Genomic DNA, 108,719 nt, shown 5'->3' on the forward strand with positions numbered 1-108,719 from the left:
CCCCAACTATAAAATAACTCCCACAATGAACAAAAAATGTTCTTTGGTCTTCAACAATCCCCATTCCAAATGCCTGGGAGGAAAGATGCAGTGTGCCCTAAAGATTAGCAGATCCAGACTCTGATCAGACCTTTAATCGAAACTGCCCTGCCAGCAGCCCTTCCTGTTCATGACAAGGGGCATGTAACTTGTGTACACCCTCCAATATTAATTCTGGCATTATGTCATGGGGAGAGAGGTAACAGGTTTCTTAGGTAACTAGTCATGGCTTTATAAGCTAAACCAACACTTTGAATTCCAGCTGGAGAATCTGACTGCTAGCCTGTGCAGGTCCAGAGTACTGTGGAAAATGTATTTCTGATATGACACTCTGCTTAAGAAATGGGCTGTCACATTCTGCACTGATTTCAGTTTCCAAAGAGGTCTCAGTGTAAAGTCTAATCTTAAGGTGACAAAAGCATGGGTATGTGTAGCAAGAGCCACATTAGATGGATGAGATCACACTCTTCTGATTAGGCACAGATGAAAAAAGTGCTCATGATCACAACCACTACCTGAACATCCAGATGAGCCCACATCTAAGCCTCAAACCCTGTGTTACAAATGGCAGTCCCACACTGTCAATCAAGCATGCCAAGTTCCATCAGTTCTTCTGCTGCTTTCCTCAGCTCACCAATATTATCTCCATCGTGAATGGCTTGAGACACAGCCCACCAATTCTTATCCAAGCCACAAGCTCATCTAGACAACAGGGCATTTATTCCACTACACCAGTCATATCATAGAATCATATCATAGAAGTGTAGGACTGGAATGGACCTCAAAAGGTCATCTAGTCTAGTCCCCTGTCCTCAAGGCAGGAATACATAATAACTAGGTCATTTCCTACAAGTGTTTGTCTAAACTGTTCTTAAAAACCTCTAATGACAGAGATTCCACAACTTCCCTAGGCAATTTGTTCCAGTGCTTACCCTGACAATTATAAAGTTTTTCTTAATGTCCAACCTAAACTGCCCTTGCGGCAATTTAAGCCCATTGCGTCTTGTCCTAGCCTCAAAGGTTAAAGAAAACAATTTTTCTCCTTCCTCCTCCTTGTAACAACCTTTTATGTACTTGAAAACTTATGTCCCCCCTAGTCTTCTCTTCTCCAGACTAAACAAACCCAATTTTTTCAATCTTCCCTCATAGGTCATGTTTGCTAGATCTTTAATCATTTTTGTTGCTCTTCTCTGTACATTCTCCAATTTGTCCACATCTTTCCTGAAATGTGCTGCCCAGAACTGGACACAATATTCCAGTTGAGGCTTAATCAGAGTGGAGTAGAGTGGAAGAATTACTTCTTGTGTCTTGCTTGCAACACTCCTACTAATACATCCCAGAATGATGTTTGCTTTTTTTCACAACAGTGTTACACTGTTGACTCAAATTTAGCTTATGATCCACTATGACCCTCAGATCCCTTTCTGCAATACTCCGTCATTTGTAGTTATTTCCCATTTTGTATGTGTGCAACTGATTGTTCCTTCCTCAGTGGAGTACTTTGCATTTGTCCTTATTGAATTTCATCCTGTTTACTTCAGACCATTTCTCCAGTTTGTCAAGATGATTTTGAATTTTAATCCTGTCCTCCCAGATTGTTATTGTCTGAGAACTTTGTAAGTGTGCTCTCTATGGTATTATCTAAATCAGTTATGAAGATATTGAACAGAACAGGACATGTGGGACCCCACTTGATATGGCCTTCCAGCTAGACTGTTAACCACTGATAACAGCTCTCTGGGACCACTTTTCCAACCAGTTATGCACCTGCCTTACAGTATGCACCAGCCTTCATCTTGGCTGTATTTCCCTAGTTTGTTTATGAGAAGGTCATGCGAGACAGTATCAAAAGCCTTACTAAATTCAAGATATACTACTCCTTCCTATCCCAAGGCATGTTACCCCTGACAGAGAAAACTATTAGGTTGGTTTGGCACTATTTGTTCTTAACAAATCTATGTTGACTGTTAATTATCACCTTATTATACTTATCATACTTATTACACTTATACTTATCATCTTCTAGGTGTTTGAAAATTGATTGATGATTAATAGCTCCATTATCTTTCCGGGTACTGAAGTTAAGACGACTGGTCTGTAATTCCCCGGGTTGTCCTTATTCCCCTTTTTATAGATTGGCACTATATTTGCCCTCTTCCAGGCCTCTGGAATCAATCCTGTCTTCCATGAGTTTTCAAAGATAATCACTGATTGTTCAGATATCTCCTCAATCAGCTCCTTGAGTATTCTAGAGGAGGCATTGCATCAGGCCCTGCCAACTTGGAGACATCTAATTTGTTCTTTCCCCTAATTTTTAACTTGTTCTTTCCCTATTTTAGCTTCAGATCCTACCTCATTTTCACTGGCGTTCACTATGTTAGATGTTCAATCACTACTTACCTTGTCAGACATGATATAGACATAAAGGTGGATGTTACCAGAATACTGAATACATTGTAGCCCATAACCCCTCATTAGCCTTACCAATGATATACTCATTCAAAAGAGTCCCCTGGGTACCCTGCATGACAGAAGCCTAGGACAGAGGTACAATTGCCAACCACTACTCAGAAAGACAGCAGAAGAGCCATTAAAAGCAATTTCTGCCACCCCTGCTAGGGTCTGCTGATGCCTCAACAAAAAACTCATGGTCAATGGTAACAAAGGTTGCTGCTGGACCTACTAGAATCAGAACAGTCATATTTGGAAGTATAAAGGACTTTTAAAGTGGGTGTAGAGAGGCCCTAGTGTAGTAATATCATCTGTAGCTATGGGACTTATGACTAATGCAACCAGTGCAGATTCCACTCCCGAGCAAGCCCTAATAATTCAACTGTCCAGGATAAAGTAAAAATAAAAATAAATCAGCAGATATAAAAACACTGCCAGAGCTGACCTCCCCAGACTTTTCTAAATTGCTTTTCCTCGTCTCTCCCCAGAAACTAAAAAAGGATGGACACCGGTAAATAGTTCCCAAGAAAGGAGGTGCCAAGAGTTTGTTTCTTGAAAGGAAACCTCACAATGGCTTCTTTAACAATAGCTGGTGCCGTGACCCCACAGGGAAACATTGACAGTCTTCCCCCAACTAAAACTAGTCAGATAATCTCATGGGTCTTTCACATTTACAGCACCCAATCCCTAGGAGTTCTTTCACCCCCACAGATTGGATACTAGGAAAGACCTAACATTAAAAATTAAGCTCTGTGAACTCTCACTGCCAAAATATAATGGAACAGCATTTTTTCCTAAGTATTAACTATGGTTTAAACAGCTCCCTTTTCTCACAATTTTTTCTTAATCTCAATGCCGGTGGCTCCTTTTTGTTATATAAAATTAGTGTAAATACTGTATTCAACTAATGCGTACTTTAGCTTCCTTTCTTCTAACATCATCAAAGCACCCAAGCCCCAGAACATTACATTTAGAAGATGTTTGTATTACCAATGAACCTTCCACAGTACATCTGATATTTGCTTTTGCTCATCATGCTGTTAAACCACGTAAATATTTTATTTCAGATGTTTAAAAAGAAGACACTTGCTTCAGGGTTTAATAGAAGTCTCTAACTTTAAAAACTGTAGATTAAAAAAAGTCATTTTGAAGGATATAAAACATTAATTACAAGCAGTACTTATTCATGTAGAGTTTGTGCTTATTTTTTTCCCCCATCACCACTAATAGTCAGGAGTTAAACCATACCTGCAATATTTACTAAGTCCATCCATGGTACGGAAGCAGCACACCAGTTTGAAGCTAGGGTTTGTGCTCTAGAGAAGATTAAAAACTTTATTTACAACCTGGACATAAATCTGGGCTTGGATGACAGTAAAAATTGGCTTCCATCAAACAAATGAGGAAAGAGGGAGGAAATCTCTTTTATGTCCTCTGTTTTTTCAGAGGACAAACACAGTAGTTGGTTATTAGCAAACACTATTTACATTTTATCTTCTATATGATTAGAATAATAATCAAAGCGAGGATGGAGAATTCCTGTCTGTAAATGACTCACATGCAATGATTTTATGGCCTGAAACATAACCTCAACCCACCTGGTAGTTCCAGTCAGTAATACCCAGTAATACAATGTCAAAGTCATTGTAATTGTTTGTTACACAGTTGTGTTCTTCTGGGATTTATATTTTTCATGTTCCACTTTTGTGCATCTGACACCATTGCTGCCCATTTGCATCTGTTATTTATCCGATAGGGGAAATTAGAGGGTGCCTTGTTACTATGGTAAAGAAGACTGGATTGTACAAGTCGTTAAGATTAAGCAGATGGGTTTATTTTTGGTTGGTTGGTTGGTTTGTTTGTCAGACAAACACTCCGGGCAAGATTCTGCTCCAGTTGAAGTCAATGGGACTATTCACTGAAGTAAAACAAGCTGCTATAGTTCTAGTTAAGACCAACTTTCTGTTGAAAGCTTGATTATTCTCAGTGCTCTAAAATCCACACAGTTGCTTGAGTTTTGGCATGACCCATTAGGATGTGGGGTTCTGTTAGTGATCCAAATTTGGGGCCATTTGATCACAAGGTTCCTGCAGAACAGCACCCAGAAAAAATAAACATTTTTTTAAAGTTGAAAGATTCTGGGAACCCATTTCTGTTCACAGATAGACGTTAAACCAGAGCTGAGATCATCATTAAGGTTAAGATTCTGTCATGGGTATTTTTAGTGAAACTCAGGGACGGGTTGCGGGCAATAAACAAAAATTCGCGGAAGCCTGTAACCTGTCCCTGACTTTTACTAAAAATACTCGAGGCGGGGGTGGGGGAGGGGGCGGGCGGGGAAAGAGACACACAAAGAGTTCTGCCAGGGACTTGCCGCTGCTCCAGCGGCAGGACCTGACTGCTGCTGCTCCAGCCCCAGGGATACTGACCCAATCCCAGTCGTTGCTCCAGCCCCAGAGATGCTGACCCAACCCCGGCTACTGCTTCAGCCCTGGGGCCGCTGCTCTAGTGGCCTTGGGGCTGACAGCTGATCCAGCTTTTCCCCAGAGGAAGTCCTGGGGGTCCTGGAAAGTCACAGAATTTGTGACCACCATGACCAAATCCTATCCTTAATCATTATGCACCAGGGTCTCCAGTGCTGGAGGGTTACCCAGAAAGAGTGCCTGGCACCCACCATCTCTTGCGGGAAAATCAAATTAAAACATTTCAAAAAGAGTTTGCTTCTCCAGTTAGGTGCTTGAGAAGGTCTGCATGCCTACTTGTGCACCTAATGGATTATACTGAGCACGTGCAGAGAGAGAGGCTAACTACCTGGAAAACTACCTCTACATTATAGGACATTGGTGGGTCTGACTATGTATAATAGTATTTGACTCTGAGCCCCACCGCAGCCACTGAGGGTTCAACGCCATTGCAGGGCAGAAATCAGAGTTTAAAAAAGCAGGCATATTGCTCAAATCTGCCTATCAAAGGGGGATCTTTATTTTCTAGAAATGTAATCTGAGTACAGGAGAATATTCAGAAAGCACTAAAACTAGTTTTTGAAAATAAAATAAATACATGAGCAAATGTTCACTGGGAGGGGAGAGTGATTAAACATGGAAGAAGAAAAGGAGTATTTGTTTCACCTTAGAGACTAACCAATTTATTTGAGCATAAGCTTTCGTGAGCTACAGCTCACTTCATCGGATGCATTCAGTTGAAAATTCAGTGGGGAGATTTATATACACAGAAAACATGAAACAATGGGTGTTACCATACACACTGTAAGGAGAGTGATCACTTAAGGTGAACTATTACCAGCAGGAGAGCGGGGGGGATGGGGGGTGAGAATAAACAAGGGGAAATAGTTTTACTTTGTGTAATGACCCATCCACACCCAGTCTCTATTCAAGCCTAAGTTAATTGTATCCAATTTGCAAATTAATTCCAATTCAGCAGTCTCTCATTGGAGTCTGTTTTTGAAGTTTTTTTTGTTGAAGAATTGCAACTTTTAAGGTCTGTAATCGAGTGACCAAAGAGATTGAAGTGTTCTCCAACTGGTTTTTGAATGTTATAGCATGGAAGAGTAGGCAGAAATAGAGAAGGGGTGGGGGCTCAGGTTATGGGGAGGGGATGGGAGCAGTGGGACACTGGGAAGAGGAATATGAGGGTAAGTGACAAGGAGACTGGGGAGAATAGGGTCAGGTGTACCTGTCTGCCCCACATTCCCATCCTGCATGTACGGGTGCCCACAGCACATCTACAGGGGTGACACACACCTCCTTTCCTGTCCTCCCTTATGTAAGCCAAGCTCTGGAGTGGATTTGCCTATCGTGGCGGGGTTTCTGAGCCCTGCTCCCTGCCCCCCATGTGTGCCAGGATCTGCAGTGAGGCTGCACATTTGTGAGGGTGTGATCTGTTGTAATAATTGGGCCTACAACTTTACTCTAATTGTAAGGACACCTGTAAAAAGTGAGTTCAAGTTTATAAAGTGTCACAATAAGCTAAATCAATACATGTTGATGGGAAAAGGCACAAAAGGGAGCCAAACAGACTAAATTAGTACAAACAAAAAGGCCTAGTAATATAATTCAAGGACAGTGTTAAGATCACGCCTGGTTTAAAAAAAAAAAAGAGAGAGAAGTGTGGGACAGAAAATCATTGAACCAAAATTAGGTGTGTCATATGGACTTTGAATGGAGGTAAGGTGAAATGCAACAATTGCTGACTTTAAGAGGGAGAAGGAGTGAGACGTACCTGCCTTCTGAGACTATGGGATCTACCTTAACACCACTTTTCAGAGTAGCAGCCGTGTTAGTCTGTATCCGCAAAAAGAACAGGAGTACTTGTGGCACCTTAGAGACTAACAAATTTATTTGAGCATAAGCTTTCGTGGGCTACAGCCCACTTCATCGGATGCAGAGAATGGAACATATAGTAAGAAGATAGATAGATAGACACACATGCAGAGAAGGTGGAAGACTGTGAGAGGCTAATTAGTTAAGATGAGCTATTATCAGCAGGAGAAAAAAAACTTTTGTAGTGATAATCAAGATGGCCCATTTAGATAGTTGACAAGATGTGAGGATACTTAGCATGGGGAAATAGATTCAATATGTGTAATAACCCAGCCATAACATCACTGGCTCTTCTTTGGCCTCATCCTGAGAGATGTCCTGACCAGACTGGGCCATGCCAGAACAAGGTACTCGGATAGCATCTCCACTTCCACTGGTTAAATCCCAACCACCACACTTTGTTGTGTTCCACCCCCGCCCCGCCTTCCTGCACCACTGTGTCCTTTTCCTTCCCTACCTTATTTCTTCTATTTCTCATCTTTTTCCTTTTTCTTTCTCTCTAATAACAGTCTAGCTTAGGTTTCAGAGTAACAGCCGTGTTAGTCTGTATTCGCAAAAAGAAAAGGAGTACTTGTGGCACCTTAGAGACTAACCAATTTATTTGAGCATGAGCTTTCATGAGCTACAGCTCACTTCATCCTACAGTTTCTCGCTGGAGTCTGGATTTGAAGTTTTTTTGATGTAAGATAGCGACCTTCATGTCTGTGATTGCGTGACCATAGCTGGCCAAGACTGCATATTTTACAATACGGCTGTAAGCCTGTGACCATAAAGGCAACTAAATGCAATACCCTAAACAGCCTGACACTGGTGCAAGTTTGCCAACTCTTGGAGTGACTAATAAGATCATGTGCTATGCCTGAACTTTTCCAGACGTGAGGTTGCAAGTGACTCAACACCAGAGATAGAAGCCGCTTTTCCTATCTTTGCTGTTCTTTTCTCTCCCCTTTTGTGTGTGTCCTGTTTTGTCTTCTGGGATCAAATGTGATCATATTTCAGCAATGACCACGCATCTCAACTAACTTCCTCTCTTTTCTTCTGAAAGGACAGTCAGTTATTACCATTTAAGAGACTGTCAGATAGGGGTTTTTTGCCTCTAAAAACAATCTTCTGCTAATGAGAAAGGGATCAAGGACTATAATTAAAATGAAAATCTTATTTAGTACTTTACATATCAAATGCTTTAACTGTTTTTCCTTCTTTTTATGTATCTTTAATTAAAGATTTAAAAAAATTAATGGTGTGTTTGCCACGAAACTAAGCAGGTTGAGGTCTCTGGACATCCAACCCTGAAACTTGTTTAACACTGTGTAATGCTGGACAGTGACAGGGTCATGTTAAAAACTTTAACTCTTTGGGCCCATATATTCCATCTAAATTAATACAACTGACCCCCTTCCCTGCAATGTGAGCCAGGGTCTGGGGGATCTTGCTTTTCTGTGACCCTCTCCCTACCTCCACATATGAGCCAGAATCCAGGGAAGCCACCCTCTGGATGAGGAGCTTAGCACAGGCATGTTTGGAACATACACCGAGAACACACACTGCCGATACTGGGGTGAGGACATAGCCTGAGAACCAGTATGCTTGACACACATTACAAAATCTCCAGCACATGTGAGGAGGATGGGAACACCCTCTGACATGAATGGAGTAGATCCCTTGTCTCAGCCCTCTTGTTCCAGGCTGTATTCATCTCTTCCAGCTGAGAACATCTGCCTGAGATGAATGGGTCACTGGACACCTCTCTGAGCCTGCAGAGCTGACGTTTGAAACTCACCCTGGGCAGAAATCTGAGCATGACTTGAAAACATTTGGGGAAAATCTGCCTCCGTCAAGGGTCATTTTTCTTCATATAGACATATTTGGAGAAATGTAATTTGAGGAGAGGGGAGGGGGTTAATGTAAGCGGGAGAGGGTGGACAATATCAGGGATAGCAGAGGAAGTTGGTGGGCTCGGGGTGTGGGGCAGGCTTTCAGCCCCAAATTCTCCCCTTCTGTATTTCTACTGGAAACTAGGGGAGCCCCACCTCTCTGCAAGGGGTCTGAGCTGTGTGTTCTGGGTAAGCCTGCGCCTCTTGAGGTGTCTGAGACCCTCTTTCCTGTCCCTGCAAGTGAGCTGGGATCTGGGGTGGGAGGGACTGAGGGCAACACACATTTGAACATCTGAAATCCAGACAATAACAGGTAAGATAGACATCACCCCTAGGTGGGGTGGAGGGCTGGCCAGAGTGTGTGGGGGAAATGGGCACAATTTCAAGGAGGAGTGGAGATAATGATGTAAAGTTCTTTGAGAGCCTCTGGTGAAAAACACTAAATAAAAGGTAGGTCTTTAGATTATTACCTAGCTGTAGTAGCATGTTGTCAACTGTAAACATAAGTCCGAACTACAACTAAATGACCATTAACTCCTGTCAACAAACATTTCTCTTCTGTTTAAAAAATTAGGAAATTAAATGGTAAAATACTTTGCTAATGCAGAGTTCAGGTTGCCTGGTGATAGTGCCTGTCCTTCGAGAACACAAAGCTCAAACTTCTGAAAGCAGGAAATACACAGTTAAAGCAAATGCCCATGCAACCTTAACTCTGTCCTCTTTGAGCAATGCCCCAACACACCCATAACACATGTGCCTCCACTCTGCTTTTCACTGTAATGAACAGGTACTTCCTGCTCTTGCTCTACACTCAAACATGGAATCTGCTCCCTGACAGAACACCAAAGTTGTAAAATTTAATGACTTCATCCCCTTCACACTTGTGCACAGGACACCACCTAAACCTCTACTTTCCCCTACCCAGCATTAAATCCACAGACTGCTCTCATTCCCCACCTCACTACTGACCATACCCACAGGAAGAAGTTCTCAGTGCCCTGCTATCTACACAATTCTGTATTGAAATGATGCAGACTGGAACCGCAAGGTACATAGGCGCCTCTTTCCTTTTCTAACACACATCAGGGGACTCAGACCCTTTTCAGAAGTTTGAGTTTTGCTGAACTTGACATTCTGGACAACATAAGTCGTCACTGGACAACCTTACTCTGTGTTAATGAACTTTTTTGCCTTTTAATTATTCCTTCATACATGAACAAACAATACTCTTTACTGAACATATCATGTTATTGATTTCACCCCATTCTTCCAATGTATTACAATTCTACTGTATTTTAACTCTACCATTCAATGCATTTGTGATCCTTGCCACCTTTAGTTTGCTATTAGAGAGCACTATTTACAGATTTTGTCTTCTATATAATTGGAATAGTAATTATGGAGAGGAAGGGGATTTCCTGTGGATAAATGACCATCATGTGATGATTTTATGCCCTGAAATATAACTTCAATTTTTTTTTAAGTATAGGCTCATTTTCCAAGGGTCAGAACCTCATTGCATATAAACTGGGGGTAAGACTATAGTCTGATTAAAATTTTCATTGGAGTTGGACCCAGAAATGATTCCACTCAGGATAAGACACATTTGACACAAGCTAGAGAGGTAAAATTTTCATCTAGCTGTGAAACTCAAATCCGCAAAGTTCAAGGATACTGATTCAGGCTCATCTTCAGATTTGACGTTTACTGATTACTAGAACTGGGCAAATAATTTACAACAAGTAATTTGCGAGACAAAAAATCACCTCATTTTCTGATCAAAAAGTGTCAGTGAAAGTATTGTGATTTTCTCGGATTTATTCATCATTTGACATTATCTCCTGAACCACTTCTGTGAATAAGTTTTAGCCTGTACCTTGTTTGCAAACATTTAGTTGAAAACATTCAATTTCAAGCTATCTTGATTGGAGATAGGGGTCACATGTATTACTTCTATTTCCTGATTGGCTGAGTAACTCTTATAAAACCATTTTCTGATGTCGTTATGCAAGATTACTAATTCAGAAGTCACTTTCTATTACTATTCTAAAACATTCACTTACCACTCACTGTTTTTGTGAACATTAGGAAATTCATTTCCTAAAATATTTTCACAAGGCAAACACAAAAGAGGAGCAAACCATGAAAAATAAACCAGACAAATATTCTCAAACATTTTCCCAGTACTCACTCAGCTCTGATGCTTACCTGAAGACACAAATTTCATTCCTGGATTGCTGCTTCATATTTAAAAATAACACTTGATTGCATTTGCATCTGTTTTATAAGGGCATTTAATACATAACAACCCTTGAAAACTAGTTTTAATTTTTGTAAGGTATAGATTTTTTAATGTTCAGAAAAATATTACTGTAAAAAATGAAACAGTAGCCTGTACATTTGTATTTAGATTCAGGGACTCTTTGGTAAATATAATTATGGTGTATTTTCCATTTGTTTTCTTCCTTATATAAAATATTAATAACCTTGATATTGCCTTTGAAAATGAAACTGGTTCATCTAAACATCTGACCTACCATGAAAATGGTGCCATCTTGAAAAATCTTAGTGGATCCTTCTTTTCAAGAATAGCACAATCCATTCAAAATAGTAAAATGTAACAAATATCAGGCATGTGACTTTCTGCCAGAGCAACAACGAACAACCAAAGCACATGAGGGAGGGACCATAACAACTGAAACAAGGGCTGCATATGGAAGATTTCAGCATGGAGAGCAGGAGCACATTTCTTCTGTGATCACAGAAGGACATTTGGGCTCATGCAGTCTAAATTCTATGAGACTGAAAATATGAAATATATATTGTTAAAGGCCTGGCCTCCTACCTTTCTCCCCACCTTCCAGGACTTGTACTCTTGATCCTCATTTGCTGTCTGCTTGTTCTAGCAGCATTCTTTACTTTTAAAGACTGCCTCAAGAGACAGCCTAGCCTGCTCCTTGCTGTCATGACAGTTGTGGGGACCATAATTCTCAGGAAGTAGACCCCTGCTACACAGCCAAAGAAGCCCACAGAGGCCACCGGGCTACTGCTTGGGGACCCTATTTGTTAATGAATACAGCCCTCAGCCATTTCTAGGAAACCACTGCTAACATTAATAGTGTTTCAAGCAAACCATTTATTTCGTCAGCCCACTTAAGAATAGTTGTATGATTCTGACACTTATTTGTTTAAAGGGTAATGTTTATAGGTAAATTGAGTTCCTTTAAAGGAGGTTTACTTGTTTAATTAAATGTTATGGACATATTATGAGCATCACAAGATTGTCTAAAAGTGGAACAAAACCATGGATGTAGTCACCTTTACCCAAACTTCTAGAAAGGTAACACAAAATATCTCCTTTAAAAGGCTCATTGTGTACAAAGACTGATATCATGTACATTTACCAGCCTAGCTCTGCTTACTCTACTGAACAAACAGATTGAATCCAGCAGCCTAATCAGCTAATATCTACTTGCTAAAAGCAGCTACTAGAAATGTGTTTAATGTAAATACCTAACCACCTATTACTGGAGGCATAACATCTACTGTTGAGAAGCAACAATTTCCTGTTTCCCAATAGAAATGTCACAGTATTCCTTTAAAATTGTGATGTTGCTGAACATCAATGATATAGCATTACGTTGAACGCCCCTGATGTAACATATGGTGGCCCTAGCTGATTTTGTCAAATGCAAAGTGAAGTGTTTGTCCTTTCCAGGACAAACACAATTAGCTACTCCTTCATTATTCCACTATTAGAGAAAGTATTGTTTGTAGCAAAATATCCCCCATGTTTATAGGTCAACTGATGCATTACTTTGTATGCACAGGGGTCTAAACTAATGCCCAATAGCTCAGTCTCTTTTTAATAATCATGGGGTGGGATTCACAGAAGTACATAGGTGGCAAACTCCCACTGAAATCTATGGGAGCTAGGTGCTGAAGTAACATTGTGAATACCACCCTCGGTAACTTACCATTTTGATTTATATATATTATATAAAGCTAGATTTTACAGATAATAGGGCAAAGTCTGTGTTTACTTATACCCTTTCAAACATATTGGTTACAAGGTAGTCTGGCAGTGAGTTCAGCATGCTGACTTAGTTCCGTGTCAGAGTTGTGCTCTCTCTCTCTCTCTCACACACACACAAGTTCAACATGCTGACTTAGTTACGTGTCAGAGTTGTGCTCTCTTGCTCTCTCCCTCTCACTCACTCACACACACACACACACACCTACCTACCTTAATTTGTGCCAGGACTTGCCAAGTGCTGAGCCCTGGCACCTCTAGGCTTGGCAATTCATAGCCCTGGCATCTCTGGGCTTGCTGCATCACTTATGAAAGTAAAAAAATTTCTTGAGCCCCAGAACATAATTGCTTGAACCTTGGCACCTCTTTTATTACAAATTAAGCAACACACACACACACACACACACACACACAGAGGAACTGCCTAGCTGCAGTGGCCTCTCCCATCTCCCTCTGGTCACCTGGCATGAGCTGAAGGGCCAAGGTTTCTTTATTGGCATATTTACTCTTCCATCCACAACCAAGACACTCCAACTTCCAAGTACTTATTTATGTAGGCCTGCTTTTACATGAGTAAATGGACATAGGTAAGGCCTCATTTCTTGGGAGATACGATTAGGGAGGTAAATGGGTCAGTAAACTAAGAGACAGAATGTCTGAACTAGCTTAGGTAATAGGTGGTTCATAGCTAAAGCATGCTATACAAGAATTGGTTCCTGCAGAGTAACCAAGCAAATCCCAAAATGTGTAATGCAATGTATAGTACATACAACGTAATGTGTAAATGTATATAAAAGAAGAGGTTTGCTCTGTAACTATGTAGTATGCTCTGTACCCACCACCTACATTTGAGCCTGATAGTTTGATTGTATGCCAATGAAGAAAGCTCAGTGAACAGTTTGGAGTTGAGCTGAGTTCTTGAGAATCAAGTAAATAAGGTCTCAGAGGCTACCCCAGCAATTTATAATGGTCAAATCAAGATAAACACATATACCCAACTCTAAACAGTTTACACTCCAAATGCACTCCACTCTTATGGTCAAAGTGCATAGCCAAAGGCACAATCTTGCATTGCTACTTATTGAGTATCCAATAAATTAGCAAAGAAATCCTGTGGGAAATAGGAAGATTGAGGACCCCAAATTGAGAAGTGATGTATCCGAGTGGTATAACCTAGTTTTCTTTACAGTAACTTTATTTAGACTCACTCTGCTGATGTGTAATAAGTCTAACTCACATGCAAAGGCTTTCTAGGGAGGTGCAAGTTAAAGCAGGGCTGAGAAGGGTGTTTAACAGTGTATTTTGTGAAATGATTGTAAATTAACTCAACTTCAACATCAAGGAAGGTGTGAATTAATGTAAAGCAGCACATGGACACTTTAGCATTAAATTTTCAAGTTGCTTGGCCACCTTTGGGTCACCCCCATGATGCAAAATTGTCCTTAAACTAGTGTAACCAGCCAGTGTAGGATTCCCCTTACACAAGGCATCAATGAGGGGCATAGAGCCTGTATAGTGGCTGTTGCATTGTCTCCTTCCTGTCCACCAGGACAGCGAGTGTGGCCAGGACATCGTTATACACCAGTAAACCCCAGATGAAATTGCCCCTTGGGGTAGCTGGCTGCTGTTGCAAATTAGAGCAGCCCTGAGGCTGCTCCAACTTGAAACAGGGACTGGACCAGCACCAGGATCAGTAGGGCATAAATGTTGCTTAAAGTCAGGTTTGAACACTCCCTTCCTGGAGCTGTGTCAAGCTCTTCCTTGCGGCAGAGCAGCACCTAGGCCAAAGAATGCACTTCAATAGTGATTTTTTTCCTACTGTGTGAAACAAAGAGGACTTCATCCTCTTAAGACTTTTTGCAAATGGTTCAACTTTTATTAATCTTTACAGTTTGTTTGACCTTACCGGTCATTCCCAAAGGGCTGGTACCATTTCTTTGCCAGCTTAAGAACGTAAACAGCTTTGGTTTGAGAAAGGATCCAAAAAATATACAGTATCTGACTTTCCCATGGAGCTTCCGGGCAACATGAGAGAATGTTCTCTACTGCTCCTTCTGGGTTCCCTGAGCATCAGCTCCAAGAAGAGGTTCAATAATGTTAGAGTGGCACTGGAAACACACAGTGAGATTTTTATTTCTACTAGTGGAAATTAAAAAAAAGAGGAAATTTTCATGCTGCTTTTACAAGTTTAGATTCAAACTGATATGCTCACTGTTAATATTTATAGTACTTGTGAGAAGAATACTTAGCGTCTTTTATCAGAGGATCTCAAAGCACTCACATAGAGTAACTGTTCAACAGCTCTTTGAGGTAGGTATCCTAAATCACAATCACACAACATAACATTATTGGTTTTTTTTTTAAACTCAGAATAAAAGTGTACCTGAAGGGGTATTGCTGTTTCTTTCTTCTCTGTGAGACTTATACTTATAGCGCCATGACTGTTCAGTCGTCGGGTTTTTTGGAAAGGAAATTAATTAGCAGAAAAAGACACAAATGCCTAGAGAATCTCAGGTCACATGAAACAATTAGGTTTTGCATGTGTGGAGAAATAGACTTTTTAAACATAAGGGATGATTTTAATGGAAAACAGCACAATTAGGAATGGGAAAACTTGTTTTGCCTAATTTCAAACTCACTGCAACATCGTGTTCAAAAATTCAGCTTGAAACCAAATTTGGGCTTTTGTCCTTCTTAGGAAAGACTGTGAGAAAGGATCAGGGAGGGGAGTGAGAAAAAGTCATAATGAAAAATAAAAGACAGGGCCAAACTGATCCCTGATGTAACTCCATTGGCTTCAAACTCCATTGGCCAATAGTCCTACCATATACAGGGTATCACTTAAGTTAAGCTACCTGTCTTGGGGTCAGGGATATTTTATCCCTCATACAAAGCACAGATTTCCCTTTACCTAGAATACATTCTTAAAACTGACTCCCCCTTGGAGAAAAACTGGGTGTGAAATTAGAAAAAAAAATATTTGCAAATTAATTTTTTAAATCTTGAGAGGCCCCCAAATAGGTTTACAAAACCTTAAATTTCATGAGGTTTACTCACCCATATCTACAACCCTCAGAAGAAAACGGAAGTGGACAAAAAACAAATGTACTCAGATTTTGACCTTGATGCATGTGATTTAATGTAATTAAATATGTTAATTTTAACGTGTTGGGGGCTATGTGGAAGACCGAGCTAGATTTGTCATTTAAACACTGTTGCCCAAAGTAAAGGTTTAATCACAGGAATAAAATGAGAAGAGGTTGTGCCAAATACGGCTCTAAAGTATATTAATGTAAATCTAGAGTAACTTCATTGAAGTTAATTTGGAGCTACTCCAGATTTACACCAGGGTAATTTACAGCAGTAAGTGATTGACCTCTATATTTTTTCCCACAGTATATTCGGTTACTCTAATGTAAACAGATATTTTTTCTCCCAAGCATAAGGCTTGGGAATAGCTATTTATATGCAAAACTGGTATTTTGTATTGTTCTCTCTAGTTGTGTTGTGCTGAGGGAAGTGATGATGTATCTTCCCCCAAAAATGAAAATTTAAGCCTCTTTAAATGCACAATAAAATGAATTAATTTCAAATATAAAAAGAAAAAAAGCGGTTTTGTAGCAAAGCAAAACTCAGCTGTCCAAATCCACTAGCATAATGATATCATCAGCGTAATGTCAAAACAGAGATTTCATTCTCAATATCACTGCCATGATGATGTTTCTAACTAATTAATATCCATCCTCTGTCACAGAATAGCACTTTTTTTTACTCATGAGCAAGGAGCCATCCTGATCCCACTAAAATCAATGCCAGGAGCAGGAGTAAGCTCCGTGATGCTCCAGAGAATGATCAGAATCATAGCATTTGTTCCATTTGCGTTGTGTGAAAGACTTGTTTTTACTCCCACCCACATCTTAAAGCAGAGCTCAATCATCCTCCATTTCTTGAGCCCCCAAACCTCTCAGCGAGGTCAGTGGGAGCTTTGAGTGCTCAGGGACTGCAGGTCTGTATCCCAAGTTGCCAAATATTCATTCCTGTCTCATTACAGTGGAACGTCTCCCAAATCCAAAGAAAAACTGAAGGGAAAAATCATAAGGAATAGCAATATATCATCCAAACCAAAGTATTGTAAAACCTTCGGCTAAATTCTGCTCTCAGTTATACCACTCTGCCTCTGGAGTAATTCTGCAGAAGGCAATGGATTTATTCTGAATTCAGAACTCTGTACCTGAGAGTAGAATTGTAACTATTAGCTGTGTTATCCTTTCAGCTGTTGTGACTGGCTTTTCTTACTGATCTTTTCCACTACTACAGAGGTCGTATTTCTGTCAATGCATCATTGTGTCAAACCCAATATTCATTGTAGAATAATTGATCTGATTAAGTCTTTAGCACAGAACACACAGCTTTGAAACAAAATTCTTCTCTCAGCTACCAGACTAGAAACTAATTCTGTTCAAAATGTAAGATACAGAAGCTTTAAGTACCTACCCAGTAGTTAGTTCCTCATCAAAAGTCAGAGCAACCTGCAGTTCCGGTGCATTAGTGACCCATTCCACATGAATCCCACTAGTTCAGCTGTTGCACATTTGAGTCTGACTCTACTTTACAGGCTGTTGAAAAAATCATCACTAGCAGGATGACGTAAACTTTAACTATTAGAAAAGATAAGCAAATAATACGTCTCCTCAGACAAGCTACCAATACAGAGGAAGATAAATGCTTTTTTGTTAACTCAACACCAGGGTTATGGAAATAAGTATACTAAATAAAGACAAGTGTTTATTGTGATCTAATTACAGTATGGCTGGTAGCACTACTTATTATTAAGGTTGCCGGACATTTCCCATTATAAGTCCCTGTTTTCAATTGCCCTTTGCCAAACTTTAGCCATTTGGTCTGAAATTGCCCATGCTAGGTATGCCTCAGGCTGAACATTTTTGGAAATGTTTAGCTCAAATGGTTCAGCCATTTCTGGGAACAAGGCTAGGGAAAGTATGTTATTTTGCCCAGGTTAAAAAATTCTGTCAATCTTTTTCTTTGATATGCTCTAGTGCCCCCAGGCTTTGAACCGGGGAGTTGAAATTGGGCAGGGATGGGTGGTCTTTGTGGCTGGGATGTGCCTTTTTCCAGGTCTATGACAGTGTGCCCAAATTTGGCCAAGCTATAAGTCTTTGAAAAACGCAGTTTCACATGCAGAGTAGAGACTTGCTAGAGCTTAACAGCTAAAATCTCTGAAGTTTTCATACTCACAGAGCATTCCCCACCCCTTCACAGCTCCTACAGTGACCAGACTGCACAGGCACCATCTCCACGGAGTGGCTGAACATGCTCCAGCCCAGAGCTACAGAGGTTCAGAAGGCCTATCCCTGTAATAGCTTCTCCAGGCTAGGTTGGGGACAGGCCCTGGAACTCTGCCTCTCCAATCATCTAAATGATCATCCTGTGGCACTCAGGCAGCATGGAAGAGGAAACCGTTTGATTCAAATGTACAGGAGGTAAAAGCTGGACCAGAGGATGGGAAATGAGTAGATTAGAACAAGAAGTCCAGTGACACTGGGATTGCAAGAGAAAGAAACTGACTGGGAGGAGGGAGGTAGACTGGGCCTAGGGGAGACTGGAACTGGCTGGACAAGGAGACTGGGACTAGGAACCTATGTTGAGAAAACAAGGGAAAGAGAGAGAGAGAGCTGACCAGGAGCTGGGTTGTGGAGAGAGAACTCAGATTGGCTGGGCAAAAAGATGGGGACAAGGAGCTAGGGAGAGGGTGGGGGGAACTGAGATTGGATGAGGAGCCAGGGAAGAGACACTTGGGGCTGGAAGTGGCTGGACCTGCTCTGGGGACAAATCAGGGTTATGTAGTGAAGGAGGCTATTGTTTGTAGAACTCCTGCTTCATTTGTTGCAGAAGTTGGACAGTGTGTAGTGAACGAGACAGGGGGTTGCAAGAAGGGAATGGAGCGCCTCATGGTTAAGACAGTTGAACACTGCCCTGGAAAACTGGATTCCATCCCTGCTTCTGCCACAGAGTTCCCTGTGTGATGCTGGCAAGTCACTTAAACCAAACTTGTCAGAGGTGTCACTAATTTTCCTCATTTTCTGAATACCTGACTTGAGACCCTGGGGAAGTGCAGAAGTGCTGAGCATTTACAACTGCCTGTGAAGTATAAGAAGTGCTATATAACAGTAAGTACTCTGAAAAATCAGGTCCTAGTAATCTCACATTGGAAATTCAAAGTTAGCTTGAATTCTTTTGACCTTAACCTTTCTAGGCCTCAACTCCCCATTGGCACAGTGGGAATATCACCACCCCTTATCTCACCGGGGTATTATGATGAAAAATTAGTTAATGTTTGAGACAAGCTGGGCAAGGCAATATCTTTTATTGGACCAACTTCTGTTGGTGAGAGAGACAAGCTTTTGAGCTTTCACAGAGCTCTTCTGGGAAAGGTACTCAGATTTTACAATGATGAGCACCATAGGAAAGTCCATGAAGAAATTAATAATTCTGTCTTCGGAGCAGAGTTTGAATAGTGTGCAGTAAATAAGGATGGGCTTCACATTAAGTAATGTGCACATTAAGTAATGAAAACAAAATAAAATGTTGAATAGCTGCTCATGAAGTGAGCACTGTCCATCCTCCTGGAGAGCCTGAAGGAAGGGCCAATAAGAGCCTGTTGAGCTCCCAGGGTACGTCTACAGTACAATTAAAAACCCGCAGCTGGCCCATGTCAGCTGACTTGGGCTTGCACTAAGGGGCTGTATAATTGTGGTGCAGATGTTTGGGCTCGAGCTGGAACCTGGGCTCTGGGACCCCACATCTTGATTGCAATTATACAGCCCTTTAGCCTGAGCCCTCTGCGCCCAAGTCAGCTGACTTGGGTGTTTAATTGCAGTGTAGACATACTCTAAAATAGGTCGTGTCTGTCCCCAATATGAGGGCAGTCCTCTTCTTCCTGACTGTTCCATGGGGTTGGGGGGGGCAGTTCCATGAGATGGGAGGTCCCCTTCCTCACTGCTCTATGGTGGGGGGGGACTCCATGGGGTGGGGACTCAGAAGGGGTTCCTCTTCTTGAGTGCTCCATGAAGCGGGGGAGGGGGGTTTCTCTTCAGAAAAAATGTCATGTTCATAAATATTCTGATAATAATGGTGCCCCACTATCCCCTCCACTTCCTTCTGCTCCCCTAAGCCATGCTCCCATCAGCCCCTGCACACCCTTATCAGTTCCTTTGGCCCATCAGCCCTCTGCTCCCCCTGACAGGAAGGGGCAGGGTGTCGCAGAGGAAGGGCCCCACTTGTGCATTGATGCATGCGTCAAGTGACACTGTAGCGAGAGCCTCCGAATCTGCAAGCAGCAAGAGCCAACAGGCTGGAGTGAGGAGCTGGGCCTAGCCCCACGGGACAGGTGCTGCTGCAGGCTTAGCCCCCTCAGAGAATATTTTTAGCAGCCACCTGGTGCTAAATAGGGAGTGGAGAGGAAAATGGAGTGAGACAAGTCTAACAAGATATGGAAGACTGGACTGAGTCCACGGTGTTTTTAAAAAGCAAGGAAGGTACCTGGAAGATCAGTTGTAACCCAGAAATTAATTTCAAAACTTTAGAATGCAGGTCCTCAAATTGTGATCTATGGAACACTGGCTGGTGGTCTGCCGAAAGCTGGTTGGTCACATGGTGCTGTCTCCTCCACTTTATTTCCAGCTGCTTAATTAAATCAGAAAACAATTAAAAATACACCAACAGGAGCCTTTCTTAATATTTTTCTATAGAAGGAAATGTTTCTAGTAGTCACAGGGATGTTTTGTGTGATTGATGTGGACCACACCACTGGAAGTAGAAGAGGAGGTGGACCATAAGAAAAGTTCTGATTGAAAAATATAAGCCCTGTTGTATAAAATGACCCACATCAAGGTGTCTGACTGAGAACTCTTGTTCCAGAAGTTCCATGCCTACTTCTTCCATAAAGCGAATGCAGAGCTCAAATCATTCCTTGCAAATTAAGTTTTTCTTTTCAAACAGTCTGGTAAAAATCTAATGTATCAGCATGGAATAATACAGTGTCTACTCTGTTCATTTAAACATAGTTTCATAAAGTCTTAAGAAAATGACTGTTTGAGTGTTCTGCTATATTACAAAAAGAAAGAGACTGATTTTAGGCTTTTTCTTTATAATTCTGACCATTATACACAAAGGCACATGATGCCCTGGCTTTTGAAACATCTCTGAATGACTTCTTCTTAGGTAATGCTCTACCACAAGTGTTTTTACTCACATCTGCCAGTACTTGATATTTTCCAGTCTAGCTACCAGAAAGCTGGCCAATTTCCTCTACTGACAATGTTAAAAAACTCGCTCTTCCCTTCTTGTATTAATTGTATTTCTGCTTGGGCAAACAATTCCCTCTCCCTGCCCCCCAAACAATAGGTTTCTATGGATGAATTACTGGGTCGTTACTATGTGTTTTCCTAGTTGTTTACATTATGTATTTGTCATAAATATAAAGGGAAGGGTAAACACCTTTAAATCCCTCCTGGCCAGAGGAAAAACCCTTTCAACCCTGTAAAGGGTTAAGAAGCTAGGATAACCTCGCTGGCACCTGACCAAAATGACCAATGAGGAGACAAGATACTTTCAAAGCTGGAGGCGGGGGGGAAACAAAGGGTCTGTCTGTCTGTGTATTGCTTTTGCCGAGACCAGAGCAGGAATGCAGGTCAGAACTCCTGTAAAAAGTCAGTAAGCAATCTAGTTAGATATGCGCTAGATTCTGTTTTATTTAAATGGCTGATAAAATAAGTTGTGCTGAATGGAATGTATATTCCTGTTTTTGTGTCTTTTTGTAACTTAAGGTTTAGCCTAGAGGCACATTCTCTATGTTTTGAATCTGATTACCCTGTAAGGTATTTACCATCCTGATTTTACAGTGGTGATTCTTTTACTTTTGCTTTAATTAAAATTCTTCTTTTAAGAACCTGATTGCTTTTTCATTGTTCTTAAAATCCAAGGGTTTGGGTCTGTGTTCACCTATGCAAATTGGTGAGGATTTTTATCAAGCCTTCCCCAGGAAAGGGGGTGTAGGGCTTGGGGGGATTTTGGGGGGAAAGACGTTTCCAAGTGGGCTCTTTTCCTGTTATATTTGTTAGACGCTTGGTGGTGGCAGCAATAAAGTCCAGGGACAAAAGGTAAAATAGTTTGTACCTTGGGGAAGTTTTAACCTTAGCTGGTAAAAATAAGCTTAGGGGGTTTTCATGCAGGTCCCCACATCTGTACCCTAGAGTTCAGAGTGGGGAAGGAACCTTGACAGTATTACAAGGCAGTTCAGCATAACAACTATGGTAACGAAAGGAAGGAGGAAGATGGAAAGTAGAGGAGGACGAAATGGATGATGAAATCTTGTATATTTTCAATCAGATTTCTGTGACGCTTTGATTTTTTGGTCACAAACAAACCCAAATCCTATTTTGTTCACATACGTGTGTGTGTGTAAGCCGATGTACACATGCACACACACACAGTTACATTTTCATGTGATAGGAGAAAAATCTCTCGAGAAACTAAATTTATGCAGTCCGCAGCCTATCCGGGACTGGGAGTTCTGCAGGGGCAACATGCTCAACTTCTGCCTGTGGACCAGGAAGCACCATACCTAGTAACTCTTTTCAGCTGATGCTCTGAGCGGTGTCACTGGCCTCCAGAATCAGCTAAATCCCATTTTCTTATGCCAGGCCAATGTGATCTGAGATCTTTGATGGACAAAATATAGGGAAGAAATCCAGAGACCCCATGAATACGTGACTAAATATGGAACATTTCTGCCTATACAGCTGCGGGGCATCTGGTGTAAATTAGTGTAGCTTCATTTACTTCAGTGGAGCTACATGAGTTTACATCAAATGCAAATCTGCCCCCCTTTGTTTTTATCAAAACCCATTTCAATGATCATTACATCAGTGTCATAGGCCATGCCGGTAGCACCCCCTACTGAGTTAGTGTGGCACTGCATGTACTCCTTGCCTCAGTTTCCCTTCTCAGAACGCCAATAACTCCACTTCAAGCAATCTTGATGCTTGATTCAACAGTACCCTTCTTGGGACTGGTTCGTTATAGAACCTCATGCAAAAGGATCCATAACAAAAAGTCCCAAATAAACACAAAGTGTTTCTGGCTTAGAGAGTTCCAGTTGCACCTGCCTTCTAAGCGCTGTTCCTAGTGTCCACTCAGGCCTGTCTCTGTGTTCTCTCCTTATGGCAGAAGCCCCAGCCCTCCTCCTGAAGCTGGGTAATTCAAGTCATTATTATCCTTCTCCTTACCAGGAGTTCCCAGCTTTCCTCCTGGAGCTGAGTTGCAATTCAACCCATTGTAGGGTCTTACCCAGCTTCTCTCTCAGCTGGCCCCACTTAGCCCCCAAGCTCTGAGGGTTTGGCAGCCTCCTCGTACTGTTGTCTGCCCCACTATGAGTGGGGAGGAGTATTCCATCTAGTCCCCTTCTATCCCCTCATCCCCAATTGGTTGGGTGAGAAGGGAGCCTCCTGGCCCTGTTCCCTTAAAGAAACAGTAACGGGATTTCCTCCCGAACACTTCTTACTCCCGGGCTGCTTCCTTTCTCCCAATATCTCCCAGATCCTTGTATCTATAATTGGACCCTTCAACTTTTAAGAGCCTTGGCAGGGTTGATTGACAAGGTCAGCACTGCCTAATGAAGGGCCAGATACCTTCTCACTGTTGGGATTCCTGATAGCCTAGTGGAGAGGAAATGGAGAAAGTAGAAGGAAATCTTCAGCTATTAGATAACAGAATTTAGATACTGTAATAATAAATGCTAAACGAAAACACTTAGGTTCGAAAGGCCTCTGCTCATTTAGTTCCATGGAGTTTCAAATTCAGACTAAAATTTGGCCGAGCAAGTGCAAGCTGCCAAGAACGTCATAAGACAATTTGTGACTATAAAAGATAAAGCAAGATTCATCCATGGAAGGGACCAGTATTTCAGGGTTTCCTAGATTTATTAAGAAAATCTATTTTTGCTTTTGACTTTTCTACAACACACTATAGAATGTATTACTTCCTTCGTCCCATGCGAGGACACTATAATCTTATGATAAGGTCTGATAAAAGAAGTACAGTATACCTATTGAAATTGTCTCCTCTCTACAGTACTTTCCAACTCCTTGTTTTCTTTATATACACATAGAAATTAGAGTTGGTCTAAAAGAAAATAATATTTCTTTTACTTTCAAAAATTTCATTTAAATTTCAAAATTTGAACAGTTCCAACCTATTTATTCAGAAACATGCTTTGAGAGTTATTTTCCTACATTTTAAACTGTTTTAAAGATATTAATTAAAATCCAAGAAAGAAAAGTATCTGCAGAGCTTTGATTTATTTTGTTTTTGTTACTTGTAAAATATATTTGTATGTGAAAAAAATCAAAGTTTTGCTTAACGTTTTGTATGATGATTGTCAGAGTTCAATATAAGTAACATTGTGACAATATTTTTCAAGACAAATTAAAAGGCCTTTTTGAAAAATAATGATGAGCATTCGGTTTGCATAAATTAAACGTATATGGTCAAATCTTTGTACTACTAATGTGCAAAACTTCCACAGACTTCAATAGGCTCATAATTTGACCTGCAATTTAACAGCAGTCACCACAGGCTAATAAATTTTATCACAAAACTTTTGTAGTCCACCTTCTGTTTCACATGACTATCAGTTTCTATTTTACTATGTATATTCTATATGAAGTCACATTGGATAAAAAATACATAAGAGGACATAACAAAAGGGTTTTGTTCTCTTTAAAACAAACAAAAACAAAAAAGAAACCTTAGCTATTATGATGCTCTACTAGTCTATTTTTGCTCAGGAGACTACAAGCAGTGCTTGGATCTTATATGATGCAGGCAATAAAAAGGCACTTGTAAGCCATAATATTTTAATAGGAGACAAAAATGTCACTAAATTTACAAACAATCTTAGCTAAGTCAACAATGTGTGGCATCCAACTTTTATAACACTATCATTTTACAATTTCATTTGAACGTTTAGCTGTGCATCAATACCTTCTCTCAAGGACCTTTTCAAAAGTATTGCCTTCTTTCTGAGTGATCAGATATGCTATGGACAGGTGGATCTTGTTTGCCTTGGCAAGCATGCAAGGTGTCAGGAAGGAATTTTGACAAATGAACAGCAAATTATTCCAGCTCAGAAAAGACTATAGTAAATTTTCCTCACCTTTGTAGTTCATTAGAACACCATCTGGAGCTGCTTTGAGAAACTAAACAAAGTAACATGGTTGTAACGAGGAGTCCGGTGGCACCTTACAGACTAACACATCTACCCCTCTGATACTTAACATGGATGTAGTTGAGTTTATTATTTGTATATATTTTCATTTGATTCTTCAACCCCAATACATCTGTTCAAGATAAGGAAATCCCAGTTCTTTCAGAAAATCTGTCTTCCTTTCTTCCCAGAGAAGAGGGTTTGGATGGGAATTGGTTTGTCTGTTATTTATTTTGTTTGGGTTTGGGGTTTTTTGGCCACAAAGTGAACTAAATATTATTTCTTCTCTATTTTCTTTCTAGGATGTCAATGAACAGATGAATGACTTCCTTAAAGTTCAACAGTGACTGTTCTAAATAATAATCTGTGTTATCCAGTTACAATTCCCTGATTCTCTCTCCCCATCCTGGTCCCAGCACAAGTTAGAACATCCTGAAGGCTTCTGTAGCTTGCACCAATTGGCAATGTTGCCCTAGATACCATACACCAACTGACTGGAAATTGTCAGCGTGCACTGCACACAAGCCAACACAAATCTAGTTACTACAAAAGTCTTATTTCTGTCAGTGCTTCTTATGTAAAACCTAATATTTCATTGCAGAATAACTGATCTATCTTAAGTCTTTAGCACAGAATACACAACTTTGAAACAAAACTCCCTTCACAGGTATCAGACTAGAAACAAATCTTAGTTCAAAATGTAAGATACAGAAGCTTACGATACCATCTCTGTAGTTAGTCCCTCAAAAAGTCAAAGCAGCCTGCAATTCCAGTGCATTAGTGACCCATTCCACATGAATTTCACTAGTTCTGCTGTTGCACAAGATGAGTCTGACTACTTTACAGTCTGTTGAAAAAATCTTAGCCAACAGGATAATGTAAACATTAAACATTCTGAAAAGATAAGCCGATAATAAATCTTTCCTCAGACAGACTAACAATGCAGAGGAAGATAATTGGCTTTTTGCTAAAATTCACTTCCAATTCAAAATTCTCTGGTTTACTGAGAAATACAATTACCAGCTCTAATGGAATCCCTGACTCTAGGAAGGTCTGCTAGATAGGTTGCCCTCAGAGCCAGGGACCCTGGCATCCCTGGGAACCCTGACTGAGATAGCCCACCTGGTGGGCTGCCTTGGAGCTGGAGACCCTCGAATTGCTGACCCTGAGGCAGCCTGTATATGAATAGCTGCCCTGTAGCCAGGGAGTCTGAGCTGCCAAGGAGTCGCAAACTTGGAAACTGGGGTTCCCAGAGCTTCCAGATTCTCCACTCCCTGTCAGGTGGGCCGAGGAGGAGCTGGGAGCCTGGAAAACTGTGCTGAGGAGCAGCCAGGCCTGCAAAGCTGGCAGGAAATCAGTCAGGTTTCAAAACTTGCCTGGCAGACAGAAACCTACCTTAGTCAGTCCTGGGAAAGAGTTACAAAGGTATCTCACAAAACTGGGTGACCGGGCAACAAAATGGCAGATGAAATTCAATGCTGATACATGCAAAGCCATGCACATTGGACAACATAATCCCAACTATAAATACAAAATGATAGGATCCAAATTAGCTGTTGCTATTTGAGAAAGAGATCATTGTGGATAGTTCTCTGGAAACATCCACTCAATGTGCAGCAGCAGTCAAAAGCTAACAGAATGGTAGGAATCATTAGGAAAGGGATAGAAAATAAGACAGAAAATGTCATAATGCCACTATGTAAATCCATGGTACATCCACACCTGGAATACAGCAAGCAGTTCTAGTCACCCCGTCTCAAAAAGATAGATTAGAATTGGAAAAGGTACAGAAAAGGGCAACAAAACTGATTAAGGCTATAGAACAGCTTCCATATGAGGAGAGATTGAAAAGACTGAGACTTCTCAGCTCGGAAAAGAGAAGACCTAAGGGGTATATGACAGAGGTCTATAAAATCATGAATGTTGTGGAGAAAGTGAATAAAGAAGTGTTATTTACTCCTTCATGTAACACAAGAACCAGGGGTCACCCAATGAAATTAATAGGCAGCAGGTTTAAAACAAAAAGTACTTCTTTGCACAACACACAGTCCATCTGTGGAACTCATTGCCTGGGCATGTTGTGAAGGCCAAAACTATAACAGGGTTCAAAAAAGAATTAGATAAATTCATGGAGGATAGGTCCATCAATGGCTATAAGCGAAGATGGTCAGGGATGCAACCCCATGCTTTGGGTCTCCCTAAGCCTCTGAATGCCAGAAGATGGGAGTAAACACGAGAGGATAAATCACTCAACGATTACCTGTTCTGTTCATTCCTACTGATGCGCCTGGTATTGGCCACTGTCGGCAGACAGAATATTGGGCTAGATGGACCTTTGGCCTGACCCAGTCTGGCCATTTTTATGTTCTTACGAATATATAGATTTTGACAAATCAGCAAATTCCAATGAAAAAATATTTCCTTTAAATTTTTCTGATCAGTTGCACCTATTGCTTCTGTTTGAGCTATAGCATATAGCTATGTATTAGGATGTTTTTCTAAAAGGTCTGTTCTAGGAATTATTTTAGGGAAGTTCTATGGACTGTGTTATACAGGTGGTCAGACTAGATGAACACAATTGTCCCTTCTGGCCTTGGAAGCTATATCTGTTAGAAAGTCATCAAGTCTTGGTTTACAGACTTCAAATGTTGGAGAATCCACCACAACGGTAGGTAAACTAAATAGTGGATTTTCAATCAGAACAAAATGTACACCTTGTTTCAAGTCTGAATCTGTCTAGCCTCAGCTTGCAACCATTGGATCTATTTCCGGTAAACAGCCATCCACTATAAGAAATTTCTCCCCCATGAGGGTACTTGTAGACTGTGATCAAGTCAATTTCTCTTAGATAAACTAAATAGATTGAGCTTCTTAGTCTCTAACTCTAAGGCATGTTTTCCGCACCTTTAGTCATTCTCAAAGCTCTTTTCTGAACCCATCTCAAATTTTCAATATCCTCTTTGAAGTGTGGACACAGTATTCCAGTCGTGGTGTCACTAATGCCATATACAGTGGTACTACCACCTTCTTACTCCTACTTGATATTCTCCTCCTTATACATCCAAGGATTGTTTACCATCGTAGCTACAGCATTACACTGGGATCTCACATTCAATTAGTTATCTCCCATGACCCCTTAGGGTATATCTACACTGCAATGAAACATCCACAACTGACCTGTGTGACTTGACTCAGGCTTATGGGACTTAGTCTACAAAGCTATAAAACTGCAGTGTAGATGTTTGGGCTTGAACTGGAGTCTGTGCTCTGGGAGTCTCCCCCATCATGGGGTCCCAGAGCTTGGGCTCCAGTTCAAGCCCAAACATCTACACAAAGCTACACTGCAATTTTACAGCTGCACGAGCCCGAGCCCTGCGAGCCAGAGTCACCTGACAGAGGCCAGCTGCAGGTGTTTAATTGCAGTATAGATATACCCTAAGTCCTTGTCAGTGTCAATGCATTCCAGGGTACAGTTCCCCCATCTTTCAAGTGTGATGTACACTCTTTGTGCTTAGATATCTAACCTTGCATTTGCCTACATTAAAACACATACATATCATGTGAACGCTCTACCATTTTCTGTATCATTTGCAAATTTTACTAGCAATGAGTTTTTTAGATTGTATTTTCTTCAGGATCATTGATGAAGATATTGACTAGGGCTAAGAACAGATCCCTGAGGGACCTCACACTAACCATAGAAAGATTTCAGAGTAACAGCCATGTTAGTCTGTATTTGCAAAAAGAAAAGGAGTACTTGTGGCACCTTAGAGACTAACCAATTTATTTGAGCATAAGCTTTCGTGAGCTACAGCTTATGCTCAGATAAATTGGTTAGTCTCTAAGGTGCCACAAGTACTCCTTTTCTTTTTGCATAAAAAGTTTGAGTCAACAGGAAAGTGAGGCTGAAATTTATGTGTTGCAGGAAAATTTGAAGAATTAATTAGCCAAGTGTAACTGCTATTTAAAAGCGATTAAGGAAGAAGTAGGCAGATAGACACAAAATACCAGGACAGTCGACTTATTTCTCAGCAACTGAAAGCAATGAAAATAAATTGATCTATATTTACTAAAGCAAAGCACGATTATAAGGTTGCATAACATGAAAGACAAACAGTTACTCCCATATTTCTAAGGAGATGATGCATTACAGGAAATTCTTATCCTGAAGTGATGGCAAATGTGTAAACTATCAACAGTAACATCATGGGGAGATACAGTGTAGGTGCAGTAGGTCCTTTTCCCACGGCCTCCGGAGAAGTGTCACTGATAAGACCGGTTTAAATGTACTATTCTTGCTTTTCAAAAGTCCATCACTTTATACCTACTTAAAGAAAGAATGAAAAATAAAACATTAATAGAGTAGTAATATTGTCAGATATATAAAAGGGCATGAGTGTATATCTTAAATGTAAAATACTTTGATGCAGCATTCTAACGAAAGGCAGTTTTAGGAACATGACACACATGATCTAAATCTCTCTGTCAAGTCAAAAACTGACTAGTCAGGATAGATCTGTGGTTAAATCACTGGACTGGAGCTCAGATGATCTTGGCAGAGCTGTGAGAATAATGGACTTTCCAGTTTGTTCGTTGAAAATTTCAAAATGTTTCAAAAAAAAGGTTCAGGTCAAATTAAATGTTTCATTTTGACAAAATCAGAACATTTCATTTTAATGTTGACTATTTTTTTAATGTTAGGACTTTTAAAAAGTGAGAATAAAGGAAATTTTTAATCAAAAACTCATTTCAAACCTAGCATTTGAAACATTTCATTTCAAAAGTGTCAATACAAAATATTTCAATTTTTTTTGAATTTTTTTAAAGCAAATAATCCCGTGAAACTAATAGAGAGTTGTGAAGCATTTCAGTGTCACCAAATCTGCATTTCTCAGTGAAAAAACATTTTGGCTGAAAAATTTCATCCAGTTCTCCCACAAACTTCCTGTATGTCCTTGGAGCAGTCCTTCAGTCTTTCTTCCTGAATTCCCACATCTGAAATGAGGAGAATACCATCCACCTCATAGGTAGGGAGTTTACATGATAAATTCACTGCATATTTATGAGCTTCTCCCATGGTGTAGTGATGCAGGCCGATAAGTGCCTAGATGCAAACGTAACAGTCTAAGTCTTCTAGGAGCTTCTGTTCAAAGTTATAAAGAGATTAGGAAAAAGGGAGCAAAAAAAAAAACAGAACAAAGCTCACAGTCATCATTTTTAAAGCATTGACGCTTCTGAAGCTAATTCATCATGATGGAGACATATTTAGAAACATTTGTGCAAACTGTTATGGCTAATAGCTAATTTAGTGAACATTAAGTGAACAGTCACACATTTGTGATTGTTACATCAATCCTCAAAGCACTTAGAGGCTCTTTCTAGACCTTGACAAAGTATGTTATTTAAGAGCCAGCTGTGCTCAGGAACTGTACAAGACAGAACAGTCTGCCCCTGCCCTCACCAAGATATTTCAGTAGCAACTAATTATTTTGGATGCCTCAAATTTTCAGGTACTCATCTTGAGGCACACCCTTCTAAATTCAGTCCCCTTTTTAAAATGTCTGCATTTGGGCATATAAAAACTGAGACAGACAATATCACTAATCACTTTTGAACAGTTAGGCTTTATTGTCCAGAACTGAGCAGCAAGCAATAGTCCCATTCAAGACAACTGTACAAAATGAACAAGAGCATTTCTGTAAGGTAAACTTTCACCACAAACTCATTCCAGTTTATTTACTATGATTTCTCCTCAGAGCTAATTAACATTTCATTCAATCTCTTGTGTAGAACTGGTCAAAAGTTTCTGAATGAAAACATTTTGTGGTAAAAATATTTGTTATTTTTTAAAAAAATGAAAATGAAAATCATGAACATAAGAATGACCATACTGGGTCAGACTAAAGGTCCATCTAGCCCAGTATCTTGTCTTCCAACAGTGGCCAATGCCAGGTGCCCCAGAGGGAATGAACAGAACAGGTAATCATCAAGTGAGCCATTCCTTGTCGTCCATTCCCAGCTTCTGGCAAACAGAGGCTAGGGACATCATCCCTGCCCATCCTGGCTAATAGCCATTGATGGACCTATCCTCCATTAATTTATCTAATTCTTTTTTGAACCCTGTTATAGTCTTGGCCTTCACAACATCCTCTGGCAAGGAGTTCCACAGGTTGACTGTACATTGTGTGAAAAAAAAACAATTGAAATGAACCATTATAAAACAAAAACGTCAACATTTTTGAATTTTTTTTTATGAGTTCCACTAATGCATGATACTCATAGTACTTTTACTTTTCTATATGTACAACTACTTATTAGGTTAAATATTTCTCAGATTACTTGATTTCCCTGTCCCCTAAAATATTAGCCATGTACAGAAACATTAAAATAAAAATCATTCCCTGAAAGCTTTTATTTATGGACTCAGGCCCTGACTCAGAAATGCATCCCTGTTAAAGACAGCACTTAAGCACACACTTAACTTTAATGCTTAAGGGATAACATGAATAGGAATGGACTTAAAGCATGTGCTTAAATGCTTTCCTGAATCAGGGCCAACATGATCAAATACAGTTGGCATTGGTTTTGCTTCAACTTAGCTGCCATATCTATTTCCTTTCCACCCCCAAGATTCATTCAAAATAGCTCAAGAGCATCCTCCGACTTGAAATTCTCCAGGGACCAGCTGAACCCATTGATCAAGACTTTTGGAAAGATATAACTAGTGCCAAACTTGCCACTGAAGGATAGTGAGTCAAACCTGGCCTTAACAGTAGCCAGTAATTGCTTACAAGTTTTCAAGACAGTTGACAGCAGCAGGATAGGTGGGAGAAAGACAAGGGCGTGATCTCAATTCTGCAACCAGGCGGTGACTGTCCCTCCAGTTCCGTATCATGATGAAATGCTCTGGGCCCATTGGGTACATGGATACCACTCCCTGTGAGTGACAGACAGGATGGCTTTCAACAGAGTGGGGTGGTTGTTAAGCTGTCTTGCAGTAACTCAAGAGTGTGAGTACCAGGGCAGACTGTTAAGAACCAGGACAAGAGCCCCAAATTGGCTGTGAGTGCTACACTTAGATTTCAGAAAAGCTGGACATGCACAAGTCCATGGGTCCAGATCTACTGCATCTGAGGGTGCTGAGGGAATTGGCCGATGTGATTGCAGAGCCATTGGCCATTATCTTTGAAAACTTGTGGCCATAGGTGCTAACTTCCCCTCTGCCCCATGGGTACTCAACTCCCCCCGTGCCCCTCACCCCACCCCTGCACCACCCTCGCCCTGCCCCCATTCCACTCCCTTCCCCCAAGTCCTTGCCCCTGCCCCACCTCTTTACTGCCTCCTCCCCTGAGTGTGCCATGTCCCCACTCCTCCCCTTCCCTCCCCGGAAAGTCCTAAGTGCTGCCAAACAGCTGTTAGGCAGCGGGTGGGAAGCACTGGGAGGGAGAGGAGTGGGCACGTGGCGTGCTTGGGGAAGGAGGAGATGAGGAGGGGGTGTGGGCAGGGGGAGCTTGGCTGCCAGTGGTGCGGAGCACCTGCTAATTTTTCCCCATGGGTGCTCCAGCCCCGCAGCACCCACAGAGTCGACGCCTATGCTGGTGGCAATCAGGGGAGGTCCTGGATGATTGGAAAAAGGCAAATATAGTGCCCATCTTTAAAAAGGGGAAGAAGGAGAACCCAGGGAACAACAGACCAGTCAGCCTCACCTCAGTCCCTGAAAAGAATCTGAATGAGGATGAAACAGACTCGGGGCTTGTCTTCGTGTGCAGCACTAGAGTGGTGCAGCTGCACTGACGCCGCTGAGCTGTAGCGCTTTAGTGAAGATGCTACTGCACTGATGGGTGAGTTTCTTCCATTGGCATAGTGGAAGAATCCACCTCCCGGGGGGGTGGTAGCTGTGTAGGTGGGAAAAACACTCCCATTGACATAGCGCTGTCTACACAAAGGGTTAGGTTGGTAAACCTATGTTGCTCGGGGGTGTGGATTTTTCACACGTCTGAGTGACATAGTTATACCGATATAGCTCTGTAATGTAGACCTGGCCTTAGAGTTAATATTTCAATCACTGAATTCCGTTTGGGTGGTGTGAATGGCATGAATCCATGGATTCTTTCATTTCCCAAAAAACTTATCTCTCTAGTTTACATCACATTACTGCTCTGCTCTTATCATAATTTAAAACCCTTGGTCTGTTAAGCTTTAAAAAAAAGCAACCCAAAACCTAGCTTCTAATTTCTTAATTTTTTTTCTTTTCACAATACAGTATCTTTCCCCAGCTCCTTGCAACATGAATTAAGGTAGTTTTCTAGGTTTGAATGGGAATACCGTACATACCCTGAAGTGACAGACAGTCACAGAAGACAAGGTGTAGAACAACACGCACACTCCTCCCTCACCCTCCCCTTGCACACACACAAAGAAGAAACATGGTTACATGGAGAGGACTTCTTGTCCCTCTCAACAGCTCCTTACTCTTTTCTATATCAAACTGATTTCCCCATGGATAGGTGGCTCACTTGATGGACTATGCTGCTGGCCCACTGGCTAACTCGAGCCCAAATCCATGTTCTTGTGCTGATGGACAGCATCATCTATGGCCATGTTTAGTCGTCTTGCAGTTCCACATGCCCATAGCCAGCAAAGCTGATGAGTTCATCAGAACCTTTTGGAAAGCAGAGTTGGAATCAAAGTTGGATTTTCTACTGCTAAATTAACTGAACCTGCATCGAGCTGTGCAATGGGTTGGAGGGAAAAAAAGGACGAATGTCACTGTGGCCAAATCTAATAAAAAACTTAACTATATAAAATTATCATCAGGGTTAAAATAATTATCAGGTAGATTCCATCGTTGGGCCCTCTGAAAAGTTAAATTCCAGCCTTTTAAAGTAGCTTCACTCCTTTAAGGCTGTGCGCCTCCTGCTGTTCAAAGCTACATCACTCTAACAGAGTAAGCTTACAAGTGCAACAACAGCACTTAGAAAAAAGTAGCCATAGCAATTATATGCCTGCTGAATCCTTGCTACATATAGCACCAAAATGACAGAGGAACAGAAAACTTTCAAAGAACTTGTAGTTCTGGTGCCACCTATTGACAAACCATTCAACATGTCTCTTGATAACTCATGGAAATGTGTCAGTCAATTTGAGTTCTAAAAAATATTTTAGGTATATTTTGTATCATTTGATTTGGAAATTTCCCATCCATATACTGTTAGGCCTGAAATCAGATAAGACAACAACCAAACGTAATATTGTTACAACCATCTTCATTGAACATTGTTGAGCCATAATAGTTTAAAGAATAAAACCCACTCATGACAAAAGGAAAGGGGGGGGGGAAACAACCATGGCAAATCCTGCCTGAAGCCACCCCACTTTGTTCCCTTTCTAACATTTAAGTGTTGAAATAATAGATTCATAGGGCTTGAAGGGACCTCAACAGGTCAATTCCTAGAGTGACCAGATGTCCCGATTTTATAAAGACAGTCCCAATATTTGGGACTTTGTCTTATATAGGCACTTATTACCACCACCACCACCACTTATTACCACTACCACCACCCTGCACCTCCCCCCCCCCCACACACACACCTCCTGTCCCAATTTTTCACACTTGCTATCTGGTCACCCTATCAATTCCTCCTTGCACTGAGGTAGGACCAAGTAAACCTAGACCATCCCTGACAGGTGTTTGTCCATCCTGTTCTTGAAAACCGTCAGTGATGGGGATTCCACAACCTCCCTTGGAAACCTATTCCAGGACTTAACTATCCTAATAGTTAGAAAGTGTCTCCTTATAATCTAACCTAAAATTAGCTTGCTGCAGATTAAGCCAATTACTTCTTGTCCTATTTTCAGTGGATGTGAAAAACACTTGATTGACATCCTTTTTAATGACAGCCTTTATCATATTTGAAGACTGTTCACAGGTCTCCCCTCAGTCTTTGTTTCTCAAGACTAAACGGGTCAAGTATTTTTAACCTTCTGCATAGGTCAGGTTTTCTAAACCTTTTTATCATTTTGGTTGCTCTCCTCTGGACTCTCTCCAATTTATCCACATCTTTCCTAAAGTGTGGCACCCAGAATTGGACATAATACTCTAAGTGAGCTCTCACCAGTGCAGCACAGAGTGGGACAATTACCTCCCGTGCCTTACATACCAGACTCATGTTAATACTCACCAGAATGATACTCCTTTTTTGCAACTGCATCACATTGTTAACCGATATTCAGTTTGTGATCCACTATAACCCCCAGATCCTTCTCAGCAGACATCCGCCCCACACTTACAAAATGAGTTGCGACCTATTGCCTAGCTCCCGTTCCTCCTCACCATAATAGGTCCTCCCTGAAACCCCCACTAAGCCAATATGGTGGTGAGGAGAAAATTCCTTCCCAGGCCCGCTGAAAAGGTGCAGCTAGCGCAATGCCTACAGCAGGTGCTAACCAAACCTGATATTTGCCACCTCAAGGGAAGGGAGGACGGGTGCTGCCTTACTTGTTGCCTGGAGAAAGGGCTTCTAATACCCAGGCTTACAATTTTTAAAATCTTCTGCCCTTATGTTCCCAGGAGGTGAGTCAGCATTGCCACACTGACCTCCCCACCCCCATCTCTCCTTCTGGAGCAGGTAGCTGGCTCCAGGGAGTTCTGGCACTTCCAAAATTAACATGAAAATTGGTAAAAAACCAAATAATGGCTTTTTTTAAAACCCTGTGGTTTTTTCATAAAAACTAGTTAAAACTGAAAACAAAGGACCTTAAATATAGTGCAATAGTCCAGTGTGCCAAAGAGCATGAGGGTATGGCACACAGAAGGGTCGTGGAGAAACTGTGTGAAAGGAAGGAGCTGTGGTAAGCGTAGCGAGTGTTGGACTCATAATAGGAAACACGGGATGTGAATAGGCCACATATCCTTGGGCAGCATGCTCGGTAGGTTCTATTCCTTGCATTTGTGTGCCTTTCTATCTGGCATTTATTATGCAGGATCAGGCCTGTAGCTATTTTATTTATTAATCCCATAGTTACCTAAAATTATAAAATATGCAATAGTATTTTGATATGCAGTTTAACATCCGGTTCATAACGCTCAGTTTTTTGCACACTAGAAAAACCAAATTCCAGAAGTCAGTGAGACAAAGGCAACTGCTATTCAACAGTGATAAAAGACTAAGTAGTCATAAAATAGTAGTCACAATTGATTTATTTCTCAATATGTAACAGTAATGAAATAGGCTGCTGTATATTTACTAAACAAAGGACGATTAGAAAAGGAAACAAGGAACACAGTGGTTATTGTTTAAGTAGATGATGCATTATGGGACATTGTGATTCTGAAATAAAAGTATCTGGTGTAAAGAGAAAAGGAGTACTTGTGGCACCTTAGAGACTAACCAATTTATTTGAGCATAAGCTTTCATGAGCTACAGCTCACTTCATCGGATGTGTGGTTGTGGTGGGTCCTTCTCATACCACCTCCCAAAAAGCGTCACTGTTAAAACTGGTTTAGATGTACCACTCTGACTGATCAAACGTCCATCACTTAATACCTAGATGGAGAAGAGGATAATAAAATGACACCCTTAACAAAGCAGCAATATGACATGCTGCACAAGTGACATGCATTTATAAGGTAAATGTTAAATATTTTGAGGAAACAGTTTAATTAAGGAAAGGCTTGAACCATAACATACAAAGCCAAATTGCTTTCTGAGGCCAATTGCTGAACTGAAAGGGCACCAAATACATGTTTTTTTCCCCACTATTAACAAGTTTGTCTTAGGTTTGTTTTGACTTTGTTGCAATATTTTGTTACTTTCTCCATGAGCCTCCTGAGAAGCTAGTTTGAAGCAGCTCAAATACATCCTCCTACCTGAAATTCACCGGACGCCAGCTGAACCCCACTAAGCAAGACTTCTGGGAAGACGTAACTAGTGCCAAATGTGCCACTGAGAGAGAATGCTTCAAACCTGGTGTGAGCAGTAGCCACTGGCAGCCCACATGTTTTCAAGTCTGTGCTTTCACACTTCAGTAGTGTGCATATCTATGAGGAAGAGAAAAGGAATGTGCATTTAGGAGAATCGTTTTACTAATAGTAAAATTTGACTGTTTTCTTCAAGACCAGATGGTACCAATTCAGCTCAATTCTTATGCCAACGAACCACTAAGTTACTGCATCAGGAACAACTTTTTTGATCGAAGCGTTTCCAGCTCTGCAGCTCGTCTCCCTAGCATGTCTCTCCACACTGCTCTCCCCTCCCTCACCTAGTGCACACAAAGGCAGTGGTTTCTCTCTGTCAGCTGGTTTTGGCCTTGTAGCCTTTCCAGATCCACCTACCCACTGGATATCTCTGCTCCTGCTTGACACTTTGTCCCCCTTCTTTTGTCCTATTCCACCCTAGACTGTTTCACTTTTCTAGACCTTAGGCACTGAGTCCATGGGTACTCCGGGGCTGGAGCACCCACCAGCCACAGCTGTTTGGTGGCTGAGAGAGGGGTTTGGGGGAGGGTGGAGAGCAGTGGGCGGGGAAGGGTCCAGGGAGGGGGCAGAGCAGGGGTGGGAACAGGTGGAGTAAGGGCAGGGCCTATGGGGAGGGGGCAGAGCAAGGGCATGGCCTCAGGAGAGGGGGGCGAAATGGGGGCAGGAAGAGGCAGAGTGAGGGCAGGACCTTAGGGCAGAGTGAGAGTGGAGCACCCCCAGGGAAAACTAAAAGTCAGCACCTTTGCCCTGGACCCTTTTTTATGCTCTCCCTAAGAGCCACCTCTACCATTTCCACTTGTTCTTCCCACTCCTCCATCAAAAAGTTGACTTTTAACCAATAAAACTGAGACAAGTTCTTTGATGGAGAGTTCAGGCAATCTTATACACATTCTTAGCACCAAAATCACTTAGTGGCCTGGCTGGTGGTCTATCAGACGTTAATTTGGATGTCTCCATCCAATTCTTGGTGGATAGGTGTCTACATAATAAAGCCAGCACCATAACTGACACCCTGTTGCTGGCCATCTCAGCAGAGATTCCAAGGTTGGAATGGGTACAGAGACTGACTTAGCCTTTTATTCCCAGAGACAATCCCTCCAGGTTGGGGTTGTTGTGTATCAGAGGATAATGTGAGGCAGTATAAACTGCTGTAGCCTGTTTTATGGAGAAATAAAAGACTTGGTCCACAGCACTGGACATTCGGCAAGAACTAAAATAATTTTATCAACTGGACCAAACAAGAACTTTGATTCCATCAAAGTGACTTTTTGAAAATGTATCAAAGGAGATATAGAGTGGCTAAAACATCAAGACACATAATGGGATTATAATCTGTGACAGCTGGTAAGGAAAGTGGTTGGTGATAGGTAGAAGAAAGTAAATTTAAAAAGGACCTGTCGGTAATTAGCCAATGCAATAGATTTGCTCAGAAAACAAAGGACAGTCCATATTATGTAATGTGACTAAACAAATTAATATTTACAGCAAGATAGCACTTAATGGTAAATCATGGTCTTTCCCAAATGGTTGGTTAATAGAACAAAACATTGGACATTTCCAATAAAACTTTGATGCTTTATATATGCTTCATTGACATGACATGGCAAATAAGAAAAAACTCAATCTTTATGAATTCAGCTGAGTAAAATATCTTGTACAGTTGGATGCAATCAACTGATATTTTAAAAATAATCATCAGATAAAGATCAACTCTGATGAAGGAGACAGAAAAAGATTGTTTCATTCCAATTTTCAAAGTCACTAACAGCATCTCAAATACATCTTTCCGCTATTTACCATCCTGAAGTCTGTCTCTAAGACAGCACAGTGGACAATGCAAATAGTGAAATAAAGATGGGAGAGAAAAAGGGGTGGAGAATATAAAGATCCATTCTATCGTGGAATAATTTATTATCATATAAGATCAATTCCCTCTTTTCACATGAACTCTGAGTTTGTACCCAGGGCCATTTCAAGACTTGCTATTTTTGGCATGAAGGGCAAGCAGACTCATTAGAAATTACAGCATCAACTCATCACTAGCAACCAAAGGGCCATGCAGGGGAACATGAGAAAACATCATTGTCCCTTTTTTCTCCCAGGATCCAAAAGCATCTCCCATGCAAAGAAGCCTCATCAACATATATATGAAGTATATGTCCCCAAAAATAAGCTTTACCTGCAAATAGTATTCTCCTTCAACAACATGAAGGCCATCAAAAGCACCCAGCACATAAACTTCATCTTCTCGCTTCTCCGCCATCCTGTAGCTCAAATGACAGCAGAGGTCTTTCTGGCAAACTGTACGATTTTCTTCAGGCTTAGTTAGTTCAGTGAAGGTGAACTTATCAAAGAAAATGACTCCACAGAAATCCCAGTCATCTGGTGAGAAACGTTTGACACTTGTGGCATACGCGCTCCAGTTAACAGCAGCAGGGTAGGTGGGAGAAAGACGAGGGTGTGAACTCAGTTCCGCAACCAGGAGGTGACTGTTCTCTGTATCCATATTGTAATGAAATGCCCTGGGTCCATCAGGTGCATAGATACCACTCCCTGTGAGTGACAGGCAAAATTTTCAGTCCAAAAGAATCAGCCATTTGGATGATATTGCCCTTTTCATTTTCCCCAATGCTGTTCTATTCTATTATGATGTTTAGAACATTACCAAAAATTAACCTCCCAAATCAAACCTTTAAGAACTCAAGTCTTTTCTTAAAATTCCTTGAGAAGGGACAGGGTACATTAGGGTGACCAGATAGCAAGTGTGAAAAATTGGGGTGGGGGGGGGAATAGGTGCCCATATAAGAAAAGCCCTGAATATCAGGACTGTCCCTATAAAATTGGGATATCTGGTCATCCTAGGGTGCACAGTGTTCTTATTGAGACAATGGGCCAGATTCTCCATTGTGGCTGAGATCTCCTCAGCACCACAGAAGGGGGCTGGGGCATGGTAGCATGCAGTGCTGTCAGGAATCCAATTATGGCTCCCTGAGTCTCTGCTCAGCTTGGCCCCACTGCAGAACAGAGCAGCTTGAGGGCTGCTGTGACCTATGCTAACTGACAACAGACCTAAAAGGGCCATCCACCAGCTGAGAACAGCCAGAGCCCAATGCGCTTACCCTACAGCCCTACCCCAGGGCTGGGACGGGGATGGCATAGGAACAGGCTATGCTGGATTTACCCCACTTGAGAACTCCACATCAGGGGAATCTGGCTGACCAGATAAAGGCAAATCAGGGAGAGAAACTGGACCATTTATTAGAGTATTGGATTCCATGCCACACCTATATACTTTCCTGAATCTCTTTACCTCTGCCAATCAGAATGGACCATGGGGGACAAAATATCAGATGTTCTCAGCATGACACTCCAGTCAGCATTGTGTAAGAGTTTCTATGCATGGGATGAATCCTATGACAGCCATCCCATATTCATTCATTCATAGAATTTAAGACCAGAAGGCACTATTATCACCATCTAGTCTGAGGTCCTTCAAAACATATGCCTTAGGACTTCCATTCTTGAATTCCTGCTTCAAGTCTATCTGCTGGGGATGAAGAAGAGCATATCTTCTTGAAATCATCCAATCTTGATTTAAAGATTTCCAGTGATGGAGAATCCATCAGAATCCTTGGTAAATTGTTCCAATGGTTAATCACCGTCACGGTTAAAAAATTGTCCTCGTTTCTAGCCTGAATTTGTCAAGCTTCTACTTCCACCCATTGGATCTTGTTACCTTTGTCTGCTAGATTGATAAGCCCTCATATAACAGATGAGGGCGAGACTGGGAGACGTCCCTTGTATTTCAGACAACGTGAATACGATCAGTGACCCTACCCTAAAATCATGCAAGCATGAGATCTAATAGGTTTCAAAATGCAAATGTGGTCCTTCGCTAAAAGATCATATTCCATTTACTTAGTTCTCAGTAAACACAAGGTCACATTGTTTTAAAAGAAGTGGGTGAAGAACAGTGCTCTTGTGACAGCCCTGAAAACTTGGTTCTGAGGGGCTGAATATTGCTGAATGGTGCTACAAACTAGTCTTGTGTTTGGTTAGTATAAATGGAATCTTGCATGCTGGTTTTCATTTATTACCCAGCGTTATGACTGTATTTTATAGTAATCTAGAATGGGTTTTGTTCTTTAGCTATTGAAAACTTTGTGTGAACTAGCTGAACTAGAGAGCATTTGAGGGTGAAGGCAACCTAGTGATATGTGTTGAGAAGGGAGATTGAAGAGGACTGTTTATCAGCAAAAAGCTAGATTTAACGGCTCAGGGAAGCCAAGCAAAGAAGCTGCAAGATTTTGTTCATGCACAGCAAGTCAATAAAAAGAACAAAGGAAGTTCCTGAGAAGCTAGGAAGGAGAGAGGAAAAAACATAAAAAGCAAAAACACAGTGAGTTTTGCTCTGTCCTCATTTGCCATCAGGAATATCGAGGTTAGGAATGAGGCTACCATGGCGGTTTTTGGCTTCAGAAGAAATACATTGTGCAGCATAAAATAATCTCAAAGAAGAGACAGAGACTAAAGATCCAGTATTACAAAAAGAAAAGGAGTACTTGTGGCACCTTAGAGACTAACCAATTTATTAAGCTTTCGTGAGCTACAGCTCACTTCCTCGGATGCATACTGTGGAAAATACAGAAGATGTTTTTATACACATAAACCATGAAAAAATGGGTGTTTATCACTACAGAAGGTTTTCTCTACCCCCACCCCACTCTCCTGCTGGCAATAGCTTATCTAAAGTGATCACTCTCCTTACAATGTGTATGATAATCAAGGTGGGCCATTTCCAGCACAAATCCACGTTTTCTCCCCACCCCCTCCCCCACAAACCCACTCTCCTGTTGGTAATAGCTTATCTAAAGTGATCACTCTCCTTACAATGTGTATGATAATCAAGGTGGGCATGAAAAAAGTATTACAAAAATAATTCACCTTACCCCAAACAGCAAATTACCTGTCATAGCCATGCTGGTGTTGTGTGTATCAGCCGCAAGGAAATTGACATGCATCCCCATAGCCCAGGCAGAGTGGAATTCAATAGCAGTCAAATGTGGTAGGACATTCATCCAAGCAGTGGGAAACAGCACAGTATCCACATGTAACTTGCTCACCAGAGTCACAGCTGGGTCATGAAAAAGTATGTCGAAGCAAGTGAAAATGCCGAACTTTCCAAAGGATGTGTTGAAAGTGACAATCTCTGGCTCCTTGGGGGAATCAAACTGAGTTTCTGACATAAAGAGATTATACTGACAAAACAAACCATAGGAAGAACACCGTTAAAACACCGTTTTACCGTTGCACCTAATGCAATAACCTGGAAACATTTTATAAAACTGCTAAAGGTGACCTGCATTTAAAAAGAAAAAAAATCTAAAAGTCTTCATATTGAGCATGTAAACGTATATCTACACTGCAATAAAAAACCCATGGCACCAAGTCTCAGAGCCTGGGTCAGCTGGCTCGGGCTCACGGAGTTTGGGCTGTGGGATAAAAATGGCAGCATAGACGTTCAGGCTTGGGCTGGAGCCTGGGCCTGAAACCCCGCAAGGCGGTGGATCTCAGAGCTCAATCTGAATGTCTGCAATTTTTAGCCCCACAGCCCAAGTCCAAGTCAGCAGATTTGGTCCAGCCATGCGGCGGTGATGCAGGCCTTTTATTGCAGTGTAAACATACTCTACGTTTCCAAGTCCGCCCCAATAACCAGTTGAGTGAAGCCTGATCTAACACTCTACTTAATGGTATTTCTCTGTCTGTTATGCGATAACTTTTGAACACCACACCTGATCAACTCCAAAATTTCAGGGGATGTTCTAGGCATCAATGGTCAGATCCCTATTGATTTTGGTGAAAATCAGGAAAATCAGAAGGGGGTAGAAGGAGATATATGGTTAGTAGAGCTAGCAGCTTTAACCAGGTTTGAAATTTCAGAGTAACAGCCATGTTAGTCTGTATTCGCAAAAAGAAAAGGAGTACTTGTGGCACCTTAGAGACTAACCAATTTATATGAGCATAAGCTTTCGTGAGCTACAGTTCACTTCATCGGATGCATACTGTGGAAAGTGTAGAAGATCTTTTTATACACACAAAGCATGAAAAAATACCTCCCCCCACCCCACTCTCCTGCTGGTAATAGCTTATCTAAAGTGATCACTCTCCTTACAATGTGTATGATAATCAAGTTGAGCCATTTCCAGCACAAATCCAGGTTCTCCCCCCCCCCCCCCCCCCCGCCAAACCCACTCTCCTGTTAGTAATAGCTGTTTGTAGCTCAAAGAACTGGTTGATGACAGCCATTAACACCTTCCAGCCTAGCAGCACTCTCCTGCCCCCATCCCATTTCAACTAATCCTCCCAGTGCAGTTTAAAAATGTTGGCACCTTGAGAGATTTCCCTCCCAGACTGACAGAAAAGAACAGTGTAATGTTATTTCTTACCTTATGGTAGCGTGCCACCAATTTCCCTTCTGAGTCAAAGACAACATTAGTATTGTATTGATAGTGACCATCGCTGGGGCACTTGGGATCACTGAAATTACATGGCTTCTTGTCTCCAATATTGGCAACCACATAGATAGAGTTGTTTCTTGCCATGCAGCTGAGCCTTTCCTGCACTGCCGCAGGAGCAAATCTAGTTCATTTTTGGCAAAAGGAAAATGCACAAAACAAAAAATAACCCAGGATCAAACTAAATTCAAAGCTGAAAAAAAATGAGAATATAGGCTTCAAAGTTAATATTTGAATGGCACACTGGCGTTTAGAGCAGCAGCTGTTATGGAGCAGCTGAGTATTAGGAGGCCTTTTATTTTTTAATCCTGCAATTGGAGCGTGCAGGCAGACTATCAGAATTCACGGACAGCTCCTTGACCTCAGCAGACTTCTGCATGGGTGGAAGGAAGGGTCTGCTCTCAATGATCCTACAGCAGGATGGAGGCCTTAGAATGTCAGCTGCGTGGAACAGGGTGTGAATCCCCCTAGGTATTTGTACAGCACCTACCACAATTGCCTGAAACTGGACGGGGGCTATTACAGTAGAGCTGAATGTAGTATGGATTTGTCAGTTCAATTTGAAACATAACCAATTTTTTCCTAAATTGGTCATCAGATTGAAAAAACTAAAAATGGTTTTCAAATATTTTATGTTTTTGATTCATTTTGTGTGGACTCAAAATGAATTTTTAGTTTTATATTTTGATTCAGATATTTTGGGGTGTTTTCATCATGTATATGTGTGTTTTAAATTGGCCAAATTTTAATTTATTTTGAAATGAAAAGTAGGAATGAAACATTTTGACTTTATCAAAAAAAATGTTGTTTTTCTTAGCTCTAACTATTTGTCGAGTTTGTGAATAGTTTTAGAGTACCAAAAAATGCATTTTTCAACAAAAAAATCTACTTGTTGAAAAAATTTCTCCCAACTTTGTACGGCAGTATAAATATTTAGCATATAAAGAAATGCATGTTGAATCCCTCTCCTTGCCGTGCTTTTTGTTTAATGGGAAGGGATGGAGGGAGCAGGGCCTGCTTTCCTTATTCTTCATGGCTCCCCCAGACAGTGCACCTCTCTTCACATGTGTGATCATAGTCTGGTTTTTACAATGATCTTCAAAACATGAGCAGCAGCCTTTACCTGCCACTATAAATATAATGCATTATTAAAAAAAAAACAATTAAAACTATAGCCGAGATGATGGCTCATGGGGCCGAGTTCAAGTGTGTCCAAAACATACTTCATTTCAAACTACTAAACTTGGTTCATCTGCCCCTTTAAAAGAAAAAGAATGGAGAGAGGCTTCTGTGGTGCTATTGACTAGCAAATTGTTACACACACACACACCGGTTTCCCTTTAGAAATTCATGGAAATGTTCAATTACACATCCAAAATTCTAGGTACAGATTCATGTGCTACTGTGTGGCAGCAGGGCGAGTAGGAGAGAGCTGTAGTAGCAACATGGAAGGTTGATCCTCAGCACAAATGCCCCAGACCTGTGCAAATGCTCTGAGAATTCCTCATGAATCTTGAGACACAGGCAGGATTGAAATATCATGCTCCTTCCCCATTCAGCAGGCTGACAACAGACTTGCGAGTTCAGTACCTGCAAACACGGTAATCAGAGCCTAGGGGATGGTATAATCCCATATAACCCTCATCTTTAAAAGTCTCGTCTTTCACGCAATGGGGACAGAAATGCATGTAAAATTATGCACAAAGGTTAGATAAGGAGCCTATATTTTACAAATTGGATTGAAGTGAGATCCTATGTAAACTAATATGAAAGTTAATCCTTTCACAAATATTCTAATCGATTTAAAGGCATGGCTTACATACCAAAAGACATTCTGTCTGCTCCTTCAAACAAAAAAATTAGTTAAACCCACTTAAGGATGGTTAAGACCAATACTCAGCCACGCAAAACCTTAAAAGCAATGAAAGCTCCAGTTAAGATGTATTGAATACACTGTACCCCCCACCACACATACAACACATTGACTGGGGGCATCAGTCAGCTCCCAGGGGTACAATCATACCCAACCCCTGGGAATGTATGTGGGTGGCTAACGTGAGCCACTGCGGCCACTTTTAGATCACTAGCTCAAGCAGTGCTAGCATGTGTCTGTCTACCTGCGCTGGGAAGCATGCTCTCAGCTCCTGTGCTGACATAGCCTAAGAGACTCTGCCCCTATATGCATACGTCTTAGACACCTCCAGTATGTTCAGTAACCCATCCCCCACATACCCCATTCCTCGCAATTGAACTATAATGCAAACTTTTAACTCTGACTTCAGTAACGTAGACTTCGACAACCTGATAAAGTGTATGTGTTACTTTTCCAATGGAGAAGTTATTGTTCCTGTTATTTTGACCCTGTTACTTCCCCTCCTCTACTTGTTCCCCCTTCTACACTACAAGTACACATCTTTTGTACATACCTCTAAAGCTCTTCATACTTATCCCCCACCCCGAAAGCTCCATATCTGCACTTGTTTCTTATCATGTTACCCCTTTGCCTCCTCTGTTCCACCAACAATGCCAGTTTTGATAACCCATGTTATCTGCTTCTCCTACGAGCAGGACATTTTAGACATTCGGTTATTTAACTGTTGTGTACAATAATCTTGGAGTCAAATTCAAAAGACCTCTCAGGTCTTTTGCATTTATCATTAATCCACTTCTCTTCAGACCATTAACACATTATTTTAAAGCTATTTGGAAGACATTTCATAAGGGATACCTTTCAGGGTCAGTGCAGGGAATCCAGTTTACTTGTGGATCTGGGATGTCTTCAAGATAGGGGAAAATGGTGTCTCTTTTGAAGACCCAGCCATAAATGGCATCTTCAGGAGTCACAATGATGTGTGCACCCTGAAACAACAGCTAAATTAACCATTTACCACCAAGAACAAAACAAATAACCAAGAAAATTAAGAGACAATACCTGTTGGGCCGCTGCTTTGATGGCCCCTTCCAAAACATCCATATTTTTGTTCATTAGTGTCAAAGCCTCGTCAGACGAAACAGGACTCCCAGTGACATCTGGCAATATAACAGAGTGCTCATACACTGCTGCAATGTAGCTGTCCAAGGCAAAGGCCTGAAGGATTGAAAGTATAAATACCATAGCATATATGTGAGGCTGGAACATGATCATTGCTGATGCTCAGTGGTAAATGGAAAACAGAGCAAGTTTCTGAAGGGTAAAGGAGAAAAGAAGACAGGTGGCAAAGTCCAGCTTTCTTATTAGTTTACTTTGGCAACAATTCTCTGTGAAATTATCGGGGAAAACACAGCATTGTGTAACAAGATTACCACAGGTAAAAAAAAAAAAACATATTACAACAACAAACCATCTACACAGTTAAACAGGGGAGTGATATTCACTGAATCACTGACATGAGAATAACTGTGCCAAAGGGACACACTAAACGACATCTGTCTAGAAATAGAGGCCCAAATTCTGCTTTGCTATAATGTGCAATTCCATTGACTTCAGTAGACTTGTGCAAAGTAGAATTTGTACCAGGTTTGTACTTGGGTCCAGTCCAACTCCCATTAAGGCCGATTCTAGACAAACTTGTGCAATGCACACAGGTAGTAGTTTGAATTGTATGTTGTCTTGTCTTTTGTACCAGCTGCCCTCAGAATAAACATTAACACACAGTTTTGTAAAGTGACAAGGAAGGCCACAGAATGTATCTCAGAACTGATCCAAGAACACAGAGCTGTCAGGAGCCCAAATTGACCTAGAGTAGGCCAACATTTAAACAATTTATGCTGCTCTTTTAAACATAGCTGGGGAACTTAAATACATCTTGAACCAAATCCAGCTCACCTTGCTCATGTGAGTAATCCCAATCTCAGTGAGCAAAATGAAGACAGTTTGGCCTCTTTAGTTTTGTTTACACTAGGGTAGCCAATAAGAACGGATGCACTAAACCCACACGGAGTGACTGCAGAGACCAAAGTTCAGTCTCTATTTTGGCTAGAGCAGGTCAACAAATTTTCTGACTCATAGTTTTCCTTTGGTAAATGCTGTTTCAACAGAATCCCACTGGAATGTGTTGATTCCATTGAAACTAGCAACAAAATCAGTCAGGCAAACTGACTGACTAGCTTGCCTGACCTGGTTTCTTGCCAGCCTGCCTGCCAGCTGGCCAGACATCTAGCAGGCTGCTCAGTTCCCAGAATCCCCCTTTAATGGGTTGTCTGGGTGGCCACCTCCCTGGCTGGTTTGCTCCCTGCCTAGAATTTTTTTTTTTTTTAAAAAAGCTGTTCTGTGCAAAATTTTTCATTTCCAACTTCTTGTTCCAATTCCAAATGACTTTTTTCTAGCAATGTGACGTTTCCCATGGAATTAAATAGCCAGTTCTTGCTCATCTCCAATATTGGAAGGAAGGGTTCTGGACTGCAGGGGACAGAACAGACTGTGGCTGGCGGAAGTTTACAGCAGGCTCTCATTGCTGTGTCATGCCATGTTTAATTTAAAATCATTTTTGTTGTTAAATATAAGCTCTCCATACTTATTAAGAATATTACAAAACCAGCGTCGAGCGTGGTTTTAAAGCAGTGCCGAGCACAGTGTGTCTTTGGCTGTGTTTGCATTTAAAATGTTCAGCACTAATTTAGATGCACTATTGCTAACAAGAGGTCTAGACAAGGATGTCAGCTATTCAGTTTTTGGCTGCAGATATGGTCCTTTAAAAAGGAAGCAACTAATATTCCATGATGTTTTTGGTAAGGTAACTTGGAAGCCTCCCTGAAATGAGTTCATTTTTTGCCCTTCAGATTGGCATGGAAAACTGTAAGAACCAGCTGTAGCTCCTCACACTTGGTCAGGTGGCCTAGCCTTGTGGTCACAACAGGTGCAGGAAACCAAGCATTGGAACTAGGGGTGGAGCCAGAGTCAGCAGTCAGAAGCTAGAGCTGAAGGTCAAACTGGAGGTGAGCAACAGAAACAAACAAGTAACACAGGACAAGTCACAGTGCTGGGCATGAGCACTGAGCAGGCAGCGAGGAGCTGCTGCTGGATTAAGAGCCAGCCTGCTGGCCTCTCCAGCCAATCAGGCAGTCTGCTGCAGGCCAGCTGTATTGATGAGGCGGCCTGGAGACTAGCTCTGTTGTAGTCCCTGCTTCTGGACACACGTTCATATGTGGCCGAATACAATGAGTGTTTTAGTTGAATAAAAACAGACAGAATAAAAGGGTAAATTGACAAATTTTATAGAAATGATCATACTTTTCAAGCTACTTGGTTATGCATACTGTCATGTTCTAGGGTGCAATTCAGAGCAGTGAGAAGTTGTGTCATCACTTGCCCTGCAGCTCTGGGTGCCTCACAACGCTTTGCTGTTGTTGCTCCCAACCTGGGATGCTCACAACCAGCCTATGAGCATGCAGGTCAAACCCTGAGTTTCTGTCTGTGTGCTAGACAGCTCTGGTTCAGTGGCTCTGAATCCATCATCCTGTCTTCAGTCCCACTGCCCCACTCGGGCTTCCACCACCCTTGGTTACTACTTGCAGGGTGACCCCAATACACTCCCAGTCCTGGACCTCCCCAAAATTGTGTGCTCTGCAATGTCTTGCTCTCGCCTCGACAGTTCAGAAAAATAATACGGCTCGTTTGTATTTCTAAAGACACAAGAGCACAACACAGCTTATTAACTGGGGTAAATACACCCTTCCATTTAAACAACAGCTCTGGTGCATGGGCAGCAGATATAATAGGCCAGGGAAGGCTAAGCCTCCCCTGGCAGAGCCACTGCTGCGGGACACCATGTTGAGGGTTTTTGCTTATTATTATGGGCTATGCAGGTTCCGGGGCAGCTGAGGCAGTGGTATCTGCTATTCAGCTTCCTGGGTTCATCAGTATTCTCCCTGGATGCCTCCTCAGCCACCGCAGAACGTCACATATAAAAAGCGCATATAAAAAGCTCAGCACTCTTCTGCTGGGTTTCTGGGGGCCTTGGGAGACGAGGAACACTGCCTTTCCCCATTCTCTGGCCTGTGGCTTGGACCAGCCCAGGACTCAAATTGGTAGGCTGGCTAGCTGCCATGGCTGCGGCTGGGGCCAGTCACCCGGCCAAGCATGGCTGGGACTGGCCTCTGGCTTGGGTCGGTCAGTCAGCACAGCTGGGGTCAGCAGAGGACTTCTATGGTAGTGGCGGGAGGGCGGGTTGGGGTTCTACTGGCCCAGGACATCTCTGTCCGCAGGAGGGGAGTGGGGAGGCTCAGGGCTCCTGCTGTGGGGCTAGCCTACCCGAAGGGCGGGGGAGTCCACCTGCTGCCCATGCTCTGGTGGTTTACATTAATAGTAAACCAAAATTTTACTAACAATACAAGATACACCTGAACTCACTTAAAATACAAGAGATAGAGTCTGAAAACAGGCATCTAAAAAAGTCTAAAACCTAATCTAACAAGATACAGACTTTTTTCAAGATGGTTTCTCTCACCAGTCCTTCTTCTTCCAAGCCATAGCTGACTTTACTTCAATCAGGACCTTCCACTAAAGTACAAGGTGCTGGCTTCCCTTGTCTTCCCAGGTGAAAGAGTTTTGCTTAAGCAAGTTTCTCATCTACAGTCAGTTCCAGAGACTTCAGTCCCCCTGCCTTTGGTTGAAGTACTTATCTTTCTCATCTTGCAAGAGCTCAGGCCTCTTGTGCCTGTCTAGTGATGGATTTCAAAGATGTCTCTGTCCTTGCTTATGTCTTCCAAAGTTCAAGAGGCAAGATGACCTGAGGATGTTTTTCCCTTCCTGTGGGCTTCCCATCACCCTGTATGATTTTTATGTAAATATGGCTTCCATTGTTTCTGGTTACACCATGCTCCATCATGCAGACAGGTAAATAGCTGCCTTCTCTCCCGTCTGGGAGGGAAACTGTTTCTCCATGTTTGACCACAGACTTTAAAACAGAATATAATTAAGTACCCATATTTCCTTATAGTGTTAACACACACATTTCACAGATATTAATCACCAGTGTGCCATTAGCTTTCAGAAAAGTTCTCTCTATACACTTTTATAATACAGTAATGTTGTATACAATCAGTTGATTCAATTGCTTATCACTTGTTGTTCAGCCCCCCTTCTTTATACTGCAGCGGGTATTAAAGGCAGGGGAAGGCTCAGCCTACCCAAACTCCCTGCATGGCCCTGCCCACACTCCTCCCCCAGACCTCCTCCTGCTTCCCGCCATGCTCTGCTGCAGCTCTTCCCTCCCCTATGACCAGGGCCCCAGGGCAGTGGCACTGGAACTGGGGGGGTGTGTGTGTGAGAAGGGTGCCATTGCCCTCCCACTTTTTGAAAATGGACAGGCCTGGCCCAGTCCAGTTTTTGCCAGGGCAGACCCTGACCCCTTCCCCTCCTCTTCCCCCCAAGGCCCCACCCCCCAGGCAGGTAGAAGGTTCATTGGGGCTCCCCACAGTTGCCTGCCCAGCTCTTATCATGGCTGGGCTGCAGCTCTGTGGCCCCCTGCACCCCCCCCCCCCCCCGCACAGAGGCAGGTTGGGGAGAGCTGCACAGGCAGCTGTGGGGAGCCTGGGTCCCTCCACCTGCCCTGGGCAGGGTGCTGCTTTCATCTCCACCTCAGGTGCGGGCCCCCAGCCATGCCCACTTTTGGGAGAGCTCCAACACCCTTGCCCTGGGCTGGGGCTGTAGGGGCTGGCCTGCAGCCAGGGACTCTGGGCGGCTGGAGCTGGTGCTCATGCTGCCTGCCCACCCAGCATGCTGAGGGCCATGATCAGCCAGAGACTTCAACACACCTGCCTGCCCGCCCGCCCGCCACTCTGGGGTTCGGGGCCACGCTGCCTGCCTGCCTGGCGCTCCAGGGCTGGGGGAGGGGCCTCTGGGCTCCGGTGGGGGAAGGGGCGGCACCCCAGACAGAAGGGGCAGGCTGGCAGGGGCTAGCCTCCCCAAGCCCACGGTTCACCCACGCCCATACCAGTAAGCCTTCGAAATGAATTCTTCTGAAAAGTAAAACCCAGACCAAGCTTCTCTCTTCTTCTGGGTATACATGCTGTCTTCTCCGCAACTTCTTATTGTGAGATTTACCTCCATCCCTTGTTAGCTTGATGGGTTTGTTTAATGCTTATATGTAAATTGAGGTAAACACATTTTGTTTAGGATAGACCTGTTTAACAAGTTCCCCTGCCATACCTAGTTACACACTTTTCAGGCACAATTCCAGCATATATTCATAACTCTTAATACCCATCACATCCATACAACACAAAAATATTAATTATCAGTGAGTTATTAGTTTTCAAATGATACTTCACAAGGCATATCTTGTGTCAAGCTTCCTTCCCTACTCTGAACTCTAGGGTACAGATGTGGGGACCTGCATGAAAGACCCCCCTCACCAATTTGTACAGGTGAACACAGACCCAAACCCTTGGATCTTAAGAACAATGAAAAAGCAATCAGGTTCTTAAAAGAAGAATTTTAATTAAAGCAAAAGTAAAAGAAACACCTCTGTAAAATCAGGATGGTAAATACCTTACAGGGTAATCAGATTCAAAACATAGAGAATCCCTCTAGGCAAAACCTTAAGTTACAAAAAGACACAAAAACAGGAATGTACATTCCATTCAGCACAGCTATTTTACCAGCCATTAAACAAAAGCACATCTAACGCATTTCTAGCTAGATTGCTTACTAACTTTTTACAGGAGTTCTGAAGAGCATTCCTGACCTGGTCCTGGCAAAAAGTATCACACAGACAGACCCTTTGTTCCCTCCCGCCTCCAGCTTTGAAAGAATCTTGTCTCCTCATTGGTCATTTTGGTCAGGTGCCAGCGAGGTTATCTTAGCTTCTTAACCCTTTACAGGTGAAAGGCTTTTGCCTCTGGCCAGGAGGGATTTTATAGTTCTGTATACAGAAAGGTGGTTACGCTTCCCTTTATATTTATGACATCTTGTACAAAGACTACTACAATAGTGTGTAGGGTGTGAATAAAGGAATGCTTAGCGTCACCCATACTTCAGAAGCCATACACAGCACACACTGCACTGAGAAGAAGAGGACTGTTTTGCAGTTAAGGCACTGGAGTCGGACTCAGGGATTTTGATTCAATTCCTTGCTCTCCCACAGAAAAATGACTTGCCCAAAATCACGCAGGGTAATATCTCTTACCTCTGATGTGGAGATTATGACAGGTATCAGACAGACAGTGCTTTTCCCAATTAAGAATGGTGGCTTAAAAGGTTGAGGAGCACATACAGTGATGAGTTGAGTCCCTTCAACTCCTCGTAAGACAAAAGGGGCTCAGCATCTTGCATAAACTGGGCCTATGAAGTGATATGTCTGAAGAAAAGGAGTACCTGTGGCACCTTAGAGACTAACAAATTTATTTGAGCATAAGCTTTTGTGAGCTACAGCTCTCTTCATCGGATGCATCAGCATTGGCCTAAGAGCTTGACACTATTTAGTTTGATTTAAAGTGAAGCAGGAAAACCTGATTAGTGTGGCATGCTAAGACCTGACTTGTCCTGGGGAAACAGAGGCTGTTGATAGTGTGGTGTCACAGAAAGAAACTGGGTTCAACAAGGCAATTTCTCAGAGGCAGAATGAATCTTGGAATCTGGAATCACAAGTCTTATTCAAGCCTTTCCTTACAGAGGTTTCTTTGTCTTGGTATGGGGAATCTCACCCTATCTTAAACTTGATGTTTTCCCCCTCCAACTGATCCATATTTCCTCCATTCCCCCTTTCTTCCTGGGATTTTTTCAAATCACTTCTTCTCCCATAGTATGCAGTAACTGTATTTTCCACTGAATGCATCCGATGAGCTGTAGCTCATGAAAGCTTATACTCAAATAAATTGGTTAGTCTCTAAGGTGCCACAAGTACTCCTCTCGTTTTTGCGGATACAGACTAACACAGCTGCTACTCTGAAACCTGAGTTAAAAAGTTTTTCCCATTCTCTTTATTCTGGTTGCCTTTGGGGTTATGTAGGGTGGTTGTATTTTAGTGACAGCACACAGACTAAAATGTGAGTCTATCTTATGATGTTTAACCTTGGTCACATGTGCAATAGTTGAATACCTGATTAAGTACGTCTACAAAATAAAAGCAGAAATAAAAATTGCTGAAGACTACAATCTGAATGCAGGGTTTTTTTCATCTTAAACAATTGCATTTAATTATAATTAGAAAATGGATACTCATATCTTAATTTGAAAAGTAACTGAGTCAAAAAAACACACACCCCATTTAAATCACTCCAGAAAGAAGAAGTTCATATGTTCTACTTCCAGTAAAGTATAGGCCTCACTCATGTGAACACTCAGACATATGAAGTAACACATGTGAGTACACTGACTACAACAGAACAACTAATACAAGTCAAGTTAACCATATGGTTAAGTATATGTAGGACCCTAAAAAACACAGATCATTCAACAGAACACACCCAAATCCTTTTTTTTTATCTTGCTATTTTGATTGTGATGGGTGCATTAGAAATAGTGAGGGTACAAAGACCTGTGTGTACGCTATTGGACATTTCCTGGCTTTTTCAGGACTTATTGCATGGGTACAGATCACTGTTTGAAGACTATGTTTTTTGAAAATGTAACTACATTGTCTAATTGAAGGATTTCAATTTTTTCTCTTTTTCAAAGTAATTACAGTACTCGTGGAAGGTATTGGATTGACAACTCAGAAGAATGGATCTAATTAATAGTTTATATAAATCTCTGATTTATCAGCAGTTTTGTTTAGATGTGGGCCTGAACAAAATCCCAGAATTGACCTCTACCCCAACTCGCAAAGTAAAAGTTTTAAGGGGATTAAAAATCCAGGTTCTAAAGTGAGTTTTGTTGCTCAGGCCAATATCTGCTGATAAAGGGCTTGATCCCGCCATATTAAAGTTAGTGGAAGTTTTTCTATCAATTTGAATGGCAGCAAGATCAAGCCAGTAGCAAGTAGAGGCTAACAGTTAATAAAGATGCAGAGCTGCTGTCCAATTAATTGGTTTTGTAATGGAATTGTGGCAATAAAGTAACGTGCACTGACTAGACAGAATATATTCACATTGCAGAATATGAAAAATAAAAGATACTAGATAATGACTGTAGTTAACACAGATTAACATTTCAGGATGTTCCTATTCTGAGAAGGCTAAAAAGCATCAATAGCCACATCATGGGAAAGCCTGTTGTGGGTGTGGAGGGTCCTTTTCATACCACCTCCCAAAGAGTGTCACTGACAGGACTGGTTTAGAAGTGCCATTCTGGTTTATCAGACGTCCATCACTTAATACCTAGTTTGAGAGAAGAAAGATAAACAGGACCATTAACAAAGCAAAGCAGTGTGCGGACAACATTCATATGTTCACGTATTTCAGTTTAGCTTGGAAAAAGGCATGTAATGTACAACCCAATCTCTGACTCAAGCCAATTACCAAGAGCAGAAGGCCTCTGAGCATACCCAAGCTGTCATTGTTGGACACTTTTTATGTTTAGCACCAGCCTTTGTCATCTTAGGGTAAGATCCTTTGAAATGCAAGTCTGAAACAGCTCAAGGGCATCCTTTTACCTGAAATTCTCCAGGCGCCAGCTGAACCCCAGTGAGCAAGACTTCTGGAAAGACGTAGCTAGTGGCAAACGTGCCGCTGAGAGAGAATGTGTCAGAGCTGGTGTGAGCAGTAGCCACTGGGTGCCCACAAGTTTTCAAGTCTGTGCTTTTACACTTCAGTAGTGTGCATATCTATGGGGAAGAAACAGAGGGGATACATTTGGAGAGCTTACAGTAAACAAGAGCCAGGCTTAGACAGCAGGAAAAGCCTTTCATTGTCAAGGCATTATAAAAATATTTCCTCATGTAATTAAGTCAGACCCACGGATGCTCTGATGCCTCGTAATTCAACAGAATGCTTCACCTGTGCGACTGGTGTGTGGGTGTATTTATCCACTCAATTATAGCTCTGCAGTTGACACAATTTGTGGCCTGAACAAATCACTTCAGCTCTGTCTCAGTTTCATTATCAGTGAAATGGGGATATTTGCCTGTCCTACACAGAAGGATCCATTTAGGCTTACACAATGCTCTAGACATGGTACTACACTGGAAATAAGAACAAACTCAAAAGCTGTGTGTAAAGAGTGGATTATATCCCTGTTTCTTAGATACATTAGCTTGCAATCCCAGTAATACATAAAAAAGTCCTATCAGCATGAGCACCGCTTCAACCTGTTGCAAAATGTTCACAGCTGAAACAAGCTGTCCCACAGGATAGAGAATATCTGCTGAGTCAGCAAGTGCTGCAACAGGCTGTCCTCCTAAAGTTAGTATGCGTTTTAGGGAGGGGCTGTGTGCCTTCCCTTCCAGGTTCAGACACCAACTTCTCTGAACCCTTATATTCAAAGATAAACCCAGGCCTTTGGCTGGGAAAGACATCACAGACCTCTGATCACTTACATCAGAGACAGAACAGGAAGCATCAAGATCCTAAACTGGGTAAAGATGACCTGTGGGGTTAATAGCATCCTATTTCTCAAACATTTGTTTTAAGAAAAGCACTGTGTGATGAAGTATCTAACTATCCCTTGGGGCAGATGTGAAGGGCTCCAATTGGAAAAGGGATGTTCCAGCCCTCCGCCACCCTACCCCATCAGAAATAAAGAGAAAAGCTTTACCTGCAGATAGTATTCTCCTTCAACAACATGAAGGCAATCAAAAGCACCTAGCACATATACTTCATCTTCTCGCTTCTCCGCCATCCTGTAGCTCAAATGACAGCAAAGGTCCTTCTGGCAAACTGTACGATTTCCTTCAGGCTTAGTGAGTTCGGTGAAGGTGAACTGATCAAAGTAAATGACTCCGCTGAAATCATGGTCATTTGGTGAGAATTGTTTGATGCTTGTGGCATCTGAGCTCCCGTTGACAATAGGGTAAGTGGGAGAAAGACGAGGGTGTGAACTCAGCTCTGCAGCCAGGAGGTGACCGTTCTCTGTTTCTGTATTGTAATGAAATGCCCTGGGTCCATTTGGTGCATAGATGCCACTCCCTGTGTGTGAAAGACAAGAGGGAGTTTTTAATCAGAAAGGAATTACCCATTTCATATTATGCACTTTATCATCACACGTTAAACATGTGCAGAGTTTCATTCTGTTATTGTCAGAACTATCTTAAAATCAAAATTAAAGCTTTTACACACTATAAGCCTGGTCTAATGCTCATAGATGTCAATGGGAACAAATTCAAATTCAAAGGTTTCACAGCAGGTAAGTGACATGTAATGGGCGATAAATCACATGCTAATAAGTGTGACTAAACTGTTGTAAATTACAGCGATTGGGAAGGAAGGTGTAAATTACACTCTTATATTCCTTGAATTTAGTCTTGTCTCTCTTATGCAGTTTTTATTTGGCAGAGTGGCCGGTAACACTGTAAAGCAAATACAACATTTTAGGGAAAACATGTGCCAAGAAATCCCTTACCTTTGAACCTCCACGTAGGTCTTAAATGTGTGGCTATCATTTTTATTTTACAATACCAAAAAACATCCCACCCACCCACCCACATAAAACATGTCTGAGGAAAGAATGGGGCCATCTAACTTTAGCATAGCAATGACTCAAAATCAGTGGAGATGCCTGTGAAGATGCCTAAATAAAGAGCCCAAGTAGCAAAAAGTTTAGTGCTAGCTATCAGCTGGAAATGCTCCCCGACACTAATATGTAGCCAGCCAGCCAGCCCCCCCCCGCCCCCCCCAGACCAGCATTGCTGGGAAACGGAAGCCAAAACAACAGGGCACTTAACATGAATTCCAGCACAGCCTTTGAAGCTGTGAGAAGCACAGGTGTGCTGCTACAATGTGCCTCTGGGATATACAACGATTAGGCTCACAGCAGGCAGAGGCGCTGTGACAGACATGGCTCTTAGCCCCTACTAAATAGCATGATGCACACACACCAACATCCTAGGTGGGAAAATATTTACCCTAATAAAAGGAATGTCCAGTAGTCAAAACTTATTGTTTCTCTCCCTTGCAAGTGTAAACTACTCTTGCGAGAGCTGGCGTCACCCAGACAGACCAGCCCCAATTTGGCATAAGAAAGGAGAAAGAGAATAAAGGAGTACAGAGGTATAAGTAGGGGACCTACAGCACCATGATTTTTGAGTGCTTTTCACTATCTATCTGCTGGTCAGATAAGTGACAGCCTCCCAAGGCTTCTGCAGCTAAGAGGGTCCCTAAGCCTTGTCCCTTATTCGTCTTTCCGCGGAATTGAGTGACCGATCCTGGCTTGGCACCGCTGGAATCGAGAGATGCAAGGAGGGTAAGAAGCACCCACACCTGATCTCCTATCTTTAGTGTACACATATTTTGAAATAGAGCTCTATACTTTGTTTTCTTTCTTTGGGATTGTAGCTTCAGTTTTGTAACTTGTTTGTGTGTGTGTGTAACATCTCTACATTTAAATAAGTAGGCACTAGCAATTTTGTAACCACATGATTAGAATCTAGTTTAATAAATTTTGGTAACCATTTGTGCATAAGCCTGACTTGTTTCTCTGGTTTACTGTAAAGCAGCCAACACAATTAAAGAACCTCAGCCGTTTTGGCTATAAAGCCTGGCCATTAGGTGAGAGTACTAAGAGCCTAGCGTTGAGTTGTGCCGCCTCCACGGGGCAAACTCTTGGGGCGCCTGTCAGTCAATCCTGACTGCCCGCTGCGAAGGAGCTCTGAGCTCTAGCAGTTAAAGTCACGGGTGGTTAGGACCTTGGGGCATCCGTCAGCCTAGCCCGGGCTGCCCGCCGCGAAGGGACAGTGCGTCCTAGCGGTTAAAGTCACGGATGGTATAAAACAGGCATAGCTGGCACCTCACCAAACATCCTTGGCCATCGGCTAACATAATACTAAGCTATAAATTGGAAAAGCCTCATATATGAAAAAGGAATGACAAGTCTGTTCATATTAATGTAATAGTTATGCAAGTGTTAGGCCCATCCTTAACAGATATATCATATTGTATACTACGCTATTGCTCTGTGACAATGAACATAACACAACTACAATGTATGAATCCTAGCAACTGTCTGAAAAAAAAGTGTCAAGGAACACAAGTCTATAAAAAAAGTTTTACACTAGTTTATAAAGCAAACAGATATTGCATGAAAATCAGCCATCACAACTCAATTAAGAGTATTCTTCAGTACTAAGTCTCTATCTAGTGGAGATACAAGTTTGTTATGTCAGATTAACAAACAATAGTTACATGGGATTTCTGAAATCAAGGTCTGTGGTGAGACTACATTGAACTATAAAATCGAACTTCAGCAATTATTACTTAACAAGGAATTTAAGTTCTACAGATTAACCTAAAAAAAAAAAACTTCGTTCTGAATTTAACATTTTATTTCTGCTCTATCTGTAAACATTCATTACTAAGACTCAGATCCTCCAAACACACACATACATAAATTTAAGTATATGAGTAGCTCTACTGAAGTCAGTTAGACTATTCACACGCTGAACTTGAAGCAGGTGCATAAGAGTTTGCAGGATCAGGGCCTAAGATACCAAATCAGTTAACCCAAGATTGTAAATTACCTGTCATATCTAAACTGGAGTTGTGTGTATTCGCTGAAAGAAAATTGATGCCCATTCCCATAGCCCATGCAGAGTGGAACTGACAAGCAGACAAAAGTGGTAGAGTATTCATCCACGCTGTTGGGAACAGCACAGTATCCACTTGTAACTTGCTCATCAGGACCACAGCAGGATCATGGAAAAGTATGTCCGCACAAGTGAAAATGCCAAACTTTCCAAAGGATGTATTGAAGGTGACAAACTCTGGCTCCTTAGGGTAATCGAACTGAGTTTCTGTCACAAAGAGGTTGTACTGTTTATGGGAAAGAGAGAAAGGAAATATATTAGGCCATATAAATCAGAACTCAGTGCAGTTAAATTGTTTACATAAATACAGGGAATACAGAGTCTATGTTTCTGTTAAATTCTATTTTTTTCCACATTGAAAGAGGCTGGATTATGATACAAAGGAAAGTCAGACAGGACTATACAGGATTCCCTTTTCTCTTCCATGAATGGTATTTGCATTTATTCATTGGTAGGAAGTTTATGAAATATTGGATTTTTCATACCCCACAGAGATTGTCCCTTCATATTTATAAATGGGACCAAATGGCCTTTTGGGAGCTCAAATTAAATTTCAACAATAGTAGAAAAAGTGATACAGCAAGTTAGTGGCTAGCATTTCTAGTGTCCTTGCTTTTAAACCATGATTTTAGTTACATATAAATTTAAGTTTGGGGAACTTACTGTAGTTTCACAGTTTGTTCTCATAATTCCTTACTAGAGAGTGACATAATTTGTTGCATCTGTAGGCTGAGCATTGCACACTGAGCCAAGAGGCGAATGAGGGTGCACACACCCGTGGCTCTTTGCACTCCTCCCCACCCAGCTTCTTCATTACCATCCTCCCATCCCCCTCCATTTCAGAGACACCCTAATGTCAGGGTTCTTTGTGTCCCCCATTCCCTCCTAGCCCCCCCGCCCCATACCAGAGGCTTTGTGTGCACCTTCATGGCTCATTTCCTCCTACCACTATTCTTATTCTCATGTTTTCCTCTCTTTCAGGGCATTAACACTTTAAACAACCGGAAGGATGGAGAGAGCTGAGATGGGGAAGCTCTTATGCTGGACGGTATTAATGGTTGCTGTCAATTGGTTCTTTGTTCTACAGACAATTACAAAAGTGGTTGCAGCTGCTGGCTCTGCTAATCAGATTTACACCCTTCAGGTTTTCCTAATTTTCACCAAAATCCATAGGGTTCTTCCCAATGATGCCTAGAACATTCCCTGTAACTTTGGAATTGATTGGATGTGGCATTCAGAAGCTATCGCATTACACCCAAACAAAGAAATACCATCAAATTGAATGTAAGGCCTCACAAGTTCAGCTGACTACTTAAGTCACCAGCTACTTAAGGGTAGTCTACACCAGCAACGCTAAAGTGCTGCCACGGGGGAGAGCTCTCCCAGCGCTCTAAAAAACCCCACCTCGCTCTAAAAAACCCCTACCAGAGTGGGGAGCACAGCTCCCAGCGCTGGTGCACTGTCTACACTGGCGCTTTACAGCGCTGAAACTTGCTGCGCTCAGGGGGGTGTTTCCCTCCCCATTTCCCACGAGCGAGAAAGTTGCAGCACTGTAAAGTGCCAGTGTAGACAAGCCCTAAGAGACTCCAAGTAGGTATTGCCTGGGGTTCATGCTAATTTTTTGGCATTAATTTTCTGTCCTTTATAAGTTTTGTGAAAGAGCAGTCAATTGTGGCTGCCCATTGAAGCAAGAACTAGATTGGACTGGAACATTTAAGGTTAATGTTTTGACAAATAGGGGTTAAAGCTTCCTCAGCTCAGATTCTGCAGCTCTGGCTGGGAAAACGAATTCCTCTGACTACAGACACTGAAAATGTGACCTTTCCTGCTTTAACGTGGCATTACACTCCGATCCTCTGCATACCACGAAATACATTCCACAATAGTTTTAGTTATAGAATTTGGGGGAAAATGCTAGATATGATTAAAAGGAGTTAATTACTGCACTGAACTGTGCAAAGTTGTTTATTTCTTACCTTATGGTAGCGTGCCACCAATTTCCCTTCTGAATCAAAGACAACATAGTATTGTACTGATAGTGACCATCGCTGGGGCACTTGGGATCACTGGAATTACATGGCTTCTTGTCCCCAATATTGGCAACCACATAGATAGCATTGCTCCTTGCCATGCAGCTGAGTCTTTCCTGCACTGGTGCAGGAGCAAATCTAATGGTCAGTGAGAAATTAAAAAAAAAAATTCTAAGACTTTGGAGCAGAAGAAGAACGATGGATTTAAGTTAATCATTTTAATTCAAAGACTGCTGTTGTAGGGTAACCAAATGAAAGTACAGAATAGACCATTGGTGAGTCTATCAAAGTGTTCAGAATAAAATCCAGAAGTCTCCCTTTGTGCCAGTATGGGTTTTCCTAACTGGACAGAACAGTTTGATATTGTGCTTCCAGTCTCTCCCCACACACACCACACCTCATTTTCGTCTTAGACTAGATTCCTCTCACTTACAAGGAATTGGGTTTGGGTTCCACTAAAAAAAACCCCACACACATGTACGTGTATTCACACAACAAATAAAAAAACATTATTATGGTTCTACAATTAGGAAATGCCAAAACTAAGTGCCAGAAATGAGGTTTGGGAAAGTGAAAGAACAACATTACAACAAACCCTCCTTTGTCCCACCCCACAAACATCCCAGGGGAGGATGCATGGGTTTTGTTTGTTTGCTTATTCTTGAAATCCAAATGTTTAACTAGTTACCAAAATATAATATAAGGACAATGTCACATCTCACTGTTCAATCTGAGTTCAGGAACAATTGCACACGTTGTGTGCCGTCTTATCTTTGAGCAGGTACCACTTATCTTAATGCTGAACATTTCTTAGGCTCTGATCCTACAATAAGCTCCACATAAGCAGACCCTGGAACCTGCTTGGAGCTCGTTGCAGAAGCAAGTTTTTATTCTGTACATGCAAATCCCTTCATTCTTTTGCCCGGCCTCTATACCATGAGTGGGGAAAATGGGGTAAAAAAACCAATGTATCTTTAAAAATCAATTTAATTTAATCTATGACCACAAACACTACAATGCCCTAGTCATAACTGTATGGTTATTGAACAGCATCACTACAGGGCAGGAATTAACATTGTTTGAGTGCTTAAATTGTACATTTCCACACCTTAACAGGTTTGAATTGCTCTGAAACTCTTGAGTTTCCCTGAGTTTATAATTAGACATGGGCAAAATCACCAGGCTACAGAGTTGTCCTCTGGCCCAATGAGCATTCAAATATTTTACACAAAGTTGAACAGCTTCAACAGGAAAGGCTGATAGAGACCTACCTTAAGTAACCAATACCATCCGTGGTGAATAACCTAACCCTTGGGCTACAGGTTATTGGCGGGAGGGATGTGTACCAACACCACCAGCTTTCCTTCCCATAACCCCCAATTTTGTAAATCTAGCCCTTAAAATGCCCAGAAACAAAAAACACTTCACGTAACATAAAACATTTTGGTGAACTCGAAACAGACATTTTCCATTAGTCAAAATTCAAAAAAAAAAATAAAAAAATTGGAGTTTTACCTGAACCAAAGGGTTGGAGTTTTCTTGTTTGTTTTTGTTTTTTTAATTATTCCAAACTGCCAGCAAACCAACCAACCAAACAAAAAATCAGTCATTCTCCCTATTCTATTTATAATGCTAGTTTCTGGGATAACTGAAACACCTTTGTAATGTTTTTTACCCTTAAATTTTCATGTGGTTTCTATCTTAACTGAGTTTTTTGTCTAGGCGCCTGGACACATGCACACACACCATGCTACCTCATATAAGGTAAGTGAGTTTTTAAACTTATTTTAAAATTTGGGGCTGTTCCATAATAGGTTGCAGAGATTAGTGTACATACAGCTTTTTTTAAATTAAACTATTGAAAGATGGTCCAAGAAGTATTAAACATTTTCTCTAGGAACCCATAACTGTGTTTAAGCCTTTAAATAAGGCCCACTTCAGCCTAAATCTCCAGCTCAAAAATATCTGAGTTTCTTTTGCTTGTTTCCGTTTTGGATTGCAAATTCTTTGATGCAGGGAACTACGGGTTTGGGGGATGCTCCAGCACCCTGTCTTGAAGTGGTTTCCATTATATACAGGATTTAGTTGGGTTCAATGGCTCACAGCACCCCCACTATACAAATTGTTGGGCAAAATCTTGGCCCCAGTAAAATCAGTGGAAATTTTTGCCATTGGACTTCAATGGAGCTAGTATTTAACTCCAAATCTCTTTACTTTTGTGCAATGGTGATCACCATGTCATTGCTCAAACAATCAACAATATTTTAAAGGCAAACACAGCTGAAACACAAAGCCAGTATTTACTGTATTTATAAACATCAGAATGGCTAAACTCTGGCATTACTTAGCCCCAAGTGATGGTGGAACATTTGCAATCCAACATGCTGGGGAAAATCACTGAAACGTAGATGAAAAAACAAACTGACTCGTTCTTCTAGTACCACCTAGTGGCAAAACATTAACAAATATTTCTATGACTATATATTATTAATCATTAATTGTAGCCAAGCACTATTGCTGTCATGTATTGACATTACTGTGACGGAATGTACTCATGTCCACACTCTACACGCTATTGTAACAGTCTTTGTACAAAGTATGCCTTAGGAGATATCATTTAAAAACTCATCAGTTGCTGATCAATATAATATCATGGCAAAATTCACATAGCAGCGTTATATGTGAAGTTATAAACGTAAGCTGAGATCATGAGTAAAAGTATGTTTTCCAGAAAAGTCTGGGAAGTGGCCAAACCAGTTCCTCAGAGTGCCTCAGCTAGGTGTAAACACAGTGAATAGGCCATTACCTGCTAAGTGGCCATTCTTTGGCAAGAAAGGGGGCAGGGGCAAAAAAAAAAAAAATCTTAACAAAGAAGCAGCATGGAGTTCCCTTCCACACAGACTGCCTGTCGCCATGCTCCCAGCTGGAAATGCATCTTATAAAAAGAAGGGGAAGACACCCCAAGGCACCCCACCTCCTTCCTCTCACTGTGTCCATTGATTAACTAACTGAGAAGGGACAAAGGAAGCAACCATTACATAGAAGAAGGGGTCCTGCCCTAAGAAATTTGGCCAGTAAGACTTCTGAGAACATGTGGTGAGAACAACTTTGCTTTGAATTTAACACAATTAAATTTAACAAGTACCAGTTGTGTTTTATATTTATTTTTCTTGTATCTAATTTTTATACCTCATTACTTGTATTCACTTAAAAATCTCTCGCTTGTTAGTTTATAAGCTTGTTTTAGTGTTTTAATCTAATCCAGTGTGTTTAAATTGAAGTAACTGGGAAACTCAATTTGGGGTAACAAAATGCGTGCATATTATTTCTATTAAAGAAATAGACTTTTTTATGACTGTGTCTTGTCCAGGAGGGGGCTGGGCAGCACAGGACATACATTTCTGGGGGAAAATATAGGAGAGGGGGGTGTTGCAGGTGTCACCCTGGAACACAAATCAGGGTGTGGTTGGCAGGCTGCAGCATACACAGCTGGGAGTGACTTGCTGCTGCTGTTTGTGAGCGGTCCAGATTATCTGGAGGCTACATCAACAAAGCAGAGTAAAGGACACCCCAAGTTAAAGGGCGGAGTGACAGCTACTCATTAGTCTGGATTGTACCCTGATGTGTCAGAATTACATCACTGCCTTTTATTAGGTTTCAGAGTAACAGCCGTGTTAGTCTGTATTCGCAAAAAGAAAAGGAGTACTTGTGGCACCTTAGAGACTAACCAATTTATTTGAGCATAAGCTTTCGTGAGCTACAGCTCACTTTATCGGATGCATACTGTGGAAACTGCAGAAGACATTATATCTTATATAAAATGTTATAATGTCTTCTGCAGTTTCCACAGTATGCATCCGATAAAGTGAGCTGTAGCTCACGAAACCTTATGCTCAAATAAATTGGTTAGTCTCTAAGGTGCCACAAGTACTCCTTTTCTTTTTGCCTTTTATTAGACAAACACCTCTCAGGAGTGGTCTAGATCATACTTAGTCCTGGCATGAGTGCAGGGGACTGGACTAGAAGACCTCTCGAGGTCCTTCCTTTCCTATGATTAGCTATTGATTGAGGAGATTCCTGTAATCCTACCATATTAAAATACTAAAGATGATGTGATGTGTCTTAAGATCATTGAAAAATAAATAATTTTAAAAACTGCAATATTATGATCTCAACTAATGTTACAGTTTACAAAGGAAAAAAAAGGTTGACAGCTTCCGTTACTTTATAATCATTTCCCAATTCTGCTAAACAGGGCACTCAGATACAGAGATAGCAATCGCTTAAAAAAAACAAGGACTTTAAATTATTAGGGTCTGAAAGTCCTTCTTTGAAGTAATTCAAGTTGAATTTTGATTTTTGTTTGTTCAGTAGTGTTTTTCTTTACACTGTTAACATATTAGTACTAAAATGCATAAAGTTATTTGGATTATTTTCCCTTAAATGCACCCTTAACCTACTAAAATAAAGTTATTCCTTCATCTTAGAAATATTTCTTTCATATTTGCTCTTCATAAATTATTGCACTGTGACATCACAGAATATCTCTTAGGACCTGGTCACAAGGATCGCCAGTTAACACTGACTGGATTTTGACTTTTATTTAATCACCAAAAATGCATTCAAGCATTAACGAAAGATCACTATGTCACAGCTCATTGCTCAATTGGGGTTCAGATAAAAACACAGATTATAGGATTTATTTTTTAAACCTTGGAGCAGGTTTCCCCCATTTCAATAGTGAACATTTCTTAGATCCTGATCATGTCCCAGCTCCCACATAGAGCTCATTGAAAAAGCAGAGCCCTTATAACTTGCATTTCATGTTTTTCTTTCAAATAAGCATTGAACCCAACAAGTACATTAAATGAAACCGAGAAACTGTAATTAGACTAATGATGCATCCGATGAAGTGAGCTGTAGCTCACAAAAGCTTATGCTCAAATAAATTTGTTAGTCTGTAAGGTGCCACAAGTCCTCCTTTTCTTTTTGCAGATACAGACTAACACGGCTGCTACTCTGAAACCTGTAATTATACTTTATGTAATTAAACCTGACTATACTTTATGAGGAAAAAACAATCATGAAAAACTTATTAGGCTACTCTCATTAGACTGACCTAACACTTGATAAAGCAACCCAAATCCTTTCATGTATTTATACCTGCTCCTGTTATCTTTTACGACGTACATCTGATGATGTGGGTTCTAGTCCACGAAAGCTTATGCCCAAATAAATTTGTTAGTCTCTGAAGTGCCTCGGGTTTTTTTTGCTGATACAGACTAACACGGCTACCACTGAAACCAAGCCCCTATGAAGTCGCTCATCTCCACGGCTGAATGGAGATTTTTGCCTCTCCCCCACCATCCCACTCCCCCTTTTAGTAGCAAAGACAATACCTTTCAGGGTCAGTACATGAAATCCAGTTCACCTGTGGATCTGGGATGATGAAGTGAGCTGTAGCTCACGAAAGCTTATGCTCAAATAAATTGGTTAGTCTCTAAGGTGCCACAAGTACTCCATTTCTTTTCTCAAGATAGGGGTAAATGGTTTCTCTTGTGAAAACCCAGCCATAAATACCATCTTCAGAAGTCACAATGATACGTGCACCCTGGCAAAACAGACTAAATTAAATAAGTCTCCACTTAAATAAATACATCTCAGTACAGAATAGCCTGCAGGGCTGCTGCTTTGATGGCCCCTTCCACAACATCCATATTTTTGTTCATCAACGTCAAAGCATCTTCAGGAGAAACCGGTATTTTGGTGTCCTCTGACAATATAACTGAGTGCTCATACACGGCTGCAATGTAGCTGTCCAAGGCACAGGCCTTCAGGACAGACAAAGTAAAAATTGTAGCATAAACTTGAGGCTGGGAATAGACCATGTTTGAAGCTTGGTACTTGCTCAGATGACTGCAAGGGTAGGCAAGGTGAGGGGGTTAAATCAGAAAACTGATTGCCTCACTTTGGAAACCTTCATTACCTATTTAATCATGGGACTCTGTTACAGGAACTCCACATTGTGCAACACAATTACCACATCTAGAAAGTCTTACACCACGAAGAGCAAAAGGCCTGCACAAGTAATGCTGTGCCATTTTAATTACCTTTTTGTTGCCATAGAAGTCACTGGGCAAAAGCTGCAGAAAGACCGCACTGCTGATTTAGAAACACTGCATGTCTATGGCAGAGACGATGGTGTGAATTCAAGGCTAGCCAGTTCAGTAGAAAAACCAAGTACGGTGAAATCACAGCAGGATCCAGTTACTTACACATGCTGGGCTAAACCCTTCTGCCTTAAATCACACAAATAATTTATTTACTCCAGTAGAACTGTTTGCACGAGTAAACCAAACAGGATTTCATGGGAGGGGTAAAAGCTGAACTGCCCACTATGGCATTTTAAAAAATAAAACTGATTTTAAAATTAACAGATCCAGTCAGACAACCTTGAGAATATTTTAGTAATGAGAACCAGTTAATAGCACACTCTCATTAACCTGTTCTGGTCCAGAGCCATTTTTAAAATGCCCCGGAACAGTAGGTTCCAAAGTAGGACAGACAACCAGAATTACACAAACAAGTGAGAACAACAGAGTACGAATGAACAACCCAGCCAAACTGAGCTTTAACTGGCCATTACAGGCAATAAATAGCTTTATTACTAAAACTGCCCCTGCGTTCTGTTCTAAAGTGGCACAAGGGACGAAAATGATACATGTAAGGCAAAGAGAGCAACATACTAGTTATGAAAAAAACAGTCCAAACTAACCTTTAACTGCTTGTTCCAGGCAATAAAAGAGTTAATTATTAATATAACACAGAATATTCAGTTCCATAGTAGCACAGAGAACAAAAATATTGCATATAATAGAACTAACTGAGAATAACATAATACTGCTGAAAACCCCGCACCAAACGAGCCTTTAACTACTCATTCTGGTCAATACATTGGTTCATTATTGATTAAAAATATCCAGAGCTGCATACTCCTGAAGTGAAAGGAGAATAAAAATAATGCTTAGGACTATATAATAGTGAGAACCAACTTTTAATACTATACCAACTTCTGTGCAAAAAAACATTGTGTGTTATTACTATTAGCCTATTTGTGTTGTTATTCTTATTGTTGGTAGCAGAAAGAGAGGAGTGGTGGTAGCCTCTTTGAAATGGTTCCAGCAGTAAAATATTGAATAAAAAGAGGTTTTTTTGTTTTTGTAGGGAACTGGTTATGTGCTATAATCTAAACTGTTTTGTGGGTCTTTTGTTTTTAATCAAAATAAATTTTTCCAGGAAGGCAGAGAATTGAACCTGGATCTCTAGAGTAGCAGCCTAGCACCTTAACCATTGGACCACCCTTCCTCTTTAATGTTCCTGTGTAGTCTAGATGAAATTAGTGGGACTACTTGGTGCACAAAATTAACATGATTAAGCTTTTGTCCTGAAGATCTTACAGTGTAAGTCCTGACCCTGCCAAATGCTTGGATGGTGTACAACACCGCTCTCTAAGTCTGACTAGTAGATGTGGCTATGAACAAACTCCTGTTCCACACAAAATTCTGACGTTTCAGAAAAATGTTCTTTCTAAAATGGAACAAGTAAAATTCCAAAGTTTCCTGTTCTAAAAGAAATCTCAAGATGACACTTGTGGGAGAGAGATCTTAATATTGATGCAAAATATGGTATTAATAAAATTACTATAACTGTGATAGGGTGTCCATCCCACACAGGACTGGAAGGGGTTAAGGTTGACAGGCAGGCCTATTAACTCCATAGGCTGCACCTGGAGGAAGAGCAAGGGAGCAGGGAATTGATTGCAAGCAGGTTCAGCTTCTGCAGGAATAGTGGGGCTTATAAAGCCAGGAAGCTGGCAACAGACAGGGGTTGCTGCTGGGAAAGGGCAGTCACTCCCTGGGAAGAGGGAGGAGGGTTTGGAGCTGGTACACTCAGGCCAAGGAGGAAAACCAGGAGTTGTAGGAAGCAGTCTATGAAAGAAGCAGTAAGAGCTGTGAGAGGAAAGCCCAGAAATGCTTGGGTTGAGGGTCCATGGACTGGAACCCAGAGTAGAGGGTGGCCCCGAGTTCCTGTACCCACCCTTGAGGAACTGGCACCATCAGGGCAGTGCTGGAGAAGACTGCCTGGGACTTTTTGTGCAGAAGGACTTTAGGTAAAACCCTGGAAGGCGGGGGGAACACAGACTGATTTGGCTGGAGAGCTGAGTCACAAAGAGGCTGCAGCACCTCCTGGGGCAAGAGATGGGCTGCAGACAAAGAGAGAGGTGGAGAGACAGTGAGCAACCACAGTAAGGGGTGTTGACCCAGTGAGCTATTCCTCAGAACCTCCAAGAGGAGGAGCCCTGTCTGCAGGGAATAGAGCAAAGCCATCACAGTAACTTATTTTTTAAGTTATTACAAACTTGTTTGCACCTTTACTGAGTATTAAGATATAGCTACAAAAGTGTTGTAGGCAGGATGCTCGGAAATAAAATGTACATATTTAGCTATTTATATTAAACAATGTTTAAAGTTAATCAAAGAAATTTCAAGTTTCTGCATCTATCAAGGAGACAAACCATGTTAAAGCTTGTAGGAATAAACCTAACTGTGAAAGGAATGCAGGATTGTGTTAGCAGAGCAATCAATCTAAAGGTAAAGTGGGCCTACACATAGAGCCCTGCAAATCTGTGGATATCCGCTTTATAGCTGTGGACAATGTTTGTGGATTGGATGCGGATACAAATTGTGTGTCTGTGTAGGGCTCTATCTATACCAACCTCCTCCCCTCCCCCTCCCCCCTTTTTTTTTTCTTTTCAAAGAAAAAAGACCATAGTTGTGGTCAGCTGGTGCTTGAAATCCTCTTGATATACAGCAGAAATGCTGTTGGCAGGTCAATCTCTGTGACAGCTCCTGGAGTTTGGCACTCACTCCCCTCACTCTTACCTTGCCTTCCAAGCCCCTCCATTCCTCCAGGATTTAGGGAAGTCTACAGTACAGGTGGGATTTATCATTAGAATGCTGCTGGCTGCTCTCAAGGGGTGAGGCTGACTGGATGTTCCTGATTATAAAGCTCAGAGCTTTTTGAGATGGGAATCTTGCATGTACTTTCTATATATTGAAGAAATAAACTCTGCCATAGTTGCAGAGGTAAGTGGCCTGTAGCCTGATCTATGAATTGTATATTAATTATATGGATTATTTAAGAATTCCCAGTTCACACTCTGAGGTTTGACAGGTTCTTGTCCCAAGATCAGGTCCAGTATTACTGAGATTACTGTTTGGTTGGGAACCTTGATGTGCAGAGTTGTGACACACACATAGTTTAGGAACCCCTCTGTATTTACAATAGTTTAATACATTTATTACATTTATTTATTACATTTATTAATACAAAGTCACAAATACTCTAACCCAGCAAGGTAGACAGATATTACATCTGAACATCTCTCTCTCTCTCTTCCTGCCCACAGACTGGGGATACTTTTATGTTAGCTGACACCACTATATCTCATGCATTTTCAGCAGATGTTTCTCCCCTCTTCCTTATTTGTATCTCCTCACCCTACTAATGTTGGGCTGCCCTTCTCCTGTAGGTTAGTATATTAATGATCTCAACTCATCATATACATCAATTCATTGCCATGGCACCCTTGTGTTCAGACATCTGCAGATGTTCCCATCCTAAGATATCCACAAGCTGATGTTAGCTCATGTTCCTGTGGTTGGCTGGTGTCATTATGGACAAACTTCCCCCTTATACACTATTCTCAGTTCCCCAAAACTTAGGGGTGACCATTTGGCACAGATAAATGGCTTAATTTCATAGACCTAAAGCCTTAAGCTAACTGCTGAAGCCAATGTTTTATAGGATACAGGCCTGTAGTTTCCTTACATTATTGCTGAATAAAATAAATGCTAAAGCTAGCCCTATGGGCTACACACCCAATAGAAATGCAGACTAATTTGACCCAATTCCCTTTCCATCATGGGTCAAATTCAGTCCTGGTCTAAACAGGTGCAATGCTGTACTTACTGAATATGACCTAGCATATAAATTCAGCTCTCCCATTCCCCAAGATTTGCCTTTTCTTCCCACTCCTATGTTTAACAGGAGGACATGGGAGATGGCTGACTTCCTTTCCATCCTCACTTGTAATCTCATTTGGCTACAGAAATTCACTGAATTTAGAAATAAGAAGTTACCTGGTTTTATTTAACAGAACATTACGCTCACCGTTTCACATTCCCTTTGAACATCAAACATTATCAGATATATTTTAACCATTATCTTCCTTTTAGAAAAAGGAAAACGCACATTACAATAAAACATGGTAGTGACAGACTGTCTGGGATAGTCCCTAGCAGATTCAAGTACAGGAACAGAACATACTGAAACATAGTTCTTTCACACTGTGTAAAAATCTCTCTTCAATGCACTGTACTGTGAACACAGAGAAGCAGGCTGACATCTGATTTACCAGTTCAACCAATCCACAGCAGGAACATCCAAAAGAAAGGCATGCAGTATTTAAATAGAGCATCAGAACAGCAATGTGGCAATATGTTGCAATTACAAATAATCCACGTTATGCATTATGGGAAGTGGCTCTCGCAGCTCTAGAATTATGCAACAATGTGTTTGGGTGTTAAGTCCACTCTTCTCATCACTAAGTTAACTTTAAAAAAAAATAAAAAAAAATGTTGATCCAGAAGTATTCCTGGCTATGTCTCACTAGCCAATAGGTGAGCACTTTCTTCATTTGTGCCCAGAGGGGTCTGCAAATTGGATCTGTTCGAGAAGGCAAGGAAGGAAAAAGGAAACAGTTTGACAGAGCTTCTGGATACTTTTGCATACATAATGCTAGCATTATTTAACAAACAAACAAACAAACAAACAACCCAAAACAAATGGAAGTGCATTCTGTGCCCCCAGAAATGTTTGAAGTCTCTTTCATTACTAGGCTGATTGTGTGAAGAAACAGAAGTATGGTTGGGGGGGAGGGGGATAAATATTTTCCTTAATGAAAACCTTTTAAAACTGGTTTGAAATGGATGTAAAAGTCCCACAGTACCTTCCTTTTCGTGAGGCCTCTACGATATAGAGTATTCCAATAGCTAGTCCCGTTAAAGAAAGGGCCACCAATTATTACAGTTGTAATATTTGTGTAATATTTTACAGTTGCAGTCTGCAATAAAAGCAACAAGCAAGAATACTAGCTTTACTTACACTTAGTAACGCCCATCCTCCTTGTATGGCAGCAGCCCATTCAAACCCCAGCTTCTCATTTAGGAATCCACCTAATGTTGGTCCTACAAAACCTCTAAATACATCAGAGAAGAAATATGGGTATCTCAAGGAACAAATTACAAAGGTCACAGGTAAGAGTTTTTATTACAATATGTTGAGACAAGAGGTTTCAGATCTATAGCTAATGTACAGATGGCACAGGGTTGCCCCAGTACAGTACAAGAGGTAATTGACACAGGGACTCTGTCACTGTAGTCCATGCACCAAACTCAGATTTAGTGGACGGGAAAAAAAGCCACTCAAAATAAAAACAAGCCTATGTTTTCAAACTTGGGGCCCATTGACTCCTGAGCTCATGCAGAGCCCCGCCGATTTCAATGGGACTGTGCAGCGGCTTGTGCTAGAACTTAATGCAGGAGTGGGGCCTTGTGTTTAAAATTAACCTATTTATACAGGTGCCCAGTTTTCTGGGGTGCTGAGCATCTTACAAGGGTCACTGACTTCAATGTGACTAGTACAGTACTGAAAATACGGTGCAGTATCATTCTCATGCAGTCGCACAACGTTACTCTCTGTTTACAATTGACTTCACTTCTTGTGAAGTTAATGGAAAACAGAGAGGGAGGTAACTCAGTATAGTTTCACTGTCCAAGATTGAGTTGATACATTAATATTTTTTATTATTTGTATTGATGCTGTCCCTAGAGATCCAGACCCACTGTGTTAGGCCCCCTTCATAGATGGTCTCTGCACCGAAGACCCAGGGGTGCTGGAACTAGGAACGCTGGTGGTGCAGCGGCACCCCCTGGCTTGAAGTGGTTTCCATCTTATACAGGTTTTACAGTTTTGTTCAATGGTTCTCAACACCCCCACTATACAAAGTGGCCCCAATGCCACTGCTAACAGCTTAAAATTTAAGCGTAAGCTGACACAACAGATAGATGCAAACAGATGGGGGAAGTACACTGTAGCACTGAAACAGTTATCATTTGTGTAGCCAACACTCGTCACAAAACACCAGCAGCCTAGTTATTGTCAGTGGTTTATAACCCGCCCATGCTGTGATGCCCTTATTAGAACTGTGAAGTAGAGACCATTTTAAAAAGCTGCTTCAATGTACACAACTTAAAGACGTATTTAGTAACAGGAGAGAACTGGTGTGGGTGACCATGAACTGCACGTATCTGTACTATGTCCACCAGGCTATTGATGAACTCCCAGCATTGTTCTCAACGGTCCAGCACTAAGCAGGATAGCGAGCATTTCAGTCACTCAGAAGACAGAATCCCATCAGCTGCCAATACTGATGATAAAGTGGGGCAGACTAAAATCCTGGTAAATGCTACCCAAACGTGTGGCATTCTGAGGGGGCCCTGAGAACTGAGGCAGGACATTGAAGAGCCATATTTGGCCAGCAGGGGGCACTACAGGGCAAGCAGGCCTTTTTACACATTTAAGCAGCCCAACAACTTTATGACCAAAATACAAGAAGTTTATAGACAGTGACTGTGTACCTACCCAAGTGACCACATTGCACCGAAGAGCCCAGACACCAGTCCTAACACACACAACCCCTCCTCGAATCCATTCTCACTGAAGAAAGACAGACAGGTTATTTCCACTAGGCACACGACTTGCCTTTTAAAGTGCTCCATGACTGGAAAATACATTAACGTGAACACAAGTGCATCCAGCACAGAGAAGCCTCTCTCCAAAGAGGATCCACAGCTTTCTGCCCCATGTCTTGCCTATTATGCCATCTGGCACCACCTCCCTGGGAGAAGGAAGGTAAGTACAATGCTATGTGGAATTTCCAGCACTACAGTGTCATCCCCATTGGCAGTGTGATAATTGGATTTCCATGTCATACACAGTGAGTCTTGTGGGGCACAGGAGAAGGAAAGCTGACAGATGGGTCTGAAAAAGGGGAAAGCCCTTGGTTCCAAGGAGAAATGCATTTTGGCTAAACATGGAACCAAGAGGACCTCAGCCCACTATGGCCAAGCAGCATGAGAGATGGGAAACTGTATTTTAAGTAATCCTGACTCCTGCGGATAGAATTGTTGCTGTGGGGTCTCCCAGAGAGACAATGATATTTGCTGGATATTAACCCTTCCAATCACCTGAAATAAAAGTCCCTTTAATAAATATATACACATCAGTCTTGTGGCCTGCGATGCAAACCACCAAAACCAGCTGGACCCTATGACTCTAATGAGGCCATTACACCCCCTTACCAATATGTAAAAATCAAAAGTGCTGAAGTGATATAGAACCCCAGATCTCTCCTCCTCTTTTTTTTTTTTTTTTTTTTTTTAAAAAGAAAGACACTTGAAAAAGTGACTTAGGCTCTTTTGAAAGTTTTACCCAACGTCTCAGACTCAGACCAACAATTAATTACTTTCCCCCACTCAGAGAATGAAATGGTGGTTGAAAATTGTTTGAACAGCTTCCAAGTCGTAGTAATAATTAAAGTTGTGATGGACAGGATTACTTACTAAACACAATGGAGCATCTCAGGGAACAGTGGGATAGCAGACATCCCAAGGGAAAAGCCAGTCAAAATCAGCATTAGGACAAACATCCAGAGTTTGCTGCAAAATAATCATTTAAAGAAATTTTATACCATTCCTTTCAAATAAAGCCTTATTTTCATTATTTAGGACTGTTACACCAACTCTCCATGATTCAAAGAGATTAGTTTTCCCTTCAAAGCATCATTAGCTGTAATATTCATTTTAAAATTACCTAGTAAATCGTTCTACATATTTTGACAGAAGAGATTTCTTAAGAGTGCAGCTCCAGTCTGAAAAATGGACTTTGTGAAAAATAAAGAATTCTGTGATTCCATGTTCATTGCATCAATGATTTCCTTATGCAAGAAGTTCAGTTTATAAACACAGAATGGTTTTACCAACTGCTGACCCTGCAAATTCATTCTGGGATTGTTAAATTCAAGTTACACCAGTGTAATTATAGAGGAGGGGAAAAAACCTTATAAGGGCAGGTCTACACTATGGAGCTAAGTCAACCTAAGTTACACAACTCCAGCTACATGAATAACCTACTTATTGTGGTGTCTACACCATGCTCGGTTGACAGGAGAAACTCTCCTGTCGACTTACCTTATGCTTCTCACTCTGATGGAGTACCGGAGTCGACAGGAGAGCGATCAGTGGTCAATTTAGCGGGTCTTCACTAGACCCGCTAAATCGAAAACCCAGTGGATCGATTACCACGCAGCAATCGCCCGGTAAGTGGCGACAAGCCCCAAGCTAGTTTCCTGAGGTTTTCTCTCCATTCACCCCTCCGCCCACAAATGTTTGAAATTGGTTATGTTCTTCTTCAAAAGTTAGGGAAAAAAGGCTCTACATCTTAGCAACCCTGGCTATCAGTGTTGTTTCACAGATGTAACAGAGTATGTCATTTGAAGATAAGAGGGCTAGGACAGGTGGCTTTACAAAAAGAATGCAGACTGTCTTCACATTTTTTTGCCAATGATTTTCCATTGAGAGGCATTTCAAATGTCATAAATATCCAGGGAGAGACAGGCACTGTAGTTTTTTTACCTCAGTGTACCTAGTTGAGGTAAATACCAAATGCAGGCTATAGCCTATACCCCACCTAGCTACACTGAGGTCAAAAAACACATTACCTATCTCCCCTTGGATATTACATCAAGATGGCTCTCTCAGTGGGATTCTCTCCCCCCAGTGAAGGCATAGACATAGTTAGTTCTTAGGGTGCATAAGCCACAAAATAAATCACTTTGCTCTCCCACAGCTATGTTGGTCCTGGAGAACTTACTAGTAATAAGAAAACTAAATTTTATTATTCTCCACCCTACACACAGACTAAAGTGAGCAGATACAACTCTGAAGAGGCTCAGTTAACAAGTATTAGAAGAGATAAAAGGCAGTAAACTGTACCTTTCAATGTGCAAGATGGGAGCAGGTCCTAACAGGAAAAAGGACAGTGCTGTCAGTAAGCCCCCAAAGACCAACAACCATTTCCTTAGGTGCTGTGAAAGAGAAATCAAAGGTCTGAAGAAATCCAAACTCAACCAAACTCTTATCTGTTAAGCTAGCACATACGCAAAAATAATTTGGTTAAGGTGCTTCTGGCCCACCAGAGAAAGGAAGATACTTGAGACTCATTCAGATGCATTTCTCTTCCTTCAGAAGCAGCTCATACCTCACACGGTGAAGTGGAGAGAGGGATTTAGAATAATTGTCTGGGGGAAATTAATATTCTCTCCCCCATATCACAGGACAGGTCATTAAACTCAACATTAGTTATGGTGCCACAGTATTGCCTATTCCCAGTGTAAGAACATGCTGTAGTTATGACAGGTACCAGAGGGGAATTTAGAGTTTAGCTTGACTACCTCAGACCCCCTAAAATCAGCTGTTAGAAGTGGCCACTGGGGAAAGCTGTTTTACATTATAACTGGGGCTCCACGGGATCTCTGCCAGAAGGAGATGCATGGGAGAAGCAGTGATCAGTACACTTCCTAGGTCATGCCCACTCCCTGGCAATTGCTCCATACTATGCAGATAGTATCAGGAGGCTTTCAGGAGGTGAGGGCATCTCAAGCCACTGGGCCCCCATTCCAAGCAGACTCCGCTACCAGGGGCCCAAAGCTTGGGTTCCACAAGCAGAATGATTCAAGTCCTACTTTTCTGCAGCATAAATGAAACAAAACAAGTAAAAGTGTACATGTGATGCTGATGTGAGATTAATGGCTCTCACTACTGTCAAGTGAAAGTTGACAATGCACCCTCATTTTGGGCATACAATGCTTCTGCTTTTTCTATTTTCCTCAGCCAATTAGTAACAGCCAAAAGTAGTAAAAAAGTGATCTGCACTATATCAAAAAAACAGTGGACACATTTTCACTTGTGATCAGGTAATGTCTGCATAAGGATCTCCAAAGGTAAAAGGCCGTGTCACCAAAATCTCCTACACCAGGGGTGGCCAACCTGAGCCTGAGAAGGAGCCGAATTTACCAATGTACATTGCCAAAGAGCCACAGTAATATGTCAGCAGCCCACCATCAGCTCCCCCACCCCGGTCCCAGCGCCTCCCACCCACCAGCAGCCCTGCCTATCAGCACCTCCCCCTTCCCTCCCCGCACCTCCTGATCAGCTGTTTCTTGGAGTGCAGGAGGCTCGGGGGAGGAGGAGCACGGCCACTGCAGGCTCAGGGGAGGGGGTGGGAAGGGGTGGAGTGGGGGCAGAGCCAGAGTTTGAGCAGTGAGCACCCCCCGGCACATTGAAAAGTTCACGCCTGTAGCTCCAACCCCAGAGTCGGTGCCTATACAAGGAGCCGCATATTAAACTTCTGAAGAGCTGCATGTGGCTCCAGAGCCACAGGTTGGCCACCCCTGTCCTACACCGTGCACATATCCTGAGCTCATTTGAAATACATTCATACACTGAGACTGTTACTAAGAATGTGAAGATACAGTGGGCCAAAACATTTTTCTGAGAGGAAAAAGACAATGTCATGATAGTTTATTCACTGCCCCATAATCTCCTGCCACCAGCTCTACCTGAAATAGTGAGTCAGAGGTATTCACCCACCTAAAATCCTGCTCTATACCAGCTACAACATACATACAGTAAACATGATGGACAAGTGTATGGATTTATTGTAGCACCCAAGCCTGCAAAGGGATCCATGCAGGTGAGCCCTTTTAAAGTTCCATTGACTTGAGGAAAATGGGACTCAGTGCAGGTGTAAAGGCCCTGTGCAGAATGGAGGTCTGGGTCTAGGACTTCAGAATAGAGACATCTCTGTTTTTTGTTTTTTTTTTTTTACTTTGCATATTTAAATTAGCCATGGACATAGGACACCATACAAGCAATTAGAGATTGTACTTACCGGCATTTTATCACTTAGAAACCCAAGCAATGGTGAAGACAGGGAGTAGGAGAGTGCCAAACTTAGGAATACTAACCCCACATAGACAGCTGGTAATTTGAACTGTAAAATAAAATTTTTACGAAAAGCATGGAATTAGCAAAGTATTCCATTATCATCACATTTTAAGTTAAGTGGCTGAAGTCATCATTCTTTTTCCTATTTTGTATTTTTCAATACTTGGATATCAGCTGTAGATTTTCAATTCCCTCCCCTATCCCAAATATCTTCAGTTCATCAGGTTCCATCACTCCACTGATATACACAGTTCAAGTCTAATCTCAAAAGGAAACAGATTTGCCCCCAATCCAGAATGCTGACACTTAATCTAGGCTGTTTGAAGTCTAAATCTCAGAGATTGGTATTAAGTAATTCTTGTATTTACACCTCCAATTTTTAGTTTTGTTAACAGTTAGTAGAATACTATAGTATTTATAGCTTCCTATTTGGTGCATTTACTTTACAGCATGACTTGCCTTGAAAATACTTTTTTCCCCGCCGTTTAAAAGCCAAAGATTTGATTTTTCTAAAAAGTCAGACGAAAAGATATTCAGCACAGTGAATGGGGAAAAAGAGAGGAAAGGCGTCTCACTGCAGCTGCAGCCACAGAATGAGAAGCATTCTGAGGGCAACAAAAATGATGAGGGGTATGGAACGGCTTCCATATGAGGAGAAAGTAATAAGACTGGGATTTTTCATCTTGGAAAAGAGACAACTAAGCGGGAGGGGATATGATAGAGGTCTATAAAATCATGACTGGTGTGGAGAAAGTAAATAAGGAAGTGTTATGAGAAGGAGTAAATAACACAAGAACTAGAGGTCATCAAATGAAATTAATGGGCAGCAGGTTTAAAACGAACAAAAGGAAGTATTTCTTCACACAACGCACTGTCAACCTGTGGAACTCTTTGCCAGAGGATGTTGTGAAGGCCAAGACTATAACAGGGTTCAAAAAAGAACTAGATAAACTCATGGAGGATAGGCCCATCAATATCTATTAGCCAGGATAGGCAGGGATGGGGTCCCTAGCCTCTGTTTGCCAGAAGCTGGGAATGGGTGACAGGGTATGGATCACTTGATGATTACCTGTTCTGTTCATTCCCTCTGGGGCAGGTGGCATTGACCACTGTCGGAAGACAGGATACTGGACTAGATGGACCTTTGGTCTGACTCAGTATGGCCGTTCTTATGTAAGTTAGAATGTCGTAGAGTTTTGTTCACTTGCCATTTGACTTTCCCTAGTTTTATAGGCCAATGCTACAATGCCATCAACAATTCATAAATTTAGATTTAAAGAGCTCAGTCAGTTCAAATATTCCAGAATGGCAGCTATTGCAAAGTCTGAAAATACTCTTCTTACCCAATCAAATGCAAGTGAACCCCCTGACATTCACATGCATTATCTGTACATACCTAGCCAGAGACAGGAAACGGGTAAGAATCAGCAATACAATATCAGGCTCAGATAACACGGACAATAAGCACATTTATTATAACATTGATTTTAAAATATTTGGATTAAAGTACTCCATATTGCTGAAGTCATTAACCCATCTCTTACACATTAAGATGACTCACCTTCTCTGAAACGAACAGTGACATAGTGGGATCCAGAAAGCCTAAACATGCACTTAGTGAAAATATTGTAAAACAGAGAAGTACAACTTTTGGCAGAGTAATGAGCATCCAGAACGAGTCCTTGGTAGCGATTGCATCTGTTGTTTAAAAAAGAAGAAAAGAAACTGTTCTTTGGTACATGGGTTGTGTTTAATTTGATATGCTTATAACCCACTTTCTTGCTTCCGAGATTCAGTATTCTCCCTCTCCCACTGCTTTGAAGGTAGTCATCTCATACACAAATTGAAGCAAAATTTAGAATGTTACAGGTCATCCCTGGACATTGTTACAAGACCAGAATTTTTTTTTAGCCTCCAGCTTGGAAACTAGACAAATGAAGAAAGCAATCGGAACTTAAATTTTCCTACTTAACACTTTCAGTTTAGAACAAAGTAATTGGACAAGTGCTTATTGAGTGACTAAGATGACACAATAGACAAATATAAGAAATACAACCACTTTTCAGGTGCCATTGTGATGGTTTACATTTCTAAATTATGCTCCATGGGCCTGATCCTGCATACACTTCAATATGTGTATGGTCTCATTGTACTGCTCTCATGCATTATAGTCTACAAGACTGCTACTCACATGCATTATAGTCTACAAGATCAGAGCCTATAGCTCTTTGTACAATGGACTTCCACACTGCAAAATTCCAAAGCTGCTTAATTCAGAGTATTTATATCCAAGCTATAAGCATCTTCCGAAGTCAGACAAATGGTTAACCGGCGTATTTCATCTAACAGTAGTTAGCAGGATACAGACTCATATATATAGGTGGTGCTTCCTCTCCTGTGATTTGTCATAGTTGCCATCCTCCCCCTTTGGGGCTTTCTAAAAAGATTAGAGTCTTTAGCTATGCAGTTCCTCTTATCCTCCAATGTTATCAGACCTGTACTCTTCCATTTGTTTCATCCTCCAGCAATATGACAACGATCTTAACATAGGCTGTTTATGCTACATCGACTGATCCCTCCCAGCTACCTTTTTCTCCCCAAAACTAGGCCATCCAAACTTGATCTAATGAAATGCAATCACAACATGCATGCAGCTGGATTCTCTTCCACATGTGCAATGTATCTTGCATCATGGAATGCAATACATAGGAATCCCTTTGTCCTCGGTACTGTAAGCCTCCAACTTGCTCAGTAGCATGGTGAGGCAAAGGGTATATCTATGCTGCAAAAAAGACCCACAATGGCAAGTCTCAGAGGCTTGGTCAACTACTTGAACTTGTGCTACTGGGCTAAAAATAGCAGTGTAGACGTTCCTGCTCAGGCAGGAGTGGGGACTCTGAGACCCTCCATGGGTTTCAGAGCCCAGGCTCCACTTTAAGCGGGAACATCTACACTGCTTTTTTTAGCCCAGTAGCACGAGCCCAAGTCAGTTGATCCAGGCTCTGAGACTCGCCGCTGTGGGGTTTGTTTTTCAGTGTAGACGTACCCTAAGACAACTTATTGTTTAAAAGTCCCAAAGAGAGACATCATGTAGAAAAATCTCACTTCAGCTCAATGCAACAGAGAAAGCTAGTATTTACGGGGATGGACACAAGAAAGGAGATTCATTCCAAGCCATGTGCATCCATGATTTTTAGTTATGTTCAACAAGGACCTGATCCTGCACCATTAAAATCAGTTGCAGTTTTGCCACAGAGGTCTTGTGCTTCAACGAGCTCCAGGGATCTCATAAGGATAGCTAGTAAAACCCTTTAATTCCTCATGTATGTAGAGTATGTATCTATCCATCCATCTCAAATTTGAAATATTGACCAAAGGAAGAGGAAGGAAAAGAGCCTACCGTATTTTGGTAAGAGGTACATGTTCAGAGGCACCAGGATCAGCACTAAGCATCCTAGCACTATGAAAGGGATTTCATAGCCAAAGGACTGATACAAAAAACCACCTACAGGTGGGCCCAGCACCAGTCCAAGCCCTGTAAAAATTTCAACACAGCCCTAAGGAGGGGGTGGGGAAGAAGGGGGAGAAGGAGAGAGAGAGAGAACAAAGGTTAGTAGATAGAAGCTAGGCTCTGTCATTGATCAAGAGCTAGAACAAATCATAGCCATAAACAAAAATCTTTACATGCAAATACAGCAAAGGGAGTCTGAAAAATTGTCTGGATAAAAGCTAAGCGAGCTTTTAGGAGGAAGACCAAGTGTTGTTCTTACTTTTTCAGTCTTAGCCACTCACATGATGCCTAATGTCCCCAGTTCCTGTGATGTTCCATATATCCAGTACATTTGCAAAGAGGCCAGCAATGAAGTGACTATACTTCCCAAATACAAAATTACATTAGAACTTGAAGGGGAGAACTTAGTAAGCATATTGCAATGAATCATCATTAAGTCACCTCTTTGGGGCTTGGGTGAAAGATGCCTTAAGTTAAATAACTTTTCTACCTACATACAATTGGTCAAGTTTAGCCCCTGCAACTATCTAATGAAGTCCATCAAGTTACAACAGAGATATGTTTGACCCATTAAGTTTGGATTCTTTTACCGGATGTGACCTCAAAGAACAGGATGAAGGGGGCCTACATGGACTTCATCTCCTCCTGTTGTAGTACCATTAGTCCCCATTGCCAACATACGTTACATTATTTGATCAGCTTATATTTAGACCAATAAATTTTCCTGAAAAAGAGTATTTAGCCATAATATCCACTGGGAAGTGACAGAACAGTGACAAGAAAGCTCACATAAGGGCAGGTCTACACTAGAAAGATGTACTGCTTGCACTATATGGGTAGTGCTTTCACCAGTATCATTATTCCTTTGCAGGAAGAATAACTACACTGGTAGAAATCACCTTTACACCAGCATACCTATTTTTGATGTAAAAAAGCCACGTGGATCGAGCAGGCAGGAAGCTGCCCATAATTAAAATCCTGATAAAATTTAAATGTATACCAGACTTAAGTCTCCCCTTGTTCTCTTTTGAGTTAATTTCATAGAATCATAGAATATCAGGGTTGGAAGGGACCTCAGGAGGTCATCTAGTCCAACCCCCTGCTCAAAGCAGGACCGATCCCCAACTAAATCATCCCAGCCACGGCTTTGTCAGGCCTGACCTTAAAAACCATCTAAGGAAGGAGATTCCACCACCTCCCTAGGTAATGCATTCCAGTGTTTCACCACCGTCCTAGTGAAAAAGTTTTTTCTAATATCCAACCTAAACCTCCCGCACTGCAACTTGAGACCATTGCTCCTTGTTCTGTCACCAGCTACCACTGAGAACAGTCTAGATCCATCCTCTTTAGAACCCCCTTTCAGGTAGTTGAATTTGTTTAAATAACGGGGCTCACTTTTTTTAATGTCACAATGCTGTAGTGTCTGTGTGGCAGTCTACTTCTGTGAGTCTAGCTGCTAACACAGGAAACGATGATTCTAGTTATTTTTCACAGACATCACATATGCCATTCTCTGTTATCTCTCATGGAGGAACAAGATTGACAGGTGCCAGAGGCCCCAGTTCAACAAGTCCATCTTTAAGTACCTTCATGACCTAGGGCCTTGGATAGGGAAATAGAAATTTTGATCTTGTCAAATGATAAGCCAGGCCATTTCCCTTTGTCGGGTTAGGTCATATGCCATACAAAATTCAGTTTTCACGAAGACTAAAAATGCACCACTTAATCTAAAAAGCTTTCGAGTTGTACGTTGTCTGTAAGTATCCTACCCATGTTTCAAACAACACTGGCAAATGGATCACAAGAAGAATTTATTAAAAATCCCTCCTCAACTAATCCTCAGAAAGTCATGACGACTTTTATTTTCTAACACTCCTGCACAAGTTACTGAATGAGCTCACTTTTACATCCTCATTCCTTCCATTGTTCCAGGACCTGCATCATTTGTGTTGCACCTGAAGCATGTTTATTCCTTCAGGCATATAGCATTTTAATTTAAATTAGACATTTTTGTTTGGGGGGTTGTTTGGGTTTTTTTTTAAGCTGGAGGAGCATACGGTAGACCCTTGACACCAGCTGTATGGTTACAGTGCAAAATGCATAAAGATGGAGGAGAGTCATTAAAACACTTTTATTCTGGACGTTCGGCCATAATGTGTAGTTCTGTACATACCATTACTGTAGCTATGTTATTGGGAAAAGCCTTTGCAAGAATAGAAAATGAAGCTGTCACTGCTGCAGCAAAGCCCATGGCATCCATCGCTCTAACCAGAAAACACAAACCAATGAATACTGGCCCATCAGGTGCTCTGTCCAACAGACTGAAAGAACAAGGAAACAAATGAAATTTAGCAAAATAAAAACCAAAATCCTTAAAATACAACTGTAAGGTAAACTTCTTCTAGAAACAGCATGGTCCAGTGGTCAAAGCACAGGGCAAGTCACTTGCCCTCTGTCAAATGGGAATCTCTTTTACCTATCACATATGTATATCATCATATAAAGAAAGAACCTGAAAAGTTTAGACATCAAGCAGCTAATGTAGGCTCTCTTCACATCAGAGACCAGATCCAAAGTCCTGGTAAGAAGCTCATCACTTTCACTCCCAGTTGCTGTGGAAGGTGCTGCCTCTGGACCTTGCTTAGGGACTCCAGCTTTTTTGTATCTGCTTATGACCAGTATATATTTGAAGCTCCAATATCTCTGGTTATGCCTAACACTGCATTATAAACCCAGCCTCAGACCCAGGCTGAGTCCTTACTCCATTCTTCTCTACCATCCACACAAAAATATTCTGACTTGAGTCAGTAAGCTCTCAGGACCTGGGTCTTAGGACCCACCAAGTGGGGCTGTGTGTGGTGGGGTGTGGTGTGGGGTAAGAGTTAGCCTAAGCCCTGCTGTGATTGAGGTCCAAGCCCTGTCTTTTTGCAGCATGGATGCAGCTCAATCCTGGGTCCCTAGACTTGTGGCCAAGGAGTCTGTCACCACTATACCACAATCCTCTGGGCCTGTGTTTCTCAGACCTTCGTGTCCAAAACTACCACTCAGTTCCCAGGCCTTGGAAGCAATCCTTCCTTTCCATGCTGACCGTTGAACTGGGTTCAACCATCTCCTGTGTTCACTATGCCCAGCACCAAGAAGCAGTTGGTTGTATTAATATACATGGAATAAATCAGCCAAAGGTTTTAGCATAACCCAGTCACTATTTAACATTAAATAGCATAAAACAAGGTGTGGGACTTGGGATACAGAGACTTCACCCTCCTTAGCACCATAGCAAACACATCATTAAATATCCTTTTAACCTTTTGTTAAAGATACAAAAAAGGAAAAACAGTTAAAGCATCTGAAATGTAAAATATTAAATAAGGCTTTCATTTAAACGTCCCTTGTCCTCTTTCCCTGTAGAGAGTTTTCAGAAGAAAAATAAACCCCATGTTGTTTGAGTCTCTTTGACGGTATTAAAGACAGTAATAACCGTCCTTTTGGGGGGGGGGGGGGGAGAGAAAAAGTTAGGAAATCTCCAAACCTTCTCACCTAACTTCTCTTTTCCCCAAAAGGACAGTCATTACGGTCTTTGATACCATCAAAGAGACTATCAAACAAGGGGCCTTTTTCTTCTAAAATTGGACTTCAACTGCAGCAATGAGGAAATCTCCAGCCCATCTCATCTCAATGTTGATGCTGAAGTCCAATTTTAGAAGAAAAAGGCCCCTTGTTTGACAGTCTCTTCGATGGTATCAAAGATGGTATAAAGGTCATCCCAGGTGGTGTTTGGGATTCAGCTGGAGCTGGCAGGGGTGGCGATGTCAACTGGGTCCCTCTCTCTCAGGCCCATTCTGGTCAGGACACCTCTCAGGATCAGGATGAGGAAGGCCAAGGGCTCCAGAAAATGATGGGGGAGGAGGGACAGCTATGATGGTGAAGCTCACTGCAGCAGTTTGTCTGTATTTTTGTTGTTTCAGACTCCCCCCCGCCCCCCCCCACACACACAAAATTAAGGACCCCAAAAAGGGAGTGATGGGCAGAATAGCCTCTACCCTTATTATTTTGTTCACCAATTAGTCCTAATATCTGAATTTTGGTATATTAACTTCACATCTCCCGTTCATAAGCCAAGCATAGTTTCAACAGTCTTTGAATTATATCAATGGGGCCTTTGTGGTTTAGGCTACTTGAGCTTCTTTGTCTGGTTCTCTTGCACTCGTTACAACATTTGTTAGAATAGGTTACTGTGACATCATATGAATTTACACTCACTTTTTACAGTTCAAACTCACAATTAGGGTAAATTTGTAGGCCCAATTATCACAACAAGCCCCACACCACGTGCACTGCTAGGTGGCCTCGGGAACACAGCCAGATTCTGGTTAATTTCTGGTGTGAGATGAACAAGATGTCTGACTTCATCAAGAGTACCAGAAATGATCATGTGTACTAGGAAATGTTGCAGAAGTGTGTGGTGTTGGGGAGCCCCGAGACTGCTGGTCAATGCAGAGAGAGAATCAATCAGCTCAAGACCAACTATAGCAAAGTCAGAGATGACAGCCACACCTCTGGGAACTCCCTGCCTCTTCTATGAGGCATTTGGCAGGATAAAGGGAGCTGCGCTGACCACTGAGCCCATGGTGGTACATGACAATCCATATAACCCCCAAGTCTCAGGCAGCATCAAAGGAGAGCCAGCAGCCACTGGATTAAGCTCAGGCAGTGACTCTCTGGTACTTACAATGGTCTCTGAAGAGGCTTTGCTACCAGAGCAGAGACAGCACATTCAGAGATGCTGTTTGAGGACAGCCCAGAGGAACAGCCCACAGCAGCAAAAGCAGAGAAGGCAGTAGTGCCAGAGCCTGGTAAGTTTCTGACCCCATGTTTGTTATTAATATACGGATAAGATAGATTTTCAGCTTATGCCCTAGTAAAAATTATTATTACAAGCCAGGGGTAGCAGCATATACTGTATCAACTAATGATGGAAGGCCTGCCAGAACCAGGGGTCTCAAACTCCCGGCCCGCGGGCCATCTGCGGCCCAAGAACCTCCCCAATGTGGCCCACGGGGCTCCAGCAATTTTGGGGCCAGGTCTCTCCCTTGGCCCCACATGCTACCCCCAGGCGCTCCTCCCCCCCCCCCCCCCCCGCACATGTCCCCTGGGCGATTTAAAATGCCCTGGGGCCCCACCCACCACCGGCAGTACAGCGGAGCTGAGCGGCTTCCTGCCTGCTTGCTCCACGTGGCTGCCAGCTCCTCCCTGCTGCCCCAGGCCGGGACAGGGCTGTGCCTCCTCGTGCTGCCCCCGCGGCCAATGGGAAGCTGCGGGGGCGGTACCTGGGGGGCGGCAGCCTGCCCTGCCTTGGAGCCCCAGCTAAGCACTGCACCCCCTGACCCTCTCCCAGAGCCTGTACCCCCTCCCAAATACACCCCGCAGCCCCCAAACCTCTCCCTCCTCCCCCCCCCGCCCCATACCCCACCCCCAAACTCCCTCCCAGAGCCTTATTAATACTCTGAAATACACTGGGGGAGTTGTACGTAGTCCATGGGTGCCATATTATGAGTCGGAGGAGAGGGGGACGCTTTGAAGTCCCTTGTTACACAAGTACGATCCCAGGGGAAAGGTGATGTTATTTAGGTGATGTATATCCTATTATAAGTCTGTCCTGTCCTGGGGTGTCTATACACTCCATGGATGCTGTATTAGGAGTCCAAGTCATCCAGTATGTAGTCCATAGGGGTTGTATTGTAAATCCAAGCTTGCACCAGGGTCACTGCCTGAATGCAGGGTGCTTTCTGGGTGGGCTGTAATACATCTGCAGGATAACAGCATCCCGTTTATTTGCTCATGAATTTTCACCCAATCCCATTTGCAAACTTTCCTGAAGCAGGAACTCCAATTGGGTGGTCACATTTCAGGGGAAAGGTTATTAATTAGGGCTCCTCTGTAGGTCACTAGCCCCCTCCTCTTGTAGATTGCTGGTCAGTGACCATAAGCCTAAAAGCTCTTTAGCATACACAGCTGGCTTGCCTCCAGTAGCTTGGAACGCAAGATCCCTCTGACATTCAGGAATTGCCAGAAGTGTTATGTCCTCCTAAAAGTGGACAGCCTAAGAGAATTGCAAAAACAAGCAGAGTAATCCATGTTAAGTGGTCTCCTCCCCGACACCCATAGGGGGAAAATGGTCTGTAATTTTATCATTTAAATTGATCTTGTAAATTGGACTTCACCATAACGTGTGACTGCTTTCTGCTCTGCTCAACTCTCAGCAGTGTCTGAGAACTTAACGTTATCTAAATATAATAAACCAGAGTATCAGTTTTTGATCTTGAGATTCCAGATGCTACAGATGAAGTCAAACTTACTTTTTTTTTTTTTAAATAAATACTCAGACAATAATGTGTTCTTTCATTAGGCTTGGCATGCCCTTCCACCCCTGCAGGGCTACCATAGCCAACCATGAGCCTTGTGGAGGGGGCACACTCCTATCTGTCAATAAAACAGGCACATAAAGAATGATGGAGATCCTGAATAAGGCCAGCCAGCAACTTCAATACCAATGGCCAGGTGTCAGGCAAAAAGAGGCTGCACCGCGTGAGGAGAGATTGGCAGTGCAATTTCTGGAACACGAACAGCGCTTGAGAAAGGAAAATAGAGTACAGCAGAAATAACTGGTTGAGAGACTGCTTGTGTTCATGACAGCGAACTCCATGACTCCAGCCCCTCCTGTTCTACCCCATTCCATGAGTCCCCACCATGGTACAGTGCCACCATATCAGAGAATTGCGCAATTCTGTGATTGGGTGTCCATGCCACAAGGAATAAACATTACGTGAAGAGGACAAGTGTACCCTGTTCACTCCTCCACTCTGGTGCAGCACAGGCCAGTGCACGCAACACACACTAGAAGGGCTAAAGAGCAGAGGGACACAGGACACTAAAAATTAGTGAAACAGAGCTTGGAGTGTTTTATATGTAGTCAGTTACTAGATGCATGTCTAGAAATAAAGTGATTTTATTTCCACACAAATGTGGAGTCATGGGAACGGTTTATTATCTTTACTAAAGCTGACCTACATAGCAATCCACAAACAGTGGGTTAAATCACATGCCTATTTTATACAATAAAGATAAATAATGCACAGCAATATATTCCACTGCATCCATAAGTTCAAATTCATAAGAACCACCTATGATGGTACCCCATGGAAATATGCTTTTTATATATATATGACCGAATGACTTAACTGGAATATGTTTTATGCTACATATGCCCTGTAACATATCTATGTCAAGGTTATGATCTACTGAATCTATTAATCCTATTTGTATGCATGTATCATTTTTGTATTTGAAGCTGTGAATACTGGCTTGATTTCTAAGCAGCCTTAGTAGAGCATTTGGTCAGCTTCTTGAGAAAGGAATGTGCAAATTAGGTGCCCACTCCAGAAACACTTAAAGGACAATGAATCTTGTAAGGCTCCAATCCACATGAGAAGTCTACCTGAGGACGTTCAAGCAAGCATGTGAACCATGGCTGCCACCTTTAAGTTCTGAGTCATGCATGGACAGGTGACGTGCCCATGAGACTCCATCTTGGAGCTGGACTTTGCATAGGAGAGAGGAGGGAGTCTCCACTCACAAGAGAAAGTCTATTTAAGCCTGTGGGAGACCCCTCCATTTTGTCTTCAGCTGGCTAAGGAGATATCCTTGAGGGTGGAGAGGCTAACTGAAAGAAACTGGAACAAAGGACAGTAACTATAGGAGGTGTGAGTGGTTGCTGGACCCAGACTAGAAGAAGTCTAGTCTGTAAAAGAAAGCTTACTAGAATTCTTCTAAGGGTGAAGTCTTTATCTGTATTCAGAGTTCTTACTGTATTAGACATAGACTTGCATGTTCTATTTTATTTTGCTTGGTAATTCACTTTGTTCTGTCTGTTACTACTTGGAACCACTTAAATCCTACTTTCTGTATTTAATAAAATTACTTTTTACTTATTAATTAACCCCGAGTATGTACTAATACCGGGGGGTGGGAGGAACGGACACAAGCAGCTGTGCATCTCTCTCTATCAGTGTTATAGAGGGCGAACAATTTATGAGTTTACCCTGTATAAGCTTTATACAGGGTAAAATGGATTTATTGGGGGTTTAGACCCCATTGGGAATTGGCCATCTGAGTGTTAAAGACAGGAACACTTCTTAAGTTGCTTGCAATTAAGGCTGTAGCTTTGGGGCACGTGGTTCAGATCCTGGGTCTGTGTCGGAGCAGACTGGCGTGTCTGGCTTAGCAAGACAGGGTGCTGGAGTCCCACGCTGGCAGGGAAAGCAGAGGCAGAAGTAGTCTTGGCACATCAGTTGGCAGCCCCAAGGGGGTTTCTGGTGAGATGTGTGAAGGGAACCCATCTCCTAACAGACAGTATTTCGCTCACTGTTTATATTATGATGCACTTACATTCACTCTCATCCTTGGGGTTGTGCAAGCCCACAATGTGGGCACAAAAAACATCCCTGATTTCCATTGCATGGAGGGATCCTGCTCCAGTTAGGACAGGTGTACTTTTTGGCTGTGTACACCAGTCAAGCAATCCAGCAGGATCCGGAGTCCATTCCTGTTGGAATGGCTCAACTCAGTCCTCACAGACATTATGCAGAATGCAGCAGGTCACAATAATGCAGACGGCCTTGATAACTTTGGCATTCAAATGGTTCTGCAAAGAGCGCCAACAGGATTACAATCCACCAAATACATTCAACTACACATTCTACAGCTACTGAGAATGTAATTAGCCATCTTTTACCAGACCCTCTGACCTCAGGGTACGGTTTTAAATGTCATGGCAAAAAGGGGGTACAACACAGGGTCCCCCAGTGGGGACAGTTACCCATTTATAACAACGTCACTTGGTGGGAAGAGTGTCCCAGATTGTCCATGAAGGAAAAGTCCCAATCTATGGAAAATCCTGGAATTACACACTTTGCCAGTACAGCCCATATTAGCGTCCATCAGTTGGCCATTGTGTTCAACCAGGTACTGCATAATGATGGAGCAGAATTCTTTGTGGTTTGTGCATTCAAATGCTCCTCGAGGAGGGCAAACTAAAGGCACAAGTCCCATCTATGACCACATCACACTTTGGAAAGCCCATTTTCTCAACACCAGCAATTTCAGGGACTTTGTTTATGCCCACTAACCTTTGAGTAAATCACAGTTCTGACTGCCTCACAAACTGCTGCCAACACAGCTGATTTGCCAACACAAAACTGGACAGCTATAGACCTATAGCAGTCAGGGATAGCCAGCTACCAGATGACTATAGGAACCTGCTTCTGGACCAGCATGGCCTCCCTCATGTGTGCATCCTGACACTGCAGGGTCAGGGAAAGCGGTTCACAAAGCTGCACAAACATCAACTGCTTCATGTGAAAGTTCTGGAGCCACTGCTGGGCATCCCAGGTCTGCATGATGATGTGATCCCCCCAGTCTATGCTCGTGGCCCTGCTCCAGAAACACCAATCTACATATGGGAAATCTGTGGCTACAGCAAGAGTCACGAGCAACAGCCACTAGTTGGAGTCTGCTACTTCTGTTTTCCCTTCTGAGAAGTCCCTCTGATAGGACAAAAATGGCTGCCAAGATGTCCACCAGTGTCTCATAGATGCTCTGCTCATGACGTGAAAGTGCAAGCTTGACAAGTTCTTCCAAAGGCGCTTCATCCTTCTTGGTGGCGCCAGTTGCTGGGAGTGTGTAGACGCAAAGATGGCTCCACTGCGTGTGTTGGCAGGCTGAGACAACTTCTGGTCAAGTGCCATGGAATGAACGGTCAAGTTTTCATACTCCATGAACTAAGGCCTAGAGTGGCTACAGCCAGTGTTTTCCCCAGGAATAGTGTTTTCCCCAGAAATGGGGGTGTTGGAGTGTTTGAATTTACAGGGTGGGTGAGGGTTGACGATGGGTGAGACCGTGAGGGCAAAGGTGGGCTGTATGGCATCATAGTAAAAATTGCAAAATATTTCATGACCATTTTATTAGATTTAACTCAAGTTTAAAAAAAAAAAATCACACAAATTAAAGTTGGCTACTCAAGCCTTGTATGAAGCACTACATCTACATCCTTCTTGATTTCTTGTTGTAAGTTTGCACAACTCTGTTAATGAATGCAGTGCATTTGAGAAGTTCATCTTTGGTGGACTCTCACAGGTCCAGTCCTTCCATTGATATGCTCATTAGTTCATTCACATGATCAGGTAGAAGGTGACTTCTTTCGGAACACAAAATTTCTATTCAATGAAGAAAAAGAACATTCAGCTGTAGCTGTTGTAACTGGGAGTAGCAAGAGACAAATTCCTACTTCTTTCATCCCAGGAAACATAGCACAAAGATTGGGTCGAGCCACGAGTGATGATAAAGAAGCTGAAGTCAAATCTTCATTCATTCATCCTATGATATTCCACTCTAGGTTCAAATTCTCTAATGTGATCAGGTCAGAAGGCAGCCCCATTGCTGGTAGTGCCCCACTCCACTCAACTATCAGGTGTTTTATAAGACAGTCATCTGTAAAAAGCTACTTAGAGGTTGAAGAGAAACCAGAAGTAGCTCTTGTAGATTTGTAAGAATCAAGTCTGTATACTTTTTCAGCTGGCTTAAACACATCTTCTCCTCTTCACTTAAGGATTCAATACAAGTGCCTTCATTAGTCAACTTCTGGAATGAAGTCTTTGCTTCTTCCAGTATGTTTTCAATGTATCACTCTGACTGATCCAAATGTAGCTTCTATTGCTGGAAAAAGGTCTACTATTTTTGTAGCAGATTCCCAGTCAATTTTAAGTGATTTCAACAGTAGACTTACAAAAGAGAGAATGGTGATAGTCTTCTCTGAACACAGTAGCAAAAGTAGTCCACCAGCCTCGCCACTTAGATCTGTCCTACCTTGCTAGATACTTTCCAAAGACAGTAATAACTGTTGCAGTAATTTTAAGACAACAGCCAGGGGTCATTCATGAGAAAGCCAGCGGGTATTACCAGATTGGACTAATTTGAACTCCAGTCCCAGTGTATCTATTTTTTCCAAGACGGTCAGTCTTTCTGGACTTTTTTTTTTTTTTTAAAAGCAAAAGTATAATGAAGACATTACATTTATGGCTTTTTAAATGTCTTGAAGATTCTACAGCTGGTACTAGTGCTAGTTGGAGTGGATGGCCTCTGTAGTGTGTATAGGAGAGATTAGGGTTATACTTTTCTCTGAGCAAAGTTTGTACTCCACTATGTCTCCAGAGAAGTTTGCAGCTCCATCAAATGCATAAGCAACCATTTGTTTGGGGTTCAGTTTACAAGAATTTAATTCTAAGATGCGGATTGTCACAGATGCAGCCAATGTGTCTTGTATAACCTGAACATCTAGAAATGCATCTATTGACCTACCACTGACATCAGCATACACAATGACTTAATACTCGATGCCCATTTGCATCAGTGCATTCATCAGCCATGTACACATTTTTTTTGAATGTTGTGAGAGAGTTCTTCACTCTTTCAACTCCTGAGTCTTTCACTGTTGCACCGCATGCGTCTAATCCATGGGTGGGCAAACTAAGGCCCGAGGGATTGCCACGGGCGCTGCACCACTCCCGGAAGCGGCCAGCACCACGTCCCTGCAGCCCCTGGGGGAGAGGGGACAGAGGGCTCCGCATGCTGTCCTCGCCTGTGGGTACCTCCCCCAAAGCTCCCATTGGCCGCAGTTCCCCGTTCCATGGGAGCTGCGAGGTAAGCGGCCCCGGGTTGGAGCTCGCACCCTGAACCCCAACCCCCTGCCACACCCCAACCTCTATTACCAGCAGAAGAGGTAATAGCTCACTTTACCTGATCACTCTTGTTACAGTGTGTATAGTAACACCCATTGTTTCATGTGCTCTGTGTATATAAAATCTCCCTACTGTATTTTCCACTGCATGCATCCAATGAAGTGAGCTGTAGCTCACAAAGGCTTATGCTCAAATAAATTTGTTAGTCTCTAAGGTGTCACAAGTACTCCTTTTCTTTTTAGGTAGAGTAGGTGTGTTCATGTAAATACAGTCTGGTCCTGAATCCTTCTCCTCCTACCCCAGGCTCATCACTAGCTGTCAGGGAGAGCTCATTGAGACCTTGCTTGCAAGTCATAATTTGAAATTATTAGGTTAGCCATCACCACCAAAACAAATGTGCTGACATGATCATAAAAAAAATACAGCTATTTGAGGAAGCTAGTCTTTTTTCATACTTTTCAAACCTATTATGCTTTTTTCAGGTACAAGTATTTTATCATATGCTGCATATGCTTTTAAAGGGTGTATTAATATTTCAGTTTAAATTCAAATTTCCAACCGATTAAATTGGCAACACTGCATGTAACAAGTTGACCACTGGGGGTAGGGGTGATGGGGAAATACATGGGGGTATAGGGAAATCCCTTTAGCTGGATATTTCGCTAAGAGGCCTGGGATACGCCCCCAGAATCAGAAGGTTTGACTTGGGTCTGTGTAGTGCAGTACAGATGCGTCAGCATGATTGTGAGACCCAGCTCCAGAAATTGTAAGCCCATGTTCACTATGCAGTGTGCATGCAAAAGGATAGGCTCAGAAATACCTAGTCTGGAGACTTGGGTCCCACAGTCCCAAGCTGACAATGCAGTACAGACATACCCCTACCACCTGAAAGAGAAAAGGAGCGTTTTACCTTCTACCACCTATTGCTGGGAAGGGGAGGGAAACGTCTCTAGCCCTCCTCCAGCTTCCCCCATCCTTTGGGGGCAGGTGGCCAGCACAGGGTCCTTCTCCCTGTAAAGAACTCCAGTGCCTTCCTCTGTTGCTCCTCATAGTCTTGCCAAGAAGCATCCCCACGAAGCAGACTTGATTTTACAGCTGCCCAATGAGAACTAGATGGCTTTATTTTTTAAAAGTAACATTTTGCACAAGTTAGTGCCTTAGCCCCTACAATTGCCAGGCAAAGCTTCTGATTTCCAAGTGGATTTAAAACAATTTAAAATCCCATTTTCTGAGCTAGATTTTGTATGCACTTATTACCATACTTACTTGAGATTTTTCCAACAACTATAATAGCAAATTACATTGATGGCATCTTCCAGCCAAGGATCTCAGAGTACTGAAGAAGCCTTATAACCCCATGAATTAGATAAGTATTATTCCCACTTTACAGAAAAGGAAAAACTAAGGCAAAGAGGTTAAGTCACCAGCCCAAGGTCTTTTGACTCCTAGCCCTGAATTTTAATAGCAAGACCATCGGTTTTTCATAGAATTAACACCACAATGCAAATTTCACACTAGAAATAAGATGCAAGAAAACACACTCACCCAAACAGAATTGTAACACATCCTGAGACAAACATCCCAGCCACAAACATGAATTTGGCTCCAATTTGTACAAGCTGCAATTGGTGAAGAATAAATATTACATTTTAAATTATTTCAAGTCCACTTTTATGAAGGAAAAGTATGTGGGGAGTTTTGTTATGAAATCAAAACACCGTGTGCACGCTCTAGAAAAATCACTGACAGGACAAAGGGAACGCACTTCACTTCTCCCCATTCTCAGAAATGCCAGAGGCAAGACAGCATGGCCTGCTTTCACTACAGACTGTACCAGCTAGGAAATGGATGGCTGGGGGCACAGCCTATGGCCAGGTCACCTTCAACAATATAACCCTGTGGGGCTTCTAATTGCATTCTAACCCTGCCTTAGCATGAGCAGACATTTCAGTTTCTTTGGATTGTTCAGGGCTAGAGAAACAGCAGCCTGTTTTACTGAAACCAGTGGTTTGTCCAGCTTTCAGCGAAACCCTGAGATGTCCAATCATTGCTACGGGCTATCCACTTGTCTATTGCATTGGTAATGAATTGTGTGTTTCACACAGCACCTCCAGTGGAGGCCTCAACTGCTCCACAGCTCCCACCGACTTCACAGCAGAAAGGTAAGCAGCCATATGTACTCCTGACTAGTGACAAGATACACAAAGAGCTAGCTGTGGCTGGAGCTGTAGTTTGAGGCAGCCTCCTGGCTCAGCAAGAGGAATATCTTCAGCTGTGTGTGTGGGTGAGGGAGGTAGCAGGAGAGAGAGAGAATACTGAGAAAATAATATGAAACACAGGAAGAAAAGGGTGGTGGATGTAGACTGATGTAGGGGAGAAAGGAATAAGGTAAACTTAGAACTTGCACTTGTTAACTCCTTCTACTCAAACCATGGCAATAGGGTAAATATGCTAGACAGGACAGCAGTGATGAGAAGACAGCAGGGTATCCCCCTTTTCCCTCCCATACATCAGTGGTCTGTTGTAAGAGTCCTTTTTTGAGAGAGAGGGTTGGGAGGTATAGTTAGAGGGAACAGTTCCTTGGGAGACACCAGAGGTCTAATTCCACTTTCCTTGAAAAGACTAAAGGATTTTCCTTGTTTCTTTAGATAAGGAAGGGGAGAGAGAGCAGAAAAGTTAATCTCAAAATCCTAAAAAAGTCAACCTGTGGCCTTAAAGCAACCTGTACATAGGTTTAAGAATCATATTTGATAGCCACATTTAGCGTAGGAACCTAGAAGACATTCTCTAGCCTTAAAATGTTTTCCTTGAATGATTTAGCTCCATCCCCAATGGCAGGCCAGACTGCAGTCAATGCAGAGAGTGCCTAAGGAAGTTGTCAATTTTGGAAGAACTAGTGGGCATTTTTCAAATCTTTAGGTACCAAAAGACCAGCAAAAGTGCAATTTAAAAAAAAAGTACTCCAAAAAGAGTGGAAAGGAGAGCTTTGATCACAGTGTGTTCCGGTTGAGTTTTTGACCCCATCTTGCTGGAGCTCTGCCTGCAACCACCCACTATTTTAACAACAGCACAAAGACTTCTATTGCTTCAAAACCAACTGTCTGAATGTTCAGTCAGAGAAAAACGTGCCTTCTGTTAGAAAACTGGTTTCTCTACTGTGGAGCACTTGCTGATGGTCAGCAGAGCAACTTGATCTCATGCTGCTGGATGTCTTCCTTATTTCTAGTTTAATTTACAGGTGTCCAAGCTCTTCGTTGCCAGGAGGATGTTGGATGTCTGTAAAAGCAACTGAAAAATAGGAAGACTACCTAAACACATTTACTAGAGGATGGAGTGAGTCTCAAAGTGCCTAAGTTAGCTTTCCCTATCCACTAAATACCCATCTCTTTTCCTCTAAAAAAGCAAGCCTGTGTGTGCTAGCATTCATAAACTGATTTGTCTGGACCAGGCTCTGAGTAAGATTGTTAGGTCCTATTCCATAATTAAGTCAATACTGAAAACTTTAAAGATACTTACATAATTGCCTACTATTAAAGAAGTCAAGAAATTGAATAAAGCAAAGCATCCAAAAATCAGTCCAACAACTGCATCACTGGCACCCTTTTTCTCTGCCTGTAAAAGGAAACATCACGACAGCCAAATTTAGAACGTGGACAAAACAAAAAAACAAAAACCACCATACACAGTGTTAGCATCTGGTGAAAATACTTTCTAATCAAGTCTTCCATCTTTATCCTTCTTCCATTGTACCTGCCAGTATGGTCATAAAGCATTTTCTCTTTTAAAGAGTGGGAGATTCAGCAGTAACTCTACAGCAATTTAAAATCACCTTGCACCACAATTCAGTATTTCTGTAGTCAGGAGCGGAAGCAGCATCTACTCCACGTGGAAGCAGGTGTGAAGGAAGGAAATTCTAAGTTGCTGTGTTGCACTACAGGTCAGCTAATTGGACCTTACTCAGGGACAGAACGCATTCCCTAAGTCCGTACGCAGGTGGAACCTGGTGTGCACAGACCTCATCCCCCCTGCAAGGAAGGAGCAAATGAAGGAATCTGTTGTCTCCACAGGATAGTTCCCCTACCCCCACATCCCAGGATGCCACAGAGGACACCCTGCAAATTTGGGATCCATGCAGGGGAGGGAGTGTGGACTGGGCAGGGGGAAAGATGACGACATCTCCCCACTGGCCCTACAGAAGTTATCTGGGAAGAGGTAATAGGTTTGGTCGCTGTATTTTTCTTTTCCGCTGGAGCTGCATTGCCAGTGGAGCTCAGAAAGTAGGGGGAAAAGAACCAGGGTGACTCCAGCACTGGAACAGAGGTACAAGGCCTCTGCACAGAGAGCACTGGCCTCTCACAGATCCTGGTGGCTAGGCACGGATTTGCGGGCAAGCTTTGAAGATTACTCCATGCGGCAGGTGGGTGGAACACTGGAATGTTCAAGGAGAAAACCCTTGATCTGGCCAACAGACCAGGGCCTGCCTCTCTCTCTCTCTCTCTCTCTCTCTCTCTCTCTCTCAGCAATGGATTTGTTCTAAAAAGATTACTCTGAAGTGTCATGGGGCTCTACATGCATTTTTTTCTCAACTCATTCAATTTAATGTGACAGTAAAGGTGGGTTTCCTATCTGCCAGCCTGCCAAACGTTTGCCTGGGAAAGGCTGAGGAGGAAGACTTAAGTGGATGAGTTGGAGGTGGCAGGGGAGAAAAGAGCGATCTAATAGGGCACTGGAATGGAAGTCAAGAGACCTGGGTTTTATTCCTGGTTCTCCAACTGACCTGCTACATGAGGTAGGGCAAATCACTTCACCTCCCTCTACCATTTGTCGGTCTCATCTAAAATAGGCTGCAAGTGCTTTGGGACAGGAACAGTCTCTTACAGCGCCTGGCACAATAGGAGCTTGAGCTCACATGTAGCCTCTAGGGATGATGCTGCAATATAAATTATCGGATTATATTTTAAAGTTATTTCCCATTTTTTTAAAAATCTGAATAATAGTTTGCAGAGCTGTACATTGATTTACCTCTCTTGGAAAAAAGGGCCCCAGGATTGAATAGCAAATCATCGAACTGAAGTTCAAACAAGCTGTTGCTGCCATTGTGAAGAGCTGATCTCTGGTAAACCTGCTTGACTCTTCACTGGGAACTTCTGGTCTGCCATTTTCTAGAACTACAAATATTTGTATTAGGCTATGATAAACTGGGACACAATTTCAAGCTGTCTGTTTACAAGAGATGTGCCCTCCAGGAATTTGGAATTAGTAACCTAAACCAATGGGTCAGGAAAAGGTAATTGCCATTAAGAGCCCTAATCCCATCATTTTCTCAATATATTACTGTACCATAAGTGAAGATTCCCCCAACCTAATCTGTACAGATAGCCTGCCCCTGGCACCCAGAGTCCCTTTGACTTCTCAGGCTTTGGCTACACTTGCACGTTATACCGCAATAAAGCCTCCCAGAGCGCTCTACCTTACTCCCCGTCCACACTGGCAAGGCACATAGAGTGCTCCGATTCCCTGGCTGGAGTGCTCCTGGTACTCCACCTCCCTGAGAGGATTAACAGCTGTTGCGCATTGGCTGAGACACTCCAGCCCCAGTGTAAACAGGGAGAAACGTTATTAGGCACTGATTGACCTCCGGAAACTCCATAATCCTTTTAACTTGTTTTGTGGTCAACTCCGGAGGCGGATGTGCACTCAAAGCCCTGGGGGCTGCTTATCAAAACAACACACACAGCTACTGTTTGCTTTGACGGAGTGAGAGGCAGGCAGGGGCGCCCCGTTTGGAGCGCCCACAGCTCATGTTTGCTTGAAGAGAGAGGCGGCGTGGGGGGGAGGGGTCCGTTTCGGCGAGCGGCTGCTTATCTCCTCTGTGAGCAAAAAAGAAACAGCTGCCTTCTGCTTTCAGTGAGTGAGAGAGAGGTGGGGGAAGGGGGGGGGGGTCTATACTTACAAGACAGCTCAGCTGACACACTCAGCACCCCAAAAACCCACTCTCCCCCCCCCAACTCCCTGTCACACTCCACACTCCCCCCCCCCATTTGAAAAGCAGATTGGAGCCACTTGAATGCTGGGATAGCTGCCCACAATGCACCGCTCCCAATGCAGCAGCAAATGTGGCCAGGACAGTGCGCTGGCAGTGTGGACAGACTGCAGCGCTTTCCCTACTCAGCTGTAGGAAGGCGGGTTTAACTCACAGCGCTGTACATCTGTAAATGTAGCCAAGGCCTAAGAGTCTTAGTGTCTTTCCACAGCTGAGCAGCTTGCAGCATCAATGACAAAAGGATCCAACACCGTTGCCCTGACTCACACACAGCTCCACGGGATTATTTGCGGGACTAAGAACTGCCCACCCGAGTACTGAGTGCCTGGGCACCTTTAAGTGAATTGACAACTTCTAGCATATAAAGTTGTAGTCTTTTGTCTACACAGTATTAATGATCATTACATATGCCATAAAAAGTCTGCACCTGACCCCTCACATACACTTTGTTTTACAGCCCAGAGACTCAGAAACAATCAGCTTACAAATAAACACGTAAGAAACTTTCAAAATATAGGTGTAGGCCATCTACCAGCTCTTTGTATCCTTCAAAAAAAGTTTTGTAATCGATAGTATTTAATTGTACTGTTTTCTTTTGCCATGGTCACAGAGCACAAGAATTAAGACCTGAACCTTCCTGTTTGCTACATACTTGGTAAAGCAATTGTTCTTTTTTTAAAAAAGTGGGCAGAGGGAGGGGTCTCCTGCTGTATTCCAGGGTGAGGTTGAGGCCAGAAGAGGTTACCGGGGAGGGAGGGATGTCTTTATCCAAGGTGAATTAGGATGGTTACTTAACAGGTTTGGCTTCAGGCCCCTCTAGTAAGACTTTCCATTAGTTGGCTAGGGTCGCAATTAGCTTCAGAGAGTTTTTACCCAGCAAAAAACCTTTCGACGTCATCGTTTTATAAACCTTTACTAAACAAACCAAGTTTCTGTTGCGCTTCAGTTAGCTGTCCCATAAAAAGAAATAGCCAATTGAACACATTACCCTAGAACAGAATGCTATGGGTTAATTTCAACAGTGAGAGATTTACACGTGAACGACGAGACGTGCCAGAGATCTTTGTACAGTAGTCCTAAATTCTTCGGATGTGCATTTTAGTGGCAGAACAACAACAGGAAAAGAAAATAACCGGGGTGGGAAGAGAAGATCTTCTCCCTCCCGAGTTGCAAAGTGATCCCGAAAACTCCTTCAGCATCAAACACAACCCCATAACTAAACGAAACAAAAAGGAGCCAGCCCGGAGTCTCGAAAGGATTCGGAGACTGCTTGGGTGAGCGAAGCGATTGCCCAATTGCCTTGCGGGGGAAGGAGAGGGCGGAGAAAACAGCACCGCGGACACACTAAAGAAGGTTAAAGAGAGCAGGATCCGAAAGAACCAAAAACTCTTTTACTCCCACCTGGGGTTTGCAAAGTCTCCTGGGTCTCTGCTTCCTGGCTGCCCATTGCGAAGAGAGTCCTGAATACCGCAGCCTGATGTAGCTTCACCAGACAAAAATGTCTGTCCTGGTATTTCGCACGGGAATAGGGAAAGACTTGTGAGAGGAGCAGCAGCCTCGGTTGTTATTCGTGAGCACGCCCAGCTCACGCTAAACCCGCTCATTAGCCGCACGGGGGAGCAGCTGACACGGCCGTTCCCTCCCAGTTTTCCACGGGCAGACACAGGCTATGTCACCATAATTGTTTAATCCTCCAGTCAGCGGCTGTAGTACGTATTTGTCCTCCTTCTACCCTGAGAATTTGTGAATGGTGACAAAGAACAGCTGCGAATTTACCGTCACAGCAAAAGAGGGACATTACACCTGATCACTGGAATCACACCGGTGGAAATGTTCTTTGGTTATTCTGTCATTCAGTGTTCCAAGCCGACAGGCAAACCTGTGGGAGCTGCGGGGAGGAGGGTGCGTGCTTAGCATGTAGCAAAGTAGGAGTGACCATGACACAAGATTCATAGAGTTTATAATCTGAAGGACTATCATGATGGTCTACTCTAACCTTCTGCATAACACAAGCCCCAGAACTTCACCCAGTAATTTCTGCCAGACTTAAATTCAGCTGGAGCTGTCTGGAGCCAGCACCTGTAAGTATGTTCAACCACCGCCCTGGGGTTTTTATAGCATTTAGGGAATCTGGGGAATAGTCTATAACAGTGGTTCCCAAACTTGTTCTGCCGCTTGTGCAGGGAAAGCCCCTGGGGGGCCTGGCCGGGCCTGTTTACCTGCCGCGTCCACAGGTTCGGCCGATCGCAGCTGCCACTGGCCGCGGTTCGCTGCTCCAGGCCAATGGGGGCTGCAGGAAGCGGCGCGGGCCGAGGTACGTGCTGGCCACCGCTTCCAGTGGCTCCCACTGGCCTGGAGCAGCGAACCACAGCCACTGGGAACCGCGATCGGCCGAACCTGCGGATGTGGCAGGTAAACAAACCGGCACAGCCCACCAGGGGCTTTCCCTGCACAAGCAGCAGAACAAGTTTGGGAACCACTGGTCTATAAGAATTGAAACCCTAAATTTCTGCATCAAGACCATAACTTCCAGTTGAGCTATAGCATATATTTTAGCAAGATATCCAATTCTGATTTAAAGACTAAATGATGGAGAATTCATTGCATCCCTAGATAAATAGTTACAATGATTAATTACCTTCCCTGGTTAAAAAAAATAAAAATTATCCTCTCTAGTTTCAGCTTCCAGCCATTAGCTCTCATTATGCTCCCCCTACCACCTTTTTTCTCTTTATGATTACAATGAAGTATCCCAACACTAAGTCATAGCCATATTCTTCTGCTGCCTGCCAGCCCCCTGAAAAATTCTGATAGCAAAAAGCCCCCTGAGTTGCTGATAGGAGATCGTAATGACAACACCTTTCAGCAGCAAGTCCTTTACTAGATGTATAATTCTCTCTCAGTAAAGTTTTTGAAGTCAAAACAGGAGTACATCAGAGGTGTGTCGTATCTGCAATCCTCTTCAACATTGCCATAGATGGGATAATGCCGCGTACAACAGAAGACATGCCAAGAGGCGTTAAATGGACACTCTTCTCATCCCTTGAAGACCTGGACTTCGCTGATGATGTCGCTCTCCTATCACATACACAACACCGTATACAAGAAAAAACAACTCGACTGAACGCATTCAGCCAGCTAATTGGATTGAAAATCAACTGCAATAAGAGATATCATGACCTTTAATATTGCCTCACCATCACCAGTACGGATAGAGGATTATGTTCTCACCAATACTTGGGCACCACCATCAGCCAGAATGGTGGAACAAGCCAGGACACCTGGAACAAAATCAATAAAGCCAGGAACACCTTCAAGAGCTTAAATACAACACCAAAACCAAAACTCAAGATTTATCAGAGCTGCACACTTTCAACACTGCTTTATAGTGCAGAATACTGGGGAATGAGAAAGTATAACATATCCAAACTGTCATCATTCCATACAACCTGCCTCAGAAAAATCCTCTGTATCTTTTGGCCCAGAACAATCTCAAACCAAGATCTATTGACACAATCCAGCCAAAATGATCCAAGCACCATCATTGCCAGGAGACATTGGAGATGGATCGATCATGTGCTTCAGATGGAAACTGATTCCATCACCAGAGTAGCAATAAGATGGACACCTGAAGGCAAGTGAAAACGAGCCTGCTCAAAAACAACATGGCAGAGAGCTGTAGAAGCTGAGCTGAAAAACCTGGGGCACAGCTGGGGAACCACTGAAAGATTTGCCAGAAACAAACAGGAGTGGAGGAGCTTCGTCACAGCCCTAAACGCTAGAGGCATAATAGGAACATGATGATGATTGATGATGATGAAAAAACAAAAGCCAGCAACAAACCTCAGCCCACGTTCACAAAAAGGTTCTCTGAGGTTTAGACATTTCAGTGAGCTGGAGCCTAGGGTCATACTGGAAAAAAAATATAGCTGGTGATACACTTAGAAAAACTGCCTATAAGTCAAGTTTTACCCATAGGTGTTTGAAGTAGGGGTGCTGCCACACCGCCTGGCTTGAAGTGGTTTCCATCATATACAAGGTTTACAGTCTAGTTCAATGGCTCTTAGCACCCCCTCTATATAAATTGTTCCAGCACCCCTGGCTTTACCCATTCATGATGCTGAGAAGAAATGTCATTTTCAATAGACTGTATATCTTCAAACTATGATTCTACCTTTTTTTTGCTGTATGCTTTGATCAGTAGTGAAGTGGTTAACACTGATGTTTACATTGTCATCATTAGGTTTCAGAGTCAACTTCCCATTAAGATGAACAATGGCAGTTCATACTTCTGTGGGCCGAGATTTGGGCGGAAGGTCTGGATTTTTCTTCTATGTGGTGGAGTATGGGGCACTTCATGCCTAGTATTGAACCCCTTTTTTGATCTACTGCTAAACAGAGGGGTCACACGGGCTGCCTAGTCTCCCGAAAGTTTCCAGCAGTATTTTGAGAAGCAGACCTAAGTTATTGAGCTCCCATGAAGACACAAATGAGGCAACAGGCCAGCTGGCTCCCTCTGCTAAAACAATGGCAGTGAGGAAGAATTTTAGAAGATATCCAAAGAAGAGAGGAACCTGGGCATATTGGTTGGGTGGGGATGGATGCTGGGGTGTTATCTGTGTAGCGCTCCTATGCGCCTGGTTACCTCATTTAATGCCAATCTCTTTATGGATTTTGATGGACAGGCCTGGGGTCATCTGAATCCCGCCTCCAGAGCAGCAGGAGCTAAATTCCTTATTCTCTTCCCAGATAACGTTAATTGGCAGTGCCTCCACTCCCCTCTCTCCTTCCTGGCAAGATCAGCAAGGCAGCTTGGAAGGAAAAGTTACCCTGTGGTTAGAATTTGAGTTACTTGCCAGATAGGTGGATACTCCCAAGGAATAACAGAGACACACACAATGTAGTCAAAAGAGTAACTGTGTTAAAAAGGAAGTAAATATGACATAACAGGGTAAACCAATACTCTCAGGGCTTATTTTTCCCTCTTATTTGTTCATTTGCATTTGTGTAGATTTTTTTTTATGATCATTCACTGCACATTGTGATGGAAACTTTTTATGTATACAGGGGTGGGTCACCCTATGCACTCCTTTGTAGCCAGGTGTGCTATTGCAGATACACCTCACCCTACTTTATCTTACCTCGGTATCAACAAGTGTGCTTGTTCAGATCAGACTAATGAGAAACCAACACACTAATTAACACAAGTACGTCACCCTCTTAAGGAAGCCCCATGAATGGAGAACGTAACATAAAAACATCCATACTGCGTCAGACCAATGGGCCATCCAGCCCAGTATCCTGTATTCCAACAGTGACCAGTGCCAGATGCTTCAGAGGGAATGAACAGAACAGGGCAATTTGGAGTGATCCATCCCCTGTTGTCCAGACCTAGCTTCTGGCAGTTGTAGGTTTAGGTAACTCCAGAGCATAGGGTTGCACCCCAACCATCTTGGCTAATAGCCATTGAAGGACCTATCCTCCATTTACTTACCTAATTCTTTTTTAATCCACTTATGTTTGGCCTTCACAGCATCCCATGGCAACAAGTTCCACAGATTGACTGTGTGTTGTGTGAAGAAGCACTTCCTTAGGGTTGTTTTAAACATACTGCCTATTAATTTCATTAGGTGATCCCTGCTCCATAGAATCCCATGTGTTATGTGAAAGGGTAAATAACACTTCCTTATTCACTTGCTCTACACAAGTCATGATTTTATAGACCTCTATCATAACCCCCCTTAGTCCTTTCTTTTTTAAGATGAACCGCTGACTTTTTAAATTTCTCCTCATCTGGAAGCTGTTCCATACCCCTAATAAGTTTTGTTCCCCTTCTCTACTGCTTTTCCAATTCTAATATATATCTTCTCTGAGATGGGGCAACCAGAACTGCACGCACCTGGAAAACTGGTTAAAGGCTCTTACCTCAGGACCCAGATTCAGAACTCCCAAAACTTAAAAGTCCAAAACAAAAGTCTATCTGGTTGGGGAGCTAGAGAGAAATAGTTCTTACCTCTTTTTCTTGTCAAGATGGCTGCAGTCATAGATGGTGGGACTGAAGGAGGCTTTTTGTTCCTCCTCTATCCTTTTATTTTATTTAAAGTGAATTTGGTGATGTTGTGTATTACACCACCTTGGGTTTAGCTCCAGTTGCTACAGTTTCAAGCTCAAGAGTGAAATTGCCTCTGATGCTTCTCTCAGATTTAGTGGCTCTAGGAACACATGAAGTCCAAGGATAATGACTACGGACACAATCACAAGTACAAAGTCTTATCTGTACTACAGGCAGTGATGAGCTGCCAAAAGCTGAAGAACCGGTTCCTTCAGTCGCTCTGGGTCTTCAGTGGCACCTCGACAGCGGGTCCTTCACCCGCTCCGGGTCTTCGGTGGCACTGAAAGGATCCGCTGCCAAAGTGCCACCAAAGACCTGGAGCGAGTGAAGGACCTGCCGCCGAGAGCTCAGGCAGGCCGGACAGGACAGAGTTTGCCCACCCCTTTAACAACCTGTTCTAAACCGGCTTCAAAATTTAACTGGTTTGCGCGAACCGGTTCCAGCTCACCACTGACTACAGGTGTTATTAAAGCAATAAGTAAGGCTAAGATTTTTGTATTAGTTATTTTTAGTAAAAGTCATGGACATGTCACAGGCAATAAAACAGAAATTAATTGAAGCTGTGACCTGTCTGTGACTTTTGCTGCTGCGGCTCCATGGTTTCCTCCGCCATCATGGTGCCTGGGAGCTGTGGGGTTCCCACTCCGCCCGCAGCAGCTGGAAGCTGCAGGATGACCATATATCCCAAAGAGAAAATGGGACACCCCCAGCTGCTCACCCGAGGCACCCCCCTCTTCCCTCCCCAAGCAAGGCTGTCGCCCGTCGCTGGAACCCTGAGGAAGGCCCCCTCAGGAGTCTGTCACCTGTCGCTGGAACCTTGCAGGGAGCCCCCCCATCACTTGTCGCTGCTGTCACCTGTCACTGGAACTCTGCCAGGACCCTGCTGGCTGCTAGCTCCAGAGTCCCTGGGGCTGAAGCAGAGAATGTCTCAGAGGTCTCTGGAAGTCATGGATTCCATGACTTCCATGACATAAATGTAATTTAGCAATAAGTAAAGTGACAACTACCCATGGATATAGAAATCCTATAAAAATCTATGCAATAATTATAATTGTAGTCATATTCTCATCCTCAATGATATTCTAGGGTTAGATGGACTTCTCAATAGATGATCATTGCCAGAGGGATGGTTCCTGCTAGGGTTTCCTGTGGGGTCATCCCTTGGATCTTCCCATTCTTACCCAGCCAGCATAATTCTGTAATTGTAATTCTGACCATGCCTAACACCTTATGCGTATGCATGAAGGTGTCAGCCTTCTTTCCCTTATCTGTACTTTCACACCCCATGAATCCCAGGGGTGCCCTGTTTTTCATAGGTTGTTCATAGTTCCTCTTATTCTCATTAGCATTTATGCATGCTTTGTATCGCGGTCAGGACAGACATTTTAAGTAGTTACAATCAGGTGTCCCATGGTCTCAGACAATACATTTCCAGTTTTTGCAATGTATTTTTCCGTAACCTCACCTATTAGCACATCTTATGCAGAAACCTTGTGACCTTACAGGCATAGCGTTATTCCTAGGTCACTCACTCAGGTTAAGCATTCTTAAACCTATGACCTAGTATGGCTAAGCTAAAATCTTACAGGTCTCAATCGATAGGCCTTGCATTTCAGCCATGTTTTACTTATATACCTAATACACAATCACATAAGAACGGCCATACTGGGTCAGACAAAAGGTCCATCTAGCCCAGTATCCTGTCTTCCGACAGTGGCTAGTGCTAGGTGCCCCAGAGGGAATGAACAGAACAGGTAACCATCAAGTGATCCGTGCCCTGTCACCCATTCCCAGCTTCTGGCAAACAGAGGCTAGGGACACCATCAAAGCCCATCCTGGCTAATAGCCCATTAATGGACCTATCCTCCATGAATTTACCTACTTCTTTTTTGAACCCTGTTATAGTCTTGGCCTTCATAACATCCTCTGGCAAGGAGTTCCACAGGTTGACTCTGCGTTGTGTGAAGAAATACTTCCTTTTGTTTGTTTTAAACCTGCTGCCTATTAATTTCATTTGGTGACCCCCTGGTTCTTGTATTATGAGAAGAAGTAAACACTTCCTTATCTACTTTCTCCACACGAGTCATGATTTTATAGATCTCTATCATATCCCCCTTTGTCTCTTTTCCAAGCCGAAAAGTCTCAGTCTTATTAATCTCTCCTCATACAAAAGCCGTTCCATACCCCTAAACATTTTTGTTGCCCTTTTCTGAACCTTTTCCAATTCCCATATACCCATTTTGAAATGGGATGACCACATCTGCATGCAGTATTCAAGATGTGGGCGTACCATGGATTTATATAGAGGCAATATGATATTTTCTGTTTTATTATCTATCCCTTTCTTAATAATGTCCAACATTCTGTTCGCTTTTTTGACTGCCACTGCACAGTGAGTGGATGTTTTCAGAGAACTATCCACAGTGACTCTAAGATCTCTTTGAGTGGTAACAGCTAAAATAACCCATTGTTTCATATGTATATTTGGGATGTTTTCTAATGTGCATTACTTTGCATTTATCCACATTGAATTTCATACATATCACTCCTAAATACTTATCACTCCTATACGTCTATAATCCTACAACTTAAATCTATTTAGCATACATTGATTATATATGAAATAGCATATAAACTGACCATAACACCACATAATACAATGATAAATGGATGATAAAATTAACTAATTTGCTACACTCCCATAAGTTCTCTGGACATGATGCTGGAAGAGTCAATTTGGAGACTGATGCAGAGGTTACTATTCACAGATCAGTGAATCATAGAATATCAGGGTTGGAAGGGACCTCAGGAGGTCATCTAGTCCAACCCCCTGCCCAAAGCAGGACCAATCCCCATTTTTTGCCCCAGATCCCTAAATGGGCCCCTCAAGGATTGAACTCACAATCCTGG

General features: G+C 42.3%; 3 protein-coding genes across 3 annotated transcripts; all 3 read right to left on the minus strand.

Moving 5' to 3' along the window:
- Positions 1 to 36,258: 36,258 nt before the first annotated feature.
- Positions 36,259 to 46,678, minus strand: LOC141984006 (pantetheinase-like). The gene is made up of 7 exons (XM_074946953.1): positions 46,448 to 46,678; positions 46,244 to 46,374; positions 43,447 to 43,639; positions 41,967 to 42,258; positions 39,180 to 39,553; positions 36,893 to 37,063; positions 36,259 to 36,569 (listed from the first exon to the last, which is right to left on the minus strand). The coding sequence occupies exons 1-7, from the start codon at positions 46,658 to 46,660 to the stop codon at positions 36,456 to 36,458; spliced, it is 1,488 nt and encodes a 495-aa protein (XP_074803054.1). The 5' UTR covers positions 46,661 to 46,678; the 3' UTR covers positions 36,259 to 36,455.
- Positions 46,679 to 52,046: 5,368 nt separating this feature from the next.
- On the minus strand, positions 52,047 to 67,050 carry LOC141984516 (pantetheinase-like). The gene is given in 9 exon segments (XM_074947598.1): positions 52,047 to 54,774; positions 55,050 to 55,220; positions 56,150 to 56,520; positions 59,067 to 59,358; positions 61,109 to 61,155; positions 61,158 to 61,300; positions 66,562 to 66,609; positions 66,691 to 66,773; positions 66,838 to 67,050. Coding segments are annotated over 9 exon segments (1,488 nt in total). The 3' UTR covers positions 52,047 to 54,654.
- Positions 67,051 to 70,558: 3,508 nt separating this feature from the next.
- Positions 70,559 to 101,284, minus strand: LOC141984914 (MFS-type transporter SLC18B1-like). Its single transcript, XM_074948450.1, has 14 exons — positions 101,099 to 101,284; positions 98,677 to 98,822; positions 97,171 to 97,266; positions 95,200 to 95,273; positions 84,036 to 84,183; positions 81,752 to 81,908; positions 79,913 to 80,049; positions 78,296 to 78,397; positions 76,339 to 76,430; positions 74,908 to 75,003; positions 73,928 to 74,002; positions 72,385 to 72,482; positions 72,234 to 72,276; positions 70,559 to 71,950 (listed from the first exon to the last, which is right to left on the minus strand). The coding sequence occupies exons 1-14, from the start codon at positions 101,142 to 101,144 to the stop codon at positions 71,884 to 71,886; spliced, it is 1,377 nt and encodes a 458-aa protein (XP_074804551.1). The 5' UTR covers positions 101,145 to 101,284; the 3' UTR covers positions 70,559 to 71,883.
- Positions 101,285 to 108,719: the final 7,435 nt, after the last annotated feature.

This window comes from Natator depressus, chromosome 3, assembly GCF_965152275.1.
Source record: "Natator depressus isolate rNatDep1 chromosome 3, rNatDep2.hap1, whole genome shotgun sequence".
Lineage (NCBI taxonomy): Eukaryota > Metazoa > Chordata > Testudines > Cheloniidae > Natator > Natator depressus.

What these genes read in the sequence shown, in the direction of transcription:
- LOC141984006 (XM_074946953.1), bottom strand. Translation starts at nt 46,660, where the DNA reads ATGATCATGTTCCAGCCTCACATATATGCTATGGTATTTATACTTTCA. An exon ending in TGGTGGCACGCTACCATAAG is followed by an intron (nt 42,259 to 43,446) that starts GTAAGAAATAAC and finishes TTGTTTTGTCAG; the next exon opens with TATAATCTCTTTATGTCAGA. An exon ending in CACCAGCATGGCTATGACAG is followed by an intron (nt 39,554 to 41,966) that starts GTAATTTGCTGT and finishes TGTCACTCACAG; the next exon opens with GGAGTGGTATCTATGCACCT.
- LOC141984914 (XM_074948450.1), bottom strand. Translation starts at nt 101,144, where the DNA reads ATGGGCAGCCAGGAAGCAGAGACCCAGGAGACTTTGCAAACCCCAG. An exon ending in TTCTAAGTGATAAAATGCCG is followed by an intron (nt 76,431 to 78,295) that starts GTAAGTACAATC and finishes TCTCTTTCACAG; the next exon opens with CACCTAAGGAAATGGTTGTT. An exon ending in GGTGCAATGTGGTCACTTGG is followed by an intron (nt 72,483 to 73,927) that starts GTAGGTACACAG and finishes TGATGTATTTAG; the next exon opens with AGGTTTTGTAGGACCAACAT.